This window comes from Pempheris klunzingeri, chromosome 16 (genome assembly GCF_042242105.1).
Source record: "Pempheris klunzingeri isolate RE-2024b chromosome 16, fPemKlu1.hap1, whole genome shotgun sequence".
NCBI classification, from domain to species: Eukaryota; Metazoa; Chordata; class Actinopteri; order Acropomatiformes; family Pempheridae; genus Pempheris; species Pempheris klunzingeri.
Window position 1 is genome coordinate 7037540 of NC_092027.1, and position 144179 is coordinate 7181718.

Sequence of the window (144179 nt, forward strand, 5' to 3'; positions counted from 1 at the left end):
GTTCTATAGAGAGTCTGAAGCAGTGGAGTGTGAAGAGGGTCCGCACGAGCTGGCAAACACCTATGTGGGTCTTAAGCGTTGTCCTTTGTTGGTGTGAGGACAGGAGGTACCAAGAACCACATCAAAACCAGGGGAAGTTTTGTCTCCAGCCACACATGATGTCGGGCAAAGTGGTGTTCCACTTGTCGTCTCCACGTACGCACACACACACACACACACACACCACCGACTTCTTACATCCGCAGCCACGTTGCTTTGCTGAATTTGGATCCTTTCCTGTGAACTGAAGAAAGGCTGAGGGTTGGCGAGACGATGGGACTCCCTGAGGGAGGTGGGGGTCTGAGCTGCTTGTGGACAGACAGCGTTGGACCCTGACCAAATCAGATATTGCAGAGCACAGTACCTGCAGTATGAACACTCAGGGCCTTGGAATCCCCTAAAGAGACCACCTGCTCATATGGAAATGAATAAAAACATTGAGGATCCAAAGAGAAGGGAAGTGAAAGTGAAAAGAGAACATCTGTCTGTAGCCTTCACTCATCCACTTCATATCAGAATTAAATCGGATAGGAATAATAAAATTCCTTAAGAATGTGCCCTTAATTCCAGTATTATTAATACAGCATGAAGGTTGTTGGACTTAAAGTAAGCCCCAAAGTCAGAGAGAAAAGACCAGGGTTCACCACAGGGGATCCTTCATCCCAGGATGAAGAAACAGACTCTTTTGTAGCCCTGCTGTGTAAAAAAGGGACTCGAATGTGAAAGCAAGATAAAAGTAAATCCAAAGTAATTTAGTTTTAAATAAAACGAGATATCAAAAGTCAAAAATAAAGACAGAATGTGCTTTTCTTATTGGTCGCTGTGAGTGGTCAGTCAGTGATAGCTGTAGTGACTATCAACTCTTTCATCAACTCTATAGGCTACAAAGCTTCCTGGCAAGATTTTGAAAAGCCAGAACTTTAACATGACACTCTTTAAAAGCGAGAAAAGATTTTCATTTGATAATAAATACATGATCGGGATAAAGTGAGGTTTTCTTTTTTCTTACCTATTCATTCACACTTTGTGTGAATTCAACATTATAGCCTGTTTTTGTGAATCCAATTGTCTTGTTATTGTGTCTCTTGTTTATGGGATCTCATCTTTTTCTCATTCTGTAATCACTCTCATCACAGCTTTCACAATTTCACAATTGCCTCAAGTAAAGACTTCCCAGGCCAACTGCTGTCTTCAACCTTTAATGGAAATGTGTTTAGCACGCTGCACAGCTGTGGTTTGCACAGCATTGTGGGGGAAGAAGAAAGCCCCGTGTTTTGGCTTTCTGTGACACTGACATCATTTTTGCCTGTGTTTAAATTAATGACTGGGCCTTAAGTGTTTTCATGTTGCGGGGCAATCACCAAGAACAGCAACTAAAGAACTCGTCTGTTCAGCCACACAACTGGCAGAGAATCGACCACCGATAAAGCAAACATTTTAAAAAGCCGCCACGGCTCAGAGTATGGTGCTAAAAGGCCACAGGGGAATGAACTCATAAATTCATCAGATGTAAGTCAGCCTAAAATGATTTGGTACAATAAATGCTGACATCAACACATGCAACTCCAACTCATTCTCATTTTGTCACTGCAGTCGACTCTACAATCCCAAACCAACTGGTCTCTGCAGTATTCTGAAGATTTGGTATCAGGTTGAACACTGAAAGAAAAACTGGTCAAATCTTTTAAGTATCCGTTTCTAATAAAGATTTTCAAATCAACAACAACACTGCTAAAAGCCATCTTTTATAAGTTATTGCCTTAATCTTTATAATAAGAATGGAATAAGTTTCCCATTAGCACACATTGACTATCAAAGTAAGACGTCTTCTGTCCAACTATGGAAATAAATGATTCTGGATTGTGTAATGCTGCTTTTGAGTAGAAAGGCCTGTGGTTTGGGAAAATAAATGGACTAGAATAAGAATGTAAACGTGATTTGAGGTGAGGGACTCCCCCATCCAGAAAAACTGAAAAGGAGCTTGATATGATTGATGGTCTGCGGAAGTGAGCATGGCACATGGTGTACACAGAGGGTGTGAGGCTAAGAACGGCTGTGGGAGCCATTCAAATTGATAATAACATAATGGCGTCTTAGTTGGATGAATAGAGCTTCCGAGAATCAGCTGTAAATTTCATGTCTCTTTCAGATGTTGGTAAACCCCAAATCAGCCAATATGGCTCCCAGAGAGACTTTAAATCACACTGAAACATCTTGGGAAGATCAAGCTGAAGCACATTTGCTTGTTTCTTTAGTTAATAAAAATCAAGTGTTAGATCATATTATATTATATTATACACTGTTGCCCATAAAGTTGGAATAAAATGTTTTTTGCCTCTTCTCATGAAATGATGGTGACAATGTGATTTATTCTTGATAAATAAAGTGTATCTCTTCTCAACTTTATTGATCAAACTCTTCGAAACATATTACAGTGAAACTTAAACCACAATTAACCTTTGCAAACTGTGTATTCAGGCTTTAACAAAATTGGGGGTATTGAACAATTATTCCAACTTTATGGGCAACAGTGTTTATTTATTATATGTATATACATCATATTTGTCTATTCTTGTGACATGTTGGAAAATTTGCACAAAAAAAAGGAAAAAAAAAACCTGTGGGAAACCAGAATGGATGTCAAAAAGTATGATAAGTTGGTTAAAGGAACAGTCAGAGAATGAATGCGTAGCACCTATTTTGGGCTTTTGATTTCAGTGCTCAGTGTCTGTAACAGTACAAAAGTGGATGTAACAAGTGAGAAGTGTGTGGCCAATTATTGCTCCAGAGGCTGCAGCGGTCAGAGGTAATGAAGTGTGATTGCTGACTGACGAGATGCGAGCCAAAAGCAACATGTTTTTATAAGATCTCTGGTAACAAGACTTAAAACAAATAGCCCATATGTTTTACTAACACTTTCAATATCACTGAAGTGCAGAGAATACAGCATGCAAATCACAGAGAAAATCAATCTAATCTGTCCTCATTTTCTAAAAGTGCAAGTCTAATATCCTCCCTGTTCTTTGCTCAGTTTGTGTTCTATTTAAAGAGTCTGCAACACTGGAGAAACTAGCAAGAGAAGATATATATATATATATACATGACAAAAACTTATAAAATAAGGTCTTTAATGTCTTATTTTCTTTTTTTAAATGGAACATATTTTTTGTCTGCATGCACATCTCAAATTAAAACCAGAACTCGCCATGACAAAGATCAACAGTAGCTTGAAGTAACTTACCTGAAGACAGCACATTCATGTTCATTGTACAGAGGCCAGCTTAGCTTCACAGTTACATTTTGATAGTAACGCTTCAAACTAAAACTACTTGGCTTGCCCATTCTACACGCTTAGCCATGCTAGTGGTGCTGCAGTCGGCACAGATCAACAAGTTACTGTAGCACGACTGCAAGCTGATCTTTCCTGTCGTCATCCATTGGTCACGTGTAGCACTTCGATAAGTCACAATATTAGTATGTTCACACAGGACACACGGTATTGATGTGAATTTGCTGCATTTGTGCAGAGAGCTGAAAAGCCCCTACCTTGGGGCACGGAGCATGTCACCCATGAGCCACCAAAGCTACGCTACAGGACATGTAGCAAGTAAAATCACACGATTTACTTGATTCAATATGAATATTAGCATTTCAACACACTAAACACTGCTGTTGTGAGCATGTTAGCATGCTGATGTTAGCATTCAGGTCGACGTGTCACTTGTGCAGCCTCGCAGGCCGGTTAGCATGGTCGTATCCTCTTGATGCTACTTAAAGCCATTAGCAGTTATCAGTGACACAGACACAAACATCTTTAACATTAAACAGTGCCACCTAAAGCCTCTGAGACTGTAAACTCTTGCCGCCGTAAAGTGCCCTTGTTTCATCTTTTATCATATTCCTTCTTCTTGTGCCTCCATCCTCTTCATCACGTAGAACATTGTCATGAAATCTGTCACATAAATCCAAACCAGGGACGTTTAGTTCTCCCTCAGCCTCTAATGAGTTCGTCTGGCCCCAGCAGTGCTCTCTGTCATCCTGTCAGGATCCCTGCAGGGGCCGAGGCTTCCTCTCAGCCTCCTGGCCGGCCTTCACTGTCCCCTGTATTGAGCTGGCTTTAATTTACTGTCTTTCCCATCCTTATTCATCAGGGCCAAGTGGCACAGCCAAACAATAACATACAGTCTCTTCGGAAGGAAGTATTAGTGGATTACATCGTGGTTTACTTTTCCTGGGCCAGGACAGATTTGTGCGGCTGGCTTCTTTGTTGAGGGTCAGCATTGTGAAAAAGCAACAGTCCTCTGCAGCTGGATGAAAAGTGTAGTTCAGCGAGGTTATTTCAGATGATTTTTCAAGAGCCATATGTTTGACTGTTACAGATGTTACTGTTGATTAGTTTGGAAGTGAAGAGTAGTCCATCAAACTCTGAGAAGTGAAAAACATCCTCTGAGCCCTGATTACAGCTGTCTGATTTACTGCTGTCATTTTACCGGTCCCACAAATAAACTGACTGAATCTAAGCTACTGCTGCGATCAAGATGATAGTTTTGAACATCTTCTACTTGCGGGGATTGTTGATCTGATCATCACAACAACAGAATTCCAAGTATGCGCACGATCACCCCGAGCATAACACAAATCAGCATCACGTTCAGAGGTCACAGAAACAGCTTGAGCGATCCTCGCAGATGCATTCCTGCACAATTAATGCACAATGAGAAGCACGGCCAAAAAAAACAGCCCCAGAACAAACAGCCAAAGGTAAACAAAGCAGCACTAACAGTGCAGATGTTGATAAGCACCAGGAAACACAGGTGCATTCTCTCCAGAGCTGGACCCCCTCTGGCTTCAGTGGGGTCAACTATCCGGCCTATTTGGCTCAGATCACTGGAGTAGCCTTTAATTTGGGAAATGCGCTGGCTTCCCACCTGCAGCATACATTTCATTTTAGAGGCTGAGACAGATTGAAAACCATCTGAGGATTTTGCTCCGTTGCTTTGCAAAGGTAAATAGAAACCAGCAGATGGTTCACTGCCTTTTAATGGACATAGGACCCATAGATCCAGTGTTATTTGTTTACTTGTGTTTGGTATTTTGTGCGATTGTTTTTTAAATTCTGTGTCAGAAAATGCATCCCTGTGGTTTTCACTTTACACGGTACATTCCTAAAGGCGGTCAAATGGATAAAACAGGTCGAAACAGTGTGACAAAGTGAATTTCTTTAATATGATATAATAAACCGTGGCATGCAGTTATAAAAGTACATACAGTGTAACTGGTTGCTGACTCATGAGTAGAAAGGTTTACATGTTTAGACTGAGGATACTGAACATTTAAATAGTGAGCTGTAAAAAGCCATGCATGTCCTTGTGGAGCGTCACAGTTCTCAACAATGAAATCATAGCAACCTCTACTGGTAGGTTGCCACTCTCACATTTACCATGAATTGTTATAAATCACTAAAAAATGAAAATGAACATGAATGATTTTTGCCTTTCATCAGCTCTAAATCAAATATTATTATTCTGAGCTCCTGGTACGCAAAACTCTGTAGCCGTGTGTGTGTGTGTGTGTGTGAGGGGAAGATGACTGATCCTCCTTTTCCTGTAGTCTAAAGAGGGAAGGTGCAGGCTCAGTGCCTCCACTGCCATCAAAACTGTTCCAGGTCCCTGCAGATCTGCTGTCACATAAAAATACAAGCAGCCTCGGAGGTGATATCCAGCGACGCTCGGAAAAAAGGCGAATTAAGAAAAGCTCCAGGTGGTGCTCCGCAAAAGAGACAGCGTCTGAGGGCTGAGCCTGAGATGTGACAGATGGACTGTGTGTCCTCACTGTGACTTGTGACTATTATTATTATAATATCCGAAACTCTAACAGAGGAGGCATTCAAAAGAAAGTGCATCAAAGTCCTGCTGCACAAACAAAAACCAAAAGAAGTCAGTGGTTGTGCGGATGCTGCCATGAATGTGTAACCAAAAATTGCAAAAGGAAGCTGATGGTGTTTTATGTGTTTAAAATTTTTTTGACAACATCTTTATTAGGAACATATGATGTCTTATATTCGTATCTTTTAAATAAAAGTATCACCAAAAGACACTAAACCAAAAAGCATTTGTTCTACTTGAATCCCAAATCTGAAACCGTAGTGAACCTGTTTGGCCTTATGGAGGAGCACTAACCCTCTCAGACCAGGAACTGTGTATATTATCAGGCTGGCTGGGTTTGAGAAGCTGTCCTGTGATGATGCTCGATGAGTCACTTCCAGTCTCCATGACAGACTGCCAACAGCTGCAGCTGCATGTGTGTGTGCCAGGTTCTCTCTATAAATAAGCCTCCTCTGCAAACACTTAAACGAGAAACCAACAAACACTGAACTGCGTCGTGTATCTTCACATAAAACGCAACCCATAAAGGAGCACTAAACATCCCTGTGACAGCTCAGTTTTGCAAAGCATAAAATCTTGATGTTAATGGTGCTAATGCCAGGATACACGCTGCTCTCTGCTCTCTAAAGTGAGTGGGTGAATTGGGAGCTTGCTGCCGGCTGCATTGCAAGACTAAACCCCTTCATGCGTAAGCAGGAGATCCTCGTCTCCGCCAGGTATCACATTCTTTCTGGTCAGAAGTTTCTTTTCACACCTCAGATTAAGTGTCTCCTTGTATCTGTGATACTCTCTGTTTAAGTCTTGGCTGCATCTCTCTCTCTCTCTCTCAAGCTTTATAACGTTTTGCCTCAGCCTCCCACCCCTAGTCATTTATTTTTTTAAGTGCTTTCTGTCTAAAATAATATAGAAATGACGGCAAATCTGCAGACTGCAGCAACACTTGAATACACTATTTCTTTCTTTTTTTCCAATTCAAGTGGACATTTTAAAATCATTTCAGTACTTAAAGCTTCTGGAAAAGTTTTGAATTGCAAATTTGGCCTAAAGCTAGATTGTGTAACTTCTGCTACACAAAAAGCCACAATATTTCATTTTTTTCATTTTCCATACATATTTTCTATATAAAACATATGATCAATGTCAATCACTTATCAATCAATCACTGATATAGGTGACAGTACCCAACCACATATAAAGGAGCTAAAATTAGACTGTGACACTGGTGACAGTGTTAATGCATGAGAGATAAAATTCAATTACTAACAGCATATATGGCTTAATGATTACTTGTATTACTTTAAGTACAGTGCTAAGCAGAGTATGTGGACACAGGGTCAGTTTATAATCTCTAAGGTCCTCTACATTTTTCAGGGCTGTTTTTTATAATGTCCAGAAAAACAGCACAGGAGAGTAATTGTCAGTAAAGTCACCTTCACTACTAAGATGGTGTACATGTATATTTGCATTTTGACTGAGATCTGTTGAAGCTAGAAAGTTGATATATGTGAGATATGTGAGTACATATCAAGTGGTATGTCTTTAATGGCCTTAGTATCCGTATCCTTGCTAATTAAGCTTAGCAGCTCCTGGTCTACTGCCCTGCTTACTTCTAGTTACATGCGCCACAATCTGTGATGAAACATGAGTCGGTAGGGGTGACCAGTGTCAGGGAAAGACGATCAGGATGGTAGCCTGGGATGGCTCGAATACTTTCCACCGTCATGTTAGGGTTTGCTCTCCCCATTTTAAAGCTGTAGCTGCAAGCGTGAGGGTAGGAGGCAACGGAGGGGGAAGAAGTTAGAGAAAACAAAGCTTTGGGCCGAGAGGAGATGAATATGTTCAAGCTAATCTGACGGCTGTTAAGGAAGATCACTGAGAGGGATTCATCGTGTCTAAATTGACACATTAATACACATAATTATGTCTGACAAACAGACCGGCCAAGCTTCCCAAAGGAAACCTTCCACCAACAAGAACATCAAGAAGCTCCGCACCATCAGCATGGTGTGCAGCCTGACAAGCAGCTGGCAGCAGTGGGTGAAGGAGAATGAGACGAAGCAGACCAGTGAACCCAGCGGCTGGGCTCCATCTTGGATGGGAGGACCAACAGAGGAACCCAAAAGAACATGGGTCCCAAAGAAGCCTCTTCCCACTCACACCCAGCCAGCAGACGCTTCTAAAGATCATGTAATCAGTTCTGGGGAGGCTCAAAAGACCGTAACTCCTCACAGGGAGACCGAAGATGCTTCCAAGACTGAGGAGGTTGAGACCTCAGCTGAACCTGCATCTCGCATCAAGGTAAAGCAAGTGGTGAAGACGGTGACCACTGGGGTTCAGGAGAAAGGTGCTGGCATCGGGCTCCTGACCGAGAAGATCAAGAAGGAGTCTCTGCCATCAGCTGAGGAGATTGACAGGCTTCTGAAGAAGAGAAGCTCGCCCACACGCCGCAGGAAATGCTCCAACATGGTATCATCTCTGACCCAAAGCTGGAAGCAAGTGGAGAAAGGGCAGAAGCTCGGGAAAGAGGGAGGACCACTCGGAGAGGGACGCACCTGTGGTGGTGGTGAAGAGGACAGTGGACACGCTGAGGAAGAGAAGGAGACGGTGGACATGGAGGACGCTCAAACACACAGGACGAGCACTTTGAAAGAAGCGGAGCAAAAAGTCTCTGAAGGAGACTCTGAGTCAGCAGTAAAGATTAAAAGACCCACAGTCCCAACGTGAGTACGATCAGTGTGCTTCATCTAGCAAATCCAGCAAAGAGAGGAAGTTGTTTTTGTATAAACCATAAATCCATTCTTAAAGGACAGGTGAAATAGTATGTTTGCATCCTTAATATGACATTTCCTTTTGAAACGGGATATTGAGGGAAGAAATGTTACTATCAGGAATCAACCTGAAGCGTAAACTAATGTTAGTTATGTGAGAAAAAGGCAGCTTGATTTCACAGGTTTGACACAAAGATGGTATCTTGAAATATTTGTGCTGACTATTCGTTAAACACATTCTAAACATTAGCTCGTACGTCACAAGATTACTGATTAAGATGCTTTATCCACCTCACACCCTGGATTTGTCTGTAATCTCAATTTGCTGCTTACTGTTGAGCAAAACCTTTCTCCACTACGTGCTAACAGATATTTTTGCAGCAGGGAGCTTTCCATCTTACACTTTCCATCCATTACTTTTGTTATTATTGCAGTTTCAGGCACAAAGCAACATGTTGATCTCATGGGAATCATTTGCTCAATCTCCTGATCAATTAATTGATAAACTTTCTATTAGGTCTGTTTTTACCCTTGAGGCCAAGTAGGGAAGCAACAACTTCTTACTGTTGAATATTTTAACTCCCCTGGCAGGTTTAAAACAGACACGCATTGTAAATTTTATCAATTTGACATCCCTCCCAGGTACAAAAAGGAAGCGGAGGATGCCAACAAGATCAACGCTCTCTCCAAGAAATACAGCGCTGTAGGGAACCTGAAGAGCCGCTGGCAGAACTGGGCCTCAGAGCACACCGTGAACCAGAAACTAAACCCCTTCAGTGAATATTTTGACTATGATTACTCCATGTCCCTCCGCCTCCAAAAGGGCCAAGAGGGTTATGGACGCCCCAAGGAAGGTACCCAAACAGCAGAGAGAGCCAAACGTGCAGAGCAACACATCCACCGTGAGATAGACGACATGTGTTACGTGATCAGGACTATGACTGATCCGGACCCAGACGGAAAGACCCGTGTCACGTTTGGACAGCTGTTTGACAGATATGTTCGGATCTCTGACAAGGTGGTGGGGATTCTGATGAGAGCCAGGAAACATGGGAAGGTAGCGTTTGAAGGGGAGATGCTGTGGCAAGGCCAGGATGATGGAGTGATCATTACTCTGCTGGTCTGATGTTAACACCTGGGTCAAAGCTGTAACTGGAAATCCTGTTACAGCTACTAATCTGGCACAGTGGAACTTGTGAAATTACCACGGTCATTATCGAGCAGGGCTAAGAGGAGGATTTAAAATACAATTTGACCTGGGTCTGTTCAGCGGACACTTGCAGAACAACATCGAAGGAACATGGAGACTACAAAGCTTGGTGGAGGAGCTGGTGTTGATAATCCAAGGAATATTTTTGCTGCTATTTTTGTAGCTCCTCTCTCAGTGTTGTGGATATTTGAGCTGTAGCTGTCATGGACACGTTCTGACAAATCTGCTCAGACTTTAAAGTTGTAATTCAGGAGCTCTCAAGAGATAACGTTCTCACTTTGGGCTGCTTAAGTTTCCATTCATAGTCGCTCATACGAGTCTCTTTTGCACTTCCTTTACGGCTTATGTTAATGAGATACTTGATTATGTGTTAATGTACCAAATAACCAGCAGCTCTGCAGTGTGGCGTCGCACAGCAATTCAAACACGGATTGGGTTTCATTGCCTGAATACCTGCAGCTCAGCATTCATTATACTGTGCCAGGCACAATGCAGGGGAACAGAGCAGACCACAGCACTTTTAAATCTCATGGCCTGTTAGACCGAGCCTCTTATGATTAATTTAAAGGGTGACTATGACTATCTGGGGAAAAAAGGAAAACTTTCCTTTGCACATACAGTTATTGAGTGTTAGTAGAAGGAGTTTGTAGGATCATAGAGAACCAGTGCTAATGGTTATTTTTAGTGTTGATGTCGTATTGAGGCATACTGTTCATTTTAGGTATTTGCTAGAACTCTGAATACAATATAAATCAAATAGTTAACAACTGCGTCAAATCCAAGTCATTGGTGACAGACTTGGCCACATGATGATTTGTTGCATTCTGTGTTTTTCAAGCAATATATTATTATGCTGTTAAACATAATACAGATGTGTAAATAGTGACTTTGCAACATTGGCATATCATCATCACCAAGTTTGGCAAACTTGTTAGCCAACAGTTGCTTATTTACACATCCAGACCGTATGGAGCAATTCATCAATACATTGTTTTCAGAAACTTTTCTTCATTATTAAAAAAAGAGCATTTCCCCAGCAAGACAACAATTTAAAACCGGTGCACTATCTAGTACAGAATATGCAAATATAAGGAGCACTGTGATCTTTGATGTCTGTGCTTAATTATAATGTCTTTTGTAGTTGTTGTTATATATCTGACAACTGACACAGGCACAAAGGAGCTTCCTGAACTAATTCTGAAGGGTCTTGAATTAAATAGTAAAAGCAAAATGCTTTGTAACACTGTCAGTGTTGAGTTAATATTTAAAGTGCAGGCTATAATACTTAAAGAATCAAGTGCTGGCGTGAAAACAATAACGTCTTCCTCCATTAGAACTGGTAAAGTGGCTCCCTGCAGCAACAGTTTCTCTTTTGGTTGCTGAGAGACTGTTATGATTGTCACGAGGAAATAGAAAGGTGGAGACCGGTTACACTGGAGCGACCAACCGTTCCTGACAAAACCCCAAAAACAGGTTTACCGTATTCAAGAGATGCTATAGGGAGATGCCAACATTCCAGCACACAATGATGTATTTACTCAAGGTCACATGTTTTATTTGATTATCACATAAAGCTCAGTGACTCAACTGGTTTCCAGGACAAAAACATGTATCAGTAAAGTAAATGGAGGTGAGATATCACCGAAAAAAACTGTGAAAAGAGTGATGCTTTTGTTTCCTTCACCGGACAGACCTCGTCTGTCATCGGCTGAATTTGAGAAACGTGACACCAGTGGAGACACTGTATCACCCCACTAATACTGCACAGGTAGATTTCAGGAGATTGTAGCTGCAGACACTTGAATTATACATATACATACATATACATATACATGTACTGTACATATCAAGTATAATTTTGTGTGTGATTTGTTTGGCTACAAATTAATGAACATCGGCTTGTGTCTGCCCAAAGATAAAGACCATCATTATATGAGCAAACGAAACTGTTCAAACAGAGTAACATTTTCATTTTCATTCAACATTTTCTGCCTTACCTGCTAAACATGTGTTTTGATCAGAGAGATAACAACAAATCAGATGAATGAGACTCAATTATTATTCCTCCAATAGTCTGTAAGAATTATTCAAAATTGGATGAAGAGTAAAAACAAAACACTTTATCTTGCCATCTTTGCTCTTTTTGCAGCATCTGCTGTAGCATTAAGACTTTATGTCTTAAAGTTCAGAAGCCCTGAAAGGCTAATAATGAAATCAGTTAATCAGATAGCTTTTAAGTGATAAAAAAGTTTTCCCAGGGTAAAAAATTGTGCAAATAAAGTAGACTAATATTTTTAGCCTCGTGTGTGTTGTTGTAATACTCATTTTGGCCACAAGGGAGTGTCTTGCACTTTGAAATAATAGAGTAAACTCTGAATTGAGCTACTAATCCTGTGCTCATTAAACCTCTAGGCATGCATTAACCACCATTAACCCTGTGTGTAACTGAGTATTACAACAGCCTTGTTTTTTCTGCAAAAAAAATAGAAAATAATGAAAATTAAAAATAAAAACCTTAAAACTTTTTTTTAATCTCCTGCTCTTAAGTCATAAACACAAGCAAGAAAAGTATTTAGATGGGGCTTGGAAAATGGATCTCTAGATTTTTTTTTTCTCACTTGCCTCTTAGGGTTTCCGTACATATGATTCCAGTGGGTGTTAAACAGATACTGCGGACATAGAAACAGTAATAAATACAGGGCACGCAGCAACGCAGGACACTGAGGACATAAGCAGAGGAGGCAGAGTCAGCCCTTTAGTTTTAAACATAAAAGTCTGATTTAATGACGGATACACCAATCTATGCTCTTCAGAAGCCACATTTTGATCAATATGTACCACAATCCAAATAAGTCATTATTTTCTGATAGTGCCTATATAGTACATTTTGAACTACCATTTTGGTGTTTCAGAATTTAAAAACTATCAAACTCTTTTTCTTTGTGCCTGGTAAATTGTCGTTTTACTTTTGTTTTTTATTTTTGTCTTTACTAGAAATTGACATTGCTTGTGGCACATGACATGTGAAAGTAAAACTGGCTCATTATATGTCAGCAAACAGAAGAACGCCTGGAAGAATATTGTAGGGCACTGATGTATTTTCACACAGTAATGAAAGAATAATTTTTTGCTTCTTATCCATGACTGAAGATCAGTGGCTCAGAGTTCAGAGCTTCTTATGGATCAAAATGAGTCCAAACAAATTAGTCCAAACAACGTTAGTTTGTGTATTTCTGCATTAAGGCAGCTTTCTTAGTTTCAGGTGTTCGCTTGGAGAAATTACATGGAGATTACATCATTCTAGGGTGACCAGATGTCCCGAAAAGAAGATCCAAATTTCAAACGGTGGGCCTGACTCCCGTCCCATTTATCCCAAAAACTGGATTAACCCAGAGTTTTGGTCAGTTACAGCCTCATTAAACATTATACATTGTTTGTTGTCAAACAGTTTTTCTTTTTGCTCACAGATTGGCTCTGCAGAAAAGGCTTTTAAATTTTAAAAGTCTGTGGCCTGCATGAGTTATGGTTGTTTTAAGTTTTCGTTTTCATCCATGTACAGCAGTGTTGGGAATTGATTAACTACCGGCGACGGCAGAGCATTTCTATGACATAGCTGAAGTAAAACATTTATGAAGGGATTAAACCATTCATTGCTGCCATGGAGCCTGGTGTCCTGGGACCTGGTACACATCCAGCTAAAAAAAAACTGAAACGCCACTGCTGGTACTAAGAGGAGTGGGGAAGGAAATACCCATGAATCAAAAAACAAAACATTACAGGCATTGCACACAACACACTCAGTTTCTTTTCCAAATAACAGAAAGTAACTACATTGCAAGTATGTAGGTGTAGGTGTATGATGACTGAAATAAAATAGCAAACATACTTTCCTGCTGTCCTCACCTCACCAGAATTGACTGATCGCATTTTTATTTGACAAGATAAACACTGTCATGTTTGTGACTTGTTTCCTTGAACTCATTAGGAGGAGATGAATATGTGGAAAACACCGTTAAAAATGTGCTCAGGAATGCATCACGGTGAGATAAAAGCACCTGCTCCTGCACAACTAGACAGTGAGAAGGGGTGAAGCTGCACGTACGGATGCTGAAGCCTTGACATTGCTAATCTTTGAGTAAGTAATTATTTTGATGCTCTGCTGTTCATTGCAGTCATTTAGTAGATCATTGAATGATTAATTTCCATCTATGATATATGCAAAAACAAACAACCACAATCACATCGCATCACTAACAACATTATTTCATCGTCAGCAGGCGTCTCGTCATCACTTCACAGAAAATAAAAATGGACAGGTAAGAATCCCTCCTTTATATTTCTCAAATATCCAGGCTGTCTGCAATAATAACACACTAACTGCTGCGGCTTTGTTAAATAACTCTGCCCTATCATCAATTTGTTTTACAGAATGTTTTATTTTGCCCTTCTCGCTCTGCTGGCAGCCTCTGCCTTTGCTGATGGTAAGTAACATTTATTACTCAAATGTGTGTTTAAGTTGAACAATCCTTTGAAATATAATGTGCACATAAGAGTTCAATTTAAAGTCACATACTCTTTTCCAGATGTTCACATGTTTGCAAATGCACTGTCAAAAAACTACAGATTTATTGTGATTGAATGGAACTATTGTTGATGATACCAGGAAAAATAGAACACAACACAAGCTGTTTGCCTTTCACGTTAACAGGTGCTAATATTTTGATTTCTTGTCTTTGCAGTCCAGTCTCTGCAATACTCCTTCTCCCCATCAGTGGGGTCAGGATCTGGCAAGACCTACAGTCTGACAGGAGCAGGCAGAATCACAGCTGTCCGAGTGTGGGAGGTCTACAGCAGCGTCGTCTATGGGTAAATACCAAAATGATGTAATCTGGTTTTATAGATTTCATCACACACATATTGGACTCATGAACCAGATAATTCAACCATGTCTGCTAGAAATCGCATTACATTTCTATTGATATAATATCATGTATATACTTACTTTCTATATATAATAAAGTCTTAAATTATGTATCTGGTCTGGTTTCTGGTATCTGTCCATTATCCAATATCCATTATTAAAGCATTATTAAACCTTAAAACTTGCTTTAGTGAAAGATAATGGTCTTGATTTAATGCAGAAAGGGTCTGCAGTGACTTGAGATACTTGGTGTGGTGTCTTTGAGGATTTAAATCATTCAATTTTTTTTAATCCTTTGGCTGTAAGAAATTCTTTGTCAAGTGTCACATGAATTGAACAAGTTTGATGCATTACTTTCGCCTTGATGACGCATTTGTCTCTTTCCCCTTCCTCTAGCATCCAGTTCCGCTTCGGCTACATCTGGTCCGACCTCGCTGGCACCAAATTGAACGAGGCCAAGGAGATTGAATTGTTTGATGGTGAAACTATAGTCCAAATTTCTGGGAAGTACCGCCACTACTTGCAGTCAGTGGTGTTCACCACCAGCAGGGGCCGCACACTGAGCGCAGGCCAGCCCGCCGGCCTCTCCTTCAACATGTATCCCACCCACAGTGAGGCTGAGCTGATTTTCATCAGTGGCCGGGCTCATGGAGCCATCACCGCCATTGAAGCACACTGGGGTGTCGTTGATTCAGCGAATAACAGCACTGCTTGGCTCTGAGGACGAGAGCAAAGGAAGCCAGCTGCATACCAGTTTTGCAAAATCAATTGTATGTAAATCACAGTTTATTTCAGAATAATGCTTTTCGGTTCTGTGGTTTATTTTAGTAATTCTTTCAACATTTTACTGATTTAACCCTCTCCTGCTGAGCTGCTGGCCTTAAATGCATTTTGCTGGAATCATCTTTCTTTGATTACAGAGTTATATATACTGTCCTAAAACATTAGCTGACCTTACTCTTGTCTTTTTGATCTTTATGTAAGTGTTAGCACGTAGCACAGAGAAGAAAATGCTTTCACAATCCTGCGCACCTCATGATCAGTTTTGTCCACATCATGCGCTGGCTGAAATATGGAGGATGTAAGACCTTTAATAAAATGCATCTTTGGCACATGATCACTGTGTTTTATTACTTTCATTATGCATTATTTTCACTTTGGATACATCTAGTTGGAGCCACTTGGATCAGTCCAGAAAACAATCGCTACAACAACTGCTACATCAGACCAATAAAATTGCTACCTGAGTGTCTCAGAAACATTAGCTGAAATTGCCTGTACAGGTTAAAGGAATAGTGCGACATTTTGGGAAATACACTTTTTGTTTACTTCACTTTTTGTTTTGTTTTTTTAACAAGTTACAGATTTATATGGAGTTAACTATTGTAAACAACCACCAAAAATTCCAGAGAGTTACTGCACCTGGCTACGAAACAGTTTCAGGATGTAACTCCTCATAAAGCCACACCTTGTGGTTGCATTTTTCTTCATGTTGGGAATGAATAAGTGATAGACAGTATGTTAATCAGCGAGCTTTAGCGGGTAGGTGAACTTATTTGTCGAAGTTTGGACAGAGCAAGACTAGAAGCTTTATCTATTTATTTATTTATCTTTTGAAAGTTTATTACATTTAATTTTATACAATCAACATAAAAAAACACATGATAGCAGAAAAAAGATAAAAACACTTCATGGAGAAATAAGATGTGTTTTTGCCATGAACTCTGCTAGAACATTCACCAATACATCCAGGAATAAAAACTCCTGATCTCTTAAAGAGCTGATCCTCATAAGTATTCAAAGCGATGTAATGTGACAGCATAATGGTTTGATACAGGGATTTGTCACTACGATGGCTTGAAGTCACAGAGGTCACTGTCTACAAGTAAAACATTTCCTGAGGTGTCCACAGTCGTATCAAATAACCCTTCCCCCCCAAAAAACATCCACCTAATCGTGAAACGATTCTCTAGCTAGATTTTAGAACAGAGCACATGGTTTTTATTGCAACTGTGTTATTAGACTTGGAAGAAACGTATGAAGAAAATGAGGCTGACTTTACATTTAATGGAGCATTTGTAGAGCATTAAAACACCAAAGCTTGTCTTGTATTATTACAGTGTTTGCAGATGCAGGATGATATTTGTACTTAACTTACTGCACACAATACACTTGAAAATACTGTGAAAATGATTTAAAAAAACGTTCCTCATAGTACAACACATCATCTGAGCCAAGACTACAATATTTTTAGTGCTTATTTTAAGTTTCTCTTGGACGAGCCTACGCTTCCAGCAATTATTTCAGTGTCTGCTATTTTCACGGAGTTTCACATTGTTGCTTTGATAAATTGCAGTATATGGTTTAATAATCACCAAAGAATGCAATTTATTGCAGTGATGTGGGCTTTTTCACAGAGTTACTCAACTTTAATATAAATTACACACTATAATTGTTTCACAAATGTCACTTATTCACAAAATTAGCATTTTCTTTCTCCTATCTACGCTTTGTTTTGTAGATTTTCTTTTCCAACTGACTTAGTTTTATTTGTGACTCGTGCCATTTTTCTGTTGAAAAACTCATGACAGGAAGATTCATACGGGAAGATGAAGCACAACCGCCATGCACGTGCACAGTTGCATGCACACACACACACACACACACACACACACACACATAAACAGGCGGAGTGGCCCTTAAATTAAAAGAAAAAACAAGGAAGAAGACAAAGGCTGCGTGCTGACAAGCTTACCGACAGCCACACCCGGTGGTGCAAGTCACGCACCGCAGACAAGGAATATGAAATGACAGACTTCCCCGTACTGTGTCTTATTATTTTATCATTACGGGATATCAGCAATGAAAATGTCTCAATCAATTAGCATGGCACACACATGAGTTGGACAGGTTGGACAAACACTTGCTTATTTTGGTCTGTTTCCTCCTTACAACAGCTTTATTGTCTTCTTTCGGTTGTCGTTAACTCACTTGCAGACGCTGCAGATGCTTTCCTCTTCTCTTCAGTTTCAATTTAATGTAGTGACCTCAGGGTTTGTGCTTTTATTAGTTTTTGGAACAGCTCATATGTATGTTCACTTGCAATATTACAGACAGGAATAAAAGTTGTATGTTAAATTAACACACACAATAATAAACTGACACGCTGTGTGGGCTACCCTACTTTCTTCACAGAGCGAGTGTGTCATTTTTACACTGCTCTGTTCAATTAGCATACACCAGAAACAATTTAAATGTCTTACCGTAGCTGTCGGTTTGATGATCTGACAGCTAATGTGTGCACAATTGAATACAGCTCTCTAAAAATAAGCTACTGTTTTATTGCTTGTGTCATCGGAGTGCAGAGAGAGTGGACACAAACGGAGCAGCAGCCAGCATTGTGTCTGGCTTTGTTTCAACCATCACCTTGATTTCAACCTTAACCAAGAGAGGGCTGAGTAGCCTGCTAAGCTGCTTGACACTCACTCCGCTGTATCAGATCCAGGAAGATGAGCGGCTCACTAGCTGCAGCCGTTGATTGTCGTCGTGTGGATCGCAGAGACAGAAGCGGTGGGCAGCAACACAGCATGCTGCTTCCACTGCGAAATGCTTTTTTGGCTCTTAAGATAACTGTAGGGACAAATGACACTGTGGTGGGAATTCCACTGCTATTGATAGCGCTGTAGTTAGTGTGGTGGATTTAGAGCTATTCTTGACTGTTTTTCTTTCTTTTTTTCCCTCTTTTTCTCTACTTTATGTTTCCATTTTACTTTCCTACTTGATGTATTTGAAAAGAATAGTTTGACATATTGGAAAATATGCATATTTGCTGTCCTGCTGAAAGTTAGATTAGAAGATTCAAAGTCACTGAGGAAAGACTCCAGGAAGTTGTAGTTCCCGGCCTTGAAACAGTCCTGTGTATAACCCTGTAAGACGCAACTTGCTGATTTTAAACTTAAATGAAATATACTGTGTTAATTAGTGAGCTGTATAAGTGCTGTAAGGTACTTTTGGGGTTTTTTTTTACCTTTGAACAAAGCAGTACTTGTTGTTTCCTGATGTTTCCAGTGTTTGTACTAAGCTAAACTGATCAGTGCAGGCTCCAGCTTCATAGTGAACAGTAGAATAGATCTTCTTATATAACTCTCGGCAATGAAGTGAGAAGTTTATTTCCCAAAATCTGGGAGTGGTGGCCTTCGAACTACACCTGGAACAGTGACATGATCCAGGTCTGGTGAGGGTGATTCTGGTCACTTAGGCCCAGTCGCTTAATGACCAGATATATCACAACTGTGTCCACAAGCAAAATTAAATTAGAACATTATATATTCTCTGGTTTGCATTTTTTTTTTTTTTTTTTTTTACCTTTATTTAACCAGGAAGTCCCATTGAGATCAGAAATCTCTGCTTGCTTGTAATGCATGGGTTTATGTCTACAATATCTGAAGGAATAATATGCTTAATTGTAGTTATTTTCCATTAGGGTTAGACACACACACACACACACACACACACACACACAAAGAAGGGAAGAGTGTGTGTGGCAGACTAAGTTACAGGTGCTTCCAAACAGACTTTTCTGCAAAACCGATAAAACTAGAGCTGATCGGTTCCTGAATCACCGGAGTTAATGAGTCTAATCTTCGTCTTCGTGAATCAGGAATCACGAGTCCGAGGTCTCCATTAACCCGGATCCTATGAGTCCTCTGGCTGCCAGCTGCTAAGTACCGGAAACACCGCGGACTCACCGGAAACACCGCGGACTCAGGTAATTCGGTTCACTGACTTAACTCCAGTCAGTGAATCTAAGGAATAAGTTAAATACTGCAACAAACAAGTAGTGAAACACACAGTTGTTCGTCATGTGGCAGATATCTTTTATGCACATGCTATGATGATGATTATTAGTGTTATTATTATCAGTAGTAGAGGCAGTATATTATAATAATATGTATGTGGCTCCATGGGTGAACCCACAGTGACTGTTTTTTTTGGGGGGGGGGCAACAACACTGACTCAAGTGAACTGGTTTACTTTAGTGAGTGACTCAGATTAACCCGAGTCCATAAAATGAACCGAGTTTACCACCACTTGATAAAACTCGCCCTTCCCTCGCTTTTTTCCCCCCCAGAAAGCGCTGAGACTACACTTCCCAGGATCCTTTGAGGCGCGGCAGCAGCTGTGCGCCCCGGCTTGCCCGCAGCAAAGTGATGATAACACGCCAAACAAGGTACAATGAGAGAGCGTTGACTTTTACATTTCGACTGCTCCCTTGCGAGTGATGCCCAAATCTGTGGAGTAGCACAATGGCTGTCGAAGGTAAGGCGCTGCACCCCGAGGTGCCCGCGATGGCATTTCCGTTTTCCTCTCCTTTTTAAAGATACCAAAACAATGTAGTTGTAGTTGCCATGATGATGGAGCTGTGCGGTGTGCACGGCTCAACCCAGACACAGTCGGGTCAAATGTGAAAGCCAGTGATCGGGTGGTGTTGCAGCCTCTGCTCTCTCCGCATTACGTGCACTGTCCTGGCTGTCTGCTCCTTTTATTACTGAGAACAATTGTTGTGACACACAGCTGGTATTCACTGTCTTGGTACACGATCACACACCATAAAGACTCGTGTTAACGCGCAGCCTCTTTCTGTATTCTGCTGCTGCTGTGTGTGTGTGTGCGCCTGCGATTGGAGACAACGCTGGTTAACAGGTCTGCGACCGAGGAGCGTCCACTTCTTTTGCATAATCATCTCCGGTGTGCCGCACATTCAGAGCTCTCTGGAGGACACAGGAGCCCCGCCGTGCTCCTGGTTTCTATTAGGGACTCTCTTTCTGTGAATCTAGTCCTAAAGCGAAATATTCAGCGGGGTTGTTCTGTTCTGTGCGGTGCTGTGGCGCAACAGAGCGCCGCCGTGTGCGCGCTCAGCCTGTTCCACAAGACCAGTGTGGGTTGAGGCTGCTCATCTGGCAGCAGGTGGTGTTGACATGTGGACCGGGGAAGTCACCCGCTTCTCCTCGTGAATCGTCAATAAGCAGTGAGTCAGTGAGGGCGCTCGCTCCGGACGCCGGAGGTGAGAGAAGTGACAGGGAGAGCCAGTGCCTCGGGATGCTCGGCCAATCTCCTCACCTTATCGGAGGCATCTTGTGGATCCAGAATCCAATGAGAGGTACGTTGGCAGGTGGTGGTGGGGGAGGAGGAGGAGGAGGAGGAGGAGGAGGATGGTGGGGGTGTGTGTGACATGCATGCAGTGGGAGCAGCTCTCTCCCTCTTAAGCTTTGCCAGTCCAGTGTGTGTTGTAGGTGCAGGTATGACTGGTATGAGGCACTCCTGCATACCTACCTAGATCTGGTTTGCCATCTCTGACAGCCATTACAAAACATTTGATACGCCCTGACCTGAACCCGCTTCCCCTGTTCCTCGTCTGCTATTCATAAAAGTGGACTCCTGTTGTCGGCTCTGTGCTTGCCAGTCCATATGCATATTTGCTGGTACTGATAGCGTAGATTTAATGGCAGGAAGAGCTGCATGCAGAGCAGTTCTTGTTGTTTTGCAGCACGACTTCTTATATTTTCCCATGTTAAGGAGCCAAAACTACATACAGGTAGAACAGCAGTCTCCTGTTTTGCACAGCTGAATTCCAGGGTCTCCCACTCCTGATATTTTACAGATTTTACCACAACACAGGTACTTTTTAAAGCGCTGAACCCTTTAATCAAAGCAGCCACTCTATAACTCATGGTAAAGTAAAGAATTATTTTACTTGGGGATCACCTGAAAGTCTCTCAAGCTCCCGTGGAGGTCTCGAGCCCCTAAGATCAAAAGATGTCTTGTACAAGTCGTGCCCCTCTTGCTGTGATGTTATAGCTTCTTCATGGCGCTGACAGCTGACCTACAAGGTGCACAGATAATGCCGCCTGTTTCAAAGCTTGAAATATGTCTGTGATGATGCACAATGAGCTCAGCGGCAGCTCTGTCACTGCCGTCCTTCCAGCACATCACCCTGTATAGTATCATTCATGCATCTCTTGAGATTCATCTTTCAGAGCAGCAAAGAGGACGGTGGGTGCTGAAGCTGAAGCTGCCCGCAGATGCACACTTTGTTTCCAAGGATGAATGGTTTATCCGTTATCCAGTTTTATGCATTTCTTCGTCGTCTTTATTCCTTTCTTTGTCTTTTCTCATCCAGGCTGACACAGATTGATGTTTGAACACTTTGTTAGATAAGATAGTTATGGGGAAACACACTTTATTCTCTTCACAAGCATCAAATTCCTAATATCTAAAATTATGATACCACATTAAGCGTTTCACACAGATTCATATCTTACAGAATTACCGCTTCCGGTAAGATACCAGAGATGGTGTGATGCACTTCTGCTGCAGAGATGCAAAGAAGGAGCCCGAGACACCGCATCAGTACAATTTGTGACTCGAGCTCGAGCAGCTATAGGACAACTCAGCATTCAGTCATGATTCACTGACTTGTGTCACTGAGAGAGACGAGTTATGAGTCACGTCCCTGTCCGCTCAAGCTGCTATAACTAACATGTCTGCCAGAATTAGGGAGAAAACTTCAAAAAAAAAAACAAACAACCTGCACCCAAGGTCAGATCAGATTTTGCTAGAGCAGCCAAAACATCCTATACAGCCCTATACTGTGGCTGAAATACAATACTTTGAAATACTTTCTCCTTGAAGACTGATGACGGTGCTCTGCCTCGCAGAGAAAGGTAGATCTAAGTCAGATAGGTTTCAGTGGTGCAAAGCTACTAAAGTACATCCACTCAAGTATTAAGTCAAGTCTCAAGTAGTAGAGGGAAAGGGTTACTTTTCAGACTTGGATGAATATAACAAACACATGATGAGTTTCTCAAACACTAATAATAAGTTTCCATCCCCTCTCCCCTAAGATTATCGGTTCGCATAGTTTATACTGATCTCCATTTCTAAATTTGCCACACATAGCTGAAAATTCGCGGATCTAATTAAAACTGGTTTTGTTTATATCTCTGCGGTACAAGCAAAGCCGTCCCTGTGGATCGGGCAAAGCTCGCTGCTGCACCATCACTTTTAATTTAACATGTGACGTTTTGAGAGAAATCACAACAACTCTGCAGTGTCAATGTTTTCTGTTGCAGCGCTCCACCAACCCCTCTAAGACAGAGAATATAGGTCAAGGATTTAAACATTTATAACACATGAGAGGACAATAAGCTCTTTGAGAAACTAGCACTTTGGAGATTGCCTCCCCCCATTTAAGCATTACTTTGGAAGGCACTTTCGCTTAGCTGTGTTTGGCAAATTCTGTCTGTGCAAGATGACAAGAGAACTCGACAAATTTCTGCAAAGCTGTGCACTGATAATACTTAAAGCTGGCAAGTGGTTTGATTTACGCTCTCGAGAAAAAGGTTTAAACACGTTCTTTCTGTTGTGCTCGGTTCATAATAGCTGCTTTTAGTTAAAATTCTACAACATAATCTGTTTAAGGAGCATCCTTTGTGCAACCACCTTCTTTGTGCCTGTAAAAATGAATACCCCACTGCGTATCCTCTCCAAGTCGAGCCTGGAAAGGGTGCGCTTGAAGATGTTGTGTCTGTGTGTCAGAAAATGTGCGGCTTTCCTTGACACAGCTTGTTTACCAGCAAGAGGCGCGAGTCTTGGGGATAGTTACATCACAGTCGTGTTGGACAGTAAATCTGATGCCCTCTTTGAGGCAGATTACATCATCAGTAAGTGAAGGTTACACACATTCATGTATATGAGCATTTAGTTGTTCTCGTGCAGTTGAAAGCACAAGTAATCACAGCTCCAAATACAGATTTGTATCACTTTTATTTGTACTTATTAGGCTCCTGGTGATGAAGCTTTAGATCATTCTGCTTCATGGCCTCGGCCTGATGGGAGACATCCTGTTTTCAGACAGTCCCTCCTGGAAGACATTCACAGTGTTGTACTTAGTTGCACACGTGAGACGTTACAACAATATTTGTGTGAAAATTGACCATCACACTCGCCTCCACACAGCTGGCCAACCACGACTTTTAAGTGGACGTGAATGTCAAACTGTCAGTTTGGGGAAGTGTTGGCACGCAGCCCTCCCAATCATCTGATATCGAAAATGTGTCGAGGAAGTCCAAAGCTATCTGCCTGCTCGAAGAGCAGTTGTGATGGAGTATTCTGGTGTGTAAAGGCTGCATTCAGACCAATAATGATTGATTCCAATGAGACCACCTCACTGGTACAGCGGGGATACCGACATAGAAGACTGTGCCAAAAATGCAAAGTCAAGTGCAAGACAATAGGCGCACATTGCCATTAGATTACCTTGCAGCATGAATAGTGTAGCATTATGCTAATTCACTGTTTATTCTAAAAATGTCAGGATAGTGGAGCAGAATATGCTGCTGCTGACTTTCCAGAGCTGCCTCAAAGGAGTATAATATGATATTATATCATATTCTGTCCTCTCATCAGCACCTGTAGCAACATAACCACACTCACACGGCCCCATTTTTTTAACATAATGCTATTTCAGATCATTTGTTTTTAGATTTTCATCTTTACTGGAGAATTGGCACAGAGACAAAGAGAGAGAGTGAGAGAGAGGTATGACATGAATGTTGTAGTTGTATAGCGTGCGTCCTAAATATCAGTAGGGATGGGTCATGGTTTTTGAATATTTGTTAAATTGCAAATAATCAAATAGTTTATGGGACTATTCGGGCGCTGAGACGGAGCCAGGTCTCTGTAGATGTGGGCAAAAAATGTTTTTTGTTGCTTAGACAGCCTGAGTCCTATTTCATCCAGCTGATCTTTGCAACTGGACATTAACTGGAGGCTGCCTCCTCCCCGGGAGAACGCCCCTCCTGCTGCAGGCTTGGTCCAGGTGGACGAATAATCTTCTAATAGTTCACTGTGACTATCGAATAGCATTTTGGCTTGAAATGCACATCCCTAACCACCAGGCTACCAGCAAGCAGTGTTGCTTTCAGTCTAACCGCATCCTAAGCTTTCATGGATGCTTATGTCATTTCCATGTCATAATAGGCAGACTATAAAAAGGCTACATGACCTCAGGGGAATGCATAGATGAAGACTGGACAGAAGCATGTGTAGGTTCATGTAAATACATACGCACACACACAGAAAAGAGCTGAGAACTGGACACGATGTCCAGCCACCGCAGTGTTTACCCCTGTGGCTGAGCTTCTTCACTTCACTCCTTCTCTCTTGCCTCTGTGCGTCAAGCCCCCTTGATATGTCCTGCCCTGCCCTGCTCTGCCTGCCTGTGCATCCATTCAGAAAACTCATTTCAAATCCATCCCCAGGATCAAGCCCAGGAATAGAATTAGTAGAATAAACATGTTTGTTTGCGTCGGTGGAATAGGATTACATCCTAGTCAAGTTAATCAGGAGTTGCTACGGTGAAGGAGCATCTTCCCAACCTTACTCAGCAGGAATGGGATTAAGATGACAGAAGATGTAGCCAATGTCATAGGAGAGCAGAGTTGTGTAATCATCCCCTGGGTGGACCTACAGCCGTCTTTGATGCACCATACCAAAGTGCTGTGGCGTGGAATTTAGAATGAAAGCTAAGCAGAAAATAAAAATAGAAAATAAAAATAGAAAAAAAGTAGTTGTAGGCACGGAGTTGTCCTTTAGCGGTGTCAGCGTTCAGATATTAGACTCTCATCAACAGACTTACAAAGTCTTGCTTCTCCCACCTTGCAGCTGGAGAGAATCTGTCCGACAAATGTCAGGGCTTTACTCATTACAATTCTCTTGGATCCGTCTCTGGCCTGACTGCTTCAGTTGGCTCCGCTTGCATCACCGTGTCTGACTGTCAGCTTGAGAGAAGAATCCAAGGGAAGGTAAAGCCGACAGTGTCTGGTGCTGCGGTGGATAAACCTGACGGACACTTTGTTTTCAAGCACCTCTATTTATCTTCTTAGTTTAGCCAGAATTTGCGGGATGTATTCATACAGTTCCACTTGCACAAGCATAATGCCAAAACACTCAACAACAAGACGACAAATCAAAACCACAGAGCAATAAATCTAATGCTGACTTGTTTTGACTTGTCATGGCAGGAAAAGTTGTGTTTTTCAATTTACACCCGTGTTTTTCCTATTGTGAAATGTGAAAGTGTCATCTGTGCATTCGCATTTCTTCACTTTCTGAGAGCTAGATGGATGATACCACTCTTTTATCCGTTAGATCTGTTAGATATGACCCTACAGCTGGAACCCAGTTAGCGTAGCTTAGCACAAATGCATGAAACAAGGCAACAGCTAGTTCACGCTTAAACTTAAATTTTTGTGCTGATTAAACATGCGATCTTAGTTTAAGATGTGCTGGTAGGTAGATTTTGTTATGTTTTGGACAGGGCCAGGCTAGTTGTTTACCAGATTCTAGTCATTATGCTAAGCTAAGCTAACTGGCTGCTGGCTGTAGCTTCATATTTCGTGTACAGGCGGGTACCTAATTTCTCAATACTCTCAAGCAAGAAAGTAAATAAGAATATTTCAATAAAAGCTTGTTCCAAACCTATTCCCCATTCGTCAGTGGAGAAGACCAGAGCTTATACTGTACCATTATATAAAGCGGAATCAGTACTTTTGTAATTGGTGGTATTGTAATTTACAGCAGAACTATATTCTCAAGATTGAAAAAAATGTTGTAATGTCATAACTAGAGCCCAGAATACTGAATACATCCCAGTTATTACCACGTTCATGTGACGCCTGCACTAAGCCTTCTCACTCACGGCGTTAAAGTGTTGCCTCTGGATGCTTTGTGCCACCGATCAATCAACGTGAATTGTAAGCCATTTGCAATTTTTCCACTTGAAAAATTCAACTACTGAGGCAGATTCACGGTGATGAAAAAGGGAAAGTAGATTTTTCACATTTAGATGTGATGAATATGCAGATGTGTGAAGGTTAAACGGTGAGAGGAGTGTCTATTTGTGTTGTCTTTGTTTCATGCAAATTCTCTGCAGCATCTGACCTCTTTTTAAAACTTAAAAAAAAAAAAAAAAGTACTGCAACATTACCCTGGCTGACAGCGTGGGACCTTGTCTGTGTCACTAAACAGGGCAGAACAAAACCTACTGTACTCAGACCTTCATGGAGTGTGAGTATCAGGCAGGTTAAACTCAGGGGAAGAGTTAAATATTGCTGAACGTTCCAGTCATTCATTGATCACTTCACCACTGTAAAGCCTTTTGTGTGCCTCTCTTCTCTCACACAAGCGACAACCTTTGTGCTTTTTGTGAATATCCTGCATCATTTGGCTCCCTTTTGTGTCGAGTGCAGAAACTTGGCGGTGTGTCAGCTCCGGTCCCTGATGACCATGAAGCTCTCTTGGCTCTGCTCTGCTGACTGATTGAAGCTGCAGATCTGAGGCAGTTTGTGTGTCACTGAGTGGGCACAGATGGAGGGAGTCAGTGTCAGGTGAAGACAGTCATTATGTGGCATAATGTAGCAGCACTGCAGAGTTTAATCTCTCTTTAAAGGTGGAACACACCTCTCATCTAATTTTAGGCACCAGTAATGCTTATACTGAATATATCTGTCCTTTGAGGCAGCGCATGTATACGATGGATCGGAGATTGTACAGCTGTGAAGCAAGTAGGACATTTACTTCAAAAAGGAATGTTTGAAAAATGATATCAAGTCTCAAGATGCTTGCATGTGTCATCCACCACTTTCAGCAGTGCGTTACATGATGTGAAAACAGCTGAATGGCAATCTGGAATTACTTAAATATGTTGGGGAAATATGTTGGTCACAGAGCTAATTACAACCCTACTAATTTCATCAGGCACATGAAGAAAAACAATGCAAAGGGTTACAATGAGCTCAGAGCAGCTGTAATCAAGTCTGCGCCAAATCCTAATGCTTGGATTTGAATAGACTAAAGAACAGGGCAGGTGCAGTAATTACTGTAGTATCTTCAAATTATTCACATATTGATTTTATATAACCTGTGATTCTGAGATACTGAACTTAATGGCTCAGTAAATGCGTAGACGGCTCAAATGCATGACTCGGAGGCGAAAAGTGAAGCGTTAAAGGCAGTGTTGATGGTCAAAACAAAAACGGGGTTCAGCATCAGACAGGCAGTCGGCGGCAGGCAACAAGAACAAAAAGGGCAACGCAGGCAGGCAAAAAGTCCACAAAGACGAGCAAAAGGTCATCAGTAGCCAGGCAGGAGGGAACAAGACAGCTGGACTGTTACAGCTGAGGAGCATGATAGATGATCTGGCAGGTAAATAGAGGCTGATTCCAAATGCAGACTCAAGAAGTTGTTGATGGTGTCTGTGGGAAGTCCATGAGTGCCTTTGGCTGGAAAAATCCACAATTCATTAAGTGCACAAGGGGCCTCGAGTTCACCAGGGTTTACTTGGAAGATTACACATAGGTCATAGCAATATGACTGTGCAATATTTGTTACTTCATAGGTTTGGTATTGGTCATACAGAAAACACATTTACTGAATGATTTTACGGTCACTATCTGCAAAGTTACAGATGATTTTGCTTCACCTGCGAGGCGATGTTGTTTGATGAGAATATTGACCTACTATTATAAGTGTTTGGCTCATGTGAAGCAAATTTCCATCTCTGTTGCACCATATAATTGACCAAAGTTAATAGATCCTAGTGGGTGGGGAGGTTGGCTGAGGGCCAGTAGCAGAAGTCAAAGATGCAGAAAAATGAAGAACTGGCTGTCAACCAGATGTAGTATATCATTTTATCCTACCACAGTTTTTTATACACAGACACAGAAGAGCATAGATCTTGTAACAATATTGGTATTGTGCCTCTGTGCTGATGCTGTAATTCTTTTTCATCTGTGCTGACACTGAGATACTCTTGCTCTGTTTGTGTAATGCGATCTGTAGTCGCTGTTGCAGTTAAAGGTGGTATTGGACAGTTTGCAGCAGGAATAGGGTGAAAGGTTCAAAACACATAACACACTGTCTTACTTTCGAAAGAGCAGAAATCCTAAACTTTCCACATCATCTGCAATAGCTGCTGTACTGGTTGCCAAATAGAGGTGGTTTGTGTCTCTTATCAAATATTTATAGATATGACTTGGCTCTAAATTAAGACAACCTATTTTTGTCGTCCTTTTACCGTCTGCGTCGAAGCAGAGCACGTTAACAGCCTGAGAAACATGCTTCACGGCGAGCCAAAGTGAACAGCAGTTATATTTAGCTCGTATGTGTTTGTGCTCCAAAGTGGGTCATTTCACTCTGTCTTTCTCTTTCTGGCTCTGTCTGTCTGACTCATTTTGTCTGTCTCTCTTATTCTCACTTTCTATCTCTCTCTACTACTTTTGCTTTTCATCCTGTCTCACTTCACGCCCCTCGCCTTTTTTCTTTCTCCTATCCTCCGTTGCTCTCCGCAGCTGAGAAATGTTCAAAGCTGAGCACATCTGCGCCTGCTTGACACAGGACCAACCAATCATGGCTGATCTAGCCCCGGGGTTGGAGAGGGCAGCCTGTGAAGTTTGAGCACAGTTAACTTTTGATAGGATGTCAGGGTGAATTAAGAGCCCCACAGAGAGCCTCGCTGGCTGGATAACTTGTTACATGACTTCACTTTGATAGTTAGCAGTCGACCCTCATTGTCTCAACAGTAGACATACAGTATGACTGAATGTATCAGAGGAAAAACTGGACACACACTGATGCCAGAGGGCGTCTTTTAATTGAATTATATGTTTCTTATGATAATTATATGCCGTCACACATGTTTTATTGTATTTTTGTCCTCCAGTAATTGCGCAATCAATCTCTGTTCTCAGTTCAGAATAGTGAGGTTCATCTGTAGGCTTCTTATGCACTAATGAATGCACTAAAGCTAGTAAGGCTGAGAGGACCTTGACACGAGTTCCTACAGACGCCATAGCTTATTAGTAATGGACCATTACATGTATATTACCAGGCTGCGCTTATGCAACATTCTTTAACTTAACCCTTGTTCCACCAACCTGCTAAGCTTGCAACCAAGACAAACCAGTTACAGAAAATTAGCTTAAGCTCAATTTTTGGCTTTTTCTCTGAGGGCTGTTTGAACTTTTAGCCCACTAATGAAGCATATAGCAGCAACAGATTCATTTAAATGCGTGCTCTAGCGAGTTGACCCACTGACTGTTGTGTTCAGTGAACATTACCTGAGATTGCCGGTGCTTTTTGAACTGACTCGCAGAGCCATCTTATGAATTTTAATATCGCAGGAAAAGCCATGAAGGGCAGGTCTATTAATGACTCAGGGATCCGTCAGGATAACAGACTGATGCCCTACTTATTTCAGTGTTTGAAACAGAAACACCCAAACCCTGTGGGTCTTGAAGTGGAATACCTGGCTTACATAACCACATTGCTCCCTTTCCACTGAAAACTGCTCCGTGCATTCTGTCTCACCAGCTCCAAGTGAATTCTGGTTTGCTGCAACATTTTGTGGAAAGAAATGACACTTGAGTTTTGTTACAAAAGAGAAAGCACTTATTTTTCACATAGCCTTTCTCTCTGAGAGGAACATAACATCAGCTTGTTTAATTCTGTCCTTTGTGTCGGCAGCTCCACTTAAACTCAAGAACTTTTTTTCCAACTATTGCTGAGGTGCCATCCAGCAGCAATGAACCCTCCATTGCTCCAATGAAGTTGCTCATTATTCACTACAATAAGGTTGTGAATGGATTAGGTGTCAGTAAAGAGGACAGTTATGCTCTTAAGGAAAAGCCAAACTGTACAAGAAAGACCTGCACCTGCTCAGTTCATCATGTGTCTTTAGTTGATGGGGTTTGGTATCTTGGTGTGAATGGAGGAAAGAAGAAGAGGAAAGAAGCATCTCACATGCTAGATGTTCTCCAAACATAAGCAGCTTTAAAAGAACTTTGCCTATAAAACAGTGTAAAATTAGCATTTCTTTTTATTCAAGTTAAAAATGATCACATTAAAGTAAAGAAAAGCAAGATTAAAAATCGGAGCAGACATTTGATGCCAGCTCACACTTGGCACGCGGTCTTGAGAAGAAATTCAGAAACAGATTTTATACCCATCCTTAATGATGTCACTGTTCTGCCGTTAATGGTTATACCCAAAGAGTGTGCTCTGTAGTAAATTCATCATTAAACTCAAAGACCCCATGAGACACGTTTGCTCTAAAGATCTTAGAAAAAGAATACACAGATCATCAAGAGGAGATCATCTGTACACATCTCTTGAATTTAATCTCACTGAGCAGAGAGCTCTTCCTACAGGCTCCTGTCCAAAATGTCCGATACTGCAGGCGATGTGCTTCTCTCCATGTCTCTCTACCCTTCAAAGATATTCTAATTAGTACTTTTGTAAGCGTGTAACAAGGATCTGACTGTGTCTTCTGTCCCCTGCTGATGGAGATACTCTTTCCAAGGTCCTCAGGCGCACTCTCTTCACTCATTTACACACACTTTTCACATTTTTTCTCATTTGGAGAGCAGAGGGTGCACTCACTTGACACCCCACGTAGATTTGCTAGGTTTGCTCACTTTCTCAGAGCAGACTGGGTGTGAGTCTGCAATGCTTGCCGTGTTGGGAAGGCAGTTTCGCAGTTTGCGTGTGCACCTTTCTCTGTGTGCACACACAGGGTCGCGAACAAGTGCATGTAAATCATTGTGGATGCATGCTAATTTGTGCATATGCCTGTGCATTCATGAGTGTGTGTGAGCTGACTGGAGAGAGATGACAGATGGAGGAAGCTGACAGCTCTGTGAAAAATCTGTGCCAGTCCACACGTTCGTTCCTGAACTGCTTAGTTATTTTCAGCATTGGACTGATTTCTGATTCAGCTCTGAGCCACTGTTAACATATAAAAAGGGTAACAGCTGCGTGGACGGCTGACTGAAATGTCATTTTGCCTGGATCCTGCCAGTTTTGGTGCCAGACCACCTCTTCAAATTCCCCAGAGTGTCTGTTGGCACAGTTGGTTTGGGAATGAATGCGCCCACATCCTTCCTGTCCTGTGTACATGCCTGTTAGTGGACTGTGATCAGCTTCACCTTTTTTGCTAAACGTCCTGGAAGCAGGCAAACGAACAAAGGACTCATAGCTGCAGTGCAGAGTTGGTACAATCTCCACAGTAATCTGGCCTGGCTTACCCTGGCCTCTATCTCCAGGCTTTGTTTCTGGGTCATACAGTTGATTCTATTCACAAACAATTCATTCTGCTCCACTTTGAGAGTCAGCCAAAGAGAAAGAGATCACTATAAGCCTGAGCGCCCACACAGAGCAAACTTCACTTTTGATTATGGACCCACTAGTGGTTTCACTTTGAACCAGCTCGGGCTGTGAAACACAGGCTGTGCAGTTAACGCAGAGAAACGGCGCTTGGCTTTTCCCATTGACCCAGTTTAAAACATGCATTTTCTATCAACTGGTTATCTGCCATAGGTGCAATTTAATGGGGAGATGAGGAGACACATCTGCCCAAATAATTTTATATAGATAGTATTTTGCCTTTCTATTAACTCTATTTAGTGTTTTGTTAAAATAATTCACTCAGTGATCTGACCGACTGGAACCTCACAACTAAAAGCTTTTAAAAATGTCGTCAAGGACTCAGGGAAAGTGACAGACATGCTTCACTATTTTTTCACATTATAGACTTAATGATGTGTCAGTTAATTAATTAAAAATAGTCTGCAGATTAATTGATGAAAATAATCATCAGTTTGCACCACTAGAGAAAGAAAGAAGAGCAAATAGAAGAGGAATTTGACCTAAATCATTATATAATTAACTAAATCATTATATAATTTTTAAAAAACTGTCCGTGAGGTGAAAAAGTCTAAAACGTCTGCAAGCTGCAATTTTTTCATTCCATTTGTGAACATGGCTCAGACTAAGATGATGTAGATAAGATGGAGAATTTGTAATAATGTGAGTAATGAGAGTCATTCTTCATTTATTTTGATGAACATTATGATCCAAGTGATGTGCCATATTCACTGTTCTCTGGTTGAGAGTCGACGTATCTTACAATTTCCTGCTAGCTGCGGACATTTTACTTTGGATCAGAACGATGCAGATTGGAACCAATAAATGTGGATGGGGAAAGTAAAAGAGCAGTGCTTGGCCCTCCCACCTCCACTGAAATTCCCTTGAGCAAGGCCCTTAACCCCCCCCGAGTGCTCCAGGGGAGCGGCTCAGTGGGAAAAGGATCAGTCTGTAGTTTTACTGGGAAGCTCTCAGGAGTGGGTTTGTGTAACTGTAGGTGTGAACACGACCTTCGTCAAAAAGAAAACAGAACATGTCAACAAAGCAAAGAAAAAAACTCCACAGTCAGCGTTCTTTGGGTTGAGAGCTGATGTAGCACAGACCGTCTGAAAGCTGGTTAAGATGCAGTCTAATTGTGTGTGGATATCCATATGCAGTACGCAACATTCATCTGGTCCGGGATCCCGGTATAATACAAGATAAAAATGATGAAGCCGTACATCCTGATTACGCAGATGTGCACAGTGTTCACGTCAGCTGGTATTTTTCAAATTCGACTGGTTGGTAATGACTTCTTGTGCGAAACCATGTATGGCAATTAAGAGAGACAGCATTATGTAAGACTATTTCAACTCTTTATTAATCATCCTCTCAGTAACCGGAATGCATTTGGCCATGCAGGGATGGCACTATTCTTTTCCACTTCCATGTGTGCTCCATTCATTTTCTCCCCTCATTTCACCCCGTTCTACTGAATCTCATTGAGAGAAAGAAAAAAAAAAAAAAATGGAGGGAGAAAGGAGGCAGACATCCTCTCGCATCTATCTCCATTCTCTTGTGATGCCTCCACGGCGCATGTCAGAGAGGAGAGAGGGAAGAATGTAATAGTGCTATTTATAGTAACTGTTGCTGTTAAAAAAAAAAAAAAAAGAGAGAGGGGGTGAGGAGAAAAAAAAAGAAACTTGTGTCTCCCCTCCCTCTATCCACCCACCCTTTAAAGGATAGAGAGAAATACAACTGTCCTCCCTCTGTGTGCTCTGTTCCTCCACTTCTCCAACCCCTCTCATCATCTTGTCATGCAGGTATCCGTCTATCCCTTTAGTCTGCCTGTGCCATTGTTTGGATGCTTTTAGCGGAGGATGTATAATTCATTTCTCCGCCAGAGCTGTTGCATACCAGTCATGAATTGAGGCAGCGAGAGGGAGCAATGCTTCGTGCCACGCATCTCAAGTTGGCTTTGTTTAAAGAATGGCCCGCTCATGTATATTCTGCCTGTGTTTTATAAAAGGGGGCATCTCAACGCCCCCGTTACTTATCAGGGACCCTGACAGAGCAGGTTTGCAGCCGTGCCATGTTTGCGATGTTACTGACTTTATAAACGGCGCGCTGTGATCCGTCCGTCCATAATTAAACCTGTTAGTCAGTGTTATTCCGCTAAAGGCTCTTTGATTCTGGAAAACAGAGTTCATCGACTTTCATCAGTTCTGTTTAGCTTTTGGTGGAAGAAGTATTGAGATGTTTCACGCAGGTAAAAGCACCAGTAAAACACTATCTGACAGGTAAAAGTCCTGCATTTAAAGCCTTATTTAAGTAGAAGTATAATCAATAAAATGTACCAAATGTGAGTAAAAGTGCTCATTCTGCTGTAAAATGACTGTTTATATTACATTATTAGATTGTTACTGATGCATCAGTGCATAAGTGGCTGGTCGAGGAGGGGCTTTTGTTAAGTTTTACATTAACTACATACAGTTCAGTCTTTAAGCCCAGTGGTTCCCAACCTGTAGCTCGAGACCCCCCCAGTGTGTCCCAAGATAAAACTGAGTGGTCATGAGATGATTAATGGGGCAGGAAAGGATAAACAATTAACTTCTGCTACTCTGTATTCATTCCATTACTTTTCTTTTTTTATTTGTTTTGTGGCTTTTGGACAATGTTTCCTCTTTGAGACTCAAACAGAATTTAAATGAAACAGTCTTTTTTTTTTTTTTTATTTCTTCAGTGGAATCACTAACAACTCATAGACGTCTGAAACAAGCAGACACTGTTCTAAGAGCTCACAGGCCAAATAGATTGAACACCACTGGTTTAATCTTTTGTATTTTCATTTGCCATTAAGTCAAATCTTGATCTTGATGAAAAATAATAAGTACATTTTCTCTGTCAAATAAATAGAGGAGTAAAAATTGCAATATTTCCCTTGTTAAAATGTATTGGAGCACATGTATAAAGCAAGATAAACTATAAAATGTAAATATACTTTCCACCGTTTTCCCATTTTGTATTGCTCTATATTTCTATTGTATTTCCATTCTTACAGTTTGTGACTTGCAATGAATTCAGAAGCATAAAATCCTACATCTTCATTTTGAGTCAATCACCAGAAACCTGTGCAGGGTTCAGTATAACAAATACTCTCGTGTCCCCAGAGTAATCAATCATACTATAGAGAAGTGATTCTTTTAAAGAACTGGGCCTGAAACATTTTCAATACAGTTGTGAGAGGAGGGTGTGATTTAAGGTCATGGGGGAGGACGTCTCTCGGAGAGGATTGCTTAATCATGTTGAGTTCCTACTTTGTATTCGAGATGTACAGCATGCCTCAGCCAGAGGAGGAGGACAGGGCCACCTACCACAGCGCTCACACTCCTGCTCCTATTATGTAGACTGGCAGCACAGATGATGTTGCTGCTGCTGTTGTTTTGTTCCAATAATTCTGAACTGTGTCAGAGTTGTTGTAATTGCTGGGCGACAGTGGCCTGACATAAGTCCCTAATTGGCTGTTTTCCTGGGCTTGCTGGGCCTGCCAGCAAACAGACTCAAGTTTTTGTTTGGCCGATACACAGCTGTCATCTTTTTAATCGCGGCCAACACCAACTTGTCCATCAGGGACATCAGTGAAACTCATTTATTTATTCATCGTATGCATTTACACAATTCATTCCCTTTGTTATGGTTCACTAATGTCTGTTATTGTGTTCTCTGTGTATTTTTTTCTTGCAGATCTTCTGTTCTGTTTTTTTTTTTTTTTTTGTCTTTTTTTTCAAGTTCATTCTTGCTCTCTTTAGACCATTCAGGAAATCAGAATGCGCAGGGCTTTGAAAAAACATCGCTCTGACCTTTTTTAATTTGCAGCTGCAGCAGAAGCCGAAGCAGCCTTCAGGTGTGATGAAAAGCGTCTTTGGCTCCGCATAAAGGAGCCGCCGGTGTTTTTAGAACAAGTGGGCAGATTGCATGATGACAAATGGCCTATTTCAGTGACACCTCACAACTCACTGCTAGCTGTCGCCTCTGCGCCTGCATCACCGGCTGATGAGACTAAAATAGTGCCGGAGCCTGACACTTTCTATGGGAAACAAACTAAAAATAATCACTTCATGGAGGATATGGCAAAGTAGTGCAATACAAGTTTGTAAGAAGGAATATAAGCCCTGTGCTGATATGTGACTCTTGTCCTTCAGCTCCTAAAAGCTCCAATCTATTGAGTCCATTGAACCAAAATCATCTTTACATGGATAGCAAGTGATTCAGTGGATTTAAGGCTAATCTTTTATTTTCAAGTCGTCTGCTTGAGATTTGAACTTGACTGCCAGTTTTTGCCCGAGTTTTATATGAATTCATCTCTATAACGATGTTGATCTCTCAAGGCCTCGTTTACTTGCTGTTATTTTGCTGCATTTTTATTTATTTATTATTCTTACAAAACATGAAAGCTATTCACTACAGGGGTGCTTCTTTCTAGCTCAAAATGAAACCTGCCGCTGTGGCGCTCAGTTATCAGTCTTTTGTAACGATGGCACAAGGTCGAGAACTCCATTAGGCAAGTTAAACATCCACAAAATCTATGCAAACATGCTGCGTTTAATTTGTTTTTGTGTATTCCTCTTTTGATATGTGTGCATGTCTGGTGTTGAGTCGAGCTGGGTCCCAATTCCAAACTGAATGCTAATTTAGGCTTCTGAATCAAAATGTGTTGACACTGAAAAGGTGACAAAACTCCCATAGATGGTAGCATGCATACTAAAGTCATTTGGTTTTTGAGTGTGATGCTGGTGGACACTATTGTCACACATTGCAATGCACAACAGAAAAGGAAACTCATGACACACTGCAAACAAAACACATGAGCCTCAAAGTAAGCTTTGGACAAACATTTAGCTTTCTCTGTGTGATCTATGGCCAACGGGCTGCTCTTGAGCTAAACTTAGATTGTCTCACTTCAACAAAGAGAGAATAATGGGAAATATTCAAATGTAGCTTTACAGTAACACAAGTAGAGGAGCGGCATAAAGCCAGCAAACTGATTCTTAATTTCTGCCTCATGTTTTCTAATAGCAGTAGCTACTGGTCACTGTCTTTATGTGTTAAATACGTTTAGCTCTTGTGAAGCAGTGTGCCGTGTTACAGACTGACAGAACTGAGACTGGGCTACGATGGCTGGTCACCTCCCATGTGTCAATATCTGCCGCCATCTAGTGGAATTCCTGCAGTACAGCATTCAGTGTGGGAGGACTGTGTGTTTCAACATGCGCACAGATGGAAACATCATCAGGAGACCTGCAAACATGAAATGACAGCTGGAAATCGCCTTAAATAAGAGATCTGTTTAAAGTCTATTTGGGATGCTATTAAGCAGATCATCTGGTGCAATTTTGGAAGCCAGAAGCACTGAAAAACATTTATACTTAATAATTTCTATAGTAAAGTACAAATTGAATACATTACCACCACAAGTGATTAGAGTTTAATGCATGATACATAAAAGCTATACCTATTAAGCACTAATTTAGTCGTACTTTCAGAAACACGTAACCATCACTCATCCAGTCTTTTTTTTTTTTTTGCCACCCAGCTGTTCACTGCAACCTGAGCCAGAATGGCATTGACCACCAGATGTGCCCAGAGGACGTGACGTCACAGCTGGAGGAAGAGGAGGAGTCGGTGGACGCGGGGGCTGTGCTGCTGGACGACGACAGCCCAACTTACCAGGACATCAGCCCCCCCATGTACCAGCGGCGTTCGCCGCCACACCGCTCTGTCTCCGAGTCTGAGCTCACACGGGTAAGAGACGTCCGAAAGCACCATACGCAGAAAAAGTGTTGTTATCAATGTTGGTTTAGTCCACACTCATCACAAATGACTTAACATGTTTTGATATCCAGCGTAGCCTGCTCTAAATTCTTAATAAGCACTTTCTTAACTTCATCTTTCAAATCATCCTGATCTCTGTATTAGTCTAAAAGACACCATTTCAGGATTGTTTGGTTTTTCTACAAGCGTCCCTCAGCCATGGTGTCTTGTGATGTGGCCACATGTGGATACTAGTTACTTTGCAGGTTGAAATGATAGAAATTGCAAAATATAATCAGGAAATATATTCAGATGCATCATTATTATTACTATTAATTTAATTAAGTAACCCAGCTTTATACAAAGTAGTTAAAATTAGTCCCACCTTTACCAGCCACACCATTAAAGTAATGCTTTCACATCAATGCATCACTTATATAATGTATTTATTATTCTTCTGCATGCTCCAAGTGAATTTTATTGATAAGACTTTTGTTCTCCTGTTCAAGTTAAGTGTTTGAATGCAGGACGGTGTATTCCTCCATTGTTGTGTTGGTATTTTTACTTAAGTAAAAGATCTCAGTACTTCTTCCACCACTGTGTGACATAGATACATATAATATATAAGCACTAATTAATTTAGTTATTTAATGTAGCCACATGGGGACAGCAGAACAAGCTGTGAGCTGTCAGAATAGAATTGTTAGCAAACAGTTGGCTGTTTACACATCCAACAGATTTGGAGTTGTGTTTCTGGCCATTTGACGTGGGAAAATATGTGGCTCTTTAGCTGGTGAACATAATGGTGAGCATTCAGCAGCGAGTCACTATTTTAAGAAGATTGAAGAATTGCTGTCACAATACAAACACAACACTTGGTGAAGGCAGATGACTCTCAGTCATGTGGACTTCCCAGCTTCATTAAATAGATACACCAACGCCTCCTCGTGATAGTTGTGTCGACCAAATTCATAAAATCAGAATATACAGGGAACGTCTTTGGTTTTAGTTTTGTAAGTTTCCATTAGTTTTCGTCTCTTTCTGAAGTTTAGTTTTCATTGTTTTCATTTTTTCACACCTAATTAAGATTTTACTTAAGTTTGATTATATATAATAATCTGTTCTTTGGTTTATAACCAAAGTACCTACAAAGCTAATCATATCATAACCAAGCTAGGCACTATACTAGCTGTCTGACGCTAATGCCTAGCTAGTCATGTTTCCATATCAATGACACTCAATGACAAGGAATTATTATTAATGTCCTGGTTGCACTGTTGTGGTTTCATTGCTTGGTACTGAATCGATTGTATTTATGGTCAGATTACAGTTTGTGTGCAAAAACAACCCTGTACTACAATCTGAGTGCTTGCCACACACGAAACAAATCAGCCACCCACTTAAATAGAATAATCCCCTATGTTCCACGCATCTTCCTCTTCAGCACAAACAAAGAATTTAACAGGGAATAAACAAGGAAAGACAAGCTGTTGTTCCGGGCTGTGTTTCAACTCTTCCTCTGTGTTTCTGATAATAGATCAAAGGCTCCATCATCAGCAATGCAGAATAAATGCCTTGCTTCCTCTCCAGAAATAGACTGTGTTTGGGGCAGTGGGAGGAGACAGGAGTGATCGCTCCTGACACGCACACACTCTCGTATTCTCTTTTCTCTGTGTGAAATCTGTGGTAATCAGCTGTCAATCAAAACAAGTGGAGCCTTTAAGATACCAGACAGACAGCCAAGCCTGAGTTCAATTAGAGCAAACACACATATACAGGGCCTTTATACACACGCACACACACACACACACACACACACACACACACACACACGCACACACACACTTAGAGACAGTGAAGATGTCTCTGTTCTTTCTACATTGTGTGGAAACTGTTTATATGTTAATATGTGGTGATTCACAGTATCTGGCATCATCATGTAGTTTTTATATCACGGCATCATTCTGTTTGAAGCAGCAGCTACTGTGAGTCTGACTCGCATTAGAGAGCTGGAGGACGGTGTGCATTAGCTGAAATCACTGAAGTGGTTAAGTGTTCAGGCTCAATGTTGTGTCTCTGGATTGCAGTTAAGTATGAATTTGTCTCTTTGGGGGAAATCCAATAGATCAAGTGCAAAAAGACTATAATTACATAGAATGGCAATCTGTTCTATCATGTAACCCAGCCGTCGGCCAGTGTATTTATTGATAGGATTTGAGCTTAATTATTGTAAGAGCTATATGGGAGGTTTGCAGCATTAGATATATTAACTTCACTGTTAACAATTAAAGTCCACAGCAGTTTGAGCGTCTACAGCTTCAGTAATATCATGTAGTGAAAAGGACCATGTGAGCTGGGTGTAATTTTGACAGAGATATAAATCATATTCTTCCAATTTGATTGGAAATCCTAACACATACCACCTCCTCTGATGTTGTTTTAATAGCTACCTTGGTTTACCAGCTAACCTCATTACATTTAATTGGATAAAGCTCTGATGTGCTCCCAAGTTGAAGATAAATCCTTAAAAACATTATTTTTTTGACAAATACTTGGCATTTACAAGGAGCAGCAATTAGAATAGTTAAGCCATGGACACGCTACAGGAACTTGGAAATGTCTGCGTCTGTAAACATTGTTTTTACCATAACAATGTACCCAATGTAGAAATGATGTAGTATTTCTAACCGTGTGAGTGCCTGAGGGTGCAAAGACAAATTCAGATAAGCATTAAGGTTCATCACATTTCTATGGCTGATTTGTGATTAATGAGGTAAATTAATTTGTGTAGCAGTCATAGAGCTGAATGGTGATAAGAGTTGATACATTACTTTAAGGAATAGAAACAAAACAGTAATTAAAATACAGTGTAAAATTGCCAAAATAAAACTCCAGCAACGTTGTCCTGCTTTTGACCTCTTTTCCCGACTTTTTCCCGTCTCCATGCACCCTGGAGGTAGGTGAAGTTGCACTAGAAATGAGCACCAATGTGATCATTAACAGTAACAACAATAAGTGCACAAGATTTCTGACCTTGAAAAGACGTTTGATGTCAGCTGTCAGTTCTTGAAAGTTTTCAAACCTCAGTGCTTTTAAGGTTTGATGCCCAGCCCTATGTATAATTCAAAAAGTTTGCTCCGCTCACTGGTGGGAAAGTCAATATGTTGTCAGGGCTGAAGAAGAGGTAATTAAAGCTCATTCACCTGCTTTTCATGTGGAGCCTTGTAATGATCTCTCAATTAGCCTATAGTGTGTACCTGTAGAAACGTACACTATACTGCAGGTTATTTCAGTTCACCACACAGCCGTGTTAATTTTTGAATATTAGATGGAAGCTGGATCCTGCACCCGGCTGGATTTGTAATCGAGCCAAGGTTTAGCCATAGATTAAACATTAGGCGTAAAACAGCCATTTAGACTTGGCTGATGGCTGTAACATCCATAGCAAATCAGCTCATCTCAGCTGTAATCAATACAGAGCCCAAGGTGAATATATCTTGTTTGGTGTTAACACACTCTGCAATGCTTTATGGATTCTGCTGAATCCCAAGGTCAGGGACTGTGAAGGGGCCTTGTGTACTTTCTTTGATGTGCCAGAGTAAAGTTGGCAGTGCCTGTTAACAGAGGCTCCTTATGAAGGCTTATTAATTTATCCAGCATAGCGTGTTATTCGCTGTCCACGCGCACACACACACACACACACACACACAGACAGACATATCTCTGTTTCATCCCTATTCCTGTATGTAACAGATTAATTAATACAGGGAATTTTCATCTCCTGCCAGCTCTGGTGGAAAGAAATAGAGCGTGGCAGAGAGAAAGGAACGTGAGAGAGAGCATGCCAGAGCTGTTAATTAGCTGTGCAGTGGAGATAGGGCAGACGACACAGGGCTCCGTGTCTCAAACAGCCATTTACTCAGTCAACATGACACTAATGGCAGTGGCTCTCCTCCTCTCAGCGCTTTTCTGTCCAGTCACACTCAGGAAGTGGTTGCAGTGTTCGGCTGCGACACTAGAGGGTAGTATGTAACAGTGAATGTGAGTTGTGTAATGTAAGCATGTTCGGTATAAAGGGAAAGGATCACAGTCTCAATGCAACCTTGCAGTTTTTCTGGTGGTATTAAAAATGAATCAAATAAATTGGAAAAAAAAAGTAAGAAGAATCAGACTGCAGTACTTCAAATGTACCAACTGACAAGTCGGAGTAAGATTTATAATATGGACACAGTTATACTGTATGTTAATACTTTATTTATAGATATATTATATCTATTAAATGGTTTATAACACACTATAATGTAATTGTAAGTAGGTATAAGGTCGTTTAAGGGTTTATTCATTGTAACTTTAACTCCTACTGTGAATCATCTTTAACTGGATGCTTGTATATGAAGAGATGATGACTGATATTATAACAGTTATATAAAATATGGCTTCATACCAGAAGCTATACTCATTGAAAATACTGTGCGTGTGTTAACACTTGTTCTTATCTGTTATGTTGTGATATAAACAATTGGTTATATGTTCATAGATTAGTCATAAATGCTCGATAGGAGGGTTAAAGTAAAGTGTCACCACTGTATGCTGCATAGTTCGTTATGCATCTGATGTCTATGTGACTTCAACTATCAGTATCCCATGCACCGCATCACTGTGCTATGCTTTCTCCATTTATTACTCGCAGAAATTCTCCTGCGTCCCCGCCCCTCAGATCTTCAGATCCTCAGATTTAGGATTGTCTTTTAAAATCAAACTTCTTATGAGTAGATGTTGTAAGAACATAGTAATACTGCTTTTGTCAAACTTTCTCTAATCGGGAGATTATGTATAAAAGTTCAAGTTTCTCACTGTTAATGATAGATGTGTTCATTTGTCCTAATATTTCCTAATTGACAACATAGGTGTGTAGAATGGCCCTTCCTTTAATTCAGATAGTAGACCTCATGATGCTCACCTCTCTTGCCCTTGAAATACATCTGAAAAGCAATATTTGTAATATCTACCTCACTCACCATCGCCTCATAAAAGATACATGACACCTCTTTGAAACTGAGCTAGTTTTACTTCATATATGTAGGAACTGAGCTTGTCCACTTTTTTCACTGCTATGCTTTTGCAGTCTGACGTCTCGTATTGTTGTGTTTTTCAAAACCTGATTGGACAATGAATTGGGATTGCACTGTTTTGAACACAGCCATTTTTCATCCAGCAAACAATATTGTTCCTAATGAAGGCTGCGAGACAGCCGTAATGGTTCTGAACAAAAGTAACAACTCTTGTGCTGTCAAAGAACTATTGAATATTTGTTTTGCCCTTTGTATGCATTTGCTCAATAGATGAACTCTGGCCGCTTCTTTTGTCTGGGGAAATATCTCGGGTTGAGGTTCAATTTGAGATATTTCTGGGAGGCAAACACAGCTCTGAAAAACACTGAAATCTATTTGATATTGTCTTCGTGAGCAGTTTAACACTGAATACAGTACATTATTAACAAAATGATGTCATTTATTGTGTTAATTGCTGCTGTAGTTAACATTTTTAATTGAGTGTAAAGCCATTCGACCCCGCAATCAGACTAACAATCTGGGAGCCAAAATGAAAATCACCACACAAGGGGGTTTTTCCTCAGAAACAACACACACAACACGTCTGCCAAATCCACTCACAGTCACATGGTGTTTGTCTCTGGAATTCCTTTCAGTGCTTTCAATCCACAGCTCTTTTTGTATTCCAATACTGTCTTCACAAAGGGGCCATGTGATTGCCTCTTGATTAATTTAGCTGGGTACATTCATATTGGATCTTTAAATGCTTATCAGTGTTGGCGCGATTACATGCTTCATTATGTAAGTAATAGTTTTCCACTGTGGTCGTTAATGTGTGGATGTTTATTCCACACTCTGGTTCGTGTTAGGGTTGTGCGATTCCCCATTGGCTTTATTCCTCATCTTTTAATTTTTGCGGTTGTCCTTGCTCTGTTGCTAAGGTAACATGAAGAATACAGGGAGCTGCACTGGGCTTTCAGTTATCAATTAAAGCCAAGGACAGTGCAACACTCAATGCATGTTGGCACACATGGCAATTGGATGGTGCGTGTGTGTGAATGACTGCGCTGAATGTGTGTAGACATTGTATTCATTTTTTATTTTTTTTTATTCAGTGTGGGTGTTGCCTGGGCTGCACATGTGGATATACGTGTGTGTGTGTGTGTGTGTGTGTGTGTGTGTGCCTTCTCCCAGATGTATTGCAGTTAGAAATAAAGCAGGCTTCTCCTCTCACCCCTGTGCTGTCACTCAAATCTCTAATTGGCCCAGAGTCTCTTGAACACAGCTCTTTGAGCATGATTGTACTCCTGTTTTCTTCTGTCTGCTGTTTTTCTCTCCGCCCTTTGGCTCTGTTGGCTGGCTGGCTGGCTGGCAGGCAGGCAGGAAGGCACCGGCTCACCTATTGTACCGGCCCCGGGAGCACAGCTATGGGCTAAATCAGAGCAGAATGTAAAACACAGATGGCCATTGACTCACAAATGGGTTCATGGAAAATGAGAGAGACTCCTGTGTCAGATTCTGCAGAGTCCACTGTGGAGCACCGGCTTTTTTATACTCTGCCGCTTTATTTCTCTGCCTCATCTGTCAGTCCAGCCACCCTCCACACTCCCAGCCTCCTCTCCTCTTCTCTCATACTAGTTCTACTCACCCAAACTCTCTTTTCTCACGTGCTTTCAATGCACACACACTCGGCACACACTCCTCTCCTTCTTCCTTGCACTCTGTCCCTCACTCTTTCTCCATCCAGGCCTCCCTCTCTCATTTGTCGCCTCAGGCTCGTAGTCAGGGTTAATTAGCAGTGAGTTGAGCTGTGTTTAATGGTTAATGTGGTTTCTTCCTGCTGTACCATTCCCTCCCCTCCCTGCAGATTCAGCATCTATTCACGCAGGCTGCCAAGCAATCGCATTAAGAGCAGCAGTGGCCTCGCCTACCTGCCTACCTGCTTGCTTTCGCTGTCTGTCACTTTGCCTACCTGCAGGGGATATAGACCACATGCCAAAGCCAGCATATATATCTCCCCCAATTTCTCTTTCTCTCTGGAATGCTAGATATAGAGTGAGTGGGAAGGAGCGGTGGATAGATACAGAGATGGAGAGTGTGAGGCAGTGCCGTATAATAGGAAACAGGTGCGAGAGAGGAAGATGGGAAAGATGAGAGCTACAATATGTGGGGAGAGGAAGGGAGAAAGACAATGTGATAGATCTGACAGGGACCGAGCGAGATTGAATGGGGAGGAGGGATGAGAGATGGGGGGAAGAAGCAAGGAGAAATGCTGCCAGTACCTGTTATTTTGCTCTGTCTGGGTGGAGAAGAGACGGGCTTCCATTGCTATGCCACACCACACAGCAGCCAGAAAGCAGGCTGAAGTGGAGGGGAGTGAATGTGAAATTTTAATCACCTCTCTCTGTTTGTAATTTTAGTAGCCCCTCAATCAAAATCAAAAGCACTGCCAGCACTTTCAAGAGCGATTCTTTGGCAGGCTACTGCCTGTTGAAGTATTTAAACTAGAATGGCATCTTGCAGCCAGAGTACAGTGTAATGCAGGTATGTGCACGCGTGTATCTGTGTACTTCTACATGCAATCTAAATCTCGTACTTTCATGCAGTTGGACGAAAGCTTCATTCCCTGTCCACTGTGGTAACTGCATTACGAGAGTTGTTGACCACTTGCGTTGCTATAGAGTAATACTTTGATTAGCTTGTCCCATGTGTTGTTAGTTTCTAAAGCTCTTCCAGCATGTACATATCACACGTAAGACACATGCACAGAACAAGTGTGTGTGTGGGGGGGGTGTCACACACTTTGCTGCCAACTTCAAGTGTCAGTGATGCATAGCGACAGGAATTTGGTGGCGTTTACCTCTTTTTCATGCATCGCTTCATCTTTTAAGTCAAAACCTCCAGTTATTCTCTGCTTCTAGCTCCTTATATTTGAGGATTTGCCACTGTTATCCGTATTACACCATTTTGAAACTGAATCTCTTTGATTTTTGGACTATTGGTCGAACAAAACAAGACACTTGAACGCTGGCTCCCCTCGGGCTCTGGGATATTGCCTCTATTCACTAGTCACTATTTTTGGAATAGCAAAGCACAAAACCAGGAAACAAATCCCACAGAATAGGAGCAGTGTACTGGATTTGGCCTCCTCCTCATTTGCCACAGCGCTAGTCTTATTGTGTTGGGGGAAAAAAAGTTAAACTAGAACATTTTGTGGTAGCAACATGCTGTTTAAGGTAGCAATCTGTAAATAATGCAAATTTCAAAACATGCCAAAAAGGCTTTTTTCTAAGACAAGAAAATTCATTTAACATACTTATCAGGTCTTAAGCATACAGTGTCATTCGGGGAGAAAAACTGAATATATACAAAACATTTATTTATGATTAAATTGGTCTATTGGGACTATTGGTCCATATTATTCTTTTTGTCTTCCTTGCTTTCGTTCAAAGTAACTCTGCCTGTTACTGTCAACATTTTCAGGACAGCTATCTTGTAGGTTGTGTCCTTTTGAGTAAGAGCAACCATATTTCAAGCAGTCAATCAAACTGTAAAGTGTGAGCGTGGAAGTCATATGTTTTGACAGATAGTGAATAAATGGCGTTTTGTGACTTAGACCCCATACAAGACTAATAAAATCATAAAAATGTCTTCCAAGCCTCTGATTGTATAAACGTAGAGTTATAGGTCTTATTTTTACTTTAAAAGATTAATACTTTATTGGACCTTGAGGGAAAATATCTCGCATCAGCCAGTAAATATTATATGACAAAATCAGCCAGGTGGAAGGCCGAGCCATATAAAGTTGTCACGTGACTGCAACAACGGTGTGCAGTCCTGACATCTAGGCTCTGAGCAACGTGTGAAAGTGGTCGTCCACCGCAATGTCCCCAGGCTTTAATAAGACATGTACATACATAAGGGATCTCTAAATAACAACAACAGAGCCACAGTGCAGCGATCTTGTAAAACCGCCTCAGCACACGTGTAAGTGTGTCGATTCTGAAATTAAAATATAAGCAGCATAACAGATTTTGGAATGCTTCTGAATATCTTTTGGTTTCTCCTCAGCCAGGATATGTGAAGCTGTCCAAGCCGGTGGCCCTGTGGACCCAACCGGACGTGTGCAAATGGCTGAAGAAACACTGTCCCAATCAGCACCAGATCTACAGCGACTCCTTCAAACAGCACGACATCACAGGTACTATGTCGCACTTGCACTGACCTGCAAAGTGGCTGTGACGAAAGACAGACTTCCAGCATCCATTTATTCTGCAGTTTAACTGTTCTTTGAAGTTACCCGACAAATGACTACACAAAGTGAAGGTCAATAATCACTCTGCTTCGTCAAGTGTTTTGTCTTGTCGTGTTAATTTCATGACATTGGTACAAAAGCATCAAACTCTGGAAAAAGAAAACACTTCCAAAACTGAAGTGTTTCGTCTTCAGGTCAAGTGCACAGTGAAAACTTGGCTCAGCTCTCTCTTAAAACATTTCTCATTTTTCATCTCGATGAAGCCAGATCTCATTCATAACATTCCAGGTGCGCCCTGCACCCACTGTCTGCCACCTGCAGCCGTGCCACCCGGCCTACCCGTCTGTCCATCCCTCCCTTCCCACTGTCGGTGTGTTACCACTGACAACAGTTTCCACGTCAATCATTTCCCTAACAAGGCTGCTCAAGGTCACCCCAGCGCTTACGACACTCCGGTCCGCATAGTAACAGACGACCGTTAATTGCCATGCACTCTGCCTCTCAGAGCACGACGGATCACATTAATATGTTTATTTGTTGCTGTCGAGGACCTCCTCGACTCGGTGACTGTCTGGCAGGATAAATCGCTTGGCGGCCATGATGAGCGGCGTAATGACTCAAGCTCCAGTTTTACCCTTTGATGCGGTTTGACTGTCATATGTTTGCATGGAGGGTTTTGAGATTTAGCATCCTCTGTTTAATGGTCTGAAAATATGAATCTCGGTGCTTTGCAGCTCACGTTGCACATATATCCCATCAGCAGCATAGATGTCCAGGACATAACCCACAGTTCATTGCATGTTTGCTGAACCGCTGCTGCACTTTGGATTCATCTTCTTCAAGTAGAAGCTTTTTGCAAAATGCTTTTTTTTGTTTTCTTCTTATTCAAGGTACAGTACAAGCTCCGTGGCAATGACTTGTCACTTGTGAAAGACATATTGTTTTTTACAATTTATTCATTTAAGTCTCATGTGGAAAATACATTATTCACGGTAGTAATTGAGATTAAGTACAAAACATATACATGAAAAGGTATTACACTGAAACACTCCTTATCGCCTCCATGTAGTGTTGGTTTCTACATAAAAGAGAAATCATGACAAGTGCAGCCATCCAGTCATTCACTTGGTAGAAATTTCTCACGAGGTCCATATCTGATTAATCTACCTTTTTAAGATTAAACATCTCAGTGTTCCTGGCAAGCCTAATGCATTCAGTTATAGCCTGTAGATAAATTATAGTTTCTTTTATTAGTCTCACAGTGATTAAAACATTAGAACTTGGCTTCCTAATGGTGTCTTAACTTAATTACCCTTGTTTATTATTAAAGTCTAATGATTTTTTACAGGATCATACAAGAGAGGAAAGGGTTAACAAATATGTATTCACACTGATGCACATGCAGTACACACACAGACTTTCCTACTGGCACAATTAGGCGATAATGACATGCGCAAAACCTGCAAGTAATTCAGTTTGTCTTCACATCGGGCATTAATTAACAGAACCCAATTAAAACAGGCCAAGCCACACCAATTGGGCTCACAAGGCAATTTGCATCCCAATCAATCTTTGAAATAATATGCAGATATTTTTCTGTTCCTACACCCTATTAGAATAAACAAGAGGGAAACAAATGATGAATGGAATATTGTTGTGGAAAACAATCATGCGTAGACAAACAAACAGTGAGTATGAATATATTTATAAGTGCGCCTATTTTTTTTTTGTTTCGGTGTGCTTGTCAAACACTACCTCCAACACTTTAAAATTGGAATGTGTGTGTTCGTGTGTGCATAGTTGCGTGAATAGGCCTGATTTTTGGTTTTCAGAACATTGGATTCTCCAGACCATGGCGCTTCTTTACTGTGTTTTCCATCCAATCCATCCGTAACCAAATACTCAACCCTCTTTTCAGCTGCCAGCGGTACTCACTCTCACTTGTCTTGGCAATGCAGTCATCCCTTCATAAAGTAGCAAATCAATAAGCGGTCTCTATTCCAGATCATAATTCAAACAGGCATTTGTGTCCTCCCCCCTTTGACATAAAACAGCGGCGAGGGAAATGCATTTTACTGCATATCAGGGCTGGTGCAACATTTTTTAACGAACGACTTCAGTATGCAGCAGCTGCCTCCCTGCTAGGCTCCTGTAACCTCAGCCAAAGAAATCAATGTTTCCCATCCTCCCTCCAGCCTATACTGCCAAGAAACCCTTTCCCTCCCTCAATCTTCACCTCCCACCCCCAACAGAGACAGCGGCGAATTTGACTTTAACACCCAGCTGCCATTAAAAATGCATTAAAGCATATTAAGGCATAATTACATATTAGTCCCTAATCCGTTGTAATTACAGGGACGAAGCTCTTCTGGTGACAGAGTGGCTTGGTACGATAAATTAGTTAAACACACAATTTCCGATACCTTAGATGTAATCGGCGCAAAAGGTGTGATGGCATAGGCAAAGGGTGGAGGGTGGAGGGGGGGTGAGTCAATATTAAGTTATGTTTTCTGCCACATTGTGAAAATTCAGAGCCTCTCAAAAGGCAAAGACCGAATTAGATGCTGACTGCAGGAGCAGGTTTAGAAACTTCTGAATAGGTTCTTACCAATAACAATCTGTATACTATTGATAGTTATATTGTTCATAAATAAATGCCAAATTAACAACTTGAAATATTGTAATATACAATGATATTAGTAGACATAGAAGGCCTTGGACTCCTTTGACATAGGAGCGAGACACACAAGCAAATGCAAACAAGACACTAAACAAAATGTGAAAATTCTGTAAGTTTGAGAAAAATAGAGCAGTGCATTGCGAATAGGGACTCACTCCTGTCATCCATTGGTTAGACTGTTTTTCTTCACTCAGGAATACTCAGACAAATGAATATCCAGCCTTGTGATATCCTTTGATGTATGGTGTCATAAGACCTTACTTTGAATAATTAATAGCTTGTAATATTAGTGGTTCAATGAGGGGTGGCCTGTACACAGCAGCTCACACTTCAGCTCCCACTTCAGTTCTTTTAAAGGTCTGCGTTCAGCTTCAGCTTCCCTCTGGTTTGCGGATCCATCATCTCTCCACTTTGAAAATAACAGCAGCCTGTGTAGCTCCAGCCGTGATCTCCTCGTCCACTGGAAGGACTCACGCTGGGTACAAAATGTACATTTGATGAGCCGCAGAAAAGGATAAAAGGTGACAAACTCTGTTTTAAAAGCAGACGAGGACACCCAGCAACAGGCCTAAACAGCACTTGAGTGATGAGACAATGAATTCTGCCGGCACCACAGTCTGCTGTCATAAAAGCACTGCTGTGTAATAGAGGAACAGGCATATAGTAAACGAGTCAAAGAGACTAACATGGCTGCATAACAACTCACGAGCCACAAAACCGCTCCACCGGTGGTCATTGTTTTGTGTAATTTCCAAAAGATAAATTCAAACAGCTTGCTGCTGATGAGCTGTTTGGGGGACAATTTGGTCCACAGACAGAAGGAATCTTGGTTAATGATGCCATTGGCAAGATGATTATATAGCAAAGTGTAATATAAAATTAATTACTGTTCTGCCAGTTGCATGTTTTGAAATTGCAATCCGTGTTTTTCCATATGGAGCGTTTGGAAGTTAATCTACAGAGAGATGCAGTAGAACAGTTACATAAAGAAAGTGTACTTTGGTTCATTATATAGTTCTTAGTTTGACTGTATACGGATGATAAGCTAACAAAGTACAATAACAATATACAGTATTCCCTGTCTTTCTCCTGCTGTCCACCTCTGTAATGGCACAAAGAAAGAAGAAAAGCCTTGACCTGCCAAACAAGAGAAAAGTGGACTCCTGATATTCAAGTCATTACAGTCCGTGTCCCCAGTGTGCCTGTTGTGATCACAGCAAGAAAATCTGAGATTTAGTCAAAGACAACCTATTTCATCACCACTATGCGGTCATGTGATTACAGTCTCAATCACAGTAATCTTCTCGTGCTGTGCTGAGTACGTCCCACTCACTTTTCACCGCTCCGATTCGGAAGCGGCACTCCAGCTGAGACCAGACAGAGACCTCAGTGAAGCCTGTTGGCACGTGCGGAGTTTACTGTGGGTTTGTGCAGTTTTAACACTCAGGTGCTGTTGCTGCTCGTTGCCACACAGACACTGTAAATAAACGGTGTAGGATATGACAACCAGCTTCCAATTATCTGTGTCCAAATTGCGTTCACAGTTCTAGCTGTGTGTGTTTATAAAGCTCATACACAGGTTGAGATATTTTATTATTTCATGACTTATGATTAGGGCTGGATGGGGTGGTTGAAATCAATTTCATGTCAAATTACTCAAGTTATGTTACCTGAATAATATCTGCTTGGGGATATGTGCTACCGAATTTCGAAAGAAAGGCTGCACTATAAACTGGAGATGTGGAGTCTGAATGAGGGAAGATCATTCATTATGGGAATTGTCAGGCCAGGGTTTATGGAGCTTAACCCATATTAGGGTCTAAAAGTCAGATGATGTATCTATTGCATTGATTTTAACCATTCTTTTTTAATCTGTCTCTTGCAAGTACTTTAATGGAATGGAAGTGCAAAACTTAATAGCCTTTTCATAAGGATACCTTCTGTATATCATCAGTTTTGTTTTCCATTACAACTTGCTAATATAAGTCAAGGGAACGTTATTTGTATAGTCACTGTTCAAACTTAGAGGAAATTGAAATGCATGACAGGATCATGGCGGACTGCTCCAATCGCAGTCCGAGTCATCAGAAAGTCTTTGGTACATTTATTCAAGTACTGTACTCAAGTACAATTTGGAGTACTTCCTCTTTACTGAAGCCTTTTCTCTTCATGTCGCTTTCTACTTCACTACATTTATCTGACAGGCACAGTTACTTGTTACTTTACAAGATATGATGCTGCACCAAAACATTTATCAGTTATGATGTATTGTAATAAATCAAATTACCGTTTACACAAGTGAAACCTTTAGTCGATTAGTCAGTTATAATGATAATTGTTTGTCATTTTTCAAGTAAAAACATTTCATGGTTCCAGCTTCTGAAATGTGAAGATTTCCTTATTTTCACTGATTTTTAATGTATTTCTAATGATTTTGAGGTTTGGACAGAACAAGCATTCTGAAAGAATCAAAGGGCTCTTGTGGGCAGTTGTGAGGACATTTCTCACCATTTTCAGAATGTTTACAAACCAATCAATTGATTAATGGAGAAAATAATCAGCAGATTAACCCATAATGAAAATAATCATTACTTACAGGCCAACACATTATAGTTCTACTTCAGTTCCACCTCAACCAACTACGGCACTAAATCCCTGCTGTTACATGAATGCATGAGGAGGAATAATAACCGAATGATATAATATAGAATAGCACAGGCTATACTATACGTTTACTTTTAATACTTTAAGTGGGTGATTATACCTGCATACTTTTACTTAAATAACACTTTAAGTGCAGGACCTTAACTTATAACAGAATATTTTAACAACGTGGTATTAGTGCTTGGATCCAAATACATCCTTTGCCACTGACAACAAGTCCCATGACAGGACGTTAGCTCTCTGAAATGGCCGCTATCAGTTCTTCCATAATGACCATGGAAAGTCTGTTCAGCTCAGGACATCTAGTTAAACCAAGCAGTGATTCCTGTAATTTATACAGATTCTTGGCGGTTGTTAGCTATGGATAACCAACAGAGGTACTGTATAGAGATAAGCAAACTGAAATAGATCAGTAGTGGTCAAATCAACATGACGCAACTGCTGCCGTGACAAGTGCAGGATCGAGGCAGCTTATTATCTTTGTGTGGGTGTGTATTTGTGAGTCTGTCTCCCTCTCTGGCTGGCGGGACTAGTTTCATTGAGTCTTGTTCTCTCTGGAATCGTAACCGGCCTCCTCTCCGACAGAAATAGCATTAGCATTGGATCACAGGTGCTTAGTGGCTGCAGTAGCCTTTTAGCTGCGAGGCTACAAGCAAATGTGTGACTGTCACCAATTACTTTAAGGATTTCAAGCTGCGCCATATCACAGTGAACACCAGTGAAAGATCTGCCCAGCGCCGCTAGAGTCATATGTTTTTTTCGCTGTCAGTTGAATCCAAAGCTGTTATTCCAGTTTTATTCTTGAGGGAGTTCCTATCACATATGGCAGCAAAAAGTATACTGACTAACCAGCGCTCAACTCTCCCATCACTTGTTATTCTGTCCTTGACAGCATGTAGTGCAGGTTTGAGAGTGCAGTTCACCAGATGCAGCTCAGTGACACTCATCCCTAGAGGACAGACACATGGCCACACAGCTGGATGGGAGATTTCAGAAATACGTGTGACTGGTGTGGAAGATTTACCTGAGGAGACGTAGTTATAGTTAGACGTAGACATTCTTGAACCATATCACCGGCTTTCAAGCTCAGCTGCCAAAATATATCAGGGCTCCACAGTGTGATTTTTGAAGTTAGAGGGAAAGGAGGGTTAATTTGCTGCCTTTGTGCTATTGTCCTTACTCATGGCTGCCGCACATACAGCCATAATTAGCATAACATTTTAGCTCTATGAAGTGGACTCCTGCAGAGTTTGTCTGTTTGTGTATATGCATGTGCATATCAGACCAGCTGGCAAATATTTTCCTGTTTGCACATGCATTTGTATCTGATCGGCCTGTATATGTGTGTGTGTGTTTGCATTAGTGTGTGTGTACAGATACACTTTAAGCTCCCATTCATCAAAGCCATGGTTGACGTGCCAGGCTATAGCTGTAGATTAATCTGCTTCAGCACAACACTGCTGCTTAGTGGCCGCTCATTAATCTAATTCCCAGGGACAATGTGTTTGTGTGTGTACTCACATCAGTGTGTGTGTGTGTAGACATGTGTGCCCATATTTGTTTTGTGTATAAAAATGTGTTCAGTACAATAGAGCTGGTCATACATTTTTTTCAGTATAGTAACAATATACCTCTTCTCTCATAAAATACAGAACCTCTGCTATGAATCAGACAGAGGTGTGCTACAGGTAACCGCCAGAATCAGGGAAATAAGTGAAGGAGAGAAATTTCAATGAAAGCTGTAGCAGCTCATCTTCCTGGCAGATTGGATCCACTTACCTCCATACATAAAGAGGGAAGGAAATGATGTACCTCATTCCAGGGGGGCAGAAAAGTATGGTAGTTGAGAAGCTATCTGAATACAATAGGTAAGGAGCAGTAAGATTGGAGAGGATACTTGAGGCTTGAAAAAAGGCATGGTACAGTATACAGAAATGTAGGTTTGAAGGCATGATGGTAGTTGATTAATTGATCAGTTTTATTGGATAAATTAGAATACAATCTCAATTTAGATGCACCATCCCTCTTATTCACACCATGAGCATCCTGAACATAGTGACTATACCCAGTAAAATAATTTGATTATAAGCCCTGTAAAATCTCATAGACCATAATAAGTTTTAACTGTTGATTGCCCTCAACAGGAAGCCAGTTCAACTCTTAAAAATGGTTTGGCTAATGTGCATTCTTAGACTGAGATTAAGGGCGACCCTCATTAGTTAGTTCTGAACCTTATCTTTTGTTCTTTTAGTTATACCACAGAACCCTGTTATGGAAATATAATCAAAGTGGCATTGAACTAATGATGTAGCTAATGTGCTTGTGGTTTCTTTATCAAGGAACTTGGACATTCTTGCCAGATTGTCTTTTAATGGACCTTCCCAGTTACAGAGAGGGCCATTGACTCACTGGTCATACACTGTTTCAATTCACATCCAAGATAAGTAACAGGATGCTTTTGCTTGTATCTCTGTGTCAGTAAATTCAACATAAAAACTAGATTGGTCCCTAAATTTATACTTTGTTCCCAAGAACAATACATTCAGATTTACCTGGATAGTAAGGATAACTTATTGTCGCATAAGCGACTGCTTATTTTTTGGGGTTTCACGTGATATTGTAACCGTTTCTAAGCACTCTTCGGTCACTCAGAAAGCCTAATCATATGCATACAAGAGTAGGAATAAAAGAATGAATAAACAGGAAGAGGAATAAAGGATATAAAAACAAAGGACCAATTATGAATCCTTGCGGGACACCACAGATAAGGTTTTAGGGCTCTGAGAGCTTACCTCCGACATCAACCATTTGGATTCTACCAGAAAGATATCACTGTATTCATCCATATGTATTAAAGTCTGTGGTTTTTAGTTTATACAGCAATTTCTAAGGAAGGAAGAGCTCTTTCCAGGACTTTTCTCAAAACTCTGGCAGTAAGCAGTAACTCTGGCTTTTTAAATTCCTGGGGGACATTTTATTGAAAAATAATGACGTAAGGGTTGCCCACAACTTTTTTTTGAACCTTTTTTATATTCATCAATCTTTGTCCTAAAGTAAAGCTTCTTGGCCTTGTTGACCATTCTATGCACATTATAGCTAAGATTTATATATTTGATATAAGAATCCAGTGCATTGTTTCTCTTATAATCTTTCATTACTTGATTTCTCAAAGAATGGTGTTTATTTATCAAAGGTTGAGTTCTCTGTTTAATCCTCACCCCCTTTAATGAAGAAATTCTATCTAAAACAGGGGTGTCAAACTCATTTTAGTTCAGGGGCCACATGCAGCCCAGTTTGATCTCCAGTGGGCCGGACCAGTAAAATCACAGCATAATAACCTTTAAATAACGACAGCTCAAAATGTTTCCCTTTGTTTTAGTGCAAAAAAGTACAAGTACATTCTGAAAATGTTCACATTTAATGAACTCTCTTTTTACAAAACATTATGAACGACCTGAAATGTGTCTTCTCTGTAATTTTTACACTTTGCAAAGTCATCCGTATGTTTGACACTCCTGATCTAAAAGCTAAAGGAAAATGCCTCTTTAAAGTATTTGACTCTTAAACCTGTCAGTACCTTCTAAGGGTTCTACTTTTGATAAAATTGTGACATTTAAGTGGGTCCTCATAACTTCCCATGTACAATAAGTTATCAAATGATCTGTTACCATATTAAGATTAATAGCAGTTTGACTCTGATCACTGATTCTGGTAGGTTCACTTATGAATTGTGTAAGACTAAATGTCTTCAGGAACAGTTCACTGTAAAATGGACAATTTTCATTCAAAATATCAGTATTCACATCTCCTAATGAAATTACTTCACAATGAAAATCATCTTACCAGTTACTCTAGTCAGGAGGTCTATATAAAGCCCCAATCAGTATTGATTTACTTTGAATAAGTAAAATGTCAATGCAAACTGCTTCAAGGTTGCAAGGTTTGTCTTTGAATTGAATTTCTTTATCTGACTTCATAGTTTTCCATCCACTTGTTTTTTGCACATTTCCCATTTCTTTTTGTTTTGGTTAACAGAGAGTCTGATATGGAGAAAATGACACTGAAGACGCGATAAATGACTATAACAGAGTAAAATGTCAACAATTTTCGTAGACTAAAACTATAGTTACTATAGTTACTGTTACGGAGATAAGACCCATACTACTATTAATAAGATAATTGCCCATACTACTATGGTCAAAAGAGAGCCTGATATGGAGAAAATGACACTGAAAAAGAGAAGATGCGATAAAGGCTAAGGCTTGCAGTTCTTGTTCCTGCTTCTTCTATTGTAGATAATCATGCAGCTCATACTACTACTCAGTCACATTCCATCATTCCACCATATAGGGAGAAAATAAGGAGTAAAAAGAGCAGGGTTGGTGTGCATAATTGCAAAAAAAGTCCAGACAGGGTCTCCTCTTGATCACCATAGTGTTTGATTAAAAACACTGCAGGATATACATTGATCGGAGGCCATGGATGAATAGATTTAAATAAAACAGATGTCATCTAAGCAGCAATGAAGTACCATAATGTATCAAAGTTACTGGTGTTCAATTAATAAATGGAGTACATTTGAATAGAATAATGCTCTAATGTTCCCAAGGGGCAAAGCACACAGAGGTTGTCATTGCCACTTACCACCAAAAACCACTCAGAGAAAACACAGATGAGGATGAAGCCAGTAACCAGGGGACAGCCTGTTGCATCCGCAGCTGATAACAAGCAAGATCACAGTTTGTTTAAAGTCTTCAGCTGATGTAATACAAGACTAAATGTAGTTTAAAAAATAAGAAATGCTGCTGAAAATGAGCACAGTAACACGGCATTAACTATCTTGTTCTATCTATTTACTTTTCTTTTCAGTTTTAATAAGCTGACTACTTTTATTTCTGTTATTCAAAAGAAAAGTTTGTTATCATGGACTGCGGGCAATCACAAAAATTGGTTTCAAATTGCTGTATTGTCTGTACAGCTGCCACTGTTTTATAATAGTTTTGAAGAGAGTATTGGGCCCCAGACCGATTTTCGTTGACTAAAACTATACTTACGGTTACGAGGACTAAATAACCAAACTTTTCGCCAACTAAAACGTCACAAAAAAACCCCAGAGAAAACAAACAGGATAAGGTTGATTTAATTTGACAAAAACTGCCTTTGACATAGAACCAAAACTAAATAAATAAATAAAAAGAAATGGCTGTCAAAATCAACACTAAGAGAGGTATTGAATAGAAGACAAGAGAGGAGATTCTGTCAGGCGTCAGAGAAGAGAATAAGATTTGAATCTAATCAATACTTTGTCATAAAAGAAGCTGTAGTGGCAGGGCCACAGATAAGTGAGAGTAAGTGGATGGAGTTTAAATAGTTACTTTCTAGGACAGCGTGTGTGATTATATACATGCTCACAGATTGACGCCTGCCTTGAGTTCCCTGCTGTTAAACGAGGAGCGAACAACAGTGTCACAGTGTGAGTTTGTAAAATATATGTTTCGGGTCAAGAGTTAATGATTTTCTGCCATGTCTCCTTTTTGCCATCGTCATTTTGTGTTGACCTGCCAAATGAACTGAGGCCCGGCTCTATCATAGTCCTGCAATCTTGTAGAATTAACCATGCAGGACAGCACCAATTTGACATAATACTTTGCTTGCACAGCCACAACGATCAGTCGTGGGTCATCTCATCACCTCTACATGTTGTGATGCATTTTTATAGTCGATTCACTATTTTCTATCCCTTCCACAGATTCACTTTTTTCCTTCAAGCAACCCTCCGTCTCTTACCTCATTTATTTCCTCCTGACCAATATCCTCTTCTGTCCTCCTCCTCCTCCTCCTCCTCCTCCTCTCCTCATGGCCATGCTACACTGCTCAATGTATTAATTGTGGTTTGAAAAGATCCCAGCTGAGGCTTGGTGGGATTGTCAAAGCAAATGGCTCAGAACTGCAGGGCAAGAGAGTGAAAGCCTGGACTCCCCACAGAAGCTGTTCCACCCTGCTGATACTGCTTTGCCAACCGGAAGGAGCGGTGCGTTGGCATCCACCGCCAAGAACTGGCAGTTTGTTTGCAGCAATCAGTGAGCATCTCATATTCCAGGCATCCGCATTACTCCACCTGCCCACATTAATACACTTCTCGTTTTAAGCTGTTAGAGGATGTCAAGCCTGAAAAAAATCTCCACAAGAAAACTTAGTTGGTGAATTAAACCTTTATGCTAAACGCTTTTAATGCTCTCTTTGGGGACCTGGAAGCCGAGGCCTTCATTAATAACTCAAAAATCTAACGTTACCGTGTTTTATCATCTTTGTACCTCATGACAAAATTAGATTTTTTTATTTTTTTTTAAAAACTGATGTTTCAGAAGTCTGCTACAGAAAAAGACACACTGCTTGTGTTTGGAATCCCAGAATGCTCAGCTAGATAACATGGTTAAAGGAAAAACCTACTTGCTTTCTTCTGAGAGTCAGATGAGAAGATCGATACAGCTCAAATGTCTGTACGCTTAATATGAAGTTACTGCCAGCAGCCAGCTTATTTAGTTTAGCATATTAGAAAGAGCTTCTACTTTTTAATACAATTTAGAGCCCATATAATATATAAAACAGGATTTTTTTTTTTTCCCTTTAAGATCAAATACACATCTTAGGGAAATTTCTGTATTTTGGCAATTTCATCAAATGTGCAAACTCATCTTCTGCCAAAGGGAAGAGTTATCACTCGAATACTCTTTTACTTAATTGGTTTGATAAGATCAGAAGAAAATAAAGGTTGATTTTGCAATTATGTCATTATCTTTACACAAACATCAGTGAGGTCTGTGGCGCCGCAAACAACGAGGAAGTTACGTCTCTCCATTGCAACATATGAATGCATGGAGCTGTGTTGCACCCCATGTATCTGCTGTTATTTAAGATAGACATTACTGAAGCAGAAAAAAACCCACCTCTGTTGCCATGCCGATCTATCTTTGGTTACAGGATGAGGTGCCAAGTGATGGTTGGTCAATATTTATAGACTCATAACAGCATGCTTTATTTGCAAATCTGCTTTCTTCTGTCAATTTGTACTTCTCCCTCTTCTCCTGAACTTTCCGCCCTCCTCCCCCCTCCTTTGATTCATCAGTCCTCTTTCTCTTTCCACCCCACTAATCTTTGTCTTTCCATCTTACCATTTAATATGCCCCTCTCACTTCTTTGCCTTTATGACTCTACTTGGCTCCCCAGTGTTTATGTAATGGGTACTTTCAGTGCCATTTTGCATTGAGGCATCTATACTATGTTTGGCATTTTACCCCCATCTGGCCGTAGCGCCGAGCGAAGAGCTTCTTTTGTTAAGGCAATAGAAAATTGGCTTAACGCAGTCAACATAATACCACTAACACTTAAGGGTACTTAGCTTCCCAACTACTCCCTTCTGTGCTGTGGTAGCAAAGTGGTAGCGTGGGTCTTTGCATTTCGTAACGATCTATAATAGCTCGTCCAAACAAGTCAAGCCACCTGAAATTATAAAGTCTGCTGGTCTCTCTGTTGTTGTTTTTAAAGGTTGATTAAGCAATGAATAAAAGCAAGAATTTGAATGTGTAAATTTAATCTCAATCTTGCATTAGTATTGATTGATTAAAATTATTAAAACAAAGGGAGAACAATGCGACAGGCCAACTTCCAAGAGCCTATCAGGACTAATCGTTCCTTCCAATCAGAGCCCAGTTTCTTTACCAGGCAGTCTTAAGGACAAAGGAGCAAAGGGAGCTCTCAGGTTCCATCTTAATGCCTAGTCATTACCCTGAATTATCAAGCTTTCAGCTTACCAACCCACATGCTGCAAAAGTACTCATAACGAGCATTAATTACACGATGGTCTACTTGTGTTTTACTAGCAGCCCAGATCCCCCTCATAGAAACTGATTGCATGATTAAATTATGGATTTTATACAAGGGTTTGCAATTAAGGAAGGAGCTCTGAGGGGTCCTTGCTCGAGGGATGTACAGTACTGATATTTATGTAAAATGTGTGCTTTGTTTTACAAGAATATGATTCGCATTGAGTTGTGCTGGGCTAAATGGGAAATTTCAGACTAATTGATATTCACATAACAGGCAGAGGCTCTGGAAAACAATTAGTCTAATTTTTGTGGCTGCAATCATCTGACCATATTTGTTTGTGCGTGTTTCTTCACTCTGTTCCCCCACTGACATAAATGCTTTATCGGCACCCTTTTACAGCTGCGTGTGTTGTATTCCCACTGACTTACCGCTCCTTCTGGCCCTTCACCCTGACGTGTTGTCTGCTTTTTTCCATTTAGGGCGGGCTTTAATGAGACTGACGGACAGAAAGCTGGAAAGAATGGGCATCATGCAGGAAGCCCAGAGGCAGCACATCCTACAGCAGGTCCTGCAGCTTCGCGTCCGGGAGGAAGTCAGGACCCTTCAACTTCTCACACAAGGTAGACTCTCCAGCACCCATGTTCACCCTTCAGAACACCCTTGTGAAACTCAGTCCACCATCAAATATAATAAACGCACTGTTGATATTTCACCATCATACTATTTATCTCATTCTGCATGTAATTTGCTCACAAACGCTTTAAACCACTAAAAACAGGTTTTTAGAGCACTTGGTGTATTTGTATGTCTGCAGGGTAAAGATTATTTCTAAGGAGACCAACATCTCACATTCTGATAAATATTCACAGCATTTACTGTGCAGCATTTATGTGCATGCCATCTGTAGTCATGGCAATCACTGCATGTTTAAAAGCTGGCAGGAAGTGATGAATCAAAAATGATTATGCAACTACAAGAGTCATGCACAAATTTTCTCCTTTGGTATCTCTGATGTAAAGTGAGAACAGACAACTTTAGGCCTGGATGCACCGGGATTAAAACACTGAGAGTATTAGAGGAGAGCAGTAGAGTCTTTTGAATAAACTGCGTGGACTTATTGTTCATGTTGTCAACAACCAAGCTAAGCTAACAGGCTGACATGTTTGCTAATTGACTATTAGAAAGCTTGTTTACTTTTCCTCTTTGAAAATGTTTTATTGATTGAATAGAAACAGTCAATTGAAAATGCTACAGAAGCTTTTTTGGCTGACGAGTGTTAGCCCACTTAGCTTTCCGGTTACTTCAGCTCACTAACCGGAACTGCGATTGGTCATTAAGATTCTGGCCCTATCTATTTTGCTTTAAGGACCAAAGGTCACTTAACGATGTGACCTTTGTGGAGTTTTTGTAAAACAAAGTAAGTAGCCTAGTAATAAATTTTACATTCATTCTTTCTCACAAAATGCATTCTGTCTGTTCTTGAAGCCTAATATTTGTGCTATGAAGATTTGTTTCCTCTCCTTCACTATTTACATCCATCTATCTTTTTCATCCTTGCCTTTCTTGGCTCATTGCAACCATCCTTGGCACACAGTGCAATAGTACGAAACCTAGATTGTCATGTTACATGGAGTATGAGCATCCTTGTTAAAATCGACAGCTATAATTACCTGCTCAGGTTAGGAAGCGATGACTTGGGCTGTAGTTAAACTATAGAAGTTGTTTCAAATCACATTTGAGGATAACTGTACAGTCAAGAGTCTACCTACAGTATGCATGAGACTCATCTCACCAACATGTGTAGGTGCTATTTCACTCCAACGCAAGCACGAAGATAATCAGTGCTGGCAAGCTGTCAGGCGAACAAATACCCTCACAATTTTGCAAGCCACATTTTGAGACTATTAATACGCAAAAAAGGAAACGTAGGCAGTTTAAATGTAAGCAGAGATTAACAGTTTATCGAGTTTGGGAGAAAGATTTGCAGTGAAAAGGCATAGAGTTCTCTGAATTCAGAATACATCAGATGCATATAATCTTGAGCATAGAAAGTATAACTGATTAACTGTTGAAACCACATTTCTTAACGAAAAAAAGTTTGCCTAATGACAGAGAGGATCTCTCAGACAGTCTTCATAATTCACTCAGGTTGGTCAGCTTCCTCAAGATGCAGTTCACATCTCTGAAAGTAATCAGTATTTATCTTAACTATTGAGAATTGTTCAACAGAGAAATAATGCTAGTCTAGAGCTATGATTTACAAATAAGACTACTTATAATATATACTTTAATACATACGGGAATACTTCCCGAATATGTTGAATAATTCTAACCCACCCTGAAAGTTATATCAAATACAGCTCTGTCTCCTTTAAATTACATTTATACAACTAATCTGCAGCAGCAAATGCATTTTGAGGGAAACATAATGCCAATAGGGCAGTATGGTGCTGCGGTGACCAGTCCAGGGTGTACCCCACCTCTCGCCCAATGTCAGCTGGGTTTGGCTCCAGCCCCCCCGCAAGTATAGACAATGGATGGATAAAGCCAATTGTACGACATTTTCTATTAACATAATGAGGAAATTTTAATTAACATACCTGGCAAGTCACAAAATTTGATACTGAACCTACTAATAAAATGTTCTCTGACACAACGCGTTTCATTTGTTTCTGGCCAAAGTAGGCAATCTTGCAGTGCGCTATCCACTCATCGTGACCACAGCTTTAGTCATTTTTTATGTTCCCAACCAGCTCCCTGCAACTCCAGAACAGTGTATAAATGTAGTGTTTCATTCACTCGAATAAACATGAACACAATCCAGTAAGTGATTACATTTGTCACCACAGCGTAATTATGAAAACTACATAGTAATATACTAAGTGGTAAATGTAATTTCTAGGAGACACGGTTGATTAGATATGACTATGATTTAAAAATGTATAACTTCCACTTCAATCTAACAATAAATAAGTAAAAATGCTGAGTTGAGTTTAGAAAATAAAAATGAACAAAAGGGGAGGAAAAGTAGAAGGCAGCATAAGTGTAGTAACCGTCTTGAATTAACTGGATTATTGAGGAAAAAACACCACGTGAACAGATCGGATGTTAAGCAAGTCCTATTCCATGACTGAGCCAGACTCAAGCCAAGTATGTTCACTGGCGTTGCCATGGATACACATACAAGGTACGGTGGCTCATAATGACCAAACAGGACAAACATTTAGCCAAATGAGCGACAGAAATCAAGTCAAAGCGATATGTTAAAATGCAGAGCAGAAGAACATTATTCCAATTGGGATTGGGATTCTGATCGGGCAGTTTAGATTGTGCTGCGGCTAATCTGGAGCGCACACATTATGGAAGTGGACAAAAATGGTCAGGGTCACAACCACGACTTCCATCAACACATGCCTGCCCCCAGACTCTCAAACTGGGCTTTGCTGCAGGGGCTGAGAAATAAATTCTAGGGATCTTTGTCACTCCACAAAATTCTTGGAAAACATTTGGAGTGTAATAAAGCACCTTCCAGTCCCCACCGCTGTTTTGGTCTTCTAGCAAGTAGAAATAGAAAGAGGACGAGCGAGGGGAAGAGAGGGGAGAGAATTTAGCTGAGTGATGACACTTAGCTAAAGGCTACTCTCAGCCTCCCATCCCTTTCCTCCTTGTGCTGTCCCTCTCATCTTCCTCACTCTTCTCTCCTCTCTTTTTCTCTGTATTGATGATATGAGAAGCGACAGCCCACCAGCCTCAGCAGCGACTGGCCACTGGCCTCAGCAGGAAGCAGCCTGTTAGTAGAGTTTATGTGGTCCTCGGGGAGAAAGGACAAAGGGACAGAGGGACGGAAAAGACTGAAATTTGGTGGATGTAGGGAAAGCTGAAATGGAAGAGAAACAATATGGAGGAGGATGAATGTTTAATTTTTTTGTTTTTTATTTGTCTGTGGCAAAAAATCCTAAGAATCATCACAGAAAATTCTAGCAAACTGGCATAAGTGAGCATTTTTATTTTGATATTAGTTGTTATTTTCTTTATCATGACCACTGTTTGAAGTATTTTGTATTTACGAGCTGTGACACTGAAAGTAATGCATGTGATGGAATGGTGAGAAAGTTGGAGAACTGTGAGAAAAGGAGGAGAAGGAAGCAGAAGTATTTTAAGTCTCCTAAGCTGTCGCTTCTGGAGATGCTTTTGGCACAGAGGGAGAATTTGGAGGGAGAAGAGATGGTGGAGTATTTCTAGGCCCAAGGCGCACTTCCCTGAGCTGTAGCTGGAGGGATATACAGCTGTAACCGGTGAGAAAGAGAGAGAGAGAGGGAGAGGGAGAAAGAAATAAGGGGGAGGAATGGTGAGAGGAGAGGGGACAAAGGGAGACGGTAGGTGACAAGAAGGTAGGATGAGAAAGAAAAGAAGCGAGAGAGGCGGTGAGAAGATGGAGAAAAGGGAGAGCGATGAGTGTGAGAAAGAGAGGAGGTGAGAAAAGGAAACCCTCCTCCCTCTGAGATCTGATGGAAGCCAAACACATCTCTATATCTACGAAAATGTCTATATATAAATTATCCATATACGTATAGTGTGTGTGTGGAAAGACAAACATAATAGAGCATGAGAGAAAGAGACAGAGAGAGAGAGAGAGACAGGGAGAGGGAGACAGAGCAGAGAGAAATATCCACTATCTATGAAGAGAGGGTGCAGATAACACGAGAGAGGGTGCAGCAGAGAGTGCTGGAGCGAACAAGGTACACAATGGAGAAAAAGACGAGAGAGCAGGCGAGAGAGAGCGAGGTGTTGTAATTACTGCAGTGTACCCAGACAGAATTAGCTAGACGGACAGTGATTAACCTTTAAGGCTTGCTGGGCCATGGGAGGGAAATAATTAGATTTCCCCTGTCTCCCTCTCTCTCTCTCTCTCCCTCTCTCTCTCTCCCTTTGCCACGGGGACGACGGGCAGCGGAGGCTCATCGCTTATTGTTTACAGTCAACAGAGACGGACTGAGGCACTCCAAATAGGCAGCGATACCCAAACAACCACGGCCTCCCGAGTGTTGAGTGGACGGCCTGATAGTGGCACTTTGCAGGGTGTAAAGCAAGAGTACTCGGTTCCAGCACTCCCCTCAAGTAGGGGCGTATGTTGTGGCAAAAAAGGGAGCTGGATGTAGAAGGTCAAATCTCGCGTATTCCCTCAGCTCTCATTAAGTGTGCGCGCTTGTCGAATTGTCAGTTTCGGGAAGTTACAAAAAGATATGTAATGCAGGTTTCAGATGCTTTAGTTCAATGGCACTGCATTTAAAGTTCCCCTGATGTTTCATCCTGTTCGTTACATGTCTCCTATCATTATCTGAAGTACAAGTGACACACAGTATATTCATATTGTATGTACACACACATCCAGTGCTGTGTTCATGCATATATGCATATATCTTTTTTAATAAAAAACATTGATATTTTTTCAGGAACGTTTTTCTCCTGACTGAAATCACAAAAAAAATCGAATATAAATTTGTTATTATTTGTTTGTATATTGGTGAAATGTTCCATCCTCAACTTTCCAATTTCTGAGGAAATACAAAAACACAGCCTTGTATTTTTGTGTGATTGCCATTCGCGTATCACACTCTTCCCAAAAGTTTTCAAATTTCCTCGACACATCGGGGAAGAGGCATGTCCTCCTCCACCTGAAGGTAAAATGTGAGCATCAACAGGACTGCTATGGAAAAATCTTACTGCACCATATGGTGTAAAATAAAATGGTAAGAACAACAACAAAATGAGTTGAAGATAAAATCAGAAAAACAAGAAAAAGCCTTCATAGAATAGTGATACATATAAAAACATGTAAAATATGGAAAGGATGGACATTTAATAAAAGATCAAAACATAGAAGAAAACCAATATGTTGAAGAAAACCAAAATGAGTTTTATGCTGTGATTTTAAAACATAGTTTAGTCGACCCAGTAGCTCCTGTCTCATCATGTCAAGTGTATTTTATCGTAACTGTTTTGCGTCTGAGACGGACGGGCTTATTGCACAATTTATATTTAGCTTTGATATGTGTATCCATAGAAACAAACGAAGATCTGTCTGCACCTGAGACACAATGTAGATGGCAGGGTTTAAACAGAAGCATCTGCCTCTTCTGATGAGTTAAAGTGAGTTATGGCTTCATATTAACCCCTCTGACAGCTTAAAAAGTCAGATTCCGTGCCAATGGAAAAGGGGGAATGAGAATGTTATGATTAATTAGGTTGTTTTCTAGATAATGGCAGTTAACCATTCAAATAGCTGTGTGTAAAAGCCTCTAGTGACTGCAGTGAATCTCCCTGAATTAACTCTAATACAAAGATTGGAAGCCGTTAAGCCACCGCGTTGCTCCCCTCTTCAAAAAAAAAATCTCATTTTGCTCTTCTTCTGTATTCAATTTCATGCTTAAAACCATTTCAGAGTTTTCAATAACAGTCCTATGCCAGTAAATATGCTATTACTGGCTTGTGAAATCATCACTCTTAAAAGAAACTTGAATTACACAGCTGACAGAGCTCTATGAAAGTGGTTTTCTGAGTACATAGTGCTAATCTGTGAATGTAGACACAGGCTTGCTGTTTATGCTTCATTTACTGTAACAGAGTCTCATTTAAAAGAGAAGACAACTTTGAAAGAAATTAGACATAGATGCTTGACAATTTCACTTTCCTTCCATTGTCCACCAGGACTTTAACATGAGTTGTAAGTTGTCGAGAAGTTTGTTTGCTTCAATCCATGATTTCCATTTGCTCATACTTTGTAAGAGGTACTTTTCGTGTACATTTGTGCGGTGCTGTCACCAGTCAATTACAGAAAATGTAAAGGCAAACTTTCAAAATTAAGTTTTTTGTGTTGTTTATTATCAAAATGTGCTTCCGAATAACAAGAGCTACCCTGAATCTTAATACATTAGTCAAAATTTCTTATTCGTGTCCCAGGGCCCAGGGTGAAAGAAGTTCAATACCGGCTTCTTTAGAGAACCGTGGCCCTGGGGCAGTAAATGAAGGAAGCTCTCCTGTTGTGCTTGAGTAGACCTTGGTTCCTTTGCTAAAGGCACCTTAATGAATTATCTGTCTCCACTTCATGGCTTCATAGAGGAAATCTCTTTAGTCGGAGCGCTTCACTGAACAGGGTGTCCTCCTCTGTGTTTTAACTAGTTCAACATGTAACATGTTTGCTGGCATGATGATCTTGAGTGACTGGAGAAACTCGAGCTAAACTAAGCACAAATAAAGGCAAGAATTGCACGGTCGCGGATCCATGTTTTCCCCAGCTAGTAGATTAACACTTCATTTTACAGTCTGGTGACTGTGGGATAACAAGCAGCAAAATCAATAACTTTTAACAGGCCTGAAGAGAGAAGCTTGTTAGCTTGGCTCAGAAGTAGCAAAGCACTCTGTGAGAGTGTGCAGGATTTGTTGAACTGGCTCACCATGTCTGCTCCCTTTTTTACTCCCAAACTGCAGAGTTTGGGAGTAAGATTATTCAGAGATTATTCAATATAGACAGCTTTATTTATTTTGCAAAACATCCATCAACACTATGGATTCTGTTTTTTTTTTTTTTTTGCAATAACATATTCTATCCATGTGGTTGCACAGTTGCATTCAAGAATAACTTAAAAACAAGCTGAAAACATTGAAAAATTCAAGTCCGTTGCAGCTCTGACCACACCCAAAGGTGATGTCATGGTGCAGAGAAATGCCCTGAAGTACACTTGTACATCACTACAGCAAACACAAGAATTTCAGATCTCCTTCAGTGTTAAAGTTTCTCTTCAAAGATGTCATTTATCCAGTTCCTATTTTACTTTCAAATGCTGATATGGTTAAGCTGATAAGCGTAAGTTTAATGTTTAATAGTGCACTTCTTGAAAGTCAGGTTCTTAGGTTGGCTTAAGGGCTTGGAGACAATTTAGTCTTGATAGTCAGCAGTGGCAATAGCACTGGCAGGTGCCTGGTTCCGGCCTGGTTCATTTGAACCTCTGAAAGTGGCCCTATATAGATCTGAAAACAGATCTCATCAGATCCCATTTGCCTTTAACTTTCACTGTCTCAGTCCGAAGTCTGCCTTTTGTGCCACTTGCATTTATCTGCCCCTCCAGTACTGGCTTCAAATATAAATGCTTTGCACATTTTCTTTTGTAGGCTAACCAAGGCTATGTGAAAAAGTAAAAAAAAATATTCAATGCAAATTATGTCTACTGTATATAGACCTCAGGTAACTTCATAAAGGTGAAAGATCAAAACCTAGACTGTTAATACTGTACAGAGGCATCATGACCAATAAATAACAAAGGCAGTTGTGCAAATTCTTTGCAGCCTTTTTATACATTGGAAAGAATGAAACCAAACTTGCACACATTGCCTAGACTACCACACTAACACATGGTGTTACCATCAACAATGAATGCTCATTTTGCTCCTAAGGACCACCGCTAGCGACTTGTAGACTGATGGTGAGACGCACCAGTCAGTTCACGAGCACGCCTCAAATAAACAGTGTGTCCAATAGGGGTAAACCTTTAAACTTCTCTAATATACGCTATATCTGATCCGTTTCTCCAAAGAAAACAACATTTTTAGCACTTTTTTTTTTTAAGCAGACTATCAAAAATGTGTGCTGTTGGCCATCATGAGCAATGAGAGTATCTTTACTCCAAAGTCTTTATTGAAACCATTCACTCTGAAGACTTAAGGAGCTCTGGGTGACTACTCTCCTTCCTTTGGGCTTTCCAGTGAATCAGATGTCTTGCCCCAGTGTGTGGGGAGCTGAGAGCTCTCATTATCTGAGTTCTCTCCTCAGGATCCTGCCCTCTGTGGAGGCGCTTCCTCCTTAAACCTCCCTTGACTCCATCTATCCGCCCTGCCTTCTATCTCCTCTCTGCCTCTCGCTGTCCCTCTCTTTTCCTTGCTGCAAGCGAAGGTCAAATTAATTCTTTTTCATAATTTCCTGTCAGCGAGATTCCTCCCTCAGAGACTCCATCTATGGCTCAGTGCCTGAAAGATGCGATTAAGGTGAAGACAAAGTGAATACCTGTGTCTAACAAAGTGAATAATGTTTTTTTTTTTTTCTTAGCCATATAGATGTGTAAGATGTAAGAGATAATATTACTCATAATAGCCTCCCATAGATTTTTACTGTTCTTTAAATATGAATACAATGTGGATGCTTTGGGTGACGCTCCACATCAGGCGCTAACATGGGCTCATGCTCACAAAAGACATGTCATTTAGGAGCAAATGGCTTCGCTGCTCAGATGACTCAGTGTGCCCTAACCTTGCTCATTAACGCCGTGGGTCTCTGCGGGTCTCAAAGCCTAAACACAGACATCCACAATATAGCTACACACCTCAGATGGTAATGTTATGAAATACAGAGAGTAATTGCATCCCCTGTTGTGAAAGCGAAGGCTCCTTTCATTAAGGCATGAATTGAAACTGGTCTGGATAATGAAGGTAGAGCAGACACCCCATAGCTGGTGTGGCATTCATTCAATCAGTAAATGGCGTCCAGTTGTATTTTGAAATAAGAGGGGAGGAGGAAAGGAAGGAGAGAAAAAGAAAATGAGCATAATTAATGCGGCATATTGAAAAGAATCCCCCCCCCCCCAAAAAAATAGTTTTTTTTATAACCTCAAGCTGTAATTCTCCTTGACATGCAGTGAAGACTCCCTGCTCAGGCCCCCCAATTACAGCGCCTCACTCCAAACACTTCACACTGGACTGCCAGTCGGCCATTTTCTTTTTTTTTTTCTGCGGGAAAAAGAGCAGAGAGGGATTTTAGAAACGTCAAGGTTAGACGAAGCACATTTCATCTAGTTTTACCCAGGGAGAAGCAAGGGAGTGCACAAATACAACAAACCCACTCTCTCACCTCCAAGTCTGGCTCTCAAGGACGCCAGAAAAGGTTGCAGCAGAGTATGAACAGCATGCGCAGATCTCGTAATGAAGCTGAAGGAAAGAGGGCACAGCCAGAATTCAAAACGATGCGAGGCAATGGAAGGGGGAGAGAAAATGGAAAGGAATAAAGAGAGATAATCAAGAGAGGCAGAGGAAGAACAAGGTGCACAGGTGGAATAGCTCGAGGCGCAACACTGGCACTCTAGTCATGTGTGATATGTTGTGTGTGCGTACACTCCTTGTTCTGGCCTCTGACCCGTGGCAGAGGAAAACAGATTGCTTTGACAGGTCCACTGACATCACATGAGATGCTCTGCTCTTTTGCCAGAGTCTCCGGAGAGTCCTTGGCTGCCAGATGTCCACTAGGATTTGAGGCATTACTGTAGCTCGTGCCCTAGAATGTGACTGCTATAAAGGGAAATTTGCCATCAATACACTATTTGTATAGTTGTGATCTTGCACCACAAAGGGCAAGTCTCGGCAGAGTCTGGATCCCGTCGGTCATGTAAGCTTAATGAAGTTCATGCATCTTGCAGAACTGAACTCTTTAAATGGTATGTTGGTGTGAAATCGCACCCTGAACTGTATGTAACGAAAGCGACCCTGGTGGTCGATGAAACCCAAACGCTCAATAGTTTGCTCGTTTATGCCTTTTTAAACCAGAAGCGGTGGGTAAAGTTCCACTGCACAGACTCCACTGCATTCATTAGTTTACAGTGAAATAAGAAGCCATTAAAAAGTCATTGTATCAGTCGCCTGGCAGCCCGGCTGGTTCCACTCAGTCTGCTGCCGTCTCCAGCCTCCCTGACCACCTCCGGACATCCAGGAGCCCAGACAGCATGGACAGACCAGACTCCTGAGCACACGCCTTCAGCTTCCCAGCATTCGCTCATGATCTTACCAACCCGGATCAATAGCCATAGGACACTTACTGTACTCTGAGACTCGCTATTACCCCATAAACATGCCTGAGCACTGGCTCCAGACTTACTGTATGCACGTGTAATGGAGAAGAGAAAAACAGCACTCAAGAAGTTGTTTTGCTCGTTGCCAAGGCGACTTAATGCAATAACTGATAAGCTTACCCACACATTATGTCAAAGCTGCATAATCACAGCAGACACCATCATATGTTAATATGTTCATTGGTGCTTTCCCCTTCCTTGATACAGTTCATTCAGGCAGTAACACTTAAAGGAGACCACTTCTAAATGCTGTAATTGCACTCAAAATGTTTCTAATACTGTGAGTCTATAGGTTTATTTATGATGTGGAAAACTTCTATATTCTAGTGTTTAACTATTGGAAGGCTTATTCCCTTGCCAGTTATTGCTCTATGTTCACATGAGCATCAAGCAGACATAGCCAGCTAAGCCAGGAGCAAAAATGACAGACATAAAAAGAATATTTATTCACTGAATCACCTCAGAACTCACAGTAGCATAGATGCATAAAGACGAGCATAAAGGAGAGTTAGAGAGACATGTTGAGTAAAAAGGGAGAGAGATACCAAGGACATTTTGTGGGAAATGGGGTGCAACGAGTAGGTACATAAAAGGAAATGATGTATATTATGCTCGTCCAGGATCATGGTTTGTGTATCGAGGATTTATGGCGGTGTGCGTAGCAAGAGCTCAGCACCACACCTGATCATCTATTATTATTGTAACATCTCTGACTTTGGGGGCAGGCGTGATTGATGGGGAGCTGTTAATGACTTTGGGTTGAAATTGTTATTAGCACAAAAGTGACACACACTATTTAAAAAGGTGGTGTCTGCAATTGGATGTTGTCTGAAAAGAACACGGTCATTTTTCAAGTCATTACTGTTAATAATGGATCAAGCAAACATTGAAAACTAAGTATGAGAAGTATTTTACAGTTGAAATAGAAACATATAAGCAAATAAGAAATGTGTATTTTGTGTGCAACTTGAGTGTTTTTATTGTATGTTTCTTATTCAGATATGCAATACTGTGTTAAACTTTTTTTTTTTAGACAAAAGCATCGAAGTTCTCTGGGCCCTAATCGGTTTCTGCATGGGGAAAAAAAAGTGAAATTATCCATTACTGTTGCACTCATGGAGTATTTCTATTCTAATTAATGTGATTGTACACGTGCACACTCTAATAGCTCCCCTCTCACAATCACTGAAGAGGCATACATGGCAGTGACTTGCTGTAAAACACAATTTGAAGAAAAAAAAATAAAAAATCTAAAGCAAGCCTTGCATAAGAAGCACAGATCAACCCACCCCACATCAGTTGTAATTGGTGCTATTAGTCTTTTTATGCTTGATTGCCTGCCAAAATGTCAGCCTATCTATTTCCCTCATGTCGCATTTTTCTCTTTCTTTTTTTCCCTGAACTGTCAGTAATTAAAAGTTATTGTCTACTTGTCTCAGTGCCAAGTGGGAGACATGGAAAAATAACAAGTTAAAACTGGAAAAAAAATTAGATTATTTATTTATATATATATATATTTGTTGTTTGTTTGTTTGTTTTTAACTAGTGGTGAAAGTTGTGGGAAGCTGTGCTTGTTATCGTAAAGCACACCCTTAGAGCAGGTACTCATTCCTGCACAGTGCTGTGCCCGCTGTGCGTTGGGTCATGATGAAAGCAATTAAACATGACAGAAATAACACTATGTACTCGATGACTCATGCTCAACATTTTATTGACTCTAGTGGAACATTAGCCTCTCAGCAAAGCATACAGAGTAGTCTGAAATAAAATATAAAGCAATATACACGACTAATTATGATTAGCAAATGGAAAGAGCTGAAATTTAATAAATAAAAAGGATGTTATCTTTTTTAGGCCAGCAGAATTTTTGGTACATGAAGGTTGTCAGTTTCAGAGTTAGGCATAAATGCTCTCTGCACGTTGTCACCTCAACAGAATAGTATGTATTCATGGAGTATTCAGCTGATTTGGCTACTGGCAATTTACAACACCTAGCACATGTGCAGAACCCCTACTTTTATCTTTTTAGCTATGCTTGCAGCATGGCTCCAGGGATGGCAATGATGGTCCATAGATGTATTAAGATGGAACTGGATACTGCTCGAAAAGATGGTGCTCAATGCATTCCCATAACTGATGCCTGTGGCCCAGCCCTGTTCCTGGGGTTTGTTTGGATTTAGGTCAACCAGTTCAAAATCTGTTCCAATTCTTTGGTTTATGACTAAGTTCCTTCAAAACACGTGGCATTCCCATCAGCTGCTGTACTTTGTGTTAAGTGCTAATTAACAAATGTTAGCATGCTAACATTCTGTGGAAGTCTATTTCTCTCTTGATTTATTATCTTAACACTTTCCTAACAAGTTTATGGTCTGAATCTCTGCACACACGAATGGTGGTTCCTCAGCAGCTCTTTGGGTGGTTGAGGTGCTTTATTGCACTTCTTCAGCATAGTTTAGTTTAGTTGGGTCAAGGTTTTCATTTGACAAAGGTGCAGCCCCTTTAAAAACATTGTTCCTCTATGATAATGAGCCAAATAACCACTTTTAGAGCTATTTAGCACAGTTTTTGTTTAGTGTGTGGCTTCAAGTCTTCTTCAATTCAGCATGATGTTGGTTTTGTAAATGATGGTCCCACTCAGAGTAAAATAGATGATGAAGCAGGGTATGCTTTAGGGCAGGGCTACCTTGTGACTGTCCAATGAGAGGCGCTCTTCATGGAATGGGTGTCACTTCTGACTCAAAAACAAGATGGCGATGACCATGAAACCAAAATGGCAGCACCCATAAGGCCAAACTCCACACTTCAAAATGGCAATGGGTGACGTTTTGGTGGCTACATCCACAAAGTCTGTTACGCACATGATAGTTTGGCTTCAAATGTTCCCTGACTGGCAGGTGCTTGGCATCTATAGATAAAGTTATGCGATAAACATTTGTTTTTTCTAACATCACAAGTTATGATTTTTATAGTTTATTCTCAAGTGCTGGGTGGCCAATACACCCAGAATTAGCAGCTAGTAAAGCATTCATTGACACCATAATAGTTAGCTAATAATTAGGGGAATTTTACTCCCCAAATGTGTTTGAGACAGCATTGGTTTAAGCTTTGGGTTTTAAACAGAATTAATTGTAAGTGAACTGTGCTTTTTATCCACAATACCACCACAGGACCTCAAGCTTCAGAGGCTTTTTAACTTTTGTTTTAATTACTTAATAAATATTTAGAGGCAAGGGTTGCCAGAGGGATGTAATATAAATGAGTTTTTCTTTCTTTTTTGTAAATAGCTCAGGACATAATTCTCTGTACACATCCATTTTTCTTTGTGTTGAGGGTACAGCAGGTGTGTATGTAGGTGCTGTACACATACAGGTGTGACAGTACAGAATAATATCTGAAGTCACATTAACATAATCAGCGTTGTCCCGCTAAGCTCTCCTCAGAACAGGTACTTTTCTTTTAACTTTCCCATGCCTGTTACTTATGCGTCTTATGTGCGTGCTGCAGGATTGGAATTTTGGGCTGAACTTGCCCCCCATTAAAGATGTAGCTTATTCACAGAGGGGAGTTATTAGAGACAGGGGCCCCTGATCCTCAGGAAGAAGTTTCACATCAGGACCAGTTTGTTGCATCGTCAAAAGATTAAAGCAAGTTTGCTGAAAGGTCTTTTTACTATTCCACATGATTGATCTTCCTCCACCCCCTGCCACCCCCACCCCTTTTTCATATGCCAGATATAAATGCCAAGCTGGTCCTCTCCTGGTTCTCCCTCTTGATTTTCTTTTCATAGCTGGTTTCTGTCTGTTTTATCTGTGTGCATGTCAGTGTCTCATGTATTTCATTGTCTCTCCACTTTTGTCCTTTTCTTCCTCCCACATTGCAGTTTCATTATTACAAGAGCAGTGCGGTTCTCCAACAGCAGCTCGCGGATCTGTGCTTTCTCGAACCTGCTTTTTCTTTCTTTCATGTTAACTCTAGTCTATTTTTTTCCTATCTTCCTTTCTTCTCTTTTTTTCATTGTTTCTATCTGTGATACTTGTGTTCTGTGTCTGATACTGGTCGGCGATCCTTTGCCCCTGCCAGTCGCTGCTCTTGAGGGACATTCCTGATATAATTACAGCTTTTGATTATCCTCCAGACTGACCCCAGGATGGCCTGGCCCTGATGCAGCACCAGTCTGCCAGCAGCTACTACTGCTGCAGCTAATGAGGGACGCCGAGTGTTTCCCACTGCTGGCTGACTCCTTGATTTATTGTTTCCCTCAGTTCATACCTGTGGCTGCATTCCTGTATATTAGGAAACAGTAAATAATGAAGTTTACTCTGTGACTGATGTACCTATCCTGTGGTCTTTTGCAGACAAGCATGCCGATGCTAAATAGCAGCATGCATCAAGCAGTGATGTAGTGGTACATGTATAATCCCTCATGTGGAAATTGGTTTAACCGCAGTCTCACATGCAGCATCACGCTACATAACTCTAACGTGACATTAAAGCCTGACATGTAGCACATTCAGGAAATGAAAATGCATACAAGGTTACAGTACATCAGAGGTAAGCTTAATGGTGAGATGCACAGATGGCAACATACACTCTAGAGGACTGTGGTAGGTTAGGAGGAGCATGAGTACCCAACATTTACTGCCTTCTTACTAAAAAAAAAAAAAACCCCAAAAACTAAATTAAAATATTGACACAATATTGATTCAACCTGTAACTACTTCAGCTTTCCATCCCTTACCTTATCATTATATTTCTTGCACTATGTGCTATTTTACGTGAGGCCGCAGGATTATTTTCATGTCTACAAAATGTCAGAAAATGGTTTGGTCTGACCAACAGAAGCAGAAAGCACATTAACTCAAGTACTCTGCCTAAGTACAATTCTTCAGTATGAATACTTTGTACTTAAACTGATTCTTAAAGTATATTTTGATGCTAATACTTTGAATTCAGGAAAACCAAAACCTAAAGATATTAAAATTTATACTGATATAAAAACATAGAAATGGATCAAATCCTCAAGTTTGGACAAACCCCAAACACCGATCATCTTTTGGCCAGCAGAGCCAAGGGCCACTAGATGCACCAATCCATCGCTGTCAATCAAAACATTTGCCATTGGAATGATTGATTGGCTTCGGGTGTCAAACCAGTGGACCATACAGTTGTCAAAGCAGCAGATGTAAAGAAAGGAAAAAATCTATGCTCGTGAGAATGTGGAGTAGCAGTGATAATACAGTATACTCCATCTTTGCTCCTCTTGCATTCCTCCCACTTCTGTGAGCTCGCATTGCGTTCGCTGTAGCTGTGACTGAATCGTTTGTGTTTATGTTTACTTTCTTGAACGGAAGGGTGTATGTGTGGGGGTGTGCATGGCGGAATCTGTGTGTGCATATTTTCTAACCTTTATTTAATCAGAAAAGGTTGACTGCACACTCCCAGCATGCTCCACCGTCTCACAGTTAACACGTGTGTGCATTATTCTTCACATTCCCTACAGAAAACCCATGCATACATCTACATCTACTGTTCCTGACAGCACATGAGGGCTTTTGCATTGTATTCATTGTCACAACATCGCACATGTTAGGAGATGAGGTTCTGCAGTAGATAGTGTTTTAAACACCAAAGCATATGCTGTGTTGTATTGGCCTTGTAGAAATATAGGTGACAGGTTCTGGAGGGATCAGGGGTCAATTTGACTGTTGAAACAAGACAGAGACTCATTTAGCTTTGAGTTAAAACATCGTACACATGCACAAACACACTGCACACCTGTGCACTCACAGTAATATTGAAACACATTCACATACCCAGTGACTCTTTAATGAGCCACCATCTAATGATACAGGCACCTGTGACAGTTTTAGTACAGTTGTAATTTCCAACTTAAATACGGCCACTGCTTTTAGTTATGTGGCTCACCGTGTGTGTGGATGAACAAGACACTAAGCAGTGTGGACTAGCTTGTGTGGACGTACCAGCGCCCCTCCTTTGCTCATCTGTCATGTACACAAACTCTTTGTAATTAAAACAGCGTGTCAGCGTGTATGCTGATTATGGGAGGGAACAAGGTCAGTGTTTATAACCTTGGCAAATCAAAGGAAACCTCTGTGACCTCTGGTATTCGGTCGAATGTACGCACACACTCCCTGATCCATAAACACACACGACTGCTTGGTGTCCTAACCGTAATTATGCAGATGGAGAGAAAGTAAGTGGCTAGCGAGCAACACTTTAATTTGAATTCCTCCTTTCACCCTCCATGTTTCACTAATAGTTCCATTTACAGTAATTTGTTCCACCTCAGGCAATGACTCATAACAAAGGCATTGGGATGTAAAACAAATGTACAAGGCACGTGTATGTATACACACACACGCCCTTTTTGTCGCCTCCTTGATTCTTCCGACATTTTACCTCCCCTCCTTGCAGTTTTCTCATCTCCGCCTCCATTCTTTTCTAGCCATGCACACGTTACAGCTTTGGGCTGCAGAAAGTGTAGAATTATGGCACGTCAGCGTTTTAAGTGCTGCCACTATAAAATGGGCGCAGAGAAACCATAAGAAGTAGAATGAGGCAGACAAGCCATGCTCTGCTATGCCACCCATTTACTACCCTGGCACCGCAATATCATGATACAGTGCACACTTGGGGCACATGACACCAAACCTACCCAGCAGATATTTATGAGGGACATATTATTTTTCATTATGCACACATTAAATCATCAGTTGAAATATTAGGCGAGCGCTTGCTCTTTTTTTCAGATTTCACCCAAGGGCCTGAAAACATTCCCAAAAACTCCTATTTTTGCTTTAGAGTTTTATTTGCCCATTACCACAGTGACTTGGAAGTAGTTCACTTTTGAGTGCCTTTAACTCTAACACTGCCTGTTTGACTCTGACAGGCACAGTACAGTTTGCTACTTAACCAGTTCCCGGTGGAGAAATAGGCCGCTCTTTTGAGGATATAGCCGCTGTGTGATCTTTTATGGGACATTCTTGTTCTTGTGTTTGACTACAGCAGTAATACCTGAGAGGGCGATAGGAGCAGGAAAAACATCAGCATCATTAAGTACCCATAATCACAGTAAAGAACATCCACAGGGATCTCGTGGCCTTAACCAACACGTGTTACCACATCATACACAAGCTTCCTGGTTCCCACAAGAGATGCCACACACATGTTTTATCTCTGGTTCTCTGCTGGTCTGACTGCATAACTATCTCCTCACATCGGTTTGACCTGTGCAAGTTCTCTATTGATTTGGATATGAGATGCACTGTTAGTTAAATGTTCTACACAAACTTCAACACTGCATCTCATCTCTTTTACGCCTACATCACACTTGCTAACCCCTCTGGAGTTAAAGGCTGTTCTGCAGCAACGGTACCTTGCTTCCCTGTCACACATGAACTGCATGAATGTGTCAGATTGAAGGTAACTGACAAGTAGGTGTAAGTGAGTCACTGTTTGCTCTGTTGAGCACATTGTTGATCTGTGCATATTCATTTGGACCGTGGACCCACAGGACTGTGCACTCAGTTTCCCAGAATAAGAATGGTAATCTTGGATCACTGACCTGGTTTCCTTGAGCTTCTTATTCATGCAGTGATGTCAAACCTCTCAGAAGGGGAATAACAATTTACATTTTGTCTAAATTTAGATTTACTTTAAAGGCCTCTCAAGTGTTTTTGACGAAATAAATACAAACAAATATATTTGACACAGAATGCACATTTTCTTGCTTCTGACTCGTAATTCAAGATATAGGCCTGTTGTACTTACTATTAGCAAAAGTAAATCAGATGTATGTGTTCCAATCCTGAATTTCAGCTGTCTACTTCATTAGTTAAACCTTCATTAACAGGTTTTGGGCCACTTGGGGAGTATCAGAAACAGCTGTGAACACATCATTGACACATTATCACCTTATAAGCCTTAATATGGCTGCTTAATTACAGGTGCTTAATTACACGTTCAGCAGACACAGTGCAACATTATAGCATTCATATGGATTCAAGTTTCTGGCCACCTGGCCAATATAAGTTCAATATTCAATCTCCTTTTTAGCTCTGTTTTAGTCTCCACCATCTCCTGAGGGAAATATCAGCCACTTAAGCTGCTAAATGCTCCACTGTGTTCACCAGCTAGTCTGGCTGGAGCTGCATACAATGCTGAAAGATTTCCTGCAGGATGCTCACCTTGGATTCAAGGCGGTTAGTATTGATTCCAAGTAGAAACCTGCTTTTGCAGAATAATCCACAGTTTAGTTTATTTGTGTGCTTAGTGTCTGTATGCCCAGCTTCTGTGTGTCACTAGCATGCTTAGTTGTTAGCTGTGCATTTGAAAACACACAGCTCCATGTACTAAGAAGTCTCAAAAGAAATAGAAACAATGACAGAACCCAGGTTTTTTTTTAAGGAATTAGTGAACTTTTTTTTTTTTGAGTCTGTGAGAGATAAAACTCATTTGAATGTAAAGGTTCAGGTCTTTCTCATGCATTGCTAAACGGAGACATTTCGGGATTTAAATCAGCACATTGCCTCTGATTTGTGACGGTGATGCTTTCTCTATGATTTCCTCTCGAATTTTATGTTCCTGACAGTAGGCTGTAAATTTATGTGTGTGAATACTTAAGTTTAATGACATTCACATCTGATAAACAAGGACCCTACAATCCACTGTATTTTACTGCCTCTATTCTTAGACACTTCAAACTCACCAGCTGTGTCTCGTCGAGTCATAGGCTTTATTTTGTCCCTCGTGTGTGTGCGTGTGTGTCTTCTGAGAGTTTCTAATAGACAATGGACAAGCAAGACTAGTGTAATTCTCTATGTTATGATTCTCTCAGTCATAATTTGCCAGGTTATTAAAAGGTGAGGCTTACAGGCAGGTTCATTGTTATTCAAAAATAAAATGTGCAGTGTCAGTGCAACTGCTTATCTACTGACTGTAGCTGCATCAGATATTATCATTGCCCTGCTCTACACACTTCAGCTGGTCTGCTAAAATACTGCAGCTGATGAAGGTGCATAAGAAAAAGGGTATGTTGAAGATTTGAGTGTTGCTCTCATAATTGTGGCCATATTGATAATGGGTCCTGTTGACTGTGCACTCATATTGTTTTTGTCACTGTAATGTTTCCCATTCAGTGTATATCATTGTCACAATTAAAAAAAATGATCCATATCAAGATCGTAATATGGCATATTGCTTTAAATCCCAAAGTTCACTACCAGTATCAGCCTCAAAAAAGCCAGTTTTATATGGTACACTGTATTATTAAACACTGTTATAGTTACAACTCCATACCCATCTGTTTGATAAGAACAGGAGGAGATAGGGGGAGGCCAGGAGGAGAGAAGGATGCAGAGGAAAAACTGGACCGAGTTGCATCTGACCAACATACTAATTGTATGAAGTAGAAGATGAAATCCTCATTGATATGTGTTGCAGGAATCAATTTCAGTAGCTAGAATGATCTCAGACGGACAGAAAATGCTGTTACTGATAAGTGGCAAAGTCCAAATGCTCTTATTATTAGCAACACAGATACTTGTTTGTTTACTTTTCATTGGTGTGAGTTAATGGCAATTATTTGCAATTATTGTTTTGATTGCATCTTTAACCGTCATCTTGATTTTTTTCTATACTTGAATGGGTATTTTAATGAAATTCTCAGCATTTAATGATATCGCCTCACTTTCAGTTTTGATACAGTGTCAGCTGAAGACAGTTTTTTACTATTTTGGAGGGTTTGTCTCATTATTGATGAGTCAGACTGAACTCTTTCCAGTGCCCTTCCCTAGAACGGGTACCCAATAGTGTGACAAATTACACAACAGGAAGACACATCTTTCACACAACACCAAGAAAGATGATAGTCATCAGCTGTTATTATGTTCAGCTTTGGGTGCTATCCATCCTTGTTTACCATCACATGGGAACACTGGGCAAATGTCAGACAGATGCTTCAAAGATCATCACAATGGACCATTTTATGACAGGAGGTCGTCATTTATACATGTATGTCCACACACTGGCTGTGTGCAAACTACTACATCATCCACAACCTTTTATAGATGCCGTAAAGATGCATTAGCTAGATTCCCCTCACTGGCAGCATTTGTAAATTAGCCCCGAAACCCGAGGTCCATCAACAAGTGACCTTTTCAAGTATCCAGCCTCTGTCAAAATGGAAGTATGCAGCTGCATACTTTAATTCTGACTTGCAGCCAACAATGCTGACTTATTCATCACCTCCGTATTTACAGCCCAGACCGTATACATAGAAGGCACTTAAAGCCAATCTGTCTGACTCTCCCATCTTTGCACAACATTTTTCACCTTCTGCAGAAGAACATGAGATGACGTGTCAGACTCCTTCCCACACATTCCATCTCTTTTTTTATAATCCCTCTTTCTGTGCTTTCTCCCTCTCGCTGTCACTCGCTGTCTTACTCCCCTCCTGTCCTTTTGAACTTTTTCCCCCTTAATCCTATTTCCTAAAATGGCCCTGTGTCTCTAGCCAAGTCGTCCGGGCTGCAGCAGGAGAATTAAGGCCCAGCCGTTCGGTTTCCAGCCAAGTGTAAATGAACAGACAGTCAGAGAAACAGGAGAGAAGCGGGGAGAGAGAAGTGAAGACGACAACGAGCAAACAGACAGTGAAAGTGAGATAGGAGGGTGTGAGAAGGGATTGATTAGAGTGGTTACAGTGCTGACATTATCATCCCTGAACCAGATTACCAGTGCCTCCTCTTTTGTCTATGTTGATCTCTGCCCCTGCTGTCTCCTCTCCTCTTGCTCTTTCATGTTGCCGTGGGGTCTAATTCATTTGTTCAGTCTGACACGTCATTACAGTCCTGTAATAAGAGGGGCATTTATCTGATGTGCATAATGCAGGACTGTCCTCATCCGAACAAAAGACTGCATGAGTCATCCGTTAAAATGTTTACATTTTTCTGACAAGCAACCTCTTATAGCCGTGTGAATGATGACTGCCCTCGCAAAGAAGTTCAACATTGTTACAGCACCGCAAACCTCTCAGGGAGGAGGTCAGGTGGCGTTCAGTTTCAGACTTTGCTAGCAGGGATGGTTTGTTTTAACATCGGCCGCATTCTTTTACGAAATATGCTTATCCGCTTTGTTGCTGCAGGTTAGATGAGACAAACAATACCGCTCTCATATCCGTGAGGTAAGTATGAAGCTGCAGCCAGCAGATGATACGTTTAGCTTAGCATAAAGACTGGAAGCAGGGAAACGGCTAACGGCTACTGCATCTCTTGTGTTAAATCAGTTTAAAAAAAAAAGAAATATAAAAACAAGTTTTTACAGAGGGTTATGTACCGGACTGTTTCATGGCCCAGTGCAGTGGCTTATGTGAGTCCTAATGTCATCGCTATGTAGGCGACCATGTAGTTTTCATCCCTGAGCTTTTTATGTGATGGTAGGTGGATTTTGTTGCCTGCTTTAAACCGAGCCAGCCGAGCTTCTCCTCCCCCAAACCCCCTCACCCCTTTCCAGTCTTTATGCTAAGCTAAGCTAAGATATGCGAGTGGTATTGTTCTTCTCATCTGACTCTTGACAACAATTCATTTTTACATTGAGTTGGTGTATTGTTTTTTTAACTATGGTCTTTTCCTTAGCCTTAGCCAAGTAGTTGTTGTCTCCTAAACTTACCATATACTGTACTGTAGGTGGGAGATCAGAAAATGCTTGAGTGGCAAACAGCCTGTTTTGGTGTTGTGGAATGAGGGCTTGTTGTATGATGCCTGAGTAAATGTGTTTCCTGCTTGTGCCTCTTTTTAAAAGTGTGCGTGTTAACACCTACATTTTCAAGTTAAAACTGTAGATTCAAATGTGCGAGAGGAGGAGGTTCAGCAGGTGAGACGGCAAGAGAGACAGGTGAGGAGCAAGGAGGGGACAGACAGATGTGAGAGAGAGAGACCTAGAGAGAGTACTTACACTCCATCAGGCTCAAGGGAAATCTAACCAGGCAATATCCAAACCAAGGCGCTCTGCTCCTGCCACCATAGCCCCACACAATTACAATACTATCTGACAAAGATATTGAGCGCAGATCCCTTGCTATTTCTGTGTAGCCAGCTAGAACCTGATTTTATATAAAAGTACCAAAAATGGCATTAGCACTGACTTATTGAGAGGCCACGGAGCAAGGCAGAGCGGGCAAACACTGTAAGAATATGGTGACTCTCCAGAATCCTGGAGAGACAACATAGAACGTGACCGAAGAGCTCATCGTTTTGTCTGAGGTGGAGGTCGTGTTTTTGAGAGGGTGATCTTTACGCCTGCATCACCTCTTAAAAGGCTCATTGGTGACCTCATGTAGGAGGGAGTCTGAGAGCAGAAAAGAACAGCCTTTGTGAATGAAGGATGAGGAAAAAACACTGACAAATTTACGGTCTTGTCTTTGACAGTTTGTACTTATTTTCTGTCGATAGTGACATGATGACTCACATAAACAGAATTACCAGTGTGGCCTACATGCCATGTACTGAATAACCAGGTACCCCAAGATTTTTAAAACTAAAATAAATGAATGCTTGTAATGATAATGAATTATTTACTTGATTAAAAATTGTGGAAGTGGAAATGGTGGCATGTTATCTCATAGGCAAGATTATCATCAACTTTTTCCTCTTGCAGATGAAGCATCTGTGTGTGGTTTCGCAAAGTCTTTTGGGGAAATAGCAAGAGGTATGAGGACTTGTGTGCACCTTAAGGGTTTCACCAGAACGCACATAGGGGGTAGTGAAGAAGATGAATCAGGCTCATGGAGCACTGCAGAGAGTAACTGCAGAATTTAGGCGGTGTCAGCATTCTTGGTGGCATAAAGTAAAAATAAAAAGCTCCATATGGGGAGTTCAGTCTTTTTGAAATACCACGCCATTCATCTGATTCTTCTTCTTGTCTCTTGTTGTGCAGTCTGTGGTCACAAGGGATATACTTTTTTTGTTTTCTCCATTTTTGAGGGGAGGAAGAGGATAGATTTTTTTGACTTGTAGACCAGCCTTTCCATGCGCCATGTAAAGCTTCTTTTCTGGATATTTTGTTGAATAAACCCTTTTCTAAATATATATTTCTTTGAAGCGAGCCTGATACTTTGAAAACCTTATTTTACTTTGAACCACACGACCTTGTTCCTTCGACCTTGCTCTTATTTTAATGAATGTCCACACCCAATGTTACATTAAAGAGTCTCACTATTTTCTCATATTCTCCTGAGGGCTCCTTAGGGATGTGCAGTCGTCCTCACCTTACCTTTCCATGGTCATCAGCAGAGGGAATCTTTTCTCCTTATTGCAGGTTTACTCTTCTCTCAATGTGTCCAAATGAGATTCCTGTAAATTACCAAGAATGGTAAAAGCTTAAACATTGTTCAAGGGGCATTGGTGGAAAGACCTTTTACAACCTTACTACACACTGCAAAGATGGACAGAGATCATCATATTGCAAAGTGTACTATTATTAACGTAGCAGGACATGCTAATGATTGCATCTTACAGAGCAGAAAGAACACATAATCCATCCTTTACACTTCTGTGCTTGTGTTTTTTTGGCGTGACAATAAAGTTGTTTACTACTGAATCTCAAGCTAAAGCTGAAGCTGTATACCACAAGTGGCGCTGGAGTTTTTACCATTTGACTTCTTCCCTTCTCCATGCACCTTGGAAGTAGGTGAAGCAGTGTGCCAGATGTCCAAACTTCCTTATGTTTACTGCATAATAAAGTTTTGATATTCTATTGGTTCCTGCAAGGAAATTTTCTTTTTGCTCCACAGGGAGGTGAGAGTGTTGGGTCACAGACCAGTTAACAGGGAGTCACTGTTGTGCTCAAGCACTCTTCAGCAGAGTGAATGCTTGCAAACCACACGGCATGAACCTTGGTCCTCCGCTGAAGAGTGGTATTCACGCTGTGCCACCTTGCTTCCCATGTGCACTGGACACCATACATCTGAAAGTCATTCGAGACATCGACTTCCTCTCCTCCATTCTGTTCACTGCTTACTGTATTTGAAAGCAGGAAGGCTAATATAAAAAATGAGAGGGCAGCAAAATCTCCAAAATGCTGCAGACCTGCACTGAGATAACAGGCAGGACACATTCAGAGTCATTTAATGTGTGATATTGGAAAATGAAAGAAATTACTTAATTGAGATTTAAAATTGCTGTTATCTTGCCAAATGTTTAACAGTGCGATAAAATTTGAGCTGAGTCTCTTATTAACATGGATATTATAATGATATGTTAGTCTGCCCATCATAACCACCTACCACCAAGAGACTGTAAGAAACTCGACTACATTAAAAACATGACCACATTGCCTGTAAAAATAATATAGGGTTTTGTGGCGATTGCATCAGCGACAGCAGTGGGACTTGTTCTCTTAGAGATAATTTTCTCTTTATGGGCCCATGACTGTACTGCAAGCCTCGGGTCAAATCTCTCCCCACTCAATGAATTCATAATGTAAAGCCACTGCATGTAAATGGAATGTGCAAATGTAAGACTAATATATGATTTAGGGCGAGAACTTCTATACATTCACAATCAATAATTTACAAATGTAGATGCAGCAGTGCATCATTTGAATATATCGCGGCTACAGTCTGACATCATTGTTTTAGTTTATTTAGGTATGAATGTAGTGGATATGGATTTGGTTTAGTGCAGCCTAGCGACCTGTCCAAGGTGTGATGCACCTATTGCCCAGTGCATGCTGGGATCTACAGTACAGGAGGTCCCTGAAGATTTGGACAAGATAGCCAATATAGAAAATGGATGGATAGATAACTAATTGATGAATACCTCCCTTTGTAAATATAGAAAGCAGCAGGAGGGGGGGAATCACCAAGGAGCACATGTGACCAGAGGTGATAGAAATACTCAGATAATTAACTTAATTAAAAGTAGCAATTCCACAATGTACAAATACTTTGTTGCAACTAAAGGTCCTGCTAAGGACTATGTGACTACCAATGTCACATTAAATGTAAGCACATCTGGTTTTGAGACATTGGCTGGAACACCTGATGCTGTTGTTTGTCTTGGCAGACCAGTCTCACTTAAATACAGTACTTGGGTACCATTTTGTGATACTTGTGCTTTGAGGTAATGTTGGTACTTCCCACCGCTGCATGCGATTGAGAGAGTGTGTGTATGCATTTGAGTCCATGAGTGCGTTAAGTGTGTGTGTGTGTGTGTCCTCTAGTGTATTTTACTTAAGTGCCGTGCACACAGTAATGCCACAATTATATAGTTTACCATGACCACATGTGCCCTTTCATCACCATTGCCCCTTCACTCACCACCGTCCTCACTCCTCCCATCCTTCCCCTCCTCTAGCCACCCACCCCCACCTACGCAACCCCATCACGGCTCCAAGGCAGTCCCGGGTGAGCAGGTCGATGGAGGGGTTTGTACCTGGAGGCGTACCTTCCTCTGGCCTCTAAGAAACTCACTGAGAGCAGGGAGCTCAGCGTGTGTTTAAGTGAGAGTCCTGTTAACCCCCATTACCCTCTGCAGCACTGTACTGGAGGATTAGCAGAATACAAATAGCCCCTCGTGCTCCCCCTGTCCTCTACACTGCAACTCCTACACCATCCGCTGTAAGAGTTGCTGACGACGAGAAAGAGTGAAATATGATTTGGGGGCAGGCAGGTGTTTACTGCATGCTAAACAGTGTCCTGCTGCTCATTATGCAGGTCTTAATGGTGGGAAGACATTAGCGAGCGATGTGAAATCTTAAATTGGGGGGAGGGTGATGAAACACTATTGAAATGTTACTACCGCTTGGTACCATGTGACCTTGGCTTGCAGAAGCTCAGATCATGGTGTGGGAACAAGGGAAATGCCAGAGGGTTTGGAGGCTAATTAATAATTAATAGTGAAATGCTTCTTTGTGTTGCGTTTGGTTGTGTGAAATCAAAGGCATTACAAATCAACTGGAGCTGGTCTGCTGTCAGCCAAAAACTGCCCACATAGTTGAACCCTCTGAAACTTTTCTAGATATACATATCGGCGGATAATAACGAAGGAAACGTTTTCTGTGTATCCACATTGTCGTCCTCACATAAAGGAACATCTATTGCAACAACAATTAATTTCTCTTTTTTATACTAATTGATTAATCGTTTAGTTTAGATGTCAGAAAATGGTTAAAAATGCTCATCACAATTTCCCAGAACCTAACAAGATACGTTCAAATTGCTTGTTTTGATTGACCTATATTCCAAAAGCTAATGAGTTTTTGTGTTAGCTGTGTTGCCACATGCACATCAAGGGTAGAAGACTCACCGTAGCAAGCTGAATGAGTATTAGGGCGCCCAGTGTACGGAGTAGAAGTCCTGCCTAGACAGGAAAGCACAGACCTTAAGTTTAAGCTTCTTCCTGAGAGTAGGCTGGTTTATTTGTTTAGTTATTTATACTGCGTATGAAAGAATCATGCCATACTTTCATGGTTAACAGACTTAAACAGCTCTTAACCTTCAATCCAGTTTGAACACGAAGATAGAGTGAAAAACACAGAGGGTGACTATTAATTCTATCCACACACCCGCCCTCTGCTCCTTTTCTCTTCATCTCTACCTTCCTCGACTTGCCTCTCCTTGTCTTCTGCCAAACGTTTTTTTTTTTTTCCTCCTCTCCATTTCTGCTCTCCTATTCTCATCACTCATTCTGGTTCCATTGATCCTCCCATTTTCCATCGTCTCCTTCTTCTCTCACGCCCTCTCTGCCTTTCTCCCTTTCACATTAGCTTGGGCCAATATAAAACAGACCAATATGAGATTTCTTGGTTGATGGAGAGCCACAGCCACTCTATCACACTGTCTTTGTGAGTGCATTTTTGTGTGTGTGTGTGTCTGTGAGGTTCATGTGCTGCTTTGTGTGTGTATGTATTTGTTTGGAAGAGAACAAGAGTGTGTTTTTTTATTTTTTTTTTATAAGTGTGTGTGTGCGCGTCTATTTCTTTGTGTGTGTTTGTCACACTGCAGCCCTGCAGGCCAGTGGCTGTCAGTCTAATTCCATTTCTATGGGAGACAGAGATGCTGGAGATAACAGTGTTGTGTGAGCTACTGTACTGCCCGGGCTCGTGTTTCAGTGGAGCTTCAATTAAAGTGAACTGGCTCCTGGGAGAGGAGTGGTGGCCATCCGCCACGCTGCAGACACACACTCTATTCCCTGTGACTGATCGAATAGTTCCACGCTATACAACACCGCTTGACAGCACACAGCCTGATGGAAAATAGTGAAGGAGGCAGGCAGGCTCCACACACACACACACACACACACACAGGCCTGCAAATAGATGCATATACACAAATACCGACTCACTTGCACACATTTCTGAATCCACTCTGATTGCAGTTGTGTTTTGGAAGAGCATCTGAATGATTACTGGGACTCTACCTATATACTGTATGCTCCTTCTGAAAATTACACTTTGAAGAAAATGGCTACCCCACGACATGCATGACTGCACCTTCGGAGCAGAAATTGCTAAACTTTGTCATTGTTCGCTCGACAGCACCCATATTGTTGCCACCTCAAGTTGAATGTGTGCATATATTTTTATGGTTATTAATCATAGTGGCATCTCATTTTTACTGGCTTACTCCGCAGAGAGCGTACAGAATGTCACTGTCGTGCGACATCAGCTCACCACCTCTTGGGGAATAAATGTGCTTAGGCTGAGAGCTCGTATGACTCTTGCATGGCAGCAGCACTGAGTCAGTTTCTCTCCTGAGGTCAGAAACTAAATCTAAATGTTTACAGCTGAAAATGAAGACCTAAGTGGAATAATTCTCACTGGGTTTCAGGTCTGACCCCAGTTTAGAGGGTTATCTTCAAAGGGGAGGTGATCAGCTCATAGTGACGCAAGAGGGATATTACCCAGCTGCCCTCAGCTCGATGGAGCTGTATAGCATCTTTAAGCTATTTGTTTTAATTTTCCGGCTGGCAACTTTTGCTGTTTTGGTGCAGTCTCACCACTCAAAGCAGCGTCTCTTTCGGCAACAGCCGGCAACTGTTGTGAAAGGAACTCCACCGCACACTATCCACGCAGCACCACACAAAAGTTGGACAAAGCTGGTGAACATAGTTAAGCATTTGGCAGCTATATAGACAGATATTTCCCCCCCCAGGAATTGGTGGAGATCGAAAACAGAGCTGAAAGAAGAGTGAATAATGGAATTGCATTCATCAGGTGCCCAGAAATTCGACTCCAAAGGAATTCTAATGTAGCTCAAAAATACTTCAGTACTTTATGGAGCATGTATGATGAGAAATGAACAGAGAAGACACAATTATATAAAAAATAAAAAAAAAGGATCACAAAACAGTCTCAACTTTACTGTTGAGGTGAGATTGTATTCCCAACTGATATTTTCAAGGTCAAGAATGAACTATGTACAAGGCACTTTAATCACTTCATATGCATATATTAAACTGCATTATGCACATGGGTAACTATCACACAGTTGGACTACAGTTGTAAGTAAAACAGATGTGTTTACAGTTCAGGAGCAAATACGCTATACGAGTTTTCAGTGCTGAGAGAGCTGAAAACTGAGACAAAAACTCAAAACACTGTTCAATCATGTGCAGTTTAAGGGCCTCATTCTTGGCAACTAAGCAGAAATCATTTTACATTCTTGATATCTTTGGCCGTGTTTTCTGCAGTGACTTTCAGCTGATGTACAGCTGAACATACAATAATCTGCAGTTTGTCTGGTCTAGTTTTCCACACTGCTGCACAGACAAGAAGTTGCTTACTTGCTTTTCCCTCCGTTCTCTCTTTGCTGATGTGACGTGTAAAGCAAACCAAACCCCATAGCTTCTTCCTTGGCATACAGCGACCGAGTATTCCCTCACTTCACTTGTTTACACATGATAACGTGCAGTAAGTAAACCCCAAGAAGGGCTCCATCAGTATCACATGAAAAGAGGGAATTTACTCAGTGGAGTCAGCGCTTCTTAATCTTGACATGTGACGAACGACACTAATTTCCTCTTCTCTTTTCTCATGCGAGTGCAGCGCAGTTTTGATGATGTAAACACCTTAGTTTATCGCGGCTGCTTCCAAATTGTCTGAAGTGGCTGCCTCTGTAATTGCGGGTTGGAGCCGAGTGCATGTTACTGTGTGTGTGTGTGTGTGTGTGTGTGTGTGTCAAAGGCTGTTTGTCTGCACAAAATAAGCCCACACAAATGTGGGTACATGCTGCTGTAGTGCAGTGAGAAGTGTGGTGTAAATGAGCCTTAAACAGTCACCAAGGCTTGTGACTCTATCACATCTAGACCTTGATTAAGATCTTTAGGCTGTGACAGTAATTACCTGCCAGCTACCCATCTTAAACACACTGCAGACCCCAGGGAAGATGAGGGGGGGGGGGACAATAGGCAACAGGAAGAAGGGGGAAACAGAATAAGATGACATAGCAGCCAGTGTGTGGGTAAAAACAAGAGCTGGGGGAAGAAAATTGAAAAAAGCTGAGTGTTTAGTGAAAGGAAAGTGCAAACAGAATTTGATGAAGGTTAAGAGGGGACAGAGGGAAAGGACTGAGAGAGGAGATGGCAACTGTTGACATTGAACAGGGAGTTGTAAGCCAAACCTGCAGACTGCTCTGACAAGTTCATTTCTCCATTTTAGGAGTTACAACACTTTTATCTCCTGCAGCAGTGACACTTGTTTCATCTGTGGCAGGGAAAAGTGCCTCAAAATGCCTCAAAAGGAAATAGAATGTATACAAAACTTTACTGGGGATGTTCTCCTGCAAATACAAATCATTGCTCTTCTATTCTGTTTTATCCTCCTGCAAGTACCCACTATGCACGCTGAACTAGCCAAAGCCGGGTCAACACACATACTTGAATGCAAGACTCTAAAGATAAAATGTCTAGCAAACGCAGTTTTGAATGATTAAAGGACATATTTGAATGCAGATTTTGACATCGATTGCTATGGCAACAAATGAAGTTTCAAAGCATCTGAGCGTTTGGGTCGGCCCTAAATGTGAGCTGTATTCATTTTGAATATCAGCTGCTCTTGACAGACTTTAAAATGGTAAAAATGAGTAACTTTGTGTTGGAAGAATGCCACTGAGTAAGCTGTGCAAAGCCCATATATGTACTGTAGTATTCAACCAGGCATCAGTGTTAATGCCTGGCTGCTGCACTAACAAATGTCAGCCCATCTCTGCCAAGGATTAACAATGGATCTCCACATCTCCTCTCTCCTCCTCTCTTCTGTCTGCATCCCCTCTTCCTTTGTTCCTCTTTTGTCAGGCATTGTAACTCCTGTCTTTTCACCTCCTACAAATCGAGGCCTACGTTCAGCCATCAATCACACGAGTGCAGTCTTTAACAGAACAAGGAGATAAAGAGGCGAGGGCTGTAATTCTTATTTGTCCATCAACTCCCAGTTCCCAAAATCACAGTTATTTTGCCTGGTGAAGGCCTTGTGCTGTGTTGGATCGTTGTGTTATTTGGTGTGATTTCTGAAGCCGTTCTGGTTATTTGGTTGTCAGAGTGCGGCGCGCGGTGGTTTGCGCGCTACCGTCTTGCCTCGCGACCACTGATCCATGAAGACAAACTCATTTTCTCCACCGCCGGTAATGAAGAATGAAATCTGTTTGGTTAACGGTGGAGGGTTTAGCACGCAATTGTCTTTACTTCTGTCTGCTACTAGAGCAGGTCAAGAAGCTTTTGCTGAAGTGCCTTGTGCCCTCATATTGAGAGAAATGATTCATTTAAAGACGCACTCAAGCATATGCTTTTAGCTTGCTGTCTGTCATGAATCCCAGACACAAACTCATGTTTTCAAGTGCTTGTTGACATAAACATTTAAACTCGCTCACACATGGGAATGGCGAGCTACACGAACGTATATTCACAGGGCCCCTACTGTGCAAAATGCTACCTGGTATTTACCAATGCAAATGACAAGGTGTAATTAAATACCACCGCAGCATTAGCGCACCTTATAACATTCAAATTAGATTTGCTTGTTTATGCTTTTTGAATTAAATCATAATTCCTCAACCCACAAATTAAAATTCTCAAGGTAACTCTGTTTCCCGTTTCACTTTAGTGGAATTTTTAGAGGCAGTACATTAATCTGTGATATGTTTATTAAGATATTTGGAACACCTTTGTAACTACGTACGCACTAATCAATATATTTACATTAGCAGTGGGTCAAATAATGGCTTAATTCGCAGTGACAAACTTAGGGAATGACAAATGACACTGCGCATTGTTTTGGTCTCAAGGCGTTTGGTTCAGACTCAGCACTTTTATTAGCCCTGCTTCCAGCAGCATAAGTCAGCTGTTTTTAGTTAGTGAACTGTATGCTACCTGCTCAGCACCAGGGAGCAAAGCAGGCAACTAGCTGGTCAACATAGGGAAGCATTTAGTAACTTAAGAGCCAGATTTAGAGCCAGAATTGGTGGAGACCAAAACAGAGCTAAAAAAGAGACTAGATATCGGCATTGCAATACTGTTGTGATGCGTCAGTGCTGTCTTAACAGCATGTTTTGATCCCCCAAAGTGGCCAAGAAAGTGACCGCTTTAACGTGCATATGAATAAAGTAGAACAAGTAGTTCTTCTGTGTCCTATTTCATTTCCATCTCTTCGCACTATTATGCTCCTGGCCACTGTAATTTAGTAATCTTCCTCCTCAGGTTAGCAATTAAGCGTCCCCGGGTTTTCTAAAATCACCTCATTCCTTGTAGAGAGAGCCATTATCACACAGTAGGTGCTTGAGAAAAAATGGATTTGTATTTCTGTCGGTACTTCAGTCAGCTTTCCTCAGACTCGCCCTTACACTTGGAGAAGCAGAAAAGCCATGGTTGTTAACAGGAAGATATATATTAGCCCTTCATTAGAGTACTGGCTCATAACCTGTGTACTTGAACTTCATCTGATCCATTTGATGTAGCATACTCTCCTGCCAACCTGGGTCAAATAGCACAGTAAATAATAAATTATCTGGTATTTATTTTAACATACAGAAAGTGCTCGATTGGTGGGGTTTTACTGCTGCAGGACATGGAAATATGCACTAAAAAGATGCTTCTTCTTTGGTGTTCTGTTTGTTGTTTAATTCTACTCTAACCATCTGGTACACATATTAGATAAACTAATTTTAATACTTTGTTCCATCCATACTGTCTTTCACATTCCCATCCTCACCGCATCTCTTGGTCCTTCCTTTGTTCCTTACTTCCATCTGTAGCACTCTTTAGCACTATTTACTATTTATTTGTCCTGATGTTGTTTTTGTCTTCAAAGCAGCCTCCTTTTTTTTTTCCTCCTTCTACTTTTCCTTGGCCCAACAGTAGTGCATTATTTTTGCCCATAGCAGATGTTCTCCTGAATGGCTAGAGGGGCTTATACTCGACATTTTACTACAAGGAACACAGTTTGGGCTAATGTTGCTCATCTTGCCTTCTAATTCAGTGAAATAAGGAAAGGTGGATTATTGATATCTCAGAAATCAGCTGCTAAGATGCACTCCATTATATTTCATTGTTTGCACAAGAGGCTTTCTGCACCATCTGATGCTTCTTGGGGTGTTAAAGGGGTCAGTCCTAATCCCTCAGTACTTCCTGTGGCACTCAGTTCCTCCCTCCCAATTGGCTGGGATGGATGTAGGAGGCAACAGTGCCATCCAGTAACATGGCAGATGTCTCTCACTGTGTGATTAGTCAGTGTCAAGTAGGCGGTGAAAACAGGTGACACGTTTATTTGCAGGGCGTGCGCGAAGAAGGCTTTGACGATTAGTCATCATTTGTGCAAATGTTCCCTCTCTTCACTTTCACTTCCCGAAGAGAACAGTCTTGGTTTAAAATAAAAAAATTGGTGCCACACATTGCTTTCAAGTACTTTTGCAAAAGTGGTGAGTTTTCTTCTACAGCGGAAGACCGTGCCACACAACTTGACTGCAGTTATCTACATAAAAAGCCTACCTGTTGCATGGAGGACAGATGGGTATGATAGCTATTTCATTCCATGTCTGGCTCTTCATTGCAAAAGCAGCAGAAATAATGCTGGAACACTTCATTCTGGTCGGTGTGTAGTGTACTTGTGTAACATTTATTACTCTCTATAATAATCTTTTCTACTACAGTCCTGCTTTCCTCTTTAGAAGACAACTTCTGCACCTTTCAACTAACCCCTTTTAAAAGGGAACCTGTCGTTTCATAGATTGAATGTATTTAGGTTTTTTTTAGGACCACAACACTCATTTACTAAACTGCTCCTTTATTCACTGTGCCAGCTTTTTGAATGTGAAGACAGCTTTTTTCTGTATTATTTATCATATCATAGTAAAGTGAATAACTTTTGGTTTCGGCCTTGGTCAGACAAAGCAGACATTTGAAGACGTCACATTATGCTCTGAGAAGTTGCGATTATTATTCATTTTTAAAAAATCTTTTCTGACATGTTATAGACAATCAAAAAAACAAAGAACACAGAGGCACACTTTTATACAGCGCTAGGGAAGGAGTCATGCTGAGGAGACGTTTATCGAGCCACCCTTTCAGCCCCACCAAAAAAAAATACTGAACACAGAATTGATGAAAAATTGTTTACCGGTCTCTACAATTCAAAAGCTACATAGTTCAGTCATGTTTTCAGCAGTCATTTTCTAACGTGTCTAAATCCTGAATTTGCTTTACACAGACTTTAACACATCTGCCACTGAAATTTGAGGGAAGAGGCATGATGAGGCGGAGAGATTCAGGAAGAACTGTGCTCTGATATATTAAAAAAAAAAAAAAGAAAATTGCTTGATTATAAGTGGCACTCCAAATATTGAGGATCTTTAAGTATCAGCCAATCCAAACAGATCACTTCTCAAGTGTGTCAGATACGTTTTCTGCACTTCTTTCAGCTAGCGTCTTTCACTGACTGTGTGCCTAATGCATCTGGAAAACAATGCTGATGCTTGCCAGCAGTGAGGCAGACACACTATCTGCTTCACATTAACCTCCCTCTGTGTTCCCAATGTCTGTTGACCCAGACGCATTAGAAACCTACAGGTAGGCAGGGGGCTGTGTGTGTGTTATCGAGAGACAAGCGTACCTTCCAGACACACACCAAAGAGCACCGCTACCCTCTCGCACTGTAGGTACAATATTGTCACACGTGGTGTAATATGCGGATAATTTGAACACACATGTACACACACACCCACACACACACACAAAGCTCTAACTACCGTGCTCTGACTGGAGGGCATACTGGGAAATGGCACCCTATTGCAGCAGCAGATACGGCAGTATTGATGCCTAATGAATGTATGTAGGAGAATCCCCCCAGGTAATACTTGACTACACAGTCTCTCCCCAGATCTACAGCACATATGATGGTTAATATTCATCAAATGGCTCCCCCAGTGTCTGTAGATGCCCTCTCCGGGTCCACTGGGACCTACACACCCATATACCAACATTATATCCATTCACACACAGCCATCTTGATGCGATGAATACTCGACTGTGCGCTGTGCTAAGGTTAAGGTGTCTAGCTCAAGGGCGATGCAGTGTAGAGATGGCAGGTACGGCCCTGCTGGGACTCCAGGAGCGATCGTCATGTATTCAGACCTCCAGCTGGTAAATACACGTTTAATGGTACAGAGTCAGCAGGGGCACGTGGCGCGCACAGAATACATGATCTACGCCAGGTGATTTAGTTTGAAGCAGCGAAGAGGTGAGAGACTGCTAGGTAGATTTTCAGTGTCAGCTCAAGACTGTGCATAGCTTTACATTATATGAACGCTAATCTTAAATTCTAGAGAAGTCCATTCTTAGCAGTAGCAGTTTTTTGGCAGATATTACAGAAAAAGAAGATTAAAAAATAGAAAATTGGCTAAAGGTGTATTTTCACTTTTCATTTAGCACAAGGTATTTTAATTAAAAGCACAATCATTCTACTAATATAGTAATATTTTTCCTGATATCAACATAAACAGTGTGGCAAAAACCTCATGTTCAGTGCAATTGGCTGTGTTCCATTGTGATGGATTTCACAAAAATTGGCTTTACATAAAACCAATAACTTATTTTGTAGCTTTTTGATTACAATTTTCCTTTAAAAATCAGTTTTGAAGAGAATTGCATAACAATAAATAAATGATTCTGCTGAAACAATTGATATTGAATTTGAATTGAATTTTTGGCTGCTTAGGGGCAGTTCAACAATTTAAAAAGACAATACTGAGTGAATATGTTGGCAAACAGCTGGCTCTTTACACATCCAGCAGACTAAACTACATCAGATTTACATTAACCACGAAACCAGAAATGTTGTTTGTCCTTTTAGCTCTATTTTGGTGTCCACCCACTCCAGAGAAAAATATCAGATATGCTCCACTACATTTATCAGCTAGTGGCTAACTTTGTGTGTCTACCATTCACTGCAGGGCAGGTAGTGCATGTACTTTGGGGTTTTGAAACTTTTTCACTTTCAGATATGAAATGACACTGATGAGCAGAGTGAGACAGAATCATAACAGTGAAAGTGAACTGGAGGGTGCTAAAATGCACCATCAAGCTGAGGGGAACTGCTGAGTCAGAAGATAATTCTCTGTGGGTTTGTCACTACAAACAGCCCCTTTCACTTTACACGTAGTCATTTTTCATTTATATAAAAATATTGATTAGTGTAGCTTTGAGGGCAAAAGCGGTTTTGTAGAATCAGCATTCTGTGCTGACATTCAACAATCATACACAGGGAAGTCTACAAGAGAGCACGGATACTCATTTCCGCACCGACAATAGACACGATGTCTTGTGGCACTTCAGCCACAAGACATCGTGTCTATTGACTAGGGAAATAATGCTCCTCTTTTTTTGCTCGGAGATACTCCCTCTATTGCAGTTACTATGCTGTTGCTATCATTATCTGTATTGCACTCTCCTCCCACACAAATTGAATGCAACAAGTTCACTCCTGTTCTCTGGGGGCTGTTCAAATGCATTGTGGGAAATTTATGGAAAAGCCAAAGCAGTGTTAGATAAGTCGGTTTGAGTGAGAGTGGGCACGCCAAAATGTTCTTCGCACTAAACAGCCCAAGGAAAACAACAAATGTATCCAAAGTAAGAACTTTCCGTAAACCCCAGATAATTTAGATTTTTTGTTTATCTGTTACAAATTAGCAAATGTACCATCATCTTGAGAAAAAAAAACAATATCTTTGTGCACCTTTAGCATATTTGAAATATTTGCCTTAGAGAACATGTCAGGACTGTCTGCTTGATGACTTCTTGCTTTATGAGATATGTGTGAGATGCCAGTAAATAATGCTGAAGCAGCAGCAGACAGTGTGAGCAATGTGAATATCTAATATGAGTGGGGTTCAGCAGCTTTAGTTACGTCTTCAGGAGCTCAAAATATCAATTTAGCTCATTTGTGTAATTATCAGCACACATCTGTGCATTATTCCCTCTTCATTTAAGACATGTCTCGTAAACATGCATAGTAATGGCAGTTTGTGTGAAAGTGTGCCTACGTTTTTCTGATTCTTAGAGAAGAAAAACAAAAAAAATTCAATCACTCTCAAAGCTGGGGATCCTTCCCTCAACACCCACACGCTCAGAAATGTGCCTGAACCCATGCATATACTGTATGCATACACAGGAGCACCTCCATACTCAACAGCACACCCACAAACACTCTAACAAGCTTGCACGCACTGGCGGAACCAATTGTTTTTAGAATTGACTTCTTATTTAATTACCAGACAAGCAAATTAGTTTAAACTTGAAATCCCAGAGCCACTCAAGGGGAATTAAAGTGTTTTCAAAAGTTTTCAATAGAGAGGAAAATGAAATTTTCTTTTCATGATGATTGGTTATGTCGCTGAGAGGAAGGATTTTCACTTCCATTCAGGTTTATTTACCGAGCCTACACAGTGTCATCCCAAAGAGAATTGTGAGCGCTTCATCATGTCCTGAATGCATCTCTTACACAGGTTAGCTTGAGAAGGAAAATATATATTTTCAGTTCTGCACCTTTGGCAGCTACAACCAAATGCTGAAAGCTTCTTTAAGTTACCACTGAAAGAGGATAATGATGCCATCAGTGGCAATGGTGCCCTCAGGGACAGAGCGGATGCATGAGTCAGATTAAATGGAAATTGAGGGAAAACACAAAGAAAATGTCTTCGGTTTTCCTTTTCAGCAGTTTGCTTATGATAATTCAACACAAGTCATTTTATTGTTTTATAAAAGTGGCATAGTGCTTGTGACTGTAAAGGTTTGCAATAATATTAAATAAAGACAGTTAAACTAAAAAATACATTTTAAAGTTACAGTAAGTGATTTTTCCAGGCACTTTGTTTTGCCTTGAAAAATAAGTCTAGGCTGAATTATTTTTGCTGCACAGCATTTTATCCCGTGTCCCACATATTGAGATGATGTTTTACATTTTGATTGGCTCTCAAGTTTTCAAAAGCAGGACAGACACTTTTCTAAAACTTGGCTTTTATCCAATGACTGTGAAGAAAGCAGGAAAGTTAATGCCTAAAGCATTTCCACCCCCCTGTAAATAGGAAAAACAGTACAAGATCTAGATCAACCAATGCAACAACTGAAACTGACATTGTTATCAAGCGCTTTTAGTAAACATAATGCACTTTGCCGTGTCTTTTCTAAACATTTATCATGTCATCATTATTAATCATCATTATTGTATGTTAACTACATGCTCATTCGTTTTAAATGAGACACTCAGTTGTCCACCAAAAGTCATCTTCACTTTTCAAAACCAACAACACAAGAACACAGAAGAGTGACGAATGGATTAAACTGCATATTTGGCTCTAACATGAGCTGTAAATGTTAGCATTTGTAGCTAACTAGCTTACTAACAGTTCTATCATTTCAAGGCCAAGAAACATGTTATAACCAACTCGTGCAAAAGTAGCTTAATTAGCTAGCTACAGCTAAAAACCAATATGTGGTTGCAAAGAAATGAGAAGCCTGTCATATTGTAAGCTGCATCATATGTGCTGTGCAAGAATGAGAGCTTAGCAGTAATAACAAATGGAGAGACAGGCCAGTCAATCTCAGATCCACATGAGTGTATATTATTTAAAACATTGAAATCATGTGTAATTTTTTAGGTCTAACAAGTCATGTAGTAGCTCCTGAAAGCATCTCCCCTGTTTCTCTGCCTCCAACTTGATAAGGAATGACTTCAGAGTTCAGACAGACGGCAACATGCAGTGCCGCCTTCTCACTACAGACCTGCTCACAGTTAGCAGAGGAGCAGAAACCTTATCGAGAGAAGATCCCATTATCACACTCACAAAGGGAAAATAAGAGTTGTCAGTGTTTGAGAGCCATGGCGCCATATGAGGTCATCATCGTTCGCCAACAGTGAGACAGGGAGACGGACAGACAGACGCTGAGTGGAATACATTGCGATCCCTTCCTTAGTGTGAGCCCCTCTTCCCTGCTCCCACCATCTACATCACTGCTGTCCTCCCTGCTGTCGAGTCATCACATTTCTGCGGAAAATGAGATTCGCTGTGCCACAAAGACTGATGATCCCCTTTAACCTCAGCTACTGAAGCACTCGGTTCCAAAATAGCAACCAAGCCATTTTGTCTCTGCTGTTTCTTTTTTTTTTTTTTTGGAAGGCCTATCATATCTTATGTGTAAGTGCTGTTGACTTTGAACATGCCCTGTTCGAGTCTTGATAGGCCACCGTATCAGCTGAGCGGCTTTAGGAGGGCCGTTTCCTTCAAGTATGCTCAAAATACACTCAACAAGCATATCCCAAGGGCAAATTGCATGGCAGTGTGGTAATAGACTTGCTTTTTTCACTTGAGCGGGATATCATTGGCTTAGGAGCTTGAATTATGATCCTAGAATGAGGAGTGTTGTGGTAATGCTAATTTCACTCATGTCTGATGGGTTTGGTTACACTGCATAGAGATTTTCCCAGTAACTACACATCTAAATGCGATAACGATTGGAATGGTTGGAATGAGTGGGTTAAACTTATATGGTGATATTGACAAACTAGGGGCCAAATGTATGAAACCATGCATGCGTCATTACCCACACGTAAACAGGTAGTGTGCACCCCAAACGCATGCTTCAGGCCATTTCTACAGCGAGCTGCATGCTATATAGTGCAGTGGAGATAAAATGTGAAAGATTGAATCTAATGATAAAATATTATTATGTGCAGGTTATTAGCTAATGTAACTAATTGGATATGATTTTTTCGCAGCCCACACAGAAATCTATAACATGCCAATCAAACTTTAATCACGCCTGTTGCTTAAGTCTGTTTTCGTACTATAAAATATTCTGACAGTCGATGATGATGATGATGATGATGACTTGGTTTATAGTTACATAATAAATTCATGATATTACAGGAGCGGAATGGCCACAGTGATGCTCCGGTGTTTGAGGACGGCAGAGAATCTGTAAAATTGTACTTTTCTTTTGATTGACAAGACAAGACTGGTCGAGCGGCCAATTTGCTTATTGATAAGGCAAACAGATGACTGCTGTCGTGCCCATATCCACGGCTAACTGTGGGAATGAGTCACAAAGGAAAAGTGATCTTTGCGTACAGGTGTGTAGGAGAATAAGTGATGAGTCCAAGTAAAGAATCAGCTCCCACACACCATCAGCACTTCCTAAACTTATTGTTTAATGGTTTATTCAAGCGACTTTCATCATGCATTTTATACGTATGCTTATATGACAAATTAAATTCCTGATGACTGTTACTTGTCTGAAATGTAGATACCTGTGCGGGTGGAAACCAAACTCTGCACTGTACCTGATTTTTAGCTTTGATTGTGAACCTGCATAGTTTTGTTCATGTGGTTGCAGATAAGGGTGACTCTAATAAGCACGTTAAAACGTCTTGCTTGTCTTTTTTGTCGTTTGAGGCCCGTGCAGACGTAAACTCCAACATCCTCATGGATCCAAGAGAATATCAACACAATTACAACAGGATATTTTAGGAATAAGTGTTGTTTTATGGACTATCAAACTCTGAGTCAAAGGATATCGGTGAGTTCATGCAACCAACTTAGCAGCACAGATAACATTATGACAGGAATATAACAAGGAGCCAGGTCTGTGCAGGTGAACATAGCCACTCGTGTACTTGTGACTTTTTTTTGTGAGGAGGCGAGTTTCTTAGGGAGTGGGAGATTAAGAGAAAGAGATGGTAAGAGGAAGAGAATATCACAGCTAAAATATAGGGAAAGAACGAGAGAGAGAGAAAGAATGTCATAGAGATTCAGACCGAAAAAAAAAAAACTATTCTCTTGGAACACAATGCTGTATGGCGTGCTGCAGCTAAATAAATTATCACGGGGGCTATTTTTAAGCTGAAGTGTAAATGCAGTAATCCTTGGTGCAGGAGCTGCGAAGAGCCAACACACAGCAGCCACATCAGGGAATACAGCTCTGCCTTTATCTTCCCCTCCCGCCCGCCTCACTCTCTCTTCCCTCGCTCTCTTTCTCTCTCTCTCTCTCTCTCTCACACACACATACACACATCCTCCACTCCCTGCATCCCCACCCCGTCCCCGCACCTCTGTCTTTCTGCGCTTTATCCGTTTCCCGTTCCCTCTTCATTTTTCTCTTTCTTTTCTCCCCTGCCTTTCATATGGTAAAAGCCTCCTTTCTGTGTCGAAGTATTTTGCTTATCACTGAACCCTCTATGGGGACTCCACTGAGTTCTATTGTAATAAACAATAACAGACCTTTGAACAAGACAGGGAGGGGAAACATGTAAGTGGCACGCAAGGAAGCAGCAGTCAGAGGATATTAGGCCACAGTTGGTCATTCTTAGCGGATGTATAATGTTAAGGCCTTCTTTTTTTTTTTATTTCGCCCCTGTGGGAGAGTGTTGTCAGGCCCTCAAGGAAAGTAGTTCCTTGGCAGCATTGTGCTGTTTTGGTATGGGTGAGGAGACCCTCCTCTGCTGCTGTTTAATAGCGCATAATGGGATGTCGTTAATCACCAGCACAGACTGAGGTTTCACAAGGTTAATGACAGCGTAGCCAAGCTCTCGACTGTGTCCCATTCCTCAGGTATTTATCAGTGTCAGCAGGAACCTGAGAGCTGGGGGTAGTTCATAGTTCTCTAACTCACTGTGTCCACATGCCTTTACTTCTTCTCTTTCTCTCTCTGCCTGTGTCTCACTCAACCCTTCTCCCCTTTCTCACTCTTTTCTTCCATGGGTGTCTAATGTGTAACACACTCAAGAAAACTAACTAAACTAGATCTTGAAAGCGTAGCCGAGGGGAGTCAGTATCCGGATAAAATCTCCTTTCACGATATATGTAATGCTATGTTGTGATATCTAGGTCTGTGAATTATGATTCTATTTATCAGTATGTCTGCTGATTATAACTTTGAAAAATCAATTATCCATTTAGTGATAGAATTGTGAAAAAAGTGGCAAATCACATTGGTCACAATGGAGAAGCTGCAACAAGAGAGTTGTCATTTTTACATTAAAAATGACTTAAGAATAATAATATGTTGAATGTTGTCATGTAGTGTTCAGTTGTAATCGTGTGGCCAAGAAAGGAATCGAACAAACAACTGAACCATGAAGACCGTCTGCTGTCTCACTTAGTATATCATCATGTTGCCTAAAACTAGCATTGTCTTTTGCAAGTACAAACAATTATGGAGCGCATGGAAAACATTTGTTTTCTTGCCAAGAATTAGATGAAAAGATTGATGCCACTTTCACTTATGTGCAGTAAATATGAAGCTGTAGTGAGCAACTTGTTAGCTTAGCTTAGCATAAAGACTGGAAGCAGGGGAAATCATTTACCCCAGCTCTCTCTAAAAGTAGCAAACATGTCGATAAAGCCGGAGGCACACCAGTAATGGTAACATAGTAAAACTATAGTCATATGCTTTCCTGTTTAACACCATGAATCACGAAAAGGCATATCTGTACTAATTTATTTCCACTCGTACAGCCGTGCTTCCACCCATGAAGATGTGCAGTCAAATATAGATACATGCACATGCAAACATGTGCTGGAATAAATGAGGGTTTTACTGTTCCACTTTTTGCTCCTTTGCATTGCCATCTTTAAACCCTGAAGGCCATGACAGCTCTGTGTCAGAAGAGATATTCTGCATGATAGAGCAGCATGGTAAAGAAATGGTACTGAGCTCAGTTTGACAGTCCCCCACTGAGCATCTGAAAGAAGCTGAAGCTGTGTGTGCGTGTGTGTGTGTGTTTGTGTGTGTGTGTGCGCAAAATAGCAAGTATATGTGTTGGTGGTGGAGGCAGGTGGCACTGTAAAAGGCACAGTAATAAACAAATCTAACATGACACAAGTTAGAATACCAAAACACAAGTGCGTTGAGAACTACCATCCCTCCTCTGTGTCCTGCTCTGCATAAAATAGACTTATTTACTTAACCTCACTGGGTTACGCTGCTGATGAGCGCTGCTTTAAAGAGATAGATGGGGAGGGGGAGAGGGGAAAACTTCCCCTCAGTTGTTTATGTTGTTGAAATCAGGGCAGGAAAAGAAGCAGGCGTGCTTGCTTGGAGTCGCAGAATAAGATGACCTATTTTGAACACACGCTGGGAGACAAGGCTCTCTAAACCTTATCTGTGAACCACAGAGGCTCAGAACTCCACATATATAAATATATATTGGCATGTAAGCGTCTGTGTCTCTGAGTGTATCAGTGGCCCTTCTAAATTAATTATCCAAGCCTGTGGCAGATGTGATGTGTCTGCTGGACGCCTTTAAATTAGACAGACAGTAGACTTAACATAAATCAATATATAATTGAGGCATTCTCCTATTTGTGCAAAGAGTTTACCACGTTGGCCTTCTCCATTGTGGTCTGTTAGTGAGTGATCGCAGTCCAGGCCACAGCCATGATTATGGTTCTCTAAAGAGATTGTGAGTCACACAGAAAACTAATTATTGACAAGAGCACGTGGTGATTGGCATTGGATTTATGTTATTTTTTGCCTTTATTGCAGTTTTTAGTGTCGAGCCTCATGCTGAGCACTTCGACCACGGCTGTCTTTGTCTTCACATCCAATCCAGTATCTCCATGTTCGTAATGGATGACCCCACACTTCAACAATGCCAATTCTCAATCAATGCTAATTAACAGGAAGTTTGTGCCCTGTTACAGATCTGCAATCAGCGTTCGCCTCTTCATTTACTTCAACCATGGTCTTACCCAAGCAGCAGCCATAACCTGCCCTTAACAAAGGTTTCTAAGTGTTCCCTTGTGAAATCTTATACCTCTTCAGGCCTCGGAAAATCCTGCAGATGAAACAATCTGAGAAGGAAAAATCAATCTTTCTTTGAACTGCTAACAGCATGTCCACACTAAGGCCATAACCTGTGATAAGCTCTCACGTGTTTCATTTTAAAGGGTCACAAGCCAAAAAGTTTTGGAACCACCTCACTAGTGTTAGTGTTGGTTGAGTTACTTTTTGTTCTGAACATTTATTCTGTACATTTCTTACTTGCTGTTGGTGAATAATGGTGGTGGGGCTTGTTAGATTTTGCAGTCTGTGAAGTTTGTTGTCTGGCATCTAAAGCGTACAGACTCCTGAACAGCATTTCACTTTCTACTGTATTGAATGAAGGACTTGGCTGCCTCACAGCCAAGAATGATTGTTGTTCAGTCACATCCAGTTTGATAACTGTCCAAACGTAGGATGTCTTGACCCTTATTTACTTTCGGCAAAGGCCAGGATTTTGATTGTGACAGCAGAACACAACGTCCCATTCCTTCTAGTGTTCCTTTAATACAGTACACGAAGGTATTCATTCCGAATGAAAAGGCCAAAACCAATAATATAACAGTCCATCTCGCAATACTTTCCAGCCTCGCTACCTTTTCTGTAGTACTCCAACCTAAGCCAATTTTCTCTGAAGATGTAAATATTTAGGTTTTGTTGTTGTGGTTCTTAATGGCTCAATCACTTTCTAGTCATTTTAGCAAGGTACTCAAACAGGAGGAAGTAGTGCATTTTTTTGATTTTATGTTTAATTTTTTTTATTTTTAATAGTGCTTGTGAGTGTTTATGGATGGACTCAGAATTGTGTTCACACTCACTTCAAATTTGTCGCAATTTGTGGTCAGAGCCAAGCTAGCCTGTACTTTATATTTCGAGCTAAACAGCAAATGTGAGCATGGTTCAAAGATTAACTAAGATGGTGGACATGATAAACATTATACCTGCTTAACATCGGAATGGCAATATTGTCATTGTGAGCATGCTGGCATAAGTACAGCCTCAGTGAGCCAGTAGCAGGGCTGTAGACTCTCTTAAGGGTCATTCACACCAGTACAGATAATTAAAAAGATAACTAGAGAGAAGATAAGTAGACTAGGCTTGTGCTACACAGTAATGCTTACTGGTAATATGAGGTTTTTTCATGTCATTTGTTGACAACAAGAAAAATATAGTATATTTCTAGCCTTGGACCTTTAAAACACAACACTTAAGGTTTCAGCAGTCAACCTGTCAGGAACACACCACCAGGTAAAGCCTAAATCTAGCCTATAGAATAGATACTTCAATGCTGGATTTAAAGAATCAGTGCAAATCGTCTTTGTGCACATTTTTACCATGAGATATGGCGCACAGCAGAGAAGTGGCAGGTGCGCCTGCACGCTAGGTGTGCTGAGATTAAACAAGCAAGACAGGTCTGATTACAAACGCATGGGTGAGGGCGATGGATAGAGAGAGGGAGAGAAAGAGATATGAAGACAGGAGTGAAGCATGGCAGGAAGAGAGAGATTTTGATGATCCAGGCATTTTACTACCTGTCTCTGAAAAGCTGCTCATCTGTTAATACTGGCAAATCACATTCATCATTCGAGACTGAGCTACCGCAGGCTGCAGGAGCATTATTTGTGTGTGTGTGTGTGTGTGTGTGTCAGATGAGTGTGCAAGCATTCATGTGTGAACATATGGGTACGAGACCAAATCCGTGTGTGAATTACACTGCGGAACAGTGCATTAATAATAGATCAACTCTCCCTTTGTTTGGGACATAAACGTGATGAGTGGGCCTTGTAATTGGTTAGTTTAATAATTGGAGGCAAAACCGAGTGTTCTCTGCCTCTCATTCTCTATCTCACATACACACACACACACACACACCACATTCATGTCAGGGAGGCATTCACACGCTGTTCTGTTTAATTTAGGTTTGGCAGATTATAGTAATTATGTTAAAGAATAGATTTTCCAGAGTGAAATGCCCTTTGCTGCCCTTGAAGTCTAAACCAGTGCTGGCTGAAGGGTGATCATACTCCTTATTTTTTACACTACTACTTAACTGTTCAACCAGATTAGAAAATATGTTATCATAAAGGTAATGAAAGCATACCGGGTTTTAATTTTCTATAGGGTTTTATGGCAACCATAATCTCTGTTCATCCAAAAATGTTGATGCAACCACAAATATAAGAGCAAACTAGCCCTTATATTAAGATGCAGAGCATGTGCATTATTTATGTGTCTGTTTATATGTGTATGTGTGTGTGTGACCGAGAGAGAGAGAGAGAGAGAGAGAGAGAGACGGGATTTGTGTGTGGCAGCCAAGAGAAGCGTGGTGACGCCGACATAAATTGGTAATACACAGTATGTCATTGAACTGCACCTCAAGGCCTGCTCTCCATTCAGCACAACCTCAGAATAGTGTGTGTGTGCGTGTGTCTGTGCGTGTGTCTGTGCGTGCGTGTGTGTGTGTGTGTGTGTGTGTGTGTGTGTGTGTGTGTGTGTGTGTGTGTAAACTACCCAGGAAATTAAGATTCAGAACAGAGTTTTTTGTGTTTGTATGACGGTGTAAACGTAACCGCTCGCGTCTGCGTGCGCAAACTATCCCTGAAATGAAGATGTAGCCCAGGAGGTAGGTGTGCGTGTGTATGTGTGTGTATGAGTGAGCAAGATAACTGAGCTTTGAGTATTCTCACCATTGTCAGAAGACAGAGAGGGAGGGGGATTTGAGGAATCTTTCGAACAAGCTGACAGCTTGTCAAGGCCCTCCTACGACTGTAATGAATTTCAGCCCTTTGTGGTGTGTGGTCCCGCTGCACTGATAAGCCTTAGCACTAATACAGTTAACAAGGAGTGTGTGTGTGTGTGTGTGTGTGTGTGTGTGTGTGTGTGTGTGTGTGTGTGTGTGTGTGTGTGTGTGTGTGTGTGTGTGTGTGTGTGTGTGTGTGTGTGTGTGTGTGTGTGTGTGTGTGTGTGTGTGTGTGTGTGTGTGTGTGTGTGTGGGCTGACATGGTGTTTACATGCTTTTGAGCAGAAATAGCTTGATGCATTGCAATGTTTGCCAATAATGACGGCGACTGTGTGATTGAATTTGCATGGCTGTTAGTGTGTGTGTGTGTGTGTGTAGTCACAGTTATAGTCATGTAAGTACTGCGCTTAAGTACAGTTTCTAGAATGTACGGCTACATTTCAGAGGGAAAATTCAACTTTTCTCCACTACATGTATCTGACAGCTCATTTCAGCAAGTGTTCCAAAACAACATATGTTTACATCTAAGCGACAAAGTGCTCTGGTGACCGTTATGACTGGAGCAGAGGAGGACGTGAGGTGGCGGTATTACAGAATTAAAACGTCCACGTGGTTGGGTTGGGTTGGATGACGGACATGGATGGATATGCAGAGCACTTTTCTTTTCCAGTTTCCAGCTGACAGTCAATTTTTGTTTAACTACGACCACAGCTACATGGTTATTGTTGTAACCATGACGATGAAGCTCCCCTAACCTCAGCGTAGTCATTTTGACCCTAACCCGAAACCATAATGTTTACCGCAACCTTAATAAATCACTCATTGTAACCAAAACTACGATCTTTCACTAAAGCTGATCAAATTGTTTTTGTGCCTAAACTCAACCAAGTCTTAACCATAACTTTCATTCCATTCTCAAGCATGATTTGTAACAGGAAGGCGCAGAGAAATGCTGAGAGGGCTTCAGATCAGAAAATGCTTCTATGTTCAGTTGTACCGAGCCTGTTGAATTTGGAGGACTTGTTGAAATAAAACATAAAATACAATATATTGTTAAAGATGAAATATTGCTTCCTGTCTTTTTGGCTCGTGACCTCATACATAAAATCAATGTCCAGTCAGGGCCCCTTGTCACATTTCAAATGTATATGAATTTTTAGCAATTACACGAAAGCAGTTTCACTTTTAAACTTCCTACTCTTTGAGGCCGACAGAAGAAGTGCAGTTCTCCAATATTTCACAAAAAGCAAAGATAAGAGAACAGTCCAAAAAATGAATCCACGCTTGTGTAGCAGTATGTTGTTTTTTACTTCTTTCCTATTTCATGAATTGTCTCACAGCCCCTTCAAATTTATCTTGTGGCCCTTTTAAGTGGGCTTGACCTCAGATTGGCAAGCACTGGACTAAACTACTTTACATAAAGCAGTCCAAATTAGTTCCAACAGTAAAATACTGCTTAGATGTAACTATTATCAGTCTAACAATGTACATATATGACAATATATCCATCACAGAGGTTGTCTGAGTGAGTGAAAGAACAATTACTTCTAACCCATTTAGATGATAATACTTTTGTCCTGTCAACACAGGACTTTTACTTGCAATAGAGGGTTTTTTCATACCAGTATTGATACTTCAACATAAGAAAATACTGCTTCCACCAGTTGAAAAGTGTACCGGCAGACTTTTTGTTACTGCTCTTCTTTTACTATAGCCCCAAGTTTCATAATATTAATATGAATTCTCAGCTCCATGTTGGCTCTGTGCCCCGAGTTTCAGCTCCCACTGTTGAATAGAATAATACATGAAATCCCAAAACTGTTTTCTTGCACCGAACTCTGCATCCACACATACACACATGCTAACTTGAACACACACACACACAAGCTGTTGTCAGAGTTGGGGCTGGCATGTATCTTTGTGCCTTGTCATCACATGCTCCGACTGAGCTCTAAATGTCACTTGTCTCTCTCCGCTTCATCTGTCTGACTCATCCTCCTTGTCTTCACTCTGCATTTGAAATGCTTCTGTGCTTGTGTGTGTGTGTGTGTGTGTGTGTGTGTGTGTGTGTGTGTGTGTGTGTGTGTGTGTGTGTGTGTGTGTGTGTGTGTGTGTGTGTGTGTGTGTGTGTGTGCGCGCATACACACAACCCTGACATGTGTTGCTGTGTATGCGTTTGATGGACACACTGCTGCTCTCCACCTCCCTTTGTACGGCGCCTGCAAGCACAATGATGCTCACTGCATTGATTTTTTGTGCCATTTTATAATTATGTCTCCTCTTTTTATTCGTCACCCCTCTTTCTCTCTCTCTCTTTTATCCTGTCTCTCTTATCTCCCCCCTCTCTCTTCTCTTTTTCTAATTCCATCCCCCTGATCCATTTTTATGCCTCACTGTGCCCATGCTTGTTATCTCAGCCCTTTCTCTTTTTTTTCTGTTTGATCTCAACTTCTTAATTTCCTCTCTCATCTACGTCACTCCGCTCTGGTTCGTTTTGCAACCCCTCCCTGCTTTTCCCGCGATGGTCGTCATTGTTTCTCTGTTTGCCCCCTCTTTTTTTCATCTTATATTTCTCTTCCTTGCCCTTTCTGATTTTTCTCAACCTCCTCCTCTCTCCAGTGACAGCGCTTCTTCTTTCTGTGTTTCACACAAAAGCAACCCTCTTTCCTGTTTTTTTTTTTTCTGTCATTAACTTTTTCCGATGTTTTCTGTCTTCTGTTTCCTTTTTCTGCAGCCTCTTTGGAGTGCACTCCATCTTCACCATAGCCTGACAGAGCAGGAGTATCCGGTCATAAAAGGACACAGTCACCCACCGCCTTGCCAACATCCTCCCTACATGTGATCCCCAGATGTCTTCGCGTCACACCTTTGGTCTCCGTCCTCGTCTTCTCCAAAGACTGGTCTGGAAAAAACTCACGCCTTCTTCCCAGCCACTCCTGAGAAGCTCCCACAAGTTCTGACTTGCTGTTTCCTCGCAGTCCAAACAATCCCGCACAGTTCCTGTTCCTGGAATCTGACCAATACTTTCCATTACAGGCGTCCCATCTCCAGTCATTTCTGACCTTTGCAGCCAAACTCTTACCAGACCTCTCACGCTATAACTCCTACACTCCTCTCAGACATCTCTTTACTCCCATTCCCTCAAGAAACACACCAACAACCGAGCCCCTCCCTAAAGATCATCTACCCAGAATTCAGCACTTGCGTGGTTGAGTTTCCGAAAAGCATTTAAACACAAAGCTGATCTCTCCACCATTGCCTTGTGATTGGACAATACTTTAACGTGTGTGTGCTGATTTGCTTTTGAGGGAGCTTATCCCAGAACGACTCACCTACCCTTACAGTTAGAAGTGTCACCTATACTCCATTCAAATGCAGTTTCTTGGTCTGTTTGTGGCATGTTAGCTCAGTCATCGCAGCACTTTAATGTGTATTTTCTCCCATGATTATACTTGTGGTGCACTGCTGAGTCTGCTTCTGCCCTACTAAAGACTTTCAGCAGTGACAACGTAATGACTGTCCACCAGACCCACTGCTCTCCTCCCCTTATTCTTCCTCATCAGCTCCTCACAGGCTGCCACAAAGGAGGAAGACAACAATGCATGTGTTTTTGTGCTCTTTTTCATTCAGTACATAGACCCTGTAAGCAGTGTTCGACAACTCCTGGTGAATTATCCATTACCTGTCCTCACTTTTTGAACTCTCCATATTGTGGAACACTCTGTTAGGGTGCACAGTAAGCCTGAGAGAACTTCACTGTGACAACAAGGAACAGCTAGTATAGGGATGAACGCTGAACGTGGCATCACATTAGGCATGGTTAAGATGGCTCCCCGCAATGAGCGACGTCGTTGTGAAAAGCAATCCGAAGGAGCTGAAGCAGAACCTGGAAAAAAGGGATGAACTGCGAAAAGGAAATTCCCTCTGTGTCCCTAAAAGCACAGTGCCAGTAGGTAAACTGAAACAAAGGGAAAGGGAGTGGCTGAAAGGAGAAAAAAAAAAAAAAAGGAGCAGGTGAAAGCAAAGGGCTTCGTGAACCAGGAGACGCTTCGATTTGAAATTCTTTACCGCTAATGAGGAGAGAAAAAGAGGAAGAGACCTCACAGATAACAAAAGAAGAGCCTTTTTCATTTCCTCCCTCTGTATCGACTCTTTATTGCTTTGTCTGCTTTTCATCTCACTGCTTGAAACTATTTTTAGATGAGATATATTGAAAATAGTGTAGAAAGGAGATGTGCTGTGCGCAAAAGCTCATCATGGAAATGTTGTCTGTCAGTCTCTTAGGAAGATACACTGTATTCTATTTATCTCTGATGAGAAACTCAAATCTCTGTCAATGTGAACAATGGCCACCCACTGTTGATATTATAGGTATTTTAACAGCAGTTAAAAGCACACGTGTTTGTCAGGAAACAAAAGAGCTCTCACTTGCACCATCGTCATCTTCCTCACTATGTCCGTGAGTGTAAATACATTATAAAATCTTGTAGCCAGTATAATGACCTCTTAATATCAGCCGCTGATTTCAGTCTACTGGAGTGATAGTTATCAAAAGCTTATATCCACGCCAGTGTAGCATGAGCTGTTGTCATGGTAACAACATCTTTCCTTTCCTGGATGGGTGCTGTCAATCAGAGGAACATAAAATAGCTGCTGCGGTCGGAGCGGGGGGGGAAAAAGGGGGTCAGAGTCAGCCTCTGAGAGCCGCTGCGTTTTAATGGGATTCCATTTGTACATGGGTCCCTCTGTGTCCAGCCATTCATTATTTGGATAGCAGCTGAAGCCTTATGCAGCAAAGCCCTGTGAGCAGATTAAATAGTATTGATCATTTCTTTGGGACATACAGTCAGTCCTGCAGGATTACAAAAGCCTCAAGGAGTGTGTGTGTGTTTGCGTGTGCTGACAGTCGCATAGGAATAGAGTTGTTTGGGCTAAAACACAAGTGGCTATTTCACGGTCGGGTGGCGATGCCGTGTCCATGTCTGTCAAGGCCACGGGAGGAAGGGGAGGGCTGAAGCTTCTGTTAAGTTTGGAATTTCTCAGATTAGAAACTGTCAGCATGCGAACTGGTAGAAGTGGTTTGCAGTTAAAGGTTGGTGAATTTGAGATTTTGGGAAAGACACTTATTCTCATATCTGTATGCTAAATAAAGCTGCAGCCTGTTAGCTTTGCCTAGCATAAAGACTAGAGACAGGGAAACAGCTAGCCCTAAAGGCTAAAACTGCAAAAACTGAAGTGCAAAAATGACAAAGAAATGAGATATAACATGTTCATTAGTTTGCTTCAGAGGTGTTGGAAGGTGGAGATTACTACCTTACACATACATAGCCATGCCAGCTGTTTCCCTGCTCCCAGTATTTAGTTTAAGGTAAACTTAACAGCTGCCGACTGTCGCTTCATATCTACCAGACATGCGTGTGGTACTCATGCAAGAAAGCAAATAAGCCTATTTCTAAAATGTCAAACTATTTCTGGCTTTTCTAAGTTCCGCTCTGATATGGTCAGAGGCATTCAAATTTGCACAAAAGTGCTTGACAAAACCAAGGTCCATGCCCAGAATCTGATGGGAAAAGAACACAAGGCTGACTTCATGTGATCTTACAGTATATGAGCCACTTGCATTGAATTTCATCATTTCTTTGATTGTAGGCCTGTTAAGGGAAGTGCTATCTCTGTATTCTAACCCATTTGTAATTCTGCACTTGAGTGTGGCTGTAAAGGATTATTCAGAGTGTTTGTATCAAAAATGTATTCCTTTTCTCTCAAAGCGTCTTTGAAATGTTTCAAATTTCATGCAGACAGTCTAAACCTTGGGTCAAGACCTGAGTTTGCTTGCAGGCTCTTCCCTACATGTAGCAGTAGGTTTTAGTGATCTATATCCCATGCTGCAGCGTTGTAATAACCCTGGGTGTAGGCAGTAAAATATTGATTCTTTATTGTTACTCTCCAGAGTGTGTTACCGCTCCCTACTTGCAGAGGGGGGAGTGACGGAATAGATTTCCTCCAGGGGCACGAAGGAAACTTTCCACACTGTTTCTGGCTCTGATATCCAGGTATAACCAGCTCATGATCTGGCAACTGTGCCAAGGTGTCCGAGGACTTGCCTGAACTGGCTCAGCCCATAGTCTCCATGTACCTGTAAGAGGTTTGGCACACACTCAAAGATACTGATACGCACTGCACTGTTACACAAGAGAATGCCAGACTAAACCTCACACAACGTTATTGCACAAGAACTTTCAGACATGCTGGCACGAACGTAAAAACGCACGCAAACTCAGACTTTGTGTGTAAAATACACACACACAAGCACACAGTGACACTATGTACACACACATTTCTCAACAAATTTGCAGTAAACACACTCGCAACCGCTCACAGGTTTCACATTAGTTATGCATAAACAAATGTAGAAGCAAACCTAAGCGACACCTCAAACACAATCTTAAAGAGAAAAACAACAGACCTAAGTTTTATTTTCCGCAGTGTTGACAGCATGTTTTCGATTCTGTTCTGGGTGTTTTTGTAACCAAAAGGCATGCAGACCAAGTCTCTACTCCCAATCTATCTACATATAAGGTGCCTAATGATGGATATTAATGATGATATTGATATCATAATGAGTATATATAATAAACAGATTAATCCTCATGTATAATGCGTTCTCTGTTTATTCTGTGTGTGACTGGCCATATAGGATGTTACAATTCTTTTAAAATCCGCTCACACTGTGCAGGGCTGTGTGTGTGTGTGTGTGTGTGTGTGTGTGTGTGTGTGTACATCGACTCACCCGCAGCAGATGTAGACTGAGTTTGCAGTGCTTTACCTGACAGATGAGCTGGCTGGAGATGAGTGACATTGCAGTTTGGGCAGGTCTCATCTGGTTAGCACACAGCAGCCTGCATGAGGCCTCTGAACTCTGCAGGAGATGCTGTAGATCACGACTGCAAGTACTCACACATGTGCTCACATCTGTGCTTTCTCTGGCTTCTAATGCGCGCACACGTCCGCAGCGACCTGACAAAGGCACAGTGAGTAGAGGCATTTGCAAAGTCGTAATGCTATTGTTCATTTTCCACTTTCTCACAGACAGCAGCGGTAGCAAAAAGCAGCTGAATGCGCAGCCTCTTGTCAATAAGTCGTCTTCCCCCGGCCACAGACAATGCTCATCTCTGATTGGCTGTCAGGTGAGTTACCTGGCTTTCTTTACCTCAGCCATATTCTTCATTTTTGTAGATTAGGACACCTTGTTAAGTATGGCTATTACCTTACATGACATTATTATATTGAAATGCATTACACCTAAGTTAATTGTAGACGGGGACTTAAAGGGTTAAAGGCTTAAAGGATAGGTATGATTTTTTTTATTTTATCTTACTTTACTTAATACTTAAATATTCAGAAGCCATATGTATGGTGAAAGAGTTGCTGTCACTACACCATATATTACTATGACTATACCACACTGGTTGTGTCTTTTTTGCCTGCTACAAGGCAAAGATACCTTACAGCTAATTTAAGGAAATACTATAATTTTCCTTCATGCCAAGAGTTAGATGATTGATGTCTGAGACAGGTATCAGTGTTCTCCTCTAAGTCTAGGGCTAGAACGTGAGTAAGCATATTTTCCTCAGTTCCTTTGATAATTAATTTATCAATACTTTGGATATTAGTGATAAAACAAGAACCAGCCAAATAGGCAAGTTTTGCTACAGGCTGATACAAGTCAAACGGCTTTCTTACACCCGACAAACTAAAAGCTTTTGTTAAGGATAGTTTATTACTGCTCCATTAAGCCATTAACAAATGATTAATTAACGATTAATAGCAAGTTAAATAAAACGTATGACCTTTTATACAATATGTCTTAAATGTACTAAAAACTGTTAAATTTGGGGGAAAATCTGCTTGATCGCTTTTTAGGAGAATATACACAGTCAAAGGTTTTACATGAAGCCTTCGATGCCCTGGGCTGCATAAACGTTAAACAGGGTCTTTATTTTGAGAAACTAATTACACCAAGGTATCGCAATTAAACCCACAGTGAAATCGATCTTTGGGTGAATTGAAATTGATGCCTACAAATGCTCCACACGCTGTAGTACTTTTGCTACACGTGCTGCAGCGAAGAGGGTGGGGTGAGGGGGGGAGGACGAGGAGGAGGAGGAGGTGAATAACAGGCGTGAGGGATGAAGAGAAAGAGAGATATGACAGAAAATCGCTAGCACTCAGTCCCCTGCCTGCCTCTCCTGAGACCTGCAACACACACCCTCAGTACTCTGGGCTCTCACCGCCTGCCTGGATGAGATCTCCACGTTTTGTTTTTTTTTTGTCTGTGTGTGTCTGCGAAATTTCCCTCCACCGTTTTCTCACTTTGCCCTGTCCCTTTTTTCTCTCTTTCACTTTTGCTACTCTAATTCTATCCATCACTCACTCTGCGCATGCCGGCATCTCTCAGAATGCATCTCAAAAACCTCATACATTATATTTCTCTGTCCTTCTCCGTGTCTCCCACTTTTCAGCCATGTCTATTTCTATAGCCTTTGCTTTCTTTGTCCCTGTGGTTACTCCCACATCTATTTCTCATATTTTTCTCCTCTTCTTCATTCATTGGCATTATCTCACTGCTTTTCTCTATGTAGCCTCCCTCGCTGTGTCTCTGCATCATCCTCAGCCTGGCTGTTGCGCATAACGCTCCACATTCCCTTCCTCCTCCGTCACACATTCATGTTGAACACAAACAGGCGGCAGTATGAATTAAACATCTTAGACAGTGCACATGCTGAGCCCCTCTGGAGTGCCAGGATGAGCACTGGTACTTAGATTGGGGGCTTTGGCCACACACCGTGTGCGTATGTGTGTGTGTGTGTGTGTGTGTGTGTGTGTGTACTTGACACTGTATCACACTGAGAAGTGAGGGTTATCACATCTGTTTTCCTTCATGTTTTATTGTCAGAGGGGAAAAGGAGCAAGGAGCCTTCTTTAAGCTTTACCACTTTGACAAAGAAAAGTTTCTCTTTGTCTTCTCTATTCTCACACTCCTTCTTATTCTCTCCTTGTCTCTCCCCGTGTCTTATCTCTCCCCTTCTCTTATCTTGTTTGATTTCTCAGTACGTGTCGTTTTCAACTCGTGGTTTGAGTCAAAATTGTTTCTTTGCTTCACCCCCCGCCCCCTCCACTTTTCCCCCGTATTTTATTCTCTCGCTTTCATTTTTCAACTTTTATTCACCGTTCTTCTTTTGTTTTTGATCTCTTTGGCTTTTTGTCCTTCTGCTGTCTTTCATCTACATCCCACCCCTCTCCTCTCCCTGCATCGCCCCTCTCTCTCTCTCTCTCTCTCTCTCTCTCTCTCTCTCCATCCTGCTCTCACTGATCCTGTCAAAATGACTGATATGAAAACCTTTCAAAACAATTGATGTTGCTTATTTTGGCAAGGATCAGCCAAAATCTCAGTGGGTTGTGTGCCTCAGTGTCTCTGTGTGTATCGTTATCTCTACATGTGTCAGTATCTGCAAGTGGAAACGTCAGTGTGCCCGTTATGTACATACCTTATCTTTACAAACTGTGCACACAGGTAAGTGGGCATCAGAAGAGTCTCTTCACCCGCTGAAGAGGTTAAGCCTCCTTATCAGCCTTCGCTGCATGTTGATTCAGTATAGATCAAGCTGACATCCATCCGGTCATGAACCCCCGGTCCCAGCTCTCTGCCGCCTAGTTACGCTCTCGTCTCCAGCAGCCACTTTTTTATGGAGTTTTGTCTTGCCAGCTTTGCCAGAGCCAGTGTCAGCACTGCAGAGGACAATGTGCACTTCTGCTGCACTGATTTGCTGTGGCAACCTTTCAAAGTTTAAGGGGTCTTTTTTAGGTCAAACAAGAAGGCTGCAAGATCTATTCAAGTGGACAAGCAGGGTGTACAAAGGGAAATAATGAGTCAGAAAATGGGAAGGTTCCATCTAAAACCCATTACAATCAGTTCAGCTTTCTCCAAACTTAATACACAATCAATATTTGTATAGAAACATGGGGTGGAATCATTAGGTGTAATGTGAAAGGATTCACTCATTATAAACCTACAGATAATTAACACCCTAGTTTTCCCTCAGCTATACAGAGCGCTTCAGTGTTTATCAGCTTTTTCAGCAGTTCTTATCAATCTTCTGGTTACTACCTGTCCAGCAACAATTAGTTACTGACTAGCTGGTGTATATGGAGGAAATAGCAGATTTTTTTAAAGATTTTCTCAAAGGTCGGTGGAGACCAAAACAAGAGAAGTAAAAGTAAAGTGAATCCTTTTCTTCAGCAATAGCCATTCTCTTGCATTTGCATACTGTAATCCTCTCTCTACTACTTTTCATTTCACTGGTGGAATCCTCTTTTCCCTGATATGATTCTAAGTATGCGTGCATTGTTTCCTGTGAATTGTAAGACGTTACACAATTTGAATCCAATTTTCGGAAAGCAGAACTTCATACAGACGGCTGAGTACTGCTGGTGCGTGCATGCGTTTCATGTAATGTGGAAGACAACATCCAGCCTTTTAAAAACTTTATGAACTGTCTTATCCCACATTTTGTTTGGCTGCACTGACAACAGACTATGAGTGTATGACACCTCAGAATGGACAAAATTGCTCTTGTTCTGTAGCGTTTTTGACAGCCACTCAAGGTATGTTTGCTGCCCACAGTTTTCTGCACACTTGTCATGTTTATTGAAACATATGTGGAGTTAATGGCTCATTTATGGGTTTTAATAGACTACAATGGAGGTCAATGGAAAGGAGGAAACAGATATATAAAGCATTGGATACGCAGACAATAATTAGGATCAATACGTAGGATCAGTTCATAGTTGTTTTTGTCTTTTCATGTGATTTGTTGATTAATAGAAAAATATAGACAATCACAAGACTCATTCTTTAAGATCTAATAGCACAGAGCAGTTGGATTTCATTGCAATGGCAGATAGGAAACGGCTTAATAGGGATATGATGTGCAGTGTTGTTCTCCTTAGAGCAACCAATTACAGTAGATGTCACATTTTTGTAAAGCTTGATATCTATTTGTGTCCTTTCTGTGGTGCATAGCCAAGAGATGCGCTAACATGGCTTTTTCTTCATCTTAGCAGCTATTATTCCATCAGTAATTCGGTGCCCTTTTCTTACTGTCACTGTTGTGGCACCGGTGAAACTATCTCATGTAACCTCTCAGCCTTTGCGATTCAAATCTTTCTCCCTTCCTTCAACTGATTTATTCAAATAAGACATGGCTCCTCTTTCTATAGGGAAGTGTTTTCTGGTCAGCCTCCCATGGCTGCAGTGCTGTCACACAGTTGAGCAGGCGACGGCAGGGATGCTACCTGCCGGCAGACGCCTGCTGCCCAGCGACTTTTCCCAGCACCTCGCACAGCTGTGTGCTCCGCCGCTCAACATCAAGGGGAAGCCGGGGTTATTACCACTATGTTTATGTGTCAGGCTGAGTCAATTATACCTCTGACGGGATAAGGGGGGGGAGAGAGTGCATGTGGTAAACCTTTCTTCCCTGAGGCTGTGTGTGTGTGTGTGCATGTACGTAAGTGAATGTTTTTTGGGTTGTTTTTTTTTAAGCCTTTGCATGTGTCTGTGCAAATGTGCTGGATGCTCCACAAGTGGTGAGAAAAAAAATAAATCTCCATCCTCAGCTCCCCCCTACGTTCTGTGGTGATGGAACAGGCAGGAGCCCCTACTGGGGAGCCAGGACCTTGGGGCCTCCAGCCAGCAGGCGCCACTGAGGATGGAGGGGTGCTGTGAGCTCGCTCGTTAAACAGCCCTGTACCCGACCCTAATGATATCCGCCGGCACGTTTCCTCTCTGCAGCCCTCACTCCCCTGCCCTCTCTCACACTGTATCTCTCCCTCACCCCCATCTCTCCTGTCTTCACTTTCACTCTCCCTCCAGCCTTCCTCCCGCTCCTGCTCTCTCTCCTCTTTCATTCACCACCACCATCTGCCTCCCCACCCCCTCTGCTAGCCCCCCCCCCCCCCCCCCAACCCTATTTGGGTGAGGAAGTCGAACCCGTCTGATGGAGGGAAGAGAGACTCTGTCACACTTGCCTTCTAATGAGCAGTTGCTCTGCGTGCCACCAGCTCTGACAGAGCCAAAATGGCCGACACATTTCACACTGCTGGGCCTTGATCTGTCTGGTTTGTGAGTGACTGGCTTGATGGCTTCACTGTGGAATAATACCATGTGGAAAAAAAAAACGAAAAGAAAATCAAAAAAAGAACAAAAACACAGAACAGAAGAAATGATGTAACATGGTGCCTTTGGTGAGAAATCATCTATTCTTGTTTTCACTGTTGCACAGAGCTAGGAGAGTAAAACTTGCGATAGTACGGGTATCCTAAGGGGTGTAAAGCTCAGACCTGTTTGATGGCCTCCTTACTTTCATCTACTGTGTGTATAAGTCAATATTCATTTAGAGGCTTTTCATTCTCCATTCTCCCCACCTGGACAGGAGATATTTGATGTCAGGGTATTTCCACTGCCCTGGTTCATGATTTACATCGGTGTCCTTAACTGCTTTTTTACTGGAATTGTTATTGAGACAGGAGCAGTTTGTTTGTCACGGGTCATGTTTGTCTTACAGGTTGATGATCAATAGAAAGGGGGCATTTATGGTCAGCAACCTCAACCCAAACAAACCAGGTACGTGAGGAAAATCTTTAACCGAGTGTCTCAGACATTCGTCGTGTTTTAGTGCCCTCTGTTCTCTGCTGTACAACTGCAGTCTATTCTCAGAGAAAACTGGACCTTTTCACAATATTTTTATGTAAATTCATGACAGCTGCAGGTAATAGATGAGTGGTTAGAATAAACAGAAACACTCCTCCTACCTTGTTGTGCAACCATGTATGTGGGTTCTGGTTAACCACAGAGCTGCTGATAAAAAATCTCACAAGTCTTGGGCAATCAAATGCAAACAGTGCTGATTACCCATCGGGCATTTATTTCATGTTTTGATTTCTTTTCACCAGTTACCACTCTCTAATGTCGGGATTAAACTACACAACATGTATGTCTAGGAAATAAGATGGTCAGTCTGTCAAGTTCGGAGACTGTCTTGCCTTGAAATCCTGCTGTGACTTCACCATCAAATATAGTCGGACCCCAACCGATCATAGCAGGAGGGGCCTCTTTCTTTTTATGTTGACTGAACAGTATGCGATCTCCTGCTGATTGTTCAAAAATGTAGTCGAGAGATAGTGAGTCAATCATTTGTTCAAATGCTTAAAACAACCCATGCACATATTTTCCTGATGTGTGAACATGTTCTCTCTCAGAAGCAAAATGGTAATTAGTGTTACATTTTTAAGGTAGCAAATCCTCTCAGGCAGAAGACAGGAGCAGTCTCCTGCTGGGCGTGTGTGACTTTGACACAGGAGATCTCAGTATGTACTCCTACCAGCACTCAACATCGGTGTTTTTTAATCAGTTTCTCTATTTCCTTAACTTAGGTATAGTAGCTAAGTTAACCATGCTAGAAATGTGGCGATGTCAGTCTGATGACTGGTCAGCAGCTCCACCACTTTGGTCCAGACTGGATGCAGACTAAAGTGGTTTCTTAATTACTCGAAATTTGTTTAGTTTACGACCAATTACCAAGAAAACTAATGACGTTTAAATTGTAAACATCATGCCTGCTTAATTTCAGCATGTTCACAATTACTACAGTCATTTTGAGCATGTTAGCCATGCTAAAAGTCAATGGCCTGACGTTGTCCCTCTCATGGAGACATCAGATCAGAAAGCATTCATGAGTCACTGTGGAGGGCAATGACAGTTGGAGGTTTTAGTAATTGTTTTTTTTTTTTATATGTGCTGTGTTGTATGTAGAATAATGTTTGCATTAAATGTAATTTATTTCAATCGATCATTTCAATCAATGCGAAGATACATATTCATGTTTTTGCATTGTTATGCTGAAGTCAATAGATCCCAGCATGACGGTGGCAACAAGTGATTTGATGTTGAACTCAGGATATGACTCACTTCGGAGCTCGACTGGAGCAGAGCCTCGGGGACTGACTGTGTCTGTTTTGCAAGTCCACAGTGTGTGTGTGTGTGTGTGTGTGTGCCTTTGCTTGTCTCTCTGCATTTGTGTGTGCCTTTTACGCAGGCGTTTGAGTGAGGTAGGAATACCTGTTATTCCATCATTTGTGCTAACTTTAGATATACTTGTGAACGGGTATGTAAGAAGTGTGTGTGTGTGTGTGTGTGTGTGTGTGTGTGTGTGTGTGTGTGTGTGTGTGTGTGTGTGTGTGTGTGTGTGTGTGTGTGTGTGTGTGTGCGTCAGTAAAGTCCTGTGACCATTTCCAGTCATACACCAGCACAAACTGGCATCAGTTCCTCACAGTCAAAGCAGCAAAGGAGATGACATCCTGTCCACACCTCTGAGGATGAACTCACACCAAACAAACACAGCGAGACACATCGAGTTCTCTCCAGTATAATAACCTGGGATGACAAGTATTCTTCTGTTTCTTAGATCCAGCACTGTGGAGCATTTGCAGCTGATTGGCCTGGATGAGATTTGCATAATGCGTGGGCTGAAATACCGCCGAACAATAACTGTTTCAATATGAATGGGCAGTTTAAGATCTATGGCAACAAAACAGCGAATAAACAACAATTCAAGGAACAAAAGTTACACTCAGCTCTTATTTCTCAGCCATGTCAAAATCTCTTGATTGTCTCGTCGGCCTACATTCTCTCTCGAACATTACACTCTCACATTTATCTCCTAATTCGACCTCTTAATCTCAGCCATTATGATCTTGCATTACCATAATAAATAGTCTACTGAAATTATAGATGACATCACTTTCTGTCCCCGCAGCAATTACTTGAACACGCCTCTCCGCCTCTTTTTCCTTAAGACGTGCTGAGCGAGGGGACTGATCTATTGATTGAGGCTGTGTGGCGTCCTCGGGGGGGATGAGGAGGATTATGTAGCAGCAGTGTGATGTTGTTGACACTCCTATCGCCTTTACAGCTCCGACATGCCAAGACTTGGATGTGTGCCCGCCCCGAGTGTGTCTAAATGTGAGTATTGAGGAGGGGGACGCGGGTGAGTTTTGAGAGGTCAATGGAGGAGTTTCTGGGTGTGAGATAGAGGGGGGATTGTGTGTGTGTGTGTGTGTGTGTGTGTATGTGCGTGTGCGTGTGTGTCATCGAAGCGTAGGGGGGGAAAGAGTGGTGGGCCAGCTGGCAGCCTCTGGCTCCACTGTGCCCCGTGGGTATCCGGCTTGGCGCAAATTTGCTCTACTGCGACAGCTGGGACCTGGGTGCCAACCAAGACAGAACTCACAAACACACAGGACTACACACACATACACACGGCAAGAGGACACACAGGATTGGATGGGAGGCAAAACATGGGATGTAGTTTCAGAAAGCCAGTCACAGGGTGAAAGCTGAGTAGTTTTGTGCTGTGTTAAATTAGCCTCGACGTTGCTGCACCTTTTAAAGGGTCAGTTTACCCAAATTACAAAAAAACCCAACATTTTCTCACTTTCATCCAGTGTGTATAATATGGGTCTTAACAACAACAAGAGCTGTAATATTAAACTCTGGCTGTTACTGTTAAACTCCAGTCTGCAGTCTACTGATAAACCGGAGAACTACACAGAACTACTTCAAATAATTAGTCACATTTCAGCTTCACCTCTCTTCATCTGTCCACAGAAACTCAGTATCCCAAGGAATTATGTCTATATCAGGCAATTCTGCTCCTCATAATTTACATCCAATGCCAACGGTCAGTCCCAATATAAGAAGCAGTTTTCCCTTTAAGCAGCACAGCAGACAGCAGTAGTGTGGTGGATTGGCTGGTGAATGGGAATGTAGCATGTCTTACTTTAATGGATTAAGATATGCTTTTTATTGCCCATAACCAGAATTTTCCTGTGGTAACCTTGAAGCAGCTATAATCAATAATTTTCAGGGTCAGATGATTATATAAAATGGGAAAGGGTTCCCTTGCAGTGACAAACCCACAGAGAATTATCAGCCAACTCTGCAGGTTACCTTTATTTTAGCTCACTGGTTTTGCAGTAGCATATTTCCAGCTTGCCTGGGATCAGTTTGAGCTTCTTGTTTTGATAGTCACATGCACTTTGTAATTATCTTATGTCCATTAACATTTTAATCGGCTAGTATTCCTAATTTTTCATCCCAGAGTTTAACCAGCTCTTGAATTGCTCTCCTATTTCTTTGTCAGTGGGGGGTGAGTAAGTACACAGATAAGAGAGGAAATTAACTGTGCAATTCGCTTTGGAAAAAGGACAATTTTCATATTATAGGGATAGAGAAAGTATCTAGAATTAAATATGCTTAAGTAGGAAAGGCCCAGATTAATGTTTAATGTAATGTCCTTGCATTTCATGGCTACAATCCTTTGTATTTTTCAGTTCATTAACTGCTGCATATTAAGCTATAGCTCAGCTTATTTCTTTCAAAAAAAACAAAAATTCATATGATATCCACATTATTCTCCTACGTAAAAAATGTTGGTCATTTAAGTAGTGTAAGTCACAAACTCACAAAGGTAACAAAGTTCCTTTTAGGTTCCAGTTTCACAGGTTGTGGTTTCAGGCATTAGGGAGCTGGAAATGAGGACATGGTCTTTGGAAAGCAGGAGGCTGAAGTCATGGAGGTCGAGGACTGCCGCAAGCCGCCGAGGGAGGGAGGGAGGGAGGTTAATGGGAGTAAATCAGGGAACCGCGGAGGTGAGGTGGAACCTTTGAGTTTTTTTTATGCTGACTGTCCGACTCGCCTCATTTGTCAGTGTACTCTGTAACGGCTGGCTACCGAGCAACGGTTCAAAATAGAAAGAACTGACTCAGGATCTGATATAGTTTTCCACTCTACTACTCAGTTATCATTTTAACAATTTCAGTCATGTGGTGTTGACTCTAGTGTTTGGGCCAAAACATTATTTTCCAGACATGGAGCTACTTCATTGTCTTAATACTTCTTCAATTAAAAGGGAACTGTTTTTCACCAAAGTCTGTTTACAGGTCTTGGGGAGTCTACTATGGGGAGACTACTATATGTGAAAAGTTGTGTTTAACTGCCTCACAGTTCGTATACTGAGTGATTAACAAGAAGAAAAAGAGGGAAAACAAGAAGAGGAAACTTAAAGTGACCGTGTGTTCAGTTAGATAGGAACAGACCTCCGATTTTTCCAACCATTCATCCAGGCTGAGAGATATTACCACCAACATATCTCTCAACATGGAAAATTGTGCCTCACTAGGCAACAGAGCACATTGTACCACAATATGGCTTATCATTCTGATATGTTTTGACAGCTCAGAGTCCCTCAATATTAAACTCTACTGAATACAGAATGAAAACAGCTGGGGCACAAGGTTAGATCAACATTTCAGGCCGTCCCCGCTTGATGATACATACTCGCACACAACGGCATTCATGCATTCAAAATGGCATTCATTTTTCACACGCCCACCCACGCATTCACTTTGAATAACCCTCATGCATTGGGACAACACTTGTGCAAATGTACCATTGCGTATCAAGCCTGGAAAAACAGCATAGTGAAACAATAACACGACACACAGCCCACGAGAGAGTAAATGTGCAGTGACATAAGTGCAGTATGGGTGAAATGAATTCATTTCAGGTGCTGAAAACTGTGGTTTCTGTTGAAAGCCAGCCAGGGAAGCAGGTGGGTAGGCTGGGTGGTAGGCAGGTGTAGTAGAATGATAGACTGGTTTACAGATTCCATATCAGGACATACAGGCAGGCACACAGAGAGAGATGAAGCATAATTTATGAAGCCGTCTCTTTGTCTTCCCATTGAGCTGTAATGCACAGAGAGAGGTGAACATCCTCCCACCTTACGCACACTCGCAAATACTAAACCCTCGGTGGGAATATAAGGTTGCCATGATGCATACAGCGCCTATCATAATTGCTTGTGCCTTCCCTTATCTGAGTACCCAGGACAGCAGCACTTTGTTAGGACTCACTTTGATTAATTGCTGATACGAAGAACCGCTCTATTTACTGCATGTAGGTCAGGTTGTACCTGCTTAACCATTAGGTGGCAAAACCTTGGTCTGCCCAAAATATGTAGAAGTTTACTTTTAGTTTACTTACTGTGAGCCACAGCAGGGTGATGTTGCACCTGGCACCTGACCAGGGCCAAAAATATTTCCAGAAGTACAGAAGTGTGTTTTTGCACTGCAATCCTGCCAATGTTAAGTCTTTTTTTTTTTATTTAAATGGTTTAAGTATGATCTCTCAGTGGTGTTCATTAGAGACTGGTCAGGCACGGGTCTTGAGATATGCAACTCTGAGTAACCCCAAAGCTGTCTTATTCACATATTATGAGCTGTTTAGAGTTGGAGGATGTGCGAACTGTGCAGCTGAGGTCCGAACTTATGGAGAGCTGTGCACGGCCACCGAGGCTAAACTAGCAGCTGGATGGTCACTGAATCCTTCCCAAATAGTAGGCCGGCTAATTGTTAAACCAAAATATCTTCTTTTCTATATCTAGTTTTCACTTATTCTGTGAAAAATCTCAAAATCAACAAAACTTTTCATCTGGTACAACCCACAAGGTCAGCATTTGTGGTTTTCAGTGACATGTTTTGAAAACTATTGGATGGATTTCCATGAAATTAGTTTCAGACATTTGTGTCCCTCTCATCATTAAGTATAAAAACTCAAGTGATCACTGAACTTTTCATCAGAGCCATTATCAGGTCAAAATGTGAATGCATTCAGTAATGTGGTGTTTGACCAAATCCCTTCAAACCTGGTGACATTCCCATTAGCCTCAGCTGTACTTTGTGTTTCATGCTAATTAGCAAATATTAGCATGCTAATACAATCAAACTAACACTGTGAACATGGTGAACACCGACCATCAGCATATCGGCATTGTCACTGCGTCTATGTTAGCATACTTATGTTAGCATCCAGGACAAAACACTGCACAAGCACCCTCACAAGAGCGTCAAGCACGGCTGCAGACTATTATCTTGTTTTACTCTCCTGCTATTAGTTGACACTTATAATTACAGCAAGTGCCACTGCAGTGCACGCTGACATTCACAGCTATGGATGTTATGAGCCTTTGAAAGTCTCTGTCATGCAAAACCGTTCTTGTGCCTTTAAATTACAGATTGCCTCTTTATTAGGGTTACTTAGGTTGAGAAAAAGCAATGTCGGATATAAAGAACCGCTATAAAAATGTGACAGTTAAAAAGTCCATTATCTGCTGTTTAAAGGTTACTGGCTTCTGTGAATACTCCATATTCACTCTCTTTTGGACTTCAAGTGTCCCAGCTGGTAAAGTGGAAATTAGCTTTGGCAGAAATAATGGCATGATGATGGCTGCGCAGGCTTGCTGTTTTTATAGTGAGATCCATGTTATTTAAATCTGATCAAGTTTTTTTTTTACTAGTACCAGACAGTGACCCCATTTATATTTCATTTCCACCATTTTACCTTAATAAGCTTTTTGTTTGTTTTCCTGTGGATGACACTCAGTGTAATTTGGGTTATACTACTACAAATACTCGATAAGTTGTTTAACTCTCATCCTTCCAGTGCAGCTCTGCACTTTATTAGTCCACAGTCATTCTTGTATAATATGGTTTATGTTTGTTTTTCCTCATTTAGAACAAGCACAATCTCATTCATTTCCCCCAGTGGACCCCCTCCCCTCCCCCCCTTGCCTTAAGCGCATACACTCACACACCATGAACTTTCAAACAATGACACAGCTCTTCTTCTTACAGTCTGTTACCTTGTGTTTCTCTCTCATTCCTCCTGTACCTGCTCTGGTCACGCACACAATCACGAGGAGCAGCTTTTCATGACCAGCTCCTTTGGTCTCCACACTCTGTCTCTTCCTCCACCTGCACAGATTTCACTTTAAACACTTTTTTTCTCTCTCTCTCTCTAACTGTCTGTATTGGTAAAATAATTAGTTCCTCATTTCACACACCTTAGAACTTCCTCACACTGTGGCTTGTGCTACAAGATTTATAATAACCCTAATAACCCTAATTTGAATACATTGCTTCAGTTTGGACAATTTGTCGGGGAGTAATCGGTTTTATTTCAGATCATTGAAACATGAGTTTGCAGGTCTGTTGGTAGGTGGAATGTGTTGCAGCGATACCCGCCAAGCTGTTCAGGCAAGCTCGAACTCAGAGCAGAGCGAAGCAAGGACGGGTGTCGGAGAGACGAGACGGAAAAAGACGGAGATAAAGAATTTTCTGCAGACTTGTATTGACAAATGTACTATGGATAAAGTTACATGTTTGTTATTAAAGGTAGGTAAGGAGACACACACACACATACACACACACACATGCACACACACAGAATTGAAAGCATCTTTCTGAGAAACACTGACAAGGTCTTCGCAGAATTTGCCATTTCACCCAGCACAACCCAGCTGTCCTCAAAATGCTCTCTAGCTCTGTCTCGAGTATGTCTCTCTCCTTTATTCATCTTTTACTGTCAGGCGAGCACTGCCACACTCTGTCCTCTGTCTCAGCACAATTTCGCACATTTCTTAAAAGTCAAAAATTGTCCTTCTCCATTCAGAACCTCTCTTGTGTCTTACAAACAAATGACTTGCACATTTATAGTCATAATGTTTAGATGGAGGCCGGACGACTGTGATTGCCCAAATTAACATTTTTTAGTTTATAGCAACGGGATTTCCCAGTAACCACAAATTGCTCTGTTACAAGTGCGTTGTTTGATGTTGGGTTGACAGAATTGCTGGCAAAGACTGGAACAGGAACAACAAGTTTGTTAAAAAGGCTGGGCTTATAATGACTCACGATTCATTCAGAGAAGGCTTTGGAGGAAAGAACCAGGAGGAGACGTCATGAAGCCATTCTTCAGTTTGAAGGTCACAAGGTCACACTCTCTTTGGTGTCTTTAGCAGTGGCTGTAGTAGTAGTAGTGGTGGTGGTGGTCTATAGAATGAGAAGGTCACAGAGGTGAAACTCTTAAATGATACTTGTTTATTTCTTGGGATGTGGGTTGTTTGCCACTTTAAAGTCAGTCAGTTCACCCGATTATAGTGGTGAACAATATTGAGAGTTTTAGTAATTTAGATGATTATTTCTGTTTTGGCTACTCTATATTTCTACTCCAGTACATGGAACATGAACAGTTTATTGAACAGTGTTTTGGAAAGTTTATAAATGATGATGTTTTGTTCGATGCTAAAAAAAATCTGCCCAATGAGTCATTTTAGTCCTTAAAGTCTGATTTTCTTTTTTAAAGTACAAAAAGTATTTTCCAGAATTCAGAATTCAGTTCAAAGGTATTTCCTTAAGTTAGATTTGTCATAGTTGTAGTCTAGCAGCCTGCCCTGTTCATTTTTGTTTCGAGCTATAAACACATAGTAATATAAATAAAGTTTTTAGGACTCAATAATGTATTAAAACACCATCAAAGAAACCATTTTTCAGGATAATTAGTATTTTTGCTTTTGATATATTTCAAGCTGATGCTACTTCAGAACCTTTACTTTAGTGAGCTTTTGAATGCAGAACTGAAATATTTTATAAAGTATGCTATCACGACTGAATCTTTCATCACTGCCCAGCTAATGTTATCTCACTCACCTCTAGTGGTATGTATCTATGTAGATAGTTTTGGTTTTAGTCGCCCACGTTTTTCAGTATCCCTTTCTGAGATTCCTACCACCACCCCAATAAAAACAGAATGTGTTTATAATGTTAAAAGCATTGAAAAGTGAAAGAAGAAAAAAAAAAATCCGAAGCAAGAACCCCTTTTAAGACAGCCAATTCCTCAGAATAAACACAAAGACCTCACTGTGAAGGTTTTTGCAAACTGCATCTACTTGAGACATTTGTGACATATATGCAGAGTAAACACATCGCAGACCACATAGTTTATAGTGTTGGTGAGGTGTGATTTGATATGCGAGAGATATTTGAAATTTGACACAGACAAGACTCTCAGCTCTTTTGATTAAGTTTTGTTTACTCTTCTTATGACCTTTTTAAAAGTAAAATAACCTTGTTAGGGCACAGCTCAGACATTCTGTTCTGGCTGGTGGGAGATAAATTTAGTCCAAATTCAATGCGGCTCTTTTCCCAACTGTCCTCTTTACTCTGTTTTCTCGCTCTTTCATTTTTCTTTATTATCTGTTGGTTTTTCTCACCCCCTCATTTCCCTTATTTTCATCTGGCATTTTGATTAAAGGCGACTCCAAGCGTTCAGGTTTGGATGAGACCCAATTTCACAGAGGTTTATGGAGGACCAAGGCCAGGTGATTTACAATGCCAAGACCCTTTTTGCTCTGCGATTGGATAGAGGAAACAGCTGGAGGTAGGATATCAGTAACCCTCTGTCTTCAGCACAGAGCATATTGGACAATGTTCACAAGAAATTACTGTGGCAGGTTTTGATCTATGTGTCTGTGTTTCATAGGCGCCTGATAAACCAAGCTAACAGTCAGAGGCCGGGAGCCAATGGGTCATCCTTGAGCTTCTTGAGTGTACTTTTTGTAGTTTGTTCTGCGCCATTGGCCCAAGTCATCCCTTTCTCAGCGGCTGCTGAATTGGTGGCGAAGGTAGTTGGAGCGAAATAGCTCCCTGACTGGCTCTTCACCCTAGAAAACCAGGGATTTCACCAGATGTGTCCATATGGTGTTGTTACAATCCTGGCTCACGGGTTGCAACAAAGGAGAGAGTCCACACCAAAAAGTAGCAGGGAGATATTGATTAACTCAACATAAGTCAACAGAAATATGAACAATTGTAGCTGGTAGGATGTGGATGGGTGAAAGAAATGAGTGTGGGTGTGTGTAAACAAAGAACAAAACTAAACAACAAAGGTTTTCTGGTCATGTGGTCAGCCAGCAACTCAGCCCCAGAGAGAGAGCAGAAGGACTGAGACGGCCTTTTATAAGGTGGGACCACACCTACAGGTGTGGCCAGGCAACTCCAACGCCCACTTCTCAGGAAGGAGAACTGCAGGGTAGCAGACACAAATCAACAAGGCCGTCACAGTGTCTACTCATTTTTGCCTCTGCATTTCATTTTGTTTTTCCCAAAAACAAAAGTTGCAGCTTTATTTTTCTGCATGTTTCCTCCTAACCCCACCATCTCTAGTTACTGTTGCTTTGGCTCTCCATTCTCGCACAGCACACACGCAGCTTACAACGATCACGCTGGCAAATTAACCACCAGGAGTTCTTAAAATAATAGTTCCTTATTTTTATACAGAGGTTGACAAAAGCTGTCTTCTCATTTCTAGCTGGAAAACATTGATTTTTCCAACTGAAATAGCAACTGTTGTTTACGGGTGTTTGTTATTGATGACTTTTTAAGTCAGTTTCCAACTGATGACAATGATGAAATTGTATTGCATTAATAATTCTTAGAAGAAGAACTAACTATTGTGTTTCCCAATCAAAATCTTGGGTAACACTGGCTGGCATCACTGGAAAGTAGATTTCTCCAAATCTGATAAAGAACAAGACAGGAGTTGCTAGCGTTACCTTAAACTCTGGTATCATCCAGGATCAGTTTCCTCACTGTGGGAAAACCCCACAATGTGGAAGTGCTCGAGGTGAGCAGGTGAGTTTTTCTGTTGTTTTTTTTGTTTTGTTTTTTTTGAAGGAAACCTTTAACCCCACAAACTGATGTAGCAAGAACGAGCGTTGATAGTGTGATCCCTGGACGTGGAAGTTAATGTCCAAAAGTTAGTTGCACTGCAGCTTATGTTTGAGCTGATAAACATTGTTTCATCTGTTTCCAGTTTTGGAAAAGCTAAAACAAAAAGACACCATAATCTACACAAGCCGTGTGTCTCTTACTCTTGTCCCATGCACATCATTTCAACATGTGGAGAAACGGGGGGGGGGGGGGGGGGGGGGGGTTTAGCACACAGACAGTTTGCGTTCGAAGCCGGTAACGAGTCATTTGAACTAACATTTTTGCCTTTTGAAGACTGTAAATGCACTTTGAGTTGCTGTTTTGATCAAACAGACAATCTACAGATGGAAGTGTACAAACCCATAATTTATCAGCTCAAGTGCAGAGGTCGTCAGAGGCGTGCAACTCCTTTGAATAGAGGGTGATGCACTGTGCTGCAGCATCGAATGGGGGTTTGTTTTAAACTTGGCTACCACAGCACAGTTATGTAAGTGCTAATGGCTTCAACGTGTGTACTTTGTGATGTAGACTATTGTTCAGCATTTAATGCATTCAATTTACTTAACTGGATGACTCCTTGTCTGTGTGTGTGTGAATGAGGGAATATGTGTTTGTTTTGTTTGTGCTTGTGCCTCTGCTTTGATTTGATTTAATTTCTGTATAGATGCTAAGCCCATTTGGTCTTAAAGCCACATCTGTACATTACGCTTCAATGCCAGTGCCTAATATACAGCTACGATTAAAAAGAAAGTCAAATTTTATACAAATAATGCTTGTGAGCAAGGCTTTTACCATCTCTGGCAGCTTTCATACTTGAATAACCATAAGAAATATACTAAATATAAGCTATTTCTATTGCATATTGCTGAATTTGTTAGACAATGGTGAGCACAAACCATTTCCCTTACATCACACAGCAGACAGACTGTGTAATCTTCACTTGCATCTGTGGGTGGGTCTGAAAAAAAACCTGAGCGCTCATCTTCTTTAGCTTCCAGACAGGTTTTGTGAAACATATGGTTTAGTTTAATGTAAAAACAAATGATGGCAATATCTCACAATATGTGAAAGTAAAGTATTTAATCAACTATGCTTTTTCCTGAGAACATCTGCAGTCCACTGTGAATCGCTGTTAATAAAGTGTTGAGCTCTGACTAGTGTATAATGAACAACCCTCCAACAAATAAGTCGTCCAACTCTTTGAGGGTGAAATATTACAGTGGAGCTTTCCAAAGAGTTTGATTTATTGATATTAGATGTGAGATCTGGTAAATGTGCCAGCAGCAGACAGTGTTCAAGAAAAACATTGCAAAGCAGAGGTTCAAAGGTCATTTTTGACCGTGGAAACAGCAGTTAGGAAAACATAACTGCACTGTCCATTTAGTGGAGTATTTATTCTGGAGATATATTATGGAAAACGTGTCATTTGTTTCAAAGCTCAAGAATGAACTTTGAACCGCAGCAATTAAGCCAGAGTCAGCAAAAAATAACATTTGAACAACTAAAATCCAGTGTCAACTGGGCAAACTTCATCTGGTGAAGAAGATCATGTGATACAATTGAAAGCTCCAGAACAGCTACTGCTACATATTAGCAGTTTTGTATAAAGAGATCATTTTGGCATGGCTTTCATTTGACTTTAACAATGTGAAGAATGTTGGCGGCACCTTGCTCTCGACAAAGAAAACAAAGGACAAACATATTATTTGCACCATGAGGTGGATCTGAAAACAGCTTCATTTTCTCTGTCTTTACAGTAATTATCAGACCTATGACTCCCTGAAGATCGATGCCTGTGCTATTGCACATCTTTAATGCTGCCATCTGGCAAACATCTGGAAAAAGAGTGTGGTTTGGCTTTTCCCAGCCATAAACCTGATGCAGGAAGGAATGTCGAAACTACCTTGTTCAGTCGTTTCCTTATCCAGCTTTGCTAAATGTAGTTACGAATTCGTCTTCTGAATGACGACCCTGGTATAATCATCAAATTTAGAGAGATGTTGGTATTATGCTGCTGACACTGAACTGTCTTTAGTCTGGTTTAGTTTGGTGTCTTTAGCATATGTGTCTTAGTAAGTGTTTGCAAGCTTCTACTTCCAACTGCTGATTTTCTTTGCCAAAGAAATTTGCCAAATAAGGCCACACTTAAAAAATTAGGACTTGATGATTTTGGCACTGACTGCTTTGCCTCTTTGAAGCTGGTTTATTGGCTTCATGTTATGCAACTCACATAACAAAACCATGAAGGGCAAACACCTTCTTTTTCACCTTAAGTGCAATATCACTTCACATTCAGTTTGGTGTGACTAAAACAATAATTGCTTTTTATTCTAGACCTTTCAACCACCTGTTATAGTCTTATTTAGTTTGAGTTTTCTCAGTTGTCATGGACGTCGCTCTCCATAACAACTCCATCGCTTGAGTAAGACCAAGAGATGTGGTAATTGGTACCAGAAAAAAAGTCGGTATGAGGTCTTGTAAAACTGTTGCTTCAGCGATCAACAATGAACTTATATGTGTGTTTTTTGTCCAAATGTGACAGAGGACATGCTTTAATCTGTTTCTTCACCCTGCTTTATATCTTGAGTGTGATCCACAGTTTTATCTTTAAATATTCCTAAAACTATAAACAATAAATCTCTCTCTGTCAACATTATGAACAGCACGTCCCTCAGGATTGCCAGTTGAGCTATAAAATGTAATAAAGAGTAACAAACATGTCAGCTGACATGACCGCGGTCATGGGAAAGCTGCAATTTTCGAACCCTGTAAATGTTTGACGGGTGGCGTGTGGGGGCTTTGTCATCACAGCGAATGGAAAATGTTGTTCTTATCACTGTGTTGGTTAGCCCCAGGCAATGCAGCATGTGGCATTAATGTGGATGTGTCACTGCATTCACTCAGAGCTCAGTGAGTAATGAGAAACTCCCTAACTGTTAAACGGCGGGCAAACGGATTTCATCAAACCTGATTTACAACTCCGCAGTTCTTCGCTACCCCCCCCCCCCTCCCCTCCCCTCCCACCCTCTCTCCTTCCTTTCCTCTCTCCCTCCACACCTTAGTCACTTTCATTCTCGTCCCTCTCTTTCTTCTGCCATCTAAACAAATTAGGGAGCAAATGAGGAGGGAGGAGTGATATGGGTGATGAGGCATGCCAGAATGTCAACAGATGACAAGCGGGGCAGATGGGGGGGGAGAGAGAGGGAGAGGAAAAGAACGAGACGAGAGAGAGAATGTGATGAAAAGAGAAAAAGTATTCCCCGAAAACCCAGACTTGAAAAGAAATGATTAATGAGACCAGATGTTAGTCTTCTTTTAGCATGAATCATCGCATTCCCCATGACAAAGCAAAAACTACCCCCCATTTCCCCAAACATAGATGCAACCTGCAAATTACTTCCCAGACTGTAGACAATAGAGACAAATCTAGCACTTTTCTGGCTTGAGCAACTTTCTCCTTGCCAGGTCAGGACAGTAAATCGACAAAAGGTTTCAGGCTTTTGTTTCATGCTGACATGACTTTATTCCAATCTATACCTCTCCGACAAATAACAAGGTCTCTTAAATAGATACACTCAGGCAGGGCCACATCAGAGTGCTTGTTTGCGTGACCGTGCTAATTACCGCATCTGGACAGTCAAATGCGCATGAATCTGCAGTGCCTCAACAATGATTTCAGAGCACAACAGATCTTTCAGAGGCACATTTACCAGCCCCAGAGGCCTGACATTCTTTAAGAAATCAATGCATCTCAGCTTGTGTGCCAGCAATATCAGCTTGACATCCTTGATTGATTGAACATGTAGCAGCAAAATGAATAGCAGAGTGGAATGAGATGAAGCACGGGAGGCAAATTGCTTTTTCTTTGAATAAGTTTGTAAAATTCAAACAACATATGGCTTTACTTAACACACAACACAGTTAGCGTACAGTGCATGTGTGAATGCATACAGTAGAGCGTAAAAAAGGACAGAAAACCGAGCTTTAATTCATCCTCTCAAGAGTTTGAGCTACAGGCTTGAAATTGAACCTTTTAGGGTCATCTGTAAGCATTAACATGAACTAGTAATAACTGTATCTAGCAACCTGTGCTATAACCGAAGATGCTGCAAAACTGATATTTGTCGAGTAATAGATCCAACACATCACAGAATTACAAGATGCTGTTATATTCATGGTTATGTTGGGGTTAAACAGGATACTTTGCATAAATAAGTCAGCATTAGAGGATAAATCCAGTCTGTCTGCTAAGCGCGGGGTAGGGATGCTAACAGAGACATGTGGGTGATATCTGTCTTCTGATCTCGAAAGCAAATAAGCTTTTGAGGTCAGTATTTCAGAACATGACCTAGTCTTTAAAGGAAATGAGAAGATGTCTATCTTATTAGCAAAGGAAGGAAACTGCTGTGCTTCTGTATTAGAGGATGGTTCCTCTGTTCAGTCTGGTTTGTGAAGTCATCACATCGGCTCCGGGGTCCTCAGAGGATGTGTTTTGCTAATAACCTGTGCGTAAAATGGGTCAGTCATAAAACATCAGCTGAAACTGGTGTTTACTCCTGATGTCAGAAAGCTCGTTTCAAATCCTAAGTGGAACTCCACCACCCCAATGCAACCTCCAGCAGTAATAAAACATAAGAGGGCCTAACTCATATAGCCAGGAGGCAGCCAGGACTCAGTCGTCTCTGCGACTTAGTGTTGAGCTCCTGCCAACAGAGCAGGCCATCCATAATTAACCCTGCACTGTCAAGTCAAGGCAGCAGTCATAACATGTCTTCACATGTCATTCTAACCTTTTTCCCTGCATCGTTTTCTCCGCCGTCAACTCATCACCCAGATCTGTCGTTCCCTGCATAAGGACTGCTGTGAGAGAGGGCGAGGGAAAAGGCTTTGATCTGCTGCGTTTCCTTCGCAGCGTCTCTCTCAAAGGCTTTGGACAGCAAGTGATACTCAGAACAGAGGGAGAAAAATGTGTTTCTCATTTGCTTTTGTTCAGGGTGACTTCTGTGATTTAGCTAGCAAGGAGTGATTGAGCTATTAGGCTACAGGGTAATCATTGCTATCAACATCTGTTGTTCTCAGCAAAAAGCAAAGTATCCTGTTTCGTTTCCCACTTCCATCTCGGTATTCCTCTCTCATCTCTCCAAATCTCAATAAATCTCTGTATGAATAAAGGTTTCATTAATTCCGGAGATGGAGAAATGGGCAATTAAAATGTGTGAATCAAAGCAGAGAAGTGGAGAGGTATAGGGAGCACAATTGACTCGAGTCAAAGGGTCAAAGAGGCTAAGTCAGAGAAAAAGAAGGAACAAGAAAAAGAGCAAGAGACAGTGATTAAAACGTGAAAGGAGATTGATTTCCATATCTTTGAGTAGAAACTGAAATAAGGACCAATAAAATGTGTGAGGGAAATTAAAGCGAGAGAATTGTCAAATCAGAGACAGTCATAAGGACACAGAGAGAGGGAGAACAATAGAGAATAAAATTTAAAGATGGATTTGCTTTAAACTGAGAACTGCAATATAGACAAAAAATGGAAAAGAGGGGGAAAACAACTATGAAATGGATTACCAGGAGGCTGAAGTCTACTGACTTTGGTGATCGCTGGACTTCCACATAGACATTCATGTTATATATATATATAATATACATAATTCATATGTTGGGCTATATTTGGGCTCTGTAGACCAAAACAGATCCATCTTGGGCCGAATAGGGCTTTTTCACAGCAGACATTTTGACTTGTCCTCGTCGGAAAGGCATTAGCGTTGTTTAACGATGGCTTTGTCCCAGTTAGCTGTAAGAGTGAGCCAGCGTGCACAAGGCCAGCACACTGAAACTAAAGCAGCTAAATGGAATCCAGCCATCATTCATTTGATAATGGACACCTGTGCTTTTCCTACAGTGACGAAGCAAAGTTCATCAGTGAAAAAGGCCCATTAGGATGATATCAGATCTCTTTTTGGGCTGCATACGTATAAAGTTGCTGTGAGAAAAGAAGTTGAACGATGATTATTTAGGGAGTAAAGCTAAGACGTTTGACCTGCAAAGGTCTAGGGTATATGGGAAATGGTGTTTGTTAAAAGGCTGCTAAAAACAGCAGTATTACATGATCTTTTCTAGACATATAAAGGAAGTTGCATGATATCCTGGTGAGAAAGGCTCTGTTCCGAGGCTGAATTTTTAGTTATTAGCATCGTTGCAAATTTCAGAGGGATTTTTGAATGAGGTTTTCTTTCTTCTAGGAGAGAAACAGGAAGCTCAAAGCATCACCGTGCCTAAGTACAGCCTCAAAGAGACGCAAGGATGGCTGCGGAGTCTTACACAGAGGTACAAGAACAGAACCGTTTGCATCAAACTATCTCACAATCCTCATGCCAATAAATCCTCCCTCAATTTCAAATACCCTGCAGCCAACAGTACGGACGTGACCAGGACAGAGGTTGATACAGTGAAAAGTGGGTTAGAGTTCAAAGGGCTGAGGAGAGCAGGCACCGCTCTGATCTTTGGCAGGGGAGTTAAAACATTAACATTCACCCTGCACAGCCAGGCTTTCCCCTCTGCATCTCCTCAAAGACAGGGAGGAGGTTCATACAGTATGCAAAGGGAAGATGCATATAGGGTATGAGCAGCATATGTTTTTGTAAATATGTGTGTAAGTGTGTTTGTGTGTGCATACTCGTATACGGATGTCACCATGCTGTATGTGTGGAGGGATAGAGAGATAGAGAACGGCCCATATATAACGTATATGGTCTGATTTCCACACTCACCGGCTCTATCAGTGGGATTACATGAGTCAATTTATCATTCCATATGAGTGTGGCTTGCATGGGTAATTGTAAATTAAGTGGATTACTGTGCAGTATAGTCCCAGAGGGAATTAGTGAATCTCTGAATGGATGCAAAATCCTATCGCACTGTAGCCAGCAGGTCCCTCAGCAGCATCAGCACTTTCTGAAGAAATGATATCAGCGTGAGAGCCTTTGAATGATACTGATTTAATATCAGCACGGTAGATTTAATGATACTGACTCTCTTTATGTTTCGGCTCCCTGAAGAAGGCCGATGTTTCAAGTGATTGGCACATTCAACCGTAAGTGTGCTTAAGAATAGCTGTTTCATGGGAGGCTCATAAGCAGGAATGCTTTCATTCTGTTCAGCCATGTCAAAAGGTTTTGTCTTTTATCAAAAACTCGGAAAGTACGAGAGGACAAAGTATATGTAAACTTGCTCTTTCAGGGCTTTGCGTAAGACGAAACTAGAAGATGCAGTATTTTTCCTCCTGGCTCCAGTGACCTTACACCATCCAAATCCCCCAAATCAAAATCCACCTCGAATGAATTGCGGTGGATTACAAATGAGGCAGCAGTGGCAGGGATTTCTTTTTTAATGAGGACAAAAACCTATCACCACATCTAACCTGAAACGCTTCATTTGCTGCTGCCTGCCAGCCGGCACTTCCCAGTAGAATTCTGGGGTTAAAACTGTAGAGTTTCAGCGCAGTTCGCTCAGGGCCCTGGCAACAAACGATGGCCTCCCTCCCACACCCCCGAACATTTAAACCCGACTCAGTTTGCCCAAAGCAATCTCAGCTCTGGAGTCGAAAGGTCACTTTAAATAAATAAAGAATGGGGAGATCACTAGGCATCCCACACACGGAGTGAGCAGCACTTTAAAAGGATAGCCAAGGCTACATCATTTAGCATTCTGTAGCCTGAAGCAATCCATAAGGCTGGCAGTCTGAGAACAGAAAGTCCAAGTCCAGATTGACTCCCACTCATTTGCCATGGCTACATCAGTCACATTGCTCTTTTAGCTAAACTTCTGGCCTCTTTGTCACTGTACCGTTTGCAGTTGTCAACTATGAAAAGAGACAAATACATGGAATTAATTCATTGCCTCAGGTTAAGCCCTAGCCAGTGTGTTGACTAGTATTTCATTACAATATGTTTACATTTCTGTCTCACTCAACTTTTACCCTCTCAAAGTTTGCAGGAATTGGCGCTTGGCAATAGCAACACAGCTGTCAAACTAGAATACTATTGGAAGTACTGAAAACCTTTGTCTTATTTTGTGAATCTTCCGAATAAAAGCAGCACTGTTGGAATGGAAGAGCACACTCCCTGTGAGACCATGTGGGCAAGATTACGCACTACATCAGTGGAACTCTATTCTCTGGTTTGGGGAGGATCTTCACAAGGCTTTAAAAAGTAAACTCAATTGGATTTTGCGACTTGTTATTCACCCACACTAGAAAATATAGTCTCAAGTGCATACACAAGCCAGGTGCATGGACCCAAACACACTCCACACCCCTGAGATACAGTATTTTTGGGAATGAGCTCCTGTTCACACACACACATGCCCTTTTTTTGTTGCAGTAGCCCAGCTTGTTACATCATCCAGAGGGGAGTTTATCAGCGACTGATCAGCAGCAGCCTGAAGACTCTCAAAGGCTGTTTTGTCTTCCTCTTGCCTGAAACTCCCTGAACCCACAGATTACCTTCCAGCCATGGGTATTTGTTTACCACGGCCTGAATTTGCAAGTCTTTATCATGGCTGCCTGCCGTCACTGTGGGGAAGTGCTTCACAGGCACTTTATCAGTGCCAGAAGAAATAAAGTCCACAGGTAATCCAGGTCATTACTTGACCAACTTTTTAGTTTGTTTATTAAATCAGATACATTGAATTAAAATTATAGCATTATCTGATGCTGATTATGATTCTGCCATTTAATTTAAGTGGATAATGTGTGTCATGGTCAACTTATAGAGTGTAGAACTTGCTATTCATTCATTTGCCATTCATTTGCCAACTATACAATTTGAGTATTTCGTATGTTTAGGCAAAAGCAGGCTATATCTTTAGACCTGTCCACAAAAACTACCCTATTTATAATAATCAGCAGATAAAACAAGACTTGTTCTTTGAAAAATAGATTCCAAAATGTGAAAGATAGCGAAAATGTTTGCTCACATGAGCTCTCATGGGGATCAGAAACAAGATTTTCTGCTTCACGGAAACTAATTTATCAATTGAATGTATTAGTTAACCAATTGGTCATTGTGTGTCACACAAATACTGTGTTGAATACAAGGCCTGTCGGTGGCAAAAGCAAGCAGGGGGGATGTACTTTGACTGGCACAGTTGGCCCAGAAGATTACATTGCAACCATTGCTGAGGCGATCTACTGGTCTAATTTCAAAACTTTTTGTACCCATCAGTCATTTTGAACCCAAAACAGGTAAAAATTGGGCCCAGGTTTAAAAAATACCAACGTTTTTTTTGCGTGTTTTCCCAAATATGGGTTTAGGTACAAGATTAATTTATTTGTCATTCTACAACATAGGGTTTCACAGCAAAATGGAAGCAGTAGTCCCCAATTGCTGCATACGAAAAACAACAATTTTTTATGGTGGAGTGTGAACGATGAGTTAAGGAAACTTACAGCTTGAGGAAAGAAGCTGCTCTGTAGTCCGTAGACAGCAGCAGGGGGAACAGGCTGCAGCTGGGGTCTGTTTGGTCTTTTAGTATCCTATGGGCTCTGCAGAGGCGCCTCACCTCACCGATATCACTGATGCTTAGAAGATGGGTACCAGTTATGCACTTGGTGATATGCTGGAGTCCTAAGTGTCCTTGTGCAGTGCAGCTGTTTCTTTCGCAAACTCAAGGAAACTAAAACTGTTGATCTGCTCCATCACAGCCACACTGATGTAGATAGGTGTGTGTCCACACTTCCTCTTTTCTAAAATCAATTATTAACTACTTGGTTTTGCTGACATGGAGCAGTAGGCAGTCCTCTGTGCAACACTCTGCAAGGTTGTTGATTTTCTTTCCATATGAATCTTCAATGTTGTTTGTAATCTTGCCAATGTTGTCCACAGACTTCACCACAGAGTTCTCTGCATGATGGGGATTGCCAAATAGGCACCAAAAGAAAACATCAATATGCTGAAGAGTACAATCCCAGTAAGTGTGCAATAGCTTTTATATCAAAGAAAAGTAATGAGCTAATGATACTTGCTTTCTTTGGACAGAACATTAGCTTTTTCTGTGTATGAAAACATTTGTCACATCCTGTATTTTTCTTCCTCCACAAGTGGGGCAATTTCCTGCACATGCCCATGCTGACACCAGGATTTAATTTGGGCAGAAAGATAGAATCCACAGCATAAGGATGCCCTTCTCTAACACAAACCCACTGTTTCATTCCAGGAGATTAAAAAGATGTGTTTTACATAACAATCTCACTTAGTCCAGCTTTTAAGGTGCCCCAGCTGGCAGGCATTTCTCATCTTCTCATATCCAATATCTGCTACAGTCCTGTGAAAGAAAGAGACCAAAGTGTGACTGAAGAGGGTCTTTTTTCTATGGTGGAAATATTAGAAGTGTACACAAGGAAGGATGAAGGAGTGGAGTGAGGCGGAGCTCCCTGGAATGACTCCCAGGCCTCGCCGCTGTCATGCGGAGACCACACAGCTCCAAAATGTTCCAAAACTGTTGGGATACGGCAGATAAACTGGGGGTATAGTGCCTTTGATGGTGCAGCAGTTAAAACTGCAGTCTCTGCTCAAGCTCTACTGTCTCTCCTTCTTACCTGGAATCAAGACAAATGCTTAATGATGTGAACAACCTGTAATACATTAAAGAGACGCAGGCATTTTTCAAGGGAACAATTCTGTTCAGGTTGCAGCATCTTCTCTGGTTAACACAATCCTAGTTTCAAGTGTCATTTAGCAACCTGACATTATTCCCATTAGAGTTGCAAGCAATTAAAAGCAAAGTCCCCCAGGCATAAACAAAAGCAAGATTCTCAAAAGCGAGGCAGTGGTGGTACGTTTGCCAGCTGTGTGGCTTTTCCATCAGGGTGCAGAGTTAGTCAAGTCATGTCAAGGCAAGCCAAATTTTATTTAATCCAAAATCACAAATCATAATGTGCCTCAGGGGTTTTTAAAATCTATACACTGTATAACACCCTCTGTCCTTGGATGCTTGATTTGGATAAGGAACAACTCCCCAAACGAAACCTTTTAACAGGGAAAAAATAGCAGAAACGTCAGAAAGAGCAACAGAGGAGGGATCCCTCTCCCTCAACGGAGAGCCATGCAACAGATGTCACCGGCACAGAACAGAGAAACAACATCATGATATATACAACTTCAAAAAGTTAATATTCTTGTATGAAGAAACTAAGGAGAAAACATAAGAATAGTAGAACCTATTACGTGCTGCAGAAAAGCCACAGACGGAGGACAATTTACTATATGGACTGCTTTGCATTGGATTAAGCAGGACAGCCACGAAGACAGGAGCAGCCCTCTGGAACAGTATTCAGGCCTCTTCATCACCACCATATTCCGACGATGAGCGCTGGCCAACCACAGGATCCTGGCCTGTCTCCCAGCCAGCCCGGCTAATTAGTCCCCCTCTTCTGAGCTAATTGGCCGATAAAAAATGAGGATGGCCTCTTCACCCAGCCCGAGTGTTGTGCCACCAAATGGCAGTGGGGAGGATTATGCGGGCTTATGAGGCATGGTGACACTCAGCAAGAACCACTCCTCTGCTATTAATTTCCTTGTCAAGCTGGTGGCCTCTCCTGTGTCACTTTGGTGTGTTAGTGGACCCGAGAAAACTTAAGTCTGGGGTTGACTTCCAGCAAGTTATTCTCATTAAATGCCTTCATATCCTAACTATTTTACTGTGCTAGTTTTGGGTACAGCTTAACAATGAGATCATTTATTTGAGCAGATGCTAAGTCCTGTAGGCGATATCAGTATTACAACATGTTACAAGCAAATTACACAGAGCTTATCTTTCTTTTGCGGCTTTTGATTTCCTTTGCGTGTCAGGACTGTGGGTTAGTGATTTTGGCCTTCCAAGAAAAACCCGCTGACAATGGACCATGCAAATCAGTAGCGCCAATGCTTAAAAAAACACTTGGGGCATCCTGATGGTTTAGACAAAATACCAGGCGACCACAATGTCCCCGATTTGATTTCAGCCATGGACCTTTATTGCATGTCATGCCTCTGGGCCCCCTCTCTCCCTCTCCTCGTTTCCTGTCTGTCTCCGCTCTCCACAGCTGTCTGATGAAGGAAATAAAAGTACGAAAAATATGATATTTAAAAGAAAAAAAAGAAAATATTGTTTTTTTTGTATGGGACAATAACCTCTGGAAGACATCAGAAATAACAGAAAAGAGTACTGACAAAGAAAGAACATAAATATAATATAAGTGCATTCAAACAGATAAATAAGCAATATAATGTGCTACCAGTGGGCTGAATAAAATATAACTAATACTGTGCTGCTACAAAGAAAGAAAGAAAGAAAGAAAGAGGAACAGAATGCAGCTTTTGACTAAATGAATGATTAATGAATATGTGTACTATCTAATGGGCAACCCACAGTATTTGCTTAATATTGGTGCATTATTTAATAAAGCTAAAAACTCACAGTAGGTGAACATGAAACACTGCTAGCACATCATGTAACTTTTTACACACACACACACACACACACCTGGAAGCTTTTGTTTTGCTCTTAACATTTATGGCTACAAGATCACAATCAGACACACCAAGTCAATTTGCAGAGCATGCTGTGTGTAAAAAAAAAACAATACCAATAATCAGATAAAGTGCTCTAAGGAGAAACTATAAATACATTCATCAAATGAAAATTAGAATTAATAGACGAATAAAGGAGTAGAACAGACAGCCGTGGATAATGCATTGAGTTTATGAGCTTGTGGAGGCCAAAGAAGAAGCAAAATAAATCATCCTGTCAGCGTGAGTTGTTTGATTTGGCTGGACTGAGCTGAACTAAATCAAAATGTGACTTCTCAGTGACAGCCTGCCTCGCTGGGGGTGCTTCGCTCCCTGGCACATCCCCAAGTTAGTTCCATAGGCTCACAATTAGATAAGTCGCACATGCAGAGGACTCCGGTTATGAATGGGTGCATTCCCCCCAAGTCCCGCCTCTTCCGTTCCTACTGACGGACCAATCAGCGGCGCCGGTGCGCACCGATGGGACGTCACGTCAGCTGCCGTCGTGTCGGGATTGGAATGTTACCGACTAACAATCGGAACAACTGAGCACTCGGTAATTGGACACTAGGATCAAGGAATCCCGTCTTTTTGAACATTTTCTCTGCT

At 41.3% G+C, this 144179-nt stretch overlaps 3 protein-coding genes across 4 annotated transcripts; all 3 read left to right on the forward strand.

The window, feature by feature from the left end:
* The first annotated feature begins 7844 nt into the window (after positions 1–7844).
* Positions 7845–10668, forward strand: abrab (actin binding Rho activating protein b). The gene is made up of 2 exons (XM_070846972.1): positions 7845–8644; positions 9335–10668. Exons 1-2 carry the CDS (start codon positions 7845–7847, stop codon positions 9816–9818), a joined length of 1284 nt encoding a protein of 427 aa, XP_070703073.1. The 3' UTR covers positions 9819–10668.
* Positions 10669–13810: 3142 nt separating this feature from the next.
* Positions 13811–15940, forward strand: LOC139215767 (zymogen granule membrane protein 16-like). Of its 2 annotated transcripts, none has more exons than XM_070846807.1 (5): positions 13811–14037; positions 14177–14218; positions 14331–14383; positions 14642–14768; positions 15220–15940. In XM_070846807.1, the coding sequence occupies exons 2-5, from the start codon at positions 14211–14213 to the stop codon at positions 15542–15544; spliced, it is 513 nt and encodes a 170-aa protein (XP_070702908.1). In that variant the 5' UTR covers positions 13811–14037; positions 14177–14210; the 3' UTR covers positions 15545–15940. The 2 variants fall into 2 exon arrangements, with proteins under 2 accessions (XP_070702908.1, XP_070702909.1); XM_070846808.1 differs by having other exon boundaries at positions 14180–14218.
* Positions 15941–20922: 4982 nt separating this feature from the next.
* Positions 20923–110649, forward strand: samd12 (sterile alpha motif domain containing 12). The gene is made up of 5 exons (XM_070846129.1): positions 20923–20983; positions 37658–37866; positions 46998–47127; positions 60832–60972; positions 110033–110649. The coding sequence occupies exons 1-5, from the start codon at positions 20923–20925 to the stop codon at positions 110062–110064; spliced, it is 573 nt and encodes a 190-aa protein (XP_070702230.1). The 3' UTR covers positions 110065–110649.
* Positions 110650–144179: the final 33530 nt, after the last annotated feature.

Coding starts and splice junctions, on each gene's coding strand:
- LOC139215767 (XM_070846807.1), top strand. Junction 14,384..14,641: donor AGCCTCTGCCTTTGCTGATG/GTAAGTAACATT, acceptor TTGTCTTTGCAG/TCCAGTCTCTGCAATACTCC. Junction 14,769..15,219: donor TACAGCAGCGTCGTCTATGG/GTAAATACCAAA, acceptor CCCTTCCTCTAG/CATCCAGTTCCGCTTCGGCT.
- abrab (XM_070846972.1), top strand. CDS start 7,845: ATGTCTGACAAACAGACCGGCCAAGCTTCCCAAAGGAAACCTTCCACC. Junction 8,645..9,334: donor AAAAGACCCACAGTCCCAAC/GTGAGTACGATC, acceptor CATCCCTCCCAG/GTACAAAAAGGAAGCGGAGG.
- samd12 (XM_070846129.1), top strand. CDS start 20,923: ATGCTCGGCCAATCTCCTCACCTTATCGGAGGCATCTTGTGGATCCAG. Junction 20,984..37,657: donor GATCCAGAATCCAATGAGAG/GTACGTTGGCAG, acceptor TTTGCCACCCAG/CTGTTCACTGCAACCTGAGC. Junction 47,128..60,831: donor CAAACAGCACGACATCACAG/GTACTATGTCGC, acceptor TTTTCCATTTAG/GGCGGGCTTTAATGAGACTG.